The following is a 144,179-nucleotide window of genomic DNA, read 5'->3' as shown; positions in this document are numbered from 1 at the left end:
TCATGTAATACTGTATTCTAACCCAGCTGCTCCTGAACAGGCGAGGAACAAGAATTGGTGAGCAGATGGAGCAGCTGTAAAAGGCAAAAAGGTATTCAGGGTATGCCTAAATTTCCCAGATGTCCTTCCTTTAAAAAAAATGCTCCATCATATGGAATATCACAAGATCTCTGTACTGAAGAAAACACACTTCAAATGTTTTCTTCCTTAGAATTTCAATCTAGTGACTCTCCGTTTGCCACTTGCAATAAAAATTGTTGTGACAAAGGCTTTTATGCCCTGTCCCCTAGTCTGGATGCATTCAGACACAGCAAGCAATCTGAAGCTTGTTCATGGCAGACAGAAATGCAGAGTAAAACTCTTCAGAAGAGCCTTGATTTTCTCAAGATGATTGCTGTGTGGGAGCCTTGGATTTTAATTATTTATTTTATTTATTTTATTTATTTATATTTTAGATTTCTAGGCCGCCTCTTCCCCGAAGGGCTCAAGGCGGCTCAACAACATGGCTGTTATCAACAGCAACTCAATAACATAATAATAATAATATTAAACATTAAAACTCCGGCAGCAATTACATATAATTTAAACAATCCAAGGAATTCAAACAGCTTAAACAGTTCAAACAGGCGCCCCGCCTAAGGCTAAAAGCAAGGAAAAAAGAAAGAAAAAAGAAAATAAAAGAAGGGAGGAACAGGTGGGCCCAGATGGAATCACAGCAGGCCCAACCAAGGTGGCAAAGATGGAAATGGAAATCGGCAGGATCTCAGTGGGGGGCAGTAAAACCGCGGCCAGCCTCTCCAAAAGCCCGGTGGAATAATTCTGTCTTACAGGCCCCTCGCCGGAACGCTTCGTAAAGGAATCCCGCAGGGGTGGGACGTGATGGAGGTAGGGCATTCCACCAGGCAGGGGCCAGAGCCGTAAAAGCCCTGGCCCGGGTCGAGGCCAGCCGCATTGACGCGGGGCTAGGAGTCACCAGCAATTCCGCCACTGCTGAACGCAGTGGCCTATGTGGGACATAAGGGGTGACGCGGTCCCGTACCTTGGGGCTGTTTTTATATGGGACCAGGCAGGCTTATAAATGCTTGCAATAAATAAAGATAAGAAATCTAGTTAAATATTGAGCTTGTGTGCTAGAATATCTTTCCTGTCTTTCCTTGCAGGGTATGTCGAAATTGAAAATAGAATTCCTAAACTGTAGTTAACTGTGCAGTCCAGAGGGGGAGAGCTGAAGCAGCAGGCGGGTTGCCACTTGCACTGCCCAAATAGACATGGATGCTGGTGCTGAGGGATTTACTTCGGCAGCCAGCTGTCATGACAGCCAAACCCAAAACTTTGACCCTGTGGTGATGGATCTCCACTACAATATCCTCCATGGCACGAGGGGGGACATGATCAGGGGTGGAGCCAATCAACTTTAAGCCCCTTCAGCAGCTCAGACTTATGACATCAAAAAAGATAGCTATTGGAAAACAACTCAAGATTAAAATATTACAATCTAGCCATATCCTGACTTGTGTGGCTCAGGTCTGATCTTGACAGGGTCAACCCTAGTTGGTATTTGGATGAGAGACCACTGGGGAAGTCCAGGGTTGCTATGCTGGGGCAAGCAACAGCTAAACCACCTGTAAATGTCTCTTTCCTTGAAAGCCCCATGGGGGTTGCCATAAATCAGCTGCAATTTGACAGCACCTGCCACTACCAAAAAGCATGTTTTGATCTATGATAGTATTATAGTGGCAAAAGCTAGGTTTTCCCAGACAAGAAGACCTCTGAAAAGTTAGGGATGCTAAATTTTGGCTGTGGAGGCTAAGTGATTTGTGTTGCCTGAATGTAACACAAGGCTCCCAAAATCTTTACTTCTAAATTTATCAGAACAGCACAGTCCCAGTGCATTGAGACTTCCTTTGAATCCTAATTTCTAGGTTTCTGAATTGGATCCAGGGGCTATGCTGTTCTTTTTTGTGCGCCTGTTAAAGTTTGGAAACTGGTTTTATACACCATCCCCCCCGATGTTTGCTTGTGCCCCTGGCTGGTGGGTCCACTGGACAATCAATATGCATGGAAAATAAAAAAAAATTCCCTCACTCATATTAGTCTAACAATGCAACAATAGTAGAGCACAAATTCAAGTGACATTTTAATTCTGCTTCAAGGAATGTTCTGAACTGCACTCTGGTTTTGTTTATACTCAAAGCAGAACGTGCAAAAGAGTTCTCTTTTTAAGGAGGAATTTCAGCCTGGCAAAAAGGCTGACTACATTTACTCAGTGCTTTGATCTCATTTGTTTGCAACTTGTTCAGCACCAGCTGTAATGCAGACCTGAGGGATTAGATAAAGGATTGAAGTGCTCCCAGTGCGTATTTAGTCTCCAAAATGGCCATATTTTCTTGTAAACTGTATCTGGATTCAGAGGTTTTGCTTCTAGTCATAATATACAGAGCTTGTTCAGAAACGCTCTCTTGGGTACTAAAGTATAAAAATCTGACCTAAAGACCCTTTCCTCCCTCCCGTGGGGTATATTTCATTTACTTAATGCAAGGTATCTGATAGCATGCTGCTCCCTCTTACCCTTAAAATGAAGTAGAATGATGCTTCCAGCATCATTAATGGGACTGGTGTGAAGTGGCCGATACATTTAATACAGTAAGTGCCAGATCAGTCTTTGTTATTCCCACCATTAACATCCATCATGATTGATGCTTTCGGTAGTCTTACGCTATCACGCTAATTATGTAGGAATTTCGTGGCAATTTATCATTTATACTATGTGTTGTTGTGCTGCCAAATAATCTTAAGTATGTATATTTATAAGAAGGGAGTATTGCAATATCAGAAGGAAGTCTTAGACAACTGCAGTCAGAGATGTATTAAGTGCTTGATGTTTCTTAAGTGTTTGTTTTCTTCCCAACTTAAAAATATTTTTAATAAATGTTGATTGAATAGCGTGTGTACTGAGCATTGCATTGCATTCTCAACAATGCTGTGAGACTGTATGTTTAAACTGATAACACGTTTTACAAAACATTGTTCTTTCATTAGAATTTAATTTGAGTCAAGAAAAGGATTGATGGTTTATTATGCAATTTTACTTTATTACAAAAAAGGCATTTGCTTGATTTGGAGACAGTGGCTTTTTCCATACAGAACATTGAAAACGTTTTGCAAATGTTTTGAAAAGAACCTTTTTGACTTTTTTAGTTCACATAGCGTAGAAAAATAAAGCGTTCCAGGTGAAAATGGTTCTTTCCTTTCAAAAAAAAACACATTGTCATATCTTCAAAGATGTGGAGACTTTAATCTGCGCAGCCTTGCTGATTCCAATATTGTGTCTACTTAGTTTCAAAGATACCCCACACATTTTTTTAAAAAACCCAGAAAAATGTTATGTTCACATAATTGGCAGGCAGTAGTGAGCTTATCAGTGCATAGCAATGATGGAAATGGCCGGTAGCCACAATTCTAGATGAGAAAATATCCGTGACACTTCACCAAATGGTCGACAGCAGAGATTCAAACCAAAGTGGCAGAAAATGGCAGCCATCAAGCAACAAACAAAAATGAGTTTCAGAAAGGAACTGTTTTCTGATTGCCTCACAACAAACTTTTTAAAAAAGATGTCTTGTTTAGCGTTTCCAAAATAAACCATTTTGGACTGAAATAAAACGTTTCCAACATGTTTTGGCCTTAAAACTGTGCGGACTCCTGCAGGAAAAGTTTTATATTCCAGCCTTAAGATGTTTTATTTGTGTTGTGCTGAAAAGGTACTGTCTTACATTAAAATACATTGGCAGAAAGCTGTATATTCAGTAGAAGACTTTGGATATGCCTGGGTAACTTGGTTGAGGACTGCAAATTTAAAAACTGTGTGGTAAAGTAACTAACTAGAAACAGAATTTTTGAACTCTGTTGTTCCACTTCTCTGTGTAACATGCTTATTTCTGGAGATATGTTAATTGATTTCCAGTGCCTGTTTGTGAACTGATGACATGCAGTAAATTCATTATTAGGATTTCCTGAGTTTCCTCAAAACTAATTGCAGCCCCAAATTGGCAGCCCCAAAATGCTACTTTGAAAATCTAGGATGTAGCGAAAGAGTGGAGTGATTAATCCTTTGCTATTTCCTTAATGTAAATTTTCTTCTCCTCTCCTCAGCTGCAAAGCCATAGTTACCTCCAAGTGGGGAAGAATACAGCTACAGCAGTACTCACCACCTCAGGGCTAATTGCAGTTGGGGACAGGGGACTTAAATTGGGGAAATAGCTGCAATGCAAAAAGGGTCCCCCCTCTTCATCCCTACTTCCCAGTCTTTTGAAGCTATGAATTGGGCTACTAATTAGTTTTAAAGGATACCATAATTATGGATATGCTATACTACATCTAGTTTGAACTAAGGGCTAAGGTTGTAGAATAACTGTAGTCCTAGCCCTGGATTGGCTGCAGAGTTTGTAAGGAAATCAGTAGCAAAGGTCAAACAATAATTGTCAGGACCAGGGACAACTCATATTGCAAACAAGCAAAATTAAGGATAACCTCTGACCTGGACAGCCCATGCTAACCTGATTTCATTACAGAGTTTTTCCAGTAATCAGTGCTCCCCTTTTGAAAGCATGGTATCTCTAAGACTCATGGAGTGGTATACCGAAGGTGAGATGCCCAGAGATGAGAGAGGTAGCTGGGGAAGCCTCATTCTTTTGTTTTCAGTATCTTCAGATACTATTCTCAGTGATAGGAAGTGATGAAGGACTTTTATTTGATGAAGCCTCTGTAAAGGAGAATTGCCTCAGTGACTGCTTCCTGAAATGGCCTGAGGAGATGTTCTCATTAACAGGGTCCTTAATGTATCACATCTCTCCCATTGGTTCAGAAGTGCTAAAGTTTATGACCGGAGCCAGGACATCCATCTTGTTAAAGAGTGTATTTTGGTTTATGAAACGTAATTAGGATTACTATCTTCAAGTAATGGTGGGTGACATAATTTAGTCTTAAGGGTCTTTGTCCTGAAAGAGCTTCAATATGTTCTTCCTGTATCTGATTTAATGTTAAAATATTGACTACTGATAATATTGTATATATGTTTTGCATAAGATCCATTATTTTTTAAAAAGTATACACAGCTTAGAAATATTTCTAATTATATTATAAAGTTTCTGTTCATTTTTAGAATGTTGACCTTTAGCAAGCACAAATACATTGTAGTACTGAAATCTTCCTCTATCTTCTAAGTCTGTGTTTTCATTAGAATTTCCATTCTAATGAATAATTAGAATTCATTCACCCTGTATTACAGTCACATTATTTTTTCTTACATTTTTTTCAATCTCTTGTTCTTCCCAGTGGTTTTTCACAACATGATTTCTACGCTGTTAAAAGTGGAGAATATTGTTGATGAAGTGATACTTTGAGCCAGTAAAATGCCATTTTCAAATCCTTTTTTCATCATATACACTACAGATAGCTTTAAAAGGGGCTTGGACAGATTTATGGAGCAGAAGTCGATTTATGGCTACCAATCTTGATCCTCTTTGATCTGAGATTGCAAATGTCTTAACAGACCAGGTTCCCCCCCCCCACCCCCCCCCCCCCCCCCCCCCCCCCCCCCCCCCCCCCCCCCTCCCCCCCCCCCCCCCCCCCCCCCCCCCCTCCCCCCCCCCCCCCCCCCCCCCCCCCCCCCCCCCCCCCCCCCCCCCCCCCCCCCCCCCCCCCCCCCCCCCCCCCCCCCCCCCCCCCCCGCCCCCCCCCCCCCCCCCCCCCCCCCCCCCGCACCCCCCCCCCCCCCCACCCCCCCCCCCCCCCACCCCCCCCCCCCCCCACCCCCCCCCCCCCCCACCCCCCCCCCCCCCCACCCCCCCCCCCCCCCACCCCCCCCCCCCCCCACCCCCCCCCCCCCCCACCCCCCCCCCCCCCCACCCCCCCCCCCCCCCACCCCCCCCCCCCCCCACCCCCCCCCCCCCCCACCCCCCCCCCCCCCCACCCCCCCCCCCCCCCACCCCCCCCCCCCCCCACCCCCCCCCCCCCCCACCCCCCCCCCCCCCCACCCCCCCCCCCCCCCACCCCCCCCCCCCCCCACCCCCCCCCCCCCCCACCCCCCCCCCCCCCCACCCCCCCCCCCCCCCACCCCCCCCCCCCCCCACCCCCCCCCCCCCCCACCCCCCCCCCCCCCCACCCCCCCCCCCCCCCACCCCCCCCCCCCCCCACCCCCCCCCCCCCCCACCCCCCCCCCCCCCCACCCCCCCCCCCCCCCACCCCCCCCCCCCCCCACCCCCCCCCCCCCCCACCCCCCCCCCCCCCCACCCCCCCCCCCCCCCACCCCCCCCCCCCCCCACCCCCCCCCCCCCCCACCCCCCCCCCCCCCCACCCCCCCCCCCCCCCACCCCCCCCCCCCCCCACCCCCCCCCCCCCCCACCCCCCCCCCCCCCCACCCCCCCCCCCCCCCACCCCCCCCCCCCCCCACCCCCCCCCCCCCCCACCCCCCCCCCCCCCCACCCCCCCCCCCCCCCACCCCCCCCCCCCCCCACCCCCCCCCCCCCCCACCCCCCCCCCCCCCCACCCCCCCCCCCCCCCACCCCCCCCCCCCCCCACCCCCCCCCCCCCCCACCCCCCCCCCCCCCCACCCCCCCCCCCCCCCACCCCCCCCCCCCCCCACCCCCCCCCCCCCCCACCCCCCCCCCCCCCCACCCCCCCCCCCCCCCACCCCCCCCCCCCCCCACCCCCCCCCCCCCCCACCCCCCCCCCCCCCCACCCCCCCCCCCCCCCACCCCCCCCCCCCCCCACCCCCCCCCCCCCCCACCCCCCCCCCCCCCCACCCCCCCCCCCCCCCACCCCCCCCCCCCCCCACCCCCCCCCCCCCCCACCCCCCCCCCCCCCCACCCCCCCCCCCCCCCACCCCCCCCCCCCCCCACCCCCCCCCCCCCCCACCCCCCCCCCCCCCCACCCCCCCCCCCCCCCACCCCCCCCCCCCCCCACCCCCCCCCCCCCCCACCCCCCCCCCCCCCCACCCCCCCCCCCCCCCACCCCCCCCCCCCCCCACCCCCCCCCCCCCCCACCCCCCCCCCCCCCCACCCCCCCCCCCCCCCACCCCCCCCCCCCCCCACCCCCCCCCCCCCCCACCCCCCCCCCCCCCCACCCCCCCCCCCCCCCACCCCCCCCCCCCCCCACCCCCCCCCCCCCCCACCCCCCCCCCCCCCCACCCCCCCCCCCCCCCACCCCCCCCCCCCCCCACCCCCCCCCCCCCCCACCCCCCCCCCCCCCCACCCCCCCCCCCCCCCACCCCCCCCCCCCCCCACCCCCCCCCCCCCCCACCCCCCCCCCCCCCCACCCCCCCCCCCCCCCACCCCCCCCCCCCCCCACCCCCCCCCCCCCCCACCCCCCCCCCCCCCCACCCCCCCCCCCCCCCACCCCCCCCCCCCCCCACCCCCCCCCCCCCCCACCCCCCCCCCCCCCCACCCCCCCCCCCCCCCACCCCCCCCCCCCCCCACCCCCCCCCCCCCCCACCCCCCCCCCCCCCCACCCCCCCCCCCCCCCACCCCCCCCCCCCCCCACCCCCCCCCCCCCCCACCCCCCCCCCCCCCCACCCCCCCCCCCCCCCACCCCCCCCCCCCCCCACCCCCCCCCCCCCCCACCCCCCCCCCCCCCCACCCCCCCCCCCCCCCACCCCCCCCCCCCCCCACCCCCCCCCCCCCCCACCCCCCCCCCCCCCCACCCCCCCCCCCCCCCACCCCCCCCCCCCCCCACCCCCCCCCCCCCCCACCCCCCCCCCCCCCCACCCCCCCCCCCCCCCACCCCCCCCCCCCCCCACCCCCCCCCCCCCCCACCCCCCCCCCCCCCCACCCCCCCCCCCCCCCACCCCCCCCCCCCCCCACCCCCCCCCCCCCCCACCCCCCCCCCCCCCCACCCCCCCCCCCCCCCACCCCCCCCCCCCCCCACCCCCCCCCCCCCCCACCCCCCCCCCCCCCCACCCCCCCCCCCCCCCACCCCCCCCCCCCCCCACCCCCCCCCCCCCCCACCCCCCCCCCCCCCCACCCCCCCCCCCCCCCACCCCCCCCCCCCCCCACCCCCCCCCCCCCCCACCCCCCCCCCCCCCCACCCCCCCCCCCCCCCACCCCCCCCCCCCCCCACCCCCCCCCCCCCCCACCCCCCCCCCCCCCCACCCCCCCCCCCCCCCACCCCCCCCCCCCCCCACCCCCCCCCCCCCCCACCCCCCCCCCCCCCCACCCCCCCCCCCCCCCACCCCCCCCCCCCCCCACCCCCCCCCCCCCCCACCCCCCCCCCCCCCCACCCCCCCCCCCCCCCACCCCCCCCCCCCCCCACCCCCCCCCCCCCCCACCCCCCCCCCCCCCCACCCCCCCCCCCCCCCACCCCCCCCCCCCCCCACCCCCCCCCCCCCCCACCCCCCCCCCCCCCCACCCCCCCCCCCCCCCACCCCCCCCCCCCCCCACCCCCCCCCCCCCCCACCCCCCCCCCCCCCCACCCCCCCCCCCCCCCACCCCCCCCCCCCCCCACCCCCCCCCCCCCCCACCCCCCCCCCCCCCCACCCCCCCCCCCCCCCACCCCCCCCCCCCCCCACCCCCCCCCCCCCCCACCCCCCCCCCCCCCCACCCCCCCCCCCCCCCACCCCCCCCCCCCCCCACCCCCCCCCCCCCCCACCCCCCCCCCCCCCCACCCCCCCCCCCCCCCACCCCCCCCCCCCCCCACCCCCCCCCCCCCCCACCCCCCCCCCCCCCCACCCCCCCCCCCCCCCACCCCCCCCCCCCCCCACCCCCCCCCCCCCCCACCCCCCCCCCCCCCCACCCCCCCCCCCCCCCACCCCCCCCCCCCCCCACCCCCCCCCCCCCCCACCCCCCCCCCCCCCCACCCCCCCCCCCCCCCACCCCCCCCCCCCCCCACCCCCCCCCCCCCCCACCCCCCCCCCCCCCCACCCCCCCCCCCCCCCACCCCCCCCCCCCCCCACCCCCCCCCCCCCCCACCCCCCCCCCCCCCCACCCCCCCCCCCCCCCACCCCCCCCCCCCCCCACCCCCCCCCCCCCCCACCCCCCCCCCCCCCCACCCCCCCCCCCCCCCACCCCCCCCCCCCCCCACCCCCCCCCCCCCCCACCCCCCCCCCCCCCCACCCCCCCCCCCCCCCACCCCCCCCCCCCCCCACCCCCCCCCCCCCCCACCCCCCCCCCCCCCCACCCCCCCCCCCCCCCACCCCCCCCCCCCCCCACCCCCCCCCCCCCCCACCCCCCCCCCCCCCCACCCCCCCCCCCCCCCACCCCCCCCCCCCCCCACCCCCCCCCCCCCCCACCCCCCCCCCCCCCCACCCCCCCCCCCCCCCACCCCCCCCCCCCCCCACCCCCCCCCCCCCCCACCCCCCCCCCCCCCCACCCCCCCCCCCCCCCACCCCCCCCCCCCCCCACCCCCCCCCCCCCCCACCCCCCCCCCCCCCCACCCCCCCCCCCCCCCACCCCCCCCCCCCCCCACCCCCCCCCCCCCCCACCCCCCCCCCCCCCCACCCCCCCCCCCCCCCACCCCCCCCCCCCCCCACCCCCCCCCCCCCCCACCCCCCCCCCCCCCCACCCCCCCCCCCCCCCACCCCCCCCCCCCCCCACCCCCCCCCCCCCCCACCCCCCCCCCCCCCCACCCCCCCCCCCCCCCACCCCCCCCCCCCCCCACCCCCCCCCCCCCCCACCCCCCCCCCCCCCCACCCCCCCCCCCCCCCACCCCCCCCCCCCCCCACCCCCCCCCCCCCCCACCCCCCCCCCCCCCCACCCCCCCCCCCCCCCACCCCCCCCCCCCCCCACCCCCCCCCCCCCCCACCCCCCCCCCCCCCCACCCCCCCCCCCCCCCACCCCCCCCCCCCCCCACCCCCCCCCCCCCCCACCCCCCCCCCCCCCCACCCCCCCCCCCCCCCACCCCCCCCCCCCCCCACCCCCCCCCCCCCCCACCCCCCCCCCCCCCCACCCCCCCCCCCCCCCACCCCCCCCCCCCCCCACCCCCCCCCCCCCCCACCCCCCCCCCCCCCCACCCCCCCCCCCCCCCACCCCCCCCCCCCCCCACCCCCCCCCCCCCCCACCCCCCCCCCCCCCCACCCCCCCCCCCCCCCACCCCCCCCCCCCCCCACCCCCCCCCCCCCCCACCCCCCCCCCCCCCCACCCCCCCCCCCCCCCACCCCCCCCCCCCCCCACCCCCCCCCCCCCCCACCCCCCCCCCCCCCCACCCCCCCCCCCCCCCACCCCCCCCCCCCCCCACCCCCCCCCCCCCCCACCCCCCCCCCCCCCCACCCCCCCCCCCCCCCACCCCCCCCCCCCCCCACCCCCCCCCCCCCCCACCCCCCCCCCCCCCCACCCCCCCCCCCCCCCACCCCCCCCCCCCCCCACCCCCCCCCCCCCCCACCCCCCCCCCCCCCCACCCCCCCCCCCCCCCACCCCCCCCCCCCCCCACCCCCCCCCCCCCCCACCCCCCCCCCCCCCCACCCCCCCCCCCCCCCACCCCCCCCCCCCCCCACCCCCCCCCCCCCCCACCCCCCCCCCCCCCCACCCCCCCCCCCCCCCACCCCCCCCCCCCCCCACCCCCCCCCCCCAGGCTGATGGGGTGTGATTCCCTGAACATCTGGAGAGCCGCAGGTTCCCTACCCCTGCCCTATATCCTCAGGCATGGCATCACTCTAGAACTGTAGTTGCAAAATCCAGCATGAAAGCAAATCTTGATTTTTAATGGTAACACTTTCCACAGAATCAGCTGTGGAAAATTTCAGGATGATTTAAAGAAAATGCTAACATTTCCCCAATTCTTTGGCATTAACATTTTCTTTTTAAAAATAAATCAAATGAATATCCATGTTTTCATCTGAGAAATTCTTCTGGTAATTTAGTCAATGTATCTATGGTGATATTCTAGATGAAAATGTTAATCTGAGCAGTCCTATACCTTGCTTATTCTTGGAGGTATTTTTGAGGCATTTGATAAGGGTGCAGTCCAGTAGTCCTTAAAGAAGAATGAGGTTTGATAGAAATGCACAAAGATCATCTGTAGTTATAGACTTTGGGACCATAAAGTAAGCATATGTGTTGTAATCAAGTGCAGGTTCCCAAGTAGATTGGAAACACACCATGAAATATTCATGAGCATCTGGAGGCATTTTGGGTTATGGTTTTGAAATGCAGAGGTATGTGCTTTCCCCCAAATTATCCTTAAACAGAGAAAAGTTGATTTACAATTGAAAAGTCAAAGAGATCTAATGTTGCTCCCCCATACCCTTTATAATGGAAGTCATAGTACCATTGAACTTATAGCCTATTGTAGGCATTCTTAAATTTAATATGTAACTGGATGAGAGTGTTTAGAGTTCAGAGCTTTCTTGTTGTGACTGTTGCGGGTTTTCTGGGCTGTGTGGCTGTGGCCTGGTGGTTTCAACTGCTAACATTTCAATCACATCTGCAGCTGGCAACTTCAGAGGCATGTCACAGTAAGATGTATTTCTCTTGGTGGACAATGGGGAGTGATTTGTCTGGCTGGTTATCTGTTTTGTCCTCCTCTCAAGTGAAGCACGTTTGCAAGTGACCAGGTGGAGTTCATTTACAGTTGTATTTGTATGTGGGACGAAGCAGACACCCAACCACACAAAATCACTCCACACTGGGCCACACTGTTACTATGATATGCCTCCAATGATGCCAACCACAGATCCAGGCAAAATAGAAAATGTTTAAAATCACCAGACCGTGACCACACAGCCTGGTAAACCACAACAGCCAGTTGATTTTGACTGTGAAAGCCTTCATGGTCTTCTTGTTTCAAAATGCCCTGGGCAGAACAGTTTTTTTAAGTCAAAATCTGTAGGGTCCTGTCAAGTTGCAACAAGAAATAAAACTGTTTCTTAAAGTATATCATAGGATAAGCATAGAATCTTAAGTTTGAAGCCCAGGTCTCCTGTGCACCAGTTCTGGAGATGTATGCGTATTGTATATGTGAGACTGACACTTCTCTCATGACCTTTGTCCTTGTCTACTCTTGAGGACTGAACAGAAAATTACACCAACTTACTCCTATTTTGAGGAATTTGATGGCAGTCAAACTGCATATGAACCTGCTGAGTGAGATAATATGAAGGTGTGAATCAGTGCATCCTCACTTTTTTTTTGATGCCCAATGTGGTTATGGCTTATCTCAATTTTGTTTCTTATCCTCCCATTTAAATCTGTACCTGGCTTCAGATAGGTGCTAAATATCAGTATATTTCACAATAGCCAAACAGGGTACTGGGCTAAAATATGAGGGTTGGGAAAGGGGAACAGGGGAGGGACTGGATTGGGTCAGGCAAAGCTTGTGGCAGTTCTTTGCCACCTTTTCACACAATTTCCATACTGCTTGTAATTAATTTCTGTGACTGCTTTGTATATGAAGTAGTTTTTAATCCTTATTTTCACCCTCAAACCAAATATGTGAAGCAGATTACAAACCTTCCTGTTTTACTGGCAGGAAATGGAGGCTGATATAAAATGACTGATGAACCAGAGAGTGCATTCTTGGACAAGTATTTGAACCCATATCCCTCACTCTTCATGGTACTGCATTGTGTTTCAGGAACACTGAGAATCAATTCTTGAGAGGAAGCAAACTTTCCTTCTATTTTATGAAAATTAGAAATATATTTTGCTTCCCAACAATTTATCTTTGGACCAAGGACAATTGTGAGTCTTATTGAAGTTAATGTGCCTCATGTTAGTCAAAGTGCTTTATTGTTGCATTGTTTCAGTAAGACTCAGTCACAGCTTTTGTTGAATTATGTATGGTGGGTATGCTGTCAATATTCTTCTCAAAAATTCTTGTATTCATAAAGGAGCAGAAATAATTTCAATAGAACAAAGTATTCTGGTGTGCTTTTTAATTTGTCTAGAGTGCAAAAAGTTTGCTTCTCTTAAGTATTTCAAGAACTATTTCAAGAAAACTCAAGACTGAATTTTGTTAGTCAGGCTACTGCATCATCTGCTTTCTTAAATCTTTGATCTATAAGATGGGCCTGATGTTAAAAACTTACCACATAGTGATCTATTCTGACTTTGTTGACAATTTAAAAGTCCACAGGTAAAAGAAGGCAATACTGCTGAGCTCCTGACAGGCTTCCTGCAGAGGTGTATGGGTAGGAAATGGCGCCCAGAGACAACTCCTTCTCCGGGAACCCCCTTTTCTGCATGTGGCCCCGCCCCCCACATCAGCTGGCTTTCAAAAGCTCTGGCTTGCCTGCACAGAGGCGGGGCCCAGCCCCTGAGCCCCACCCTCTGGTCTGCATGGAGGTCAGGGGCATGGCATCCCCCTTCTTTTAGCATGCCCAGTCCTACCTTGGACTATCTTTTCCAGTTATGGTGATCATTTCAACAACATACCCATGAGCCTTTGCTAAATATGCAAATTATCAATTCTAGATCTGCCAGTTTCCGCCTTAATGGCAGATCTAGAATTCTCCCCTCAGAGGGAGGCCTTTCTCAGGGGGGCAGCAGAGGCAACCAGAGCCACAACTCAGAATTCAAAACCCCCTCAATCGATCCCTCGGTCTCATTTTTCCGTTCCACAGCTGCATGCTCTGGTATTCTGTTCGACGGGCATGCTTCCAAACAAAAACTTTGCTATGTCTTACTTTCGGGGGATGTTTTATATTTAGCACTTCAGCAAAACCTCTACTACGTCTTATTCTCAGGGGATGTCTTATTTTCAGAGAAACAGGGTACTACACTGTTTATTTCATTTTGTAGGAGGAGCCAGAGTCAAATATTATTATACACATACTACTTTGAGAGTTTTGTATATTAAAGCTATAAGTGAGTAACAACCCTCTTTGTTTAACTTTATTTAGACATTATTCCAATTCTGTTTGTAATATTTCACTTCTTGACTCCTAGAAATTGCGCCATTGAAGGGATTTCAAAACCAAATGCACTAGAGTTTGGTCAGCCCAAACCCAGATATGATTGTGAAACTATGATAGATTATTTACAAGGTGTCAATATTTCTACTATTTACATTGTAAGCTGATATAGCATTATTTAGTTTAGAAGTTCAAAGGAGAACTTTTGTATGTAAGTGAACTCATGAATTTTTGCTATAAAGATTTATAAAGAATTGCTGTCTCAGGACAAGCATGTTAGCCTTCAGGATATAAAAGTGGTTTGTTTGTATATTCTGTAGTTCAGACAGCGGCATACCACCACAAAGTGGTGCATGGGTCAGGCCATGGTTGCCATACCTAGTCCCCACCCAAATTTCCCTACCGCCCCCTGCAAAACTCTTCCTGCCCCTCACTAAACTCCCTTCCCATCATACTGCTGCTCCAGCAACCCGCCCACTAACCTTTTCTTCCGTCTGACTGGCGCTGTGCTAGTCAGCAACACACTGGGGGCGGAGCCTTATCCCTACCATCCAATGTATTGCTAGTTGGCGCCACTCAGAGGAGGAAAAGGTTTGGGGGGGTTGCGGTTACAGCAGCGGAGAGTTGGCAGTGGCAGTTCGGCAAGGGGGGTGGAGAGTTTGGCCAGGGGCACCCCCCGCATGATCCCCCGTGCCCCTCCCCTGTTAGCTAAGCCTCTGAATTCAGGATACCAAATGTGAATAACACAAACTATGGCTTGTTGTTTCTAAGCCATGTGTATTTGGAATTTTTTTTAACTCTTCCACATTTTTTAGTTCGACTTGAATAAGCATGTTTTTTCCCCTGACTCTGATATTCAGATTTTTTGGGTAAACTTGTTGCTCAGCAATCTCAAATGCTTATTATGGTGCTGAATGCTATGTTGTATCATCAATCAGCATTTACCTCTCTGCAAGTATGCCCCTTTTAACGGCAACTTTTCCAGCAACGTGTCTGATCCTGTTTGGATTAGATATATAATGCATAAGAGCCAGTCTTCCTGTTAAGAAAAAGTGCATGGTACAGTTAACAAAATTATATGATTGACTGCTTCTCCATGGAAACATCACTTTGTCTTAGGAAAATTTGCATGTCTGGGATGAGGGTTCTAGCCAAACTTTCTCCACAATATACTACTTTCCTGCATCCAGAGAGGGTTATTTTTAACCAAAGCAGAAATCTTTTATTTTCCAAGAGCTACAGCCCCAGAAAGAATTGCACTATGCAATTTTTCAGCATCTATAGATTAGTTCTACAGTTATTAGACTCTGCAGACTCTTCTCTCAATGACTCTTCTGTCTGATTGAGAAAAGTTTTGTGTGCACAGCAAATTTCAGTGCATATAGTGCTCAGTGCTCATTTGTTCTCACTTTCTCTATTGATGCTTTGAACTAGTTGTGGAGCACTGGGAAAACATCTGTCAACATCTAATAATACTGTAGTTATTAATGGATATCTAATATGGTAACAAAAGAATTGAAGCATTTGACATACCTCATCTTGCTGCCCTAGAACCTTTGCGTTTTATCTAAATCAGTCCTAGGCACAATGACAAACATTACAGTGACTCTTCATTACAGACGAACAGAGAATAAAGAGATGACGTAATGTGTTTGTGTTAGTGAAGGGTTATTCTGTGCTAATTATATTTTAGTTCTGTGATATCCTGGGGTTTTTTGCCACTGAGTCAGTGTTGTTTAGTGTTTAGAGTGTTACACTAGGATTTTAGAGACACTATTGCAAATTCCTGCTGTATCATGGAAACTCACGGGGTGACCTTCAACCAGGCATACATTCTCAGCTCAACTCCCAGGGTTGTTGGGAAGATAAAGTGGAAGAGAACAAGATAAGTGGCTTTAGGGATTGATAGCGAGGCAAAATGGCAACTGGAGCTGCAGCCTTTTAAGATTGCTCTCTTTTTAAATTTTTAATCTTTTTAATTAGCTTTAAAAAGCTACAAATAACATTTTAATTGGCAGGACCCTCAGATGTTGGGAGTATTTTTTAATTACCTATGATCTGTTTATCAATCCATTTTACCGTTTTATTGGCCTAGAGCAGTGTTTCCCACAGTACCCCTGCCATCCCCCCTACCTTCCCCTCTCAGTGCCCCTGCTTGCCTCCCCCCCACCACCACCCACCACCACCCCCTTCTCCCAGGGTGAAGGGAAGCACTGTGGGGCAGGAAGTGGCTGCTGACCTCACGGCAAGTCCTGCCCCCTGGGCCAGCTCCATGTCCTTGCTGGCACCAGTAGAAGACACCATAAAAGTGAGGGGGGCTGGTAGCATTGCCACGATACCCCTGGGACATGCTCACGGCACCCCAGGATACCACGGAACCCTGGTTGGGAATCACTGGCCTAGAGCCTTGTAATTAATATTGTTTGGCTTTTAAGGCAGCTGTAATTTATATTTTCATTCAGCCAACTTTCTGTTATATTAGAGAGGAGGACTTTTTAAAAAAACCTGTGTGTATTTTGGCTTGGAGTTTGTTTTTTGCCCACAGCCAATGGGGGCAAAGAAACGTCAGTATTTTTCTAACTCACCCTTGTCACCATGCCACAAACTTAGTAAACAGACAAGGACTGACCAATTCTGGCATGATAACTCTCCCTCAAACAGCCTGCTTGAATGAGTAACATTATTTAATCATTATGAAGTACTTGGAACTCAAGAACTGGAGAATAGTAATATTTTAAAGGGCAAGAACTCTATTTTTCCAAGACAGAAGACATCCTTATATTCAACAGAAAGTCTCAAAGATTTAGGCAGTATGCCTGCAAAAGTAGTAAATGCTGATATTGAGAATGAAAAGAATTCAGAAGAAACCACCAATAATTTTTCTTCCTTGTTTGAACTTATGGCTAATGAAGCCTATCCGTTATCCAGAACTGTAAAGATTCTGCTGACTAGAGTAACCAATATATCGCAGGAGCTACTTTGCGTAAAGAATGCTTTATCTGTAAATGGAGACTTGCCAAAAGAGAAGCAGCAGCACCTAAATAATGTTTCTTTATTGTTGCAGATAAACCAACTGGCAATTCTGATTGGGAAAAATAGTTATAATTTTAATAAATGGCTTAGTTTGCACTCTGTTGGACAATCTGTGAGCGAACTATTGAACATCTTCAACTTAAGAAGTATGAAATTCAACTTAAGAAGTATGAAAGACTTCCTGGAATCACTGAGTGCTTCAGATTAGCTATGACTTTTAATTCTCCAAAGATACCAGCACTGCCCTTAGCAAAACACAATCTTTTCAGAAAGAAATATGATTTAATATTAACAAGAGTATTCAAAAATTTGAGTTTGTTATCTCTTAGAGTGGAAGGAGCTGCTGTAGAAGAGCCTGGAAAAGTTAGGCAAATCCTCCAAAGGTTTGATTCCAGTGTAGATGAAATCCACAAGATTGTGAATGGCTGGAATCAACTAGGTAAAGCAGTGAAAGGTTTTATAATCTCTTTTAACCGGTGGTGGGATCCAAAAAAATTTAGTAACAGGTTCCCATGGTGGTGGGATTCAAACAATGGCATAGTGCCAATGGGGCTGGGCGGGGCACAACGGGGGCATGGCCGGGCATTCCGGGGGCGGGGCATTAATAATTTCTCTGTTACTGTAAAAAACTCTTACTGTAAAAAAAAGTTCCTAATTTCCAGCTGGTATATTTCTGTCCATAATTTAAACTCATTATAGCAAGTCCTATCGTCTACTGCCAACAGAAACAACTACTTCTCCTCTAATTGACTGCCTTTCACATACTTAATACTTTCAAATACTTAATTTTGTTTCTAGAAATCAAAAGAATACTTTCCTTAAACAAGGAACTCTACCAATAGGGAGAATTACCCCGCTTTCTACCTTCGCTAACCAGCTACATAGGAAACGACAGGACTTTATGCCAACTGTGAAAACATGAGTGGTCACTACAGTTTAGTGAAGATTCACCATCACCACTCGTTTGTTAACTATATATTCTGAAGCGCTAATACATTCAATACTCAAAATAATTTTCACTCTTTAGATTAAGACAACAAATTCATTAAAACATGGATCCAATGGACCATTCCTACTGCATATAGAGGCATATTCAAGAGCTAGATATCAAGGCTACCTACCAGGATACACAGGTCATGACTTTTTTAAAAAATTGAGTAAAGAAAGCATTAGTAGTTAGTACCTTTAACCTTTCACTTATACAAAATGCTTTGTAATCCTTTCTCGCCCTATAAATACCTAAAAAATCAGTCATTAACAGTCCTTTTTTTTATTCTCGTGGGTGACCTTTGAGCTAGTCATTACATTCAGCTCCCCATCCACCTCTTACACCCAGGGTGCCTTTGTTGTGAGGGGGGAAGGGCAAGGAGATTGTAAGCCCCTTTGAGTCTCCTGCAGGAGAGAAAGGGGGGATATAAATCCAAACTCTTCTTCTTCTTCTTCTGTTTAAAGTAAAAAATAAACCAGAACATCATCCATTGAGAACTAGAATTCGCAATCCATACTGTATATTCTGCAAATAATTCACATTAATTAATCCAGGATTAGAGACACAGATTAGCATAACATTCTCACGAACAGGAATACAGAGCTTTTAAGTGGCCAAGGATCACGGTAAATCACAATTTATCATAAAATGAACAGACAAGAGTGCCAAAATAAATAGCCTACCAAGCAAGTAAAGAGTCCCCTGGACCCAACAGTAGTTAAAGGGTCCCTCCTCTTACTAGCCGGCAAGCTCTGGGCTACGAGAAAGAAGAGGGGGAGGCGAGGGCATGGAGATGGAAAAGCGGACCCAATTAGTAACCCCCTCTCGGCACACACAAATAATTAGTAACCCACTCTCGGGAACTGGTGAGAACCTGCTGGATCCCACCTCTGCTTTTAATCAACCACACACAATAAAGCTCTGTGAACCTTCCTTGTTGGAAGGTTCTGTCCCACAACTCTAGGAACTCATCAAGCCAGAGGCAAGTAATGTGCCCATACAGAAATTGTGGCCATACAGAAATTGAAGCCTCCAGAAGGACAAACCAGTCCACACAAGTAGATGTTGAATCCATGGAGTCTTGCAGGGGTACTCTGGGAGTGAGCCCACAGCATAGTCAAGAATTCTAATTGGAAACGGAACTTGACTGGAGAATTACTAGAATCCTGCACCCAGAAACAGAGACCACAGCCCCTGGAAAATTGTGGGCAAAGGAAGTAGAAGAACTTGAAACAATAAAGCCATCTCCATTGAAGGTAACTCCTAGTCCTCAGGAGGCACTTTCCATGACACAGGAAGAATACCTTTTGCTTAACGATCAACTAGCTTCTAAGGAATGGGTCTTGGTCTCAGGATTTAAAACCATGCTCTTAGAGGAGCAACAGGCATTAGGTGATAGACTGAGGTCAACTTCTATGTTTGTAGGAGCGCAATAAGAAGGCAGTGGCGAGCGCCGCTGCTCTACAGGTTGTGGTGGGAGTGGGTGGGTGCCGGACGGGGCCAGGAGAACCATCGGAGCGTGGATGGCGGAGGGGAGGATGGAGCCGAGCGACGAGGGTGAAAAGAGCCACCTCCTTCAAGAGGTGGAAGCCAGGTGGATAAGGTGCGGTGTTGGGCTCAAATGCTCTGCACTCCTCTCCTGGAACCTCAAAGCAATTCTTTTCTCTCACACTCTCTCCCCAAACATCCAGGGCCTCCCAACTGTTGCTCCTCCAGCCAGAGCATCTATATCCTTACTAGGAAGTAAATCCCAGAGAGGTCCATTAAATTTGCTTCCAGGCAAATTGAAATGCCAGCTTGCACAGCTGGTGCAAGTTTGCAACGAAGTAAGGCCCTCTGTAGAATGGAGTGCACCACTGTGGATCACACATGGAGGACGCCACTTATGTTCCTGCATGTAAAAAAACCCAAACAAATGGAAAGCTAGTTCAGCAAAGAAAATGTCTAACCCTCTCTCTTTGTTTGCAGTGCTTGTTTCCTGTTTACAAGGAGTTTTAGCATAAAAAGCATTTCAAAGTGTGATCCTCCACCTGAAGTCTGGCACTATACGTATATAATTTCATTTTCTTGAATGTATAAATTAAGGCCCTCAACTGCTGCAGCAAATCAAAGAGGCATAGCACCTTAAAAAAGCAAACAGATTTATGATGGTGTGATGTTTCTTACAACAGACACTAAGCAAGTCTACTCAGACATAATGCCATTTTATTCAATGGAACTTACTTTTAGGAACGTCTCCTGGGATTTCTGCTTCACACAGCTACTATTCTTTCTACCAGGCTGGATGTAGTCACAGACTGTTTGATTAGTATATATAGGAGCAGACATTGGGATTAATATTCTTACTTTTGCATTTGGAAGTAGTGACGATTTGATTTTTCACATTAAGAAATCACTTGCAAAAGCCCATTGCCTCGCTTGCAAAAGCCCATTTTCTCTCCAGTCAAGCATCCTCTGCAATAGATGACTTATTTAATATAAACAATACTGTTTGTGCTTATGGTTAGTAGTGTTCAGCATGGTTGATGGTCTAGGTACACATTGCTGGTGCATGCTCATAATGTAATGGTTTGCTTAGATGATGTATGACTTATGGCTGGTCATGGGAGGTGAGGCTGGGGAAGCATCATTTTGGTTATGTGCTGTACACTAGATGGCATTTATCAGTTGGTGGCACCTCTCATATTGGTGCATGTTCTCAAATTCCTGGGTTGACCTACAGTTCCCGAGCAGCAAGCACAAACATTCCAACTAGTTTGACTTAATTTAGAACATTTGATTAATGTAGTTTGAGTCCAGTAGCACATTACAAACCAACAATTTTTTCCAACTGTCACCCTAGGGTGAATCTGGTCATCTAGGTGACTATCAGCGCAAAAATAGCTTTAAGTATGATATGAGTGAGACCTTTTGAAGGCAGCATCCTGCGAACGGGTAAGATCAACAGCTGCCCATACCGGAGCACTCTTTGTTGTAGGTCCCACTTGATAGAATGGTCTTCTCAAAATGGCCAGGAAGGTTCCCATGCTTCTGTCATTCTATACTATGTGGAAAATAGAAGTGCTTCAGAGGATATTTTTATTAGGAATTTAAGAAGAAGAAGAAGAGTTTGGATTTATATCCCCCCTTTCTCTTCTGCAGGAGACTCAAAGGGGCTTACAATCTCCTTGCCCTTCCCTCCTCACAACAAACACCCTGTGAGGTAGGTGGGGCTGAGAGAGCTCTGAGAAGCTGTGACTAGCCCAAGGTCACCCAGCTGGCGTGTGTGAGAGTGCACATGCTAATCTGAATTCCCCAGATACGCCTCCACAGCTCAGGCGGCAGAGCTGGGAATCAAACCCGGTTCCTCCAGATTAGATACATGAGCTCTTAACCTCCTACACCACTGCTGCTCCATCCTAAGGTGACAGTTGGAACCTTTAACGTCTGTGTAAGTTTTCTAGAGCAGGGGTCCCCAAACTACGGCCCGGGGGCCAAATGTGGCCCCCTGAAGGCATTTATCCGGCCCACCAGGCATGGCGGCGATGGCTCCATTCATGTGCAGTGGGGGCTCGAGGGAGAGGAGGAACCGGCCCCAACGGCTGTTGATTGCAGTTACATGATGGCACCCCCAAATCTCCATGAATTTTCTGACCCAGAGTTGGAAACCTTACATGTGGCAATGCCTGCCTCCACCCTTTCCCTCCTTCAACTACTCCATGTGTTGCTCTCAGGCTTTCTGTTCCGCCTCACTCCCATTGGGATCAGCCAGGCTGGCGAATCGCTCGTTGGCTGCTAGGGAGGAAAGAACCCGGGAAGATACCTGATCCTGGGTTAGATGGAATGTTTCATTGGGAAAGTTCTGCTTTTTTTTTTTTTACAAGGGAAGGTATTCCACAGCCTCCCCAACAATATTTGGAGCCCACCCTGTACTTGACATACTTTGGTCACTATTCTAAAAATAGACCATGACAGAAAGGCTGAAAGGTGAAATCAAACATTTTACAATCATTTGTGCATAGGAATTTGTTCATAGTTTTTTTTAGTCCGGCCCTGCAACAGTCTAAGGGACAGTGAACTGGCCCCCTGTTTAAAAAGTTTGGGGACCCCTGTTCTAGAGAGTTTTTATTGAATATATTTTTATTGCAGTGTTCATTTTAAATTTTTGTAATAAGCTTTGAGTATCTGCAAGAAAGGTGAATTGATTATACCGGAAGTAAATAACTAAAGGAAGTTGAATTCACAGTGAAAATGAACAGTTGTAGTCATGTGTCTTGTTGCACAGCAAGTGGAAATTCAGAAGGTTAAAACCCACCACCATCTCTCTGCTTTCAATATTTTTAAATATATAATAAACATACTTTAAATTTTAAAAAAATTATTTTCGCTGTGTGGCCTGGACCATTGCTGTGTTCAGACCTGTGAGTTGGGGCATGTTCTATAACGTGGTGGTGACTTTGAGATGACCTGCTGCAAAAAATAGTTCTTTGGTCATAGTGGGGGAGGGCAGCCTTCGGTCATGGCGGGGGAGGGTGGCCACCCATCCCCCTCTCCGAAAAACTCAGATTTTGTCCCAGGCTCCATTTTCCCTAGCTACACCGCTGATAGTATGGGAAGGATTTTTGCTGCAAATCCCCATTCTATCTCCCGTGTTTTTTGTTAAGGTCCCCTGAAATTTGGGAGAATGTTTTAGGGAGTATGTTGGATTGCACTGGGAAGGGGGAAAGTTGCAGCTTTTTTCTCATTCTCCCGTCCTGTTACTTTGGCTCTGCCCATAATTTTCTTTGGAGGTGCAAAATGGATAACAAAAATAGTTCTGCTTCCCTTCATTTTTTTTCCCTTTGTATTTTGCACAAATTATGATATGAATGCAAGAAAACAGATAGTTCAAACAGTGTAATCACCAAACATGCTGTTTTAATGTCCCACACACTCATTTCTTTACCTACCAAAATGCTAAATTTGCTCTGAAAATTAAAGAGCCAGCAAACATAAGGGCTGAACAAAAACATTGTGCTAGAGTACAAATCACCTTACTCAGCGAAAGTCAGTTAGATTGCATCTATACTGGTCTTTGCTGACTACTGGGTTCAGTGAGCCAATATAACATACATCCCGTGTTTCCATCTTCATCATTCTATTGTGTGTAAGATAAATTACTCCACGAAGAGATAATGCTAGCTATTTAAAACGTGTCTGGATATACAGACCTTGTGGTTACAACTTATCACTTTAGTGTGAGCAAGCTTTTTTGACCTTTAAATTTTCATAGAAGCAAAAGTAGGAATGAATTATGTTTTAAGTGATTTGATTATAGCTTAAGTGTAAGTAGTCGTGGAGATCACTGTTCACATTGACTGAAGCAAAACCTTTTTGAAATGTGCTAATTCATCAGAGTTTTCTGTCATTCTGCATTTTATCAGCATCACTGCTTATATTTAGTAGGAGACAAAAAAGAATGGATTACTACTCTGGCTCTGAGAACACATCAACCAGTAGAGATGAATACCTATTGTTAGGTGTTGCTGTGCCCATATTTCCTTTGGTTCTGTGTTGTTCCTCGCAACAGGATGCAGAGGTCATGCTCCATGTCAAAAGGTCTAATTGTGGCTGAACTCAATTACATCACATTGAGCACATTCTTTGATAAGGCAGCTGAGAAATGTCATATGTAAAACAAGTAAAATACAAATAATATGAGATTCACTTAGCTATGGGAGATTACAAATGTGGCTTAAAACAATAGCACATACTTTCTCAGGAAAATGTCTCTCGTTCCCTTTTTCTGAACTACTGACAATAGATAAAATAATGATCTGGTCTGAGGAGAGGAGAATTTGTGATGAGTGCTTGCTGAATCTTGGACTGCATTCTGGTATCATCCTCACACATACGCACTCATATCATTCTAGCATGGTGTGAGGAGGATTCTGGTCTGGTGGTAGTCTTTTTGACTGGAGGACTCGAAGGAAATCCTTTCACACAAATATCCGGTTTGCTAACTATCCATAAGAACATAAGAACAAGCCAGCTGGATCAGACCAGAGTCCATCTAGTCCAGCTCTCTGCTACTCGCAGTGGCCCACCAGGTGCCTTTGGGAGCTCACGTGCAGGATGTGAAAGCAATGGCCTTCTGCGGCTGTTGCTCCCAAGCACCTGGTCTGTTAAGGCATTTGCAATCTCAGATCAAAGAGGATCAAGATTGGTAGCCATAAATCGACTTCTCCTCCATAAATCTGTCCAAGCCCCTTTTAAAGCTATCCAGGTTAGTGGCCATCACCACCTCCTGTGGCAGCATATTCCAAACACCAATCACACGTTGCGTGAAGAAGTGTTTCCTTTTATTAGTCCTAATTCTTCCCCCCATTGACAGGATAGTCCATTGACAGTGACTATCCATTGACAGGATAGTCCAGAATGCTGTATAATTCAGAGGTTTCTTGAACAGCATATAGTGAAATGTCATAGAAGCAAGATATGATACAGCCAACCATTTTGTATTCATGCACTGACTTCCCATAACTGTGGTGGCAGTTAAGTTTTAGAGTAGGTCTGTGTCACAAACTGGTACCCTAGATTGTGTGCATTCAAATAAACATTTAACATAATTTCTCAAGGTTAAAAAAAAAGCACGGTAACAAGATTGCTTTATGGTTATTCATGTCCTCTTGATGGAAGTTCAGTCTTTAAAGGGCTAGATCATGATATTTTAAAAGGAGTAATATATGGCCTATATGTCTTGTTCAGGTTTCAGCATAGCACTAGCACTATAAATATTGAATGTTCTTGCAGATTGAAGAGACTATAGGCCAAATTGATGACAGGGTTGATAGAGAAGTTGAAAATCCTAATTCACAACACCCATTACTGATATTTAGGTCATTTACCAGGAGTCAGCATTGGTGACATTTGTAGGTTTCCATAGATCACTGTTTCTACTTTTTGGGGGGTTTTTGTATTTTCTGCAAATTATTATGCTTTTCACTTCAAGATACTGTGAGCATTTTCCTACTTTATAGTGAGGGTGAACAGATGTAGACCATAGCTACTTATCATTTTTACGAGAAATCCTGGGTCACTTTTATTTAGGTTTCAGGTGCCAGCAAGATGCTGTCAGAATACCATAAAATATCCATGTGTACATATTGAGGAATTGGATAATTTCAGTATACTTCAGTCATTCAATTCACTACAAGACCCATTTTATGTAGGAGAGAGAACACTGAATGATCAATTGTCCAGTGACTGAATGATCAATTGTCCAGTGACTGTTTGTGGATAAGAGAGGCTGTGCAGTCCTATACAGAGTTACTCTAGTCATAGCCCATTGAAATGTATAGGCTTACACTGGAGTAACTCTTTAGGATTGCACTGAGAAGCCTTAAAATAGAGTGGGTGTATGATTTTGCCTTCAGTAGACAGTGAATGTGAAACTAAAATAAAATGTGAAATAAAAGCTATACCTCCTTTCATCCAAATGTTTTTTAACTTGTGGATAAGTTTCAGAAAGTCTTTTTTCTACCACATAATAATTGCTGATATGCTACAGTTAGAGAAGAGCATGATATGTCTGAATTTAGGGTCAGTGGGCTCATACCCATTCAGAGCAAGTTTGTTTTGTGGCCTTTGAATGTATCTGTAGCCAGATACTTGACAGTGAGGGGCCATGAGTAAACTGCAGAAATGAGTACAGTCCCTTTCATCTGAAATCCTGATACCATGGGTTAATTCACCTGAAATTCTGATGCCATGGGTAGGACTAGGTGATGTCACATGAAGTAGTATTATTAACAATACAAGCAAGCATGCATAGTAGAATATTATTTGCTTATCATCACAGTATGTTTCTGTTGTTGATTTTATTGTGCCTCTATAGTTCTCTTTAAATGTTGCAGTGGGCTTAGATTTAAAACTGTGTTCAGAAAACTGACTGGAAAGGTATAAAGTAACCAGTGTTATCGTCGTCGTCATCATACGAAAACCCTAGGGCAGCACTTGAAACATCTTCGAATTGACAAAATTAACATTGGTCAAATTCAAAGGCAGCCCTGTTGGGATCCGCATGAATACTATGTCGATACATTACAGCTTTCTAGGCCTCTGGGTGAGGCTCGAATTGTAATGAAGGCCAACAACCAGCTAAAGATCTGGCAGCTGTGAAATCTACCATTATCATCATCATCATCATCATCAATGTGAATAAAAGTCAAGAACACGCATTGATTAAGGTGAAGAGCAGAAATTTGCTGAGGACCCAGAAAACCAAACAAGAATACAGGAAAAATGTGATTAAAATGAGGACTGAAAGCTGGCACAACAAAGCTCTGCCCGGCCAATTTCTGGAGAAGATTAAGGACAAAGTGGACAATGAAAAGACCCAGCTGTGGTTAATAACTGGAAGTCTGAAAAGGGAAACAATTCCTGATTTTAGCCTCTCAAAAGCAAGCTATTAGAACAAATTCGATCAAGGCCAGAATCGAAAAATTATTAGATGATGCAAAATGCAGATTGTGCAAAGAAACTGTAGATTATGTCCTCAACTGCTGCAAAAAGATTGCCCAGACTGAGTACAAACAGAATTTATGCAAGAATTACAACATAAGATCAGAATTTATGCAAGAATTACAACATAAGATCAGCTAAGAACTGGTGGGAACATTGTCCAGAGAAAGTAACAGAAAATGAGAAGGTCAAGATCCTTTGGGACTTTCAAATCCAAATGGACAAAGTGTTGAAACACAGTACACCAGACATCATCGTGATCGAGGACAAGAAAGTGACCATCATCGACATAGCAGTCCCCAGTAAAAGCAGGGTTATTGAAAAAGAACATGAGAAGGTCACTAGATATCACAATTTGCAAATCGAGCTTCATTGTCTATGGCTGAGGTCGTCCCAGTGGTAATAGGCATGCTGGGTGCCATTCCAAAAACACTAGGGCAGCACTTGAAACATCATCAAATCGACAAAATTGACATCTGTCAAATTCGAAGGCAGCCCTGCTGGGATCCGCATGAATACTATGTCGATACATTACAACTTTCTAGGCCTCTGGGTGAGGCTCGAATTGTAATGAAAGCCAACAACCAGCTAAAGATCTGGCAGCTGTGAAATCTACAATAATAATAATGATGATGCATAACATTGCAGTCTGTAATTTAGTATAGATACTAGATTTGGAAAGGAAAGAGGAGATGGGGATGATGAAGAGAAAAGGGGAATTCACAAGCAGATTAACCTCCTGCCTTCTAGTAATTTTTTCTTCGATAGCATTTATATACAGTAATGGCCACATTTCTTAACATAGTAAATTTTGTTGAAAATAAAATTAAAATAAAATTTTCCATATGCTAAAGTAAAGGAAGTTGTTTGCTATAAAAGCCAGTGCTCTCTTGGGTTTTCTGTTTCAGTACCAAATGCTAGGCACATTTCTGTCTTCAAGATTTGAGATGATAGAAGGGGTTAGCCAAAAAACAGAGCATTCATCAGTGTTACTGAAACTGAAAACGTGCAAGGAAAGCAGATCCATTTGCTAACAAGCACCCAAGGCCATCGGTGCACTAACAATTTTATTGTCACTATCCTACAAAGCCAGCAGAGGGTTTTAGAATAGGAGTGATCAGCTTGAGATAACTTCACATATTTTGGTTTCCAGACAACAGAAGTAGTGTGTGAATTCTGTGTAGAGACTTTTAAGCTTTGTCTGAGACATTGTTTAGAGAAGAATAGCAAGACTTTGTCCTCCAAGTTATAAAACATTTGCTATCATGTTTTGCTAAAGTGGTTTCACAGTCCAATGGTATCTCAAGGATGGTGAGAGAATGGGAGAAGTAGGCTGATAACAAAACCCTAAACAATGAAGCTGATTTCATTTACCAAGCCTGATTATGTTCAGCGTGACTTGAAAACCCTGCAGTTCGCTGAATCCTGAAGCTTCATTTAGTTAAATAGGTTTTGGGATATATATGTTTGTGATTTATAGTTCATTTCAAATTGTTGTGCCATAAAATGTTGATATTGGACACAATGTTTTGGCACATGTAGCTTAAAGAAGCATATCATTGCCTCTATGTTGAAGGGGGGAGGGAGAACTGAGACCATATTTAAGCCTGTGAGTACCACTCTATGCAAGGTACAAGCCCTCCATTTTTGCTACTGTCGTTGATATTTTTAATTTGTAGAGTTGTAGGTCTTCAGGTGAAGCCTGGAGATCTGTCAGATCACAGCTGACAGGATACTTTCCCTTGCAGAAAATGACTATTTTAGGGTTCAGTGTTATATGGCACTTAACTCTCTCACCTACCCAAAGCCTACCCTTCTCCTACTCCATCCCTAAATCTGCAGAATTTTTCCAGCCTGGAGTTGGCAACCCTTCCAGTTTGTGTTTATTTTCTGAAGCCTGCTAGGTGACTTCACGCCAGTTCTCTCAGAACTCTCTCTTTGCCCACACAAAGCCAGGCAGTGGCAAATCACCCAGAACGCCTCTTGCCTTGAAAACCCTATGGGATCTTTATATGTCAGCTGAGACTTGATGGCACGCACAAACATACACATCTAGCAAGCACATATTCTACCTGTTCCAAATTATGAGCATAATTCTTTAAGATGATTGCTGCCATGAAGGGAATAGCTGTACATTCTAGTTAATGTAGTTTTTACATTTGAATTTCAGAATTACAGAAGTACAAAAAATTATTTCATAAATATATATGAAATGAGCTTTCTAGTACATTTGTTTTAACTGTGATTAGTTATTACGCATTACGTTTTCAATGATAGCTACTGATTGAGTGAAGGTATCAGCCTGAGGATATCAAAATTGTCAGCATAGTTTCTCATCAGTCAGAGGCTTGTAATTTGGTACAAGGAGGCTTGATTACTTTGAAATGTCACAATGAAGCTTTATACTCATCTCCCTCCAGACAGGGGAACTAAAATTGTACCTCATAACAGTTAAGGTATGTACATGCTTCAGAACAAAAGGAGATAAGGGAGGAAGCCTGCTGTACAGAGGCATAGATAGGGAAAATGGAGCCCGGTTCAAAATCTGAGTTTTGCGCCCCCCCCCCCCGATTCGTTTTTATTTTTTAGTGTTTTTTCAGTTGTGGGCCTGCAGGGGGCACAGTTTTTAGACTAGCAGCACCAATTTTTCAGGGTATCTTTAGAAGACTCTCCTGATGATACCACCCAGGTTTGGTTCAGGGGGTCCAAAGCTATGGACCCCCAAAGGTGTAGCCCCCATCTATTAGCTCCCATTGGAAAAAATGGGGGATGGGGCACCCCCTTTGGGAGTCCATAACTTTGGACTCCCTGAACCAAATCTCACCAAACCTGGGTGGTATCATCAGGAGCGTCTCCTAAAGATACCCTGAAATTTTGTTGCTGCTAGCCTAAAAACCGCGCCCCCTGCAGGCCCAAAACTGAAAAAACACTTAAAAAATACAAAAAAACAAGCCTGAATTTTTGCGCGCACCCCCCAGGTGCAGGCCCAGCACCACATGCACCCCCTGTCCCCCTTGTAGCTTCGCCTCTGCTTCTGTATGAAAGCATCTCTCTTTTCAAAATGAAAACCTTAAGCACAAATGCTTGTTTTGTGTTGTCTGCTGTGAATACAATCCAGTGAAGCTCATATTGTTGAAAATGTTTTAATAATTTACTGGAAAGGTTCAGTCTGAAGCTTTCTTGCATCAGTTGGTCACATTCAGAACTTCTCTTAACAGTGGTTCACTCACTAGAAAGTCTCATCATTCTGTCAGTAGAATTTATTTTTAATAAGTATGGTGTGGCAGTTTACATGATGTCTGTTTGAAATGTTTAAATGACCTAGTTGCCTAGTAGTTCCTTGCAATGATACTGTGTAGAGAAGGATATTTTTTTTCCAAAGGTACCACAGTTGGCAACAGGTAGAACCATATATACAATCTACAGGTCTTACTTGTCATTCTTGTAGTCTTGCAAGTGTCATTCACCTCTTTTACAACCAGTCAGAAAAGTTATCTACTGCATGAGCTATTAGAAAATAGTCTGCTAACAATGCCATCTGATATCTGTTCCAAGGGCGTCACATTTGGAGGGAAGCAGGACACATGTATCATATTGCATCTATTGTTGTGATCTTTGCATTGGTTGCTTATTGGACTCTGAATCCAATCTGAGTGGCTGCTTCTTACCATTAAGGCTGTTCATGATGTGGGGCCCATCTGAAAGACTGCCTCTCCTGGTATCTATATACATAAAAAGCTAACAGTGACTTTGTTAGTCACGCCCTAACGCTGAAACGGCTGGACGGCTCACCCCCAAATTTTCACACGACGTTCCTCCCTGTTCTGGGCAGGTAATCGGACCTTCAAATCGCCGAAAGTCCATACCTGAGCCAGGTAAATTGTCTTTTTCCTGGCGCACCAGGCCATGAAGCTGGCTGTGTTTAACTGCCACCCTTAGAATGTTCGTGCAGCATGTCTGTGGCCTGAGGGCTTAGAATATTCGTGCAGATGGGCAGAGATGAGCAGTGAAAACAGTAAATAGGTAATACTGTTAGGTAATACGAGTGGAAGTGAAACACATACACATTTTGCCGTGTGAGACGTCGGGTGGGGTTCCCCCCCCCACACGCAGGTAACTTTCACTCTCTGTGCCTCACCCACTCCTACAACACAATACACATCCAGCTCATCTTCACACACATCACTCTGCCCTCCCTCACATCCAACCACCACTTACCCACTTCCTCACCCATATTCGTCACAGCTCTCTTTTACTAAAAGCAAGCTGGAGTTTGCCTTTTTCTTCTAAGAAAATCTGTGGGGTGGGGGCAGACCAACACTACTGGCTCCACTTCTTTTGCACATGGTCCTTTAAAAACCCAGGGAGCTGGCCTCGATCTGAGCGCCTCACCACCCTGCCTCTGCTGCCTGATTGGGATAGCCTGCTTGCCCCAGTTCTGCCTTACCCAAGCCAGGACTGTGCGTGTCAACCAGCCTGATGGACAGCGGGATTCACACTCTGGACAGTTCCGTTGTGGAATGGAAAGGGTTACATTATACTAAAAAACAAGACACCACCATATAACAATGTGAATTGAAAAGGGAAAGAGAGATTCCATTTGACCACCCCAAAAGGCTATGCTGCGGATCATTGGACCTGCATGGACATCTGTGTGGGTTGCGGACTGTGATGAGAAGGACAATTGCCACAGCAACGCGTGGCCGGGCCCCACTAGTGATGGTATGAAATCTTTATTTAGTGTTGTCATGCCTTTTAGTCTTTTGGGCTTTCTGTGGTTGCTCCACTGATCTGCAGTAGCCTTCTGGAGGAACTTAGAAGATCTACATCTTTCAAAGGCTGTTTCTGCACAGCCAAGGGAGAGAGCCTGCATCGGCATTAATCATGCCGATGCAGGCTCTGGGGCCATTCCCACAAACGGCCCCATGGGATGCGCAGTTGTTGGAGCAAGCTCCACACAGCCGCATATTCCCCTTCCCTCCCCGGCCCCAAACACCTCCTTACCTTCTGCTGGCAGCCATCGCTCTGTTGTCACTCTGAGGAGGGAAGGGGACATGCCCCCATGGCCAGAGCTACGGGTGAAGCACCAGAGGCCAGGGGGCGTGTCCCTTTCCCTCCTCAGAGTGATGACAGAGCGACGGCTGCCAGCAGAAGGTAAGGAGGTGTTTGGGGCTGGAGAGGGGAGGGGAAAACACTGGCTTCCCCCCACTGTCGTTCGCATGGCAGCGGATGGAAGCCGACGTTTGCAGGAAAACTCGCTTCCCAAGCGAGTTTCGAAAACACCGTTTTAGCAGGCACAGAGCGCTGCTGCATTGATTTGGCAGCGGCGCCTATGCGAAGGGTCCCTGCCAAAACGGTGTTTTACCGGGCTGAAGCCGTTGCTTTCAGCCCGTACAGAAACCACCCAACTGTTTTGGATGGCCTGAAAGAGAACTCTGGTTTTTAAAGGTGATTGCTGTGTGGGTACCTTGAATTGTTAAACTCTTCTTTGTCATGGTTGTTTTAATTCTGATGTTTTTTTTATTTGAGGCTGTTTGGCGGGAGGAGGTACTGCTTTTACTGTTGCTATTTCCCTTGGGTTCTAGTTACCTGGGAGAAAGGTGGATTTATAAATAAGGGAAAGAGGTGCTAGAATCTATTGCACACTAATGTCATCTCCCCCCCCCGCCCCCCAGCCCCAGCCCATACTGCCAGTAGCTGTTCTGTAGCCTGTTGTTCTTCAGGACAGTTCTCAACAGTAGGTGGCATTTTCATAGTGATGTATCCCTTTATCAGTTTGTCTTTTCAGCTTTGACATGTTCAGCCTCAAATGATAACAAGATCAATGTGAATTTGTACTGCAGAAAAGTAGGGGGTCAAACCCTGCTGAGATCACATAGGTTTTATCTGTATGTGATGACTACTTTAGGCCAAGAAAAAAAAATCTGTATGTCACAGTTTCAGGAAACAGAATATAGGGCTGCTAGTTCTATGATTTAGAGCTCTCTATTTTCATTCTTTAAAATATATATTAAAAGTGTCATTTTCAAAGGCAGTATCCTCTATTAGAGATATGTATCAGTGTTACAGAGGTGGATTCAAGGTACAAGAAAAGAGATTCCGCTTAAATATTAGGAAGAACTTTCTGACAGGGCTGCTCGATAGTGGAATATATGGCCTTGGAGTGTGATGAAGTCTCCTCCTTTGGAGGTTTTTAAACAGGCTTGATGGCCATCTGTCAGGAGTGCTTTGATTGTGTCTTCCTGCATGGCTGGGGTTCGCCTTGATGGCCCTTGTAGTCTCTTCCAATTCTATGATTCTATGAAAGAATTAATGTTCTCTGCCATGGGAGCAGGATCAGGAGTACCATAGGAAGTAAAATGAGGTGAAAATGTAGTATATGCCCCAACTCCACTATGCTGCCATCACCTGTTGGAGAAAACAGTCATCCCTCTGTCAGGTGTCCTTTATATTCATCTTTCCATTTTCCCAAAAAAATTATGTCTGCCTAGAGATCTGTTAGAATACCATAAGATTGCTCTACTACCAGATGCTCAAGGTCACATTCATCTTCTCTGCAGTAATAAATCAGAATAAAGCACTAGGCTATACTGACAGTTGCTTCCCCATTTCACTCATAAGGATGTTTTTAAAGTATGCTCTTGAATGATCTGGGCTGCAAGCATAAAAAAAATGGAACTAATCTGCACTAAAATTAAACTAATCTGCATTAAATGATACTGAGGATGGGTTGCAGTTATGGTAATTTGATAATTCATTGCTTTTCCCTGCTTAAATAAAAATAGCTGGTTGTTATATTAAATGGCTCCTCTGCCATTTTGATATCTTTCTGTATGGCTTTCCAATACTAGACAGCTTTCACCTTGAACTTGTGGTCATGTTTGGAAACAGAAAATAGCTTGAAAACATTTGATAAAAGATTCCATGTTAACTACAAAAAATGAATTGAAAGGGAAATATACACTTACAATGATTCATTTTCAGTCTCTCAATAAGTAGGTGTAAGTTCTCTATCTGTATAAGAATCTGAGCATGTATGGTAAAGACCTTCAAATGGTAAAGACCTTCATTTTTTTCTTCCTGTCTTTGCTCTCTGCTTTTGCTACTTGGTAATTCTTCGCTGTAGTGACAAGATAAGCCTGAAAACAATTGCGAAATGTAAGAAGAAACAGGAATATCCACATCCATTTCAATTTAAACCTTATGGAAATTGGCTTTTATTTGAATTTTTTCCCCTCTTAGAGGATTAAGTTCAGAGTGGGAAGGAAAGAAGCACAGGGATTTTCCCCTGCATGGATTGCAGGAAACCTTTGAATTAAATGGAAAAATCTAGATGACATTGCTGTGGTTTCTTTACTTTATAGGGAACAGTGGGTTGACTTCGATGGAATTGTCTATTTGGTTGGTCCACCCATAGCAACCTTGGGGAGGGGCAGACCTAAGCTCTGCTTTCAAAGTGGCACAGGGTAGTTTGCTTCCATGTGCCATTCTCCTCTCTTTTTTAAAGTCCTTTAAAGGGCACTATCCATTTCTCTGCCAAGTTATGCTATATTGTTACAACAGAACTCAGTAGGGAATGGGAATGTGATAACAAAGGGAGTGTCTGGGCGGTGGGGGCGGTATCCTGGGGAAAGTGCTGTCACTTTTACACAAGTGCAGTAGGAGGGAGGGGGACTGCTGCTATTGCATAAGCACACATTTGTACATTGTCTGGAAACAGCCAGTGACGTAGGTATAGTTTTTTATGGGCCAGTTTGGGGGTGGGGCCATGCCCCCACCCACCCCTGGGGGCATGGCCACGCCTCCCCACGCCCCGCTCCTGGCCTCAGTGCTTATAAAAGCATCTCTCCAAGTCTAGAGACGGCAGACTCTCCCACCATGCCACGCCACACCCCTCCCACTGGCTGTGCTCCCAGCCGGCAGCCGGCAATCCCTGCTGCCCTCCCCTCTGGGCAGAGGCATAGCTAGGGAAAGTGGATCCCTGTGGAAAATCTGGGGTTTGTGCTCCTCCCCCCATGGGTGACCATTGTGATGCTGGAATCCACCTCCAAATAGCATCATTTTCAATGGTGTTTAAACTAGGGAACCCAGATTCTCCTTTTAAATCCACTTTAAAGGGAGAATCTGGGGTTCCCAATTAAAATAACATTAAAAGTGATGCTGTTTTGAGGTGGATTATCCCCCACTCTGAAACAGCATCACTTTCAATGTTTAAACTGGGGACCTCAGATTCTCCCTTTAAATCCATGCTGAAGAGGGTGGTTTTCAAAGGAGAATCTGGGGAAATTTGGGGGGTGCCTGCTGTCAGGGGTGCAATTGTTAAGCTAGCAGCACCAAACTTTCAGGGTATCTCCTAATGATACAACCCAGGTTTGGTGAAGTTTGGTTCAGGGGGTCCAAAGTTATGGACCCTCAAAGCCCCCATCTTCTATTAGCTCCTATTGGAAACAATGGGGGATGGGGCACCCTCTTTGGGAGTCCATAACTTTGGACCCTCTGAACCAAACCTCACCAAACTTGGATGGTATCATCAGGAGAGTCTCTCCAGAAATCCCTGAAATGTTGTTGCTGCTAGCCTGAAAACCGTGCCCCCTGCAGGCCAAAAACGGAAAACCCACTAAAAAATACAAAAACCCATGAACGGGGGCAGAGCTTCAGACATGTAATGTGGGTTGAACCCGATCAGATCCTCTGAAGATGCCAGCCACAGATGCAGGTGAAACGTCAGGAGAGAATGCTGCTAGAACACGGCCATACAGCCCGGAAACCACACAGCACCCAAGTGATTCCGGCCATGAAAGTCTTCAACAATACAAGACACATCTTCCTAATACTGATGACCCCGACTGAAAAAGGAAATGCTCTCTTCATCAATTCGCCATTTTTTGGACTAGCCCTGAACCTTTAGCTTGGTGCCCTGAAATTTGATGGGTGATGGGGAAAAGTAACACCTGTTTATTTCAGTATTCTACTAGATGCTTGAGAGCAAGGTCAGGAATCACACCATGACCTTGTGAGATGTTACTTACAACCCATCTTTCAGTATTCTTTCTGGAAGCAAAGCCACTTCTAGAGTGGATCAGGGAAGCATTAGAAAGGAACCTTGAATTGCTTTTTGGGAGACCTTAATTTGAAGAATGGGTGGTAGGAAAGTGGTCAAGCATATTGTCTTTATGGCACCTTTTCTACCTTCATTGCTCCACTTCTGCCATCATCTGGAGTCTATTTTCCTGTTTTGAAAAGGGTTATTAGATTAACATAGTCGGGTTTCACCCTCAATAAATAACCCAAACTTTGGTTTGTTTCATGTTACTAAGGCTGGAATGGGAGTCATAACTCAGTGGAAGATCACTTGCTTTGCATTCAGAAGGTCCTGTTTCGCCCTCTGGTCCCCAGTGAAAGGGTCTAAGGTAGAAGGTGTTGGGAGAGATTTTTATCATCCAGAACTCTGCAGGCTGCTGCCAATTGGAGCAGACAGTATTCAGCTACATGGACCAATAGTCTGAGCTGTTGTGAGACACCTTTGAATGGTGATAAGTATGATCAGTTTCTAAAATTGAATTTAAAATATACATTTTAACATGATTTCAGGCTTTTCAATCAAGGGAGTGTATAGGTAATAGGAATTTTTAAAAATGATTGTATAAAATTTGGAGGGGATACATAAATGATTCAAACATTTTGAAATTCCAGTCATTTCCATGGAGCTTTCAGCTACAAGCTCAAAACTGTCACTGTAATGATCATATTGCTGTATCTGTCATGCGTCTGAGCATTAGGAGAATCTTTGGACTAATGTTTTCTTAAAGGGAAGACACAAATCATTTATCAGAAAACTCGGTTTTAACTACTGCTCCATGACTCCCCCTCCCCAAACTCATTTCATGTTGTTTAACACTAAATGTTTTCATTTCATGTACAGTGTACAAATTATGACAGTTGCATGGAAGAGCAATGGAGCAGAAAATTTCCCACGTCTTACTATAATGGCTGAAAAGAGCAGTTTGGTGAAGTGCAATAGCAAACTTAAAATTGATTCCTTGCTAGTCTGAAATACTGGATAATTACTAATCTGATTAATTTCCCGGAGATACCTATATATGCAAATTTGGTAACTACAGACTTGGTTATGCTGTTGACTTTCATATTTTCATCACTGGGACATGCCTTGCAACTAGTTATTTGGTATGGAACACCTGTGGACACTTTGAATTGGAATCAAACAGAGCATCCATCTCAGCCTGAACAATGTATCTTATGATACTTATTTGAGGCCTCTTTTTTCATATGTAGTTTCACTGCTCAGATGTGCCAAACCCCCATGCTATATGAGACGCATGGAAAAAAACAAGCAGTTTTTTCTCCCTGCTCTTCATATGTATGTGTATAAACATACATGTAATTTTAGAGTGGTTATTACCAGAGCTAAACATTTTCTGATTTTGTGGGATGTGGGATTTTTCTAACTTGTTACCATAGAATAGGTAATGTAGGTCAAAATCACTTATCTAGGTGTACCCCTCTACCCTGACAGCCTTTTGTATTTCCACTTTTGCTTTGTGCATTGACATTTCTTGTGGAGACGGAGGACATCTTGCTGGGTGATTCCCACCCTTCTCCAGGAAGGCAGGAAATAGTTTTTCGTCACTTCCTGTCAGATGACTCGGCTCCATTTTGTTTCAGTATTTTTCCTGCCTTGACAGAAAGTGCACAGACTCTTTAGGGCTCCTTAGCTTTCTGTGTTGTGGTGTTAACTTGTGTTTGTGAGCTGTTTTGGTCACTGTTTGTCTCCCCCTGACTTCTTGAGATTCTCAGTCGGGCTAGGAGGAGACAGCTGAGCTTTTTCCTTGAGCCTGGGTAAATTCCCGCCAAAACTAATGACCCAAAATGGCCAACTGATCTTTCTCCGCCCCAGGGAGGTCTTCTCTAAGTCAGCAGTAGAGTTCACTCGAGCAGCAATTCCGCCTCCCCTGCTAAAAACCAGCCGATTGACCCAGAGGAGGGCCCCTCGATCCAACCAGACAGCTGGCCAGCTGATCCTGGAGCAGGGAGTGTCGCTCCGTAAAGAAAAAAAGTGGTTCAGAGCAGAGGTGCCTGAGCAAGCTCTTATGCAGGGAAGACTTGCGGTTAGCAATGCCACTTCCCTTAGCAGCCCGGAACAGGATGAAAGGCTTGAGGTTATCAACGCCTTGCCCTCGAGTTGGATGGAATGGGATGGTGGAAACTAAGGAAAAGAAGAAAGCCATGCCTAGATTCGTCAGAGCTGAGCACCCTTCAACTTGGCCCAGGACCACCTTTAGATCCCATAGGTCCCTTCCCAGACCACGCAAGGAAAGAAGATGAACGACTTGGCAACACCGGGGCTCCTTTCACAGACGTGGCAATTTTCGCCCCCCAGGTAAACTGGACAGGTTCCCTAGGTCAGACAGTCCAAACAGAGCATGACTACCAGTCAGTTCTGGTCAGGAGTCGACTCCTTCGATTTCAAGACCAGTAGTTAGAACCCCACGTCAACTCTTGAACCACAGAGGTAATTTCAAGGGGATAGAATTCTTCCATTTCCCAAGACCGCGATTCGTCTCCTCCCCTCTGAGTTCCAATCACGCCAAGGACTCCAGAATGGCGAAGGCGATCCAACACCTCCTGGACATAAGGGCAATATTTCCTGACAATAGAAAGATCCTGCGGAGTTTACTCGCATTTTTTCACGGTTCCCAAGAAGAACGGAGACTGGAGAGCCATACTGAACCTGAGGTTTGTGAACAAGCACATCAGGCTTCGTAAATTCAGGAAGGAATCCCTGTGTCCCATCACGGAAGCCCTGAGGCTAGGGGAGTTCTTAACATCATTAGACTTGACAGAAGAACCGTGGAAAACCAGTTCACCCAAGGCCGATGGTCAGCCAAGCAATCCTACCTTCCAATCAATGTCCTGAAACTCAGGGTGGCCCTCAGACACTTCCAGTCGACCGTACATCTTCACCACGTCCTGATTCGCACGGACAACATCTCTGTGAAGATGCATATAAGCAACCAAGGGGGATCCAGGTCATTGCAACTCCATCAAGAGGTAATCAAGAGTCTAAACTATCCATCCAAGCAGAACATATTCAAGGAAAACTCAACGTCAATGCAGACTGGCTGAGTCAATGGTCGATATCAGAGGCAGAATGGACCCTCAATCACCATGTCTTCCAAACAATAATAGTCAAGTTCGGACTCTGAGCATAGACCTGTTTGGCACACCAGAGAACACGCAGATGTTGAGTTTCATGTCCAGATACTTTCACTCGAGGGCTTATGCAGTGGACACCCTTACATCACCATGGCCTCAACTCCTGCTCTACACGTTACCACCAATGTCGAAGCTACTGCGGCAAGTCGCAGCACAAAAGGCCAACATGATCCTGAAAGCACCATACTGGCCAAGATGCCCCGGTACTCCACGATATGGGAACTCGCAGTGGAACTTCCATTGTTAGCATCCAGTTTGAGCTGTTCGTTTAGTGTTGTGTTTTTCCTCTAAGTTGTTATATGTTGCTTCCTGTTATGGTTGTTTCTATTATTGTTATAGTTACTATTATTAGTCTTATTAGGGACTGCTTGGTCAGTCAAATACTGAGACAAAATGGAGCTGAGTTATCTGACAGAAGAAGGGTGGGAATCACCCAGCAAGATGTCTTCCTAACCTACCAGGAGAAGGCCCCTTCATGGTGAGTATCCAATGGACCCGTTCTGTTGAATCTGTAATGTGTCTGAAGTGACAATCAAAAATTTCATATACAGGATGTATTCCCACAGGAGCAACCTTTGTGTTATAGGCAGGACATTCCCTTGCATATTAAATTAATATGATCCTGCATGAAAAAAATCCTGTTTGGTTTGTAGCCCTGTCAACTTCATGCTAGAAAATGTTTTCACTGTGAACACATCTCTCTAGCTTGTGCAGAAATGCACAGTTTTCTCAGCTGTGGCAACTAATTTAGCTTCTGATGTTGCCAGTGAATAGTAAAGATTTTATATAACTTGCTTGTAACTTTCCTTCAAATAACTGGCCTAAGTTGATATTGAGTGTTAATTAAAAAATTCCTGAAGTTTTTTTTTAAGAGTAACAAGAACCAAAGTCTCTTCTTAGCTAATTTACCTGCCAAATTGCAAATGTTATAAATGGAAAGAGAGCACTTAAAAGTCAGGGTTAGGAAATGTGATTCTGGAAGTGTCAGATGCTGATATCCAAGGGGTGGTTAAATACTTGCCATGGTCAGAGTCACACCAGCAGGAAGCTAATGACAAACAGGTAGGAGGTCTGGTAATCTGGCAGCATAGAGGGTTAGCCTGTGGCAGGCTGCCCAGATTGTGGGCAATCAACACTTCTCAAAGCTTTACAGCAAGATGCAAGCAACGATAGCAGTATTAGATGCAATATATAACAAAACATAGTGAAGGGGAATCACTACAATTTGCTTAATAGGTTGATTGATTGACTGATTGATTGATAGATACCCAGTGTGGCAGGACAGCCCTGCTCTAACCTGCAGGTTGTATTCTGCTCTGCCCTCTGAGGTGTTTAGTACCAGTGGCCATCCAAGGTCTCTTATCTGTTATGTGTCACCCACCTGGCTTTCCCAACACCTGGAGGGAGGGGTTTTTGTTTTCCTCTTTCAGTTCAACCACTGCCACCACCTGGCCATTGTATGAATTGTCACTATAAGGGTTAGAATTCCTATCTTCCCTTCACAGTTCCGAGGCCTCACCTTGGAGCCTCCTACAGTGGCAAAGCCACCAGGGGGCGGGGAGGTGCGCAACACACCGGGTGCACTGATTCTGGTCACGTGGGGGGCAGAAAAATCCCCCTGCGCCCCCGCACTCCCCCCCACGGCGCCCCCCTTCTGCGGCACCCCCCACTTACTTTTAGGAATGGAACATCCCAGAGAAAAAAGCCTGCCTGCGTTGCCTGGGCCTGGTGGGAACTACATTTAGTTCCCACCAGGCCCAGGCAACGCAGGCAGGCTTCTTTGGCCTGCTCCTTTCCTAAAAGTAAGTGAAATTGTAGGGGTGAGCCCGCGAACCCGGCAGAACCGTAGAAGGAGCGCTAGGCATGCCGGTGCCGGCTACGGCCTTCCGGGCGCACACGCTCCCCCAACCCCCGCTCCCCCATGAGTCGCGGGTCATGAACTGCCTGACTCGCGGTCACCAGGTGTCCCACACAAAGGGACACAAAGGCTCCTGCCCTCGGGTGAAGATTAGGCCCAGACATGGATGCTTCCTCCCGCACGTAGCAGCCCGATGAGATCATGCATCACATGATGATCTCCCGCTCTCCCGATCTCCCGACCTCCCGTTCTCCCGCCTGCCCGACCCCTTTTACACGCCCCCATTGAAACCCTAATAAAAGGTGCGAAGGGCGAGCGCACGGCAGAGTTGCCAGGATCACGGGATCCCGCGCTTCCTGCTTGCTGGCTCTCTCCACCAGATGAAATCTCCGCGTGTCGTCTCTTCCCTGGGACCTCGTGGGTACGACTACAGAAATGAAGTGCTGTGAGGGGAGGGGAGGGATGCTGCGGGGGAGATGCTGCGGGGGTGTGTGTGAAAAAGCCAGAGTGTAATCTGGGCGCACTCTGGCCTAGCTACACCTGTTAGCATTTCCAAAAGGTGGTTGAATGATGGCAATCTGCCAAGAGAGAAAAAACTTTTTAAAACTCCTGGTAAAGTTTTCACTCCATTCAAATCTCTGAAGAAAAATTAATTTCTCCACATGCAGCCTTTCTCCCCAGTGTGGACCCAAAGTGGCTGACAACATTGGCCCCTTATGTATCTTATCCACACAGTGCAAGTGTGGTAGAAAAGGACATTGAGCCAAGCCTGGAGAAATTTGGCTTCCAACCTGCTGAGTCATGAAGTTGTCTGCGTAGCACTGGGCAAATCTCTGAGTCTTGTCAGCTTGTAAGATTCTCATGAGTTTAAAACCATTGTTTTTGAACTTCTTGGAAGAAGGGCAGGATATAAACTCACTAGCAATCAATTGTAATCAGCATGCCCCTGAACAAATAATGCAGTCTAAAATTGAAGTGTGATAAATTATCCTTCTATATTTTCATGTCGTGATACAGATCCAGTTACTAGAATTCATGTTTTATCATCATACAGTCAGTGTGCTGCATGATGCTCTTCAGCATAATCCAATGCTTGGTTAATTCCTGAGGTAAAATAAAAGGCTGCTTCTCAGTACTGATAAGCGAACAGTAGGTAGTAAAATGGTTGGACTTAACATGGCCTTGCAACTCTTTTAGTAGGAGGCAAATGAACTTCATCCAGTGTGGCAAATTAAGGCTCCACAATAATAGTAGTCTGTAATATAGGAAATGCAACATAGGCATTTCAAAAGTTAATGTTCTTTAAAATAACAAAGATCTGACACAAGTGCTTGCTTCATACTATAAGAGTTGGATATAGACTTTCAAAACAGACCCCTTAAAAACTTTTGGCAAGAGTAAATCTTTAATTTGTTTATGAATTGAAACGTTAATAAGTGAAGTTTCTTCATTTCCACCATACAGTCCTGCTGCTGCAATCAGATCCCAAGCATTTAAATAGGATTCAAACCTGAATCTAACTGCACCCCATTGGTCCAGAGTCCTTAACAATGCTTTTACTTGTTTGTCAACAAAATGTGATTTGTTTGAAATTCTAAATGAAGATGTTGATTGCTTTTCCCCCTCAAAGTTTCCAAAGAACAGTGTGGCTTTTTATAGACAGGGATGAGAGAAGTTGCTCATAGCATAAATAAGAGAAGTGAGGCAGAGTAGAATCTGGATTTTGTTAAACACAGGATGCAGCTGGTACTCTCCCTAGGAGAATTCAGGATTGGTGGGGGGACTCTCTCCACCTTCGATTGACAATGGAACCTACTGTGCAGTTTCTCGTTTTGCAGTCTGCTTGGATAACCAAATTATCCCTTAGAAGAGATGAAAAGGGGATGTTAGTTTCTAAACATCTCAGTTGCAAAACATTTGCAGCACAACTTTTCTTTAAATACCGAATAAACAAGGCAAAGCTAAACATTTTTACAGATTCAAAGCCAGGGTGTGTGTAGTAAGTACCCAGCAGGGTCTGCTCTCTAATTGTACGCAGCTTTGGTGACTGGTAAAATGTTCCCTGTCTTTTCTTTCTGTGTCATTGGATAGGGGAGAAGAAGCTGGCACAATTAAGCCATGTTCTGCCTAGGCCCACGGCTGCTTCCTTCCTTTCGGACCTCAGTGTCATGAGGCGCGCTCATGGGAGTACCTTGCAGTGTTCCTGTTGCCTTTCCAGCTGGAAAGCTCATTTGGCTTCTGTTTGAATATCAGACTGATGAAGGAAGTGGGGCCTACATACATCTGTTTTATATGGCAAATCATTGTGCTGGGAAGGAGGTGGTAGAGGACGAATAAAGAGGCTGGAACTATTTTTTTGCGACTATTCATGTTTTTGTTTTATTACTTCCTATTCTGCTAATCTCTGTTTGCAAAAACTCCTCATTGTCGTCCAAGAGGACAGACTGAACCTGTCTTTCCATGTGATCTTATAGGGCTGTGTGGGCTATTCTGGTTTCTTCCTGCAAATTCATTGAAGTTATGCTAACCATTATACAAAGTTCAAGCAGGAAATTACAAACCACGTTACACAAAAGTCTGTTTTTCTGTGAAGATCCTGAAACTAAGGAAGAGAAGATAGTGTTACTCAGCTATTGTTTTGAAAACCATCTCAGGCAAAAAATTGTAGAGAATATGGTATTAAATATTAGAATGTATTAAATATTAAATGAATACATCTAATTCTCAACATGGCCGGATCTGTGGACGTTTAAATCCAAAGATTGCAGCCATGGACAGAGAGGACAGAAATCTCGGCAAACCTAAAAAATACCCTAGGTGTGCAGAAAAATCTGATTTTTTTAAAAAGAAGCAGCATCAGCTCCTATAGTGGTAAGAAATGAATGCCCTCAGTGGCCATTGGTAGGCAACCACAACAGTTTTGCCAGCCTTTAGGGATTGGTTTCTGTCAGTAAAAGGCATTGGGAAGGAGCAGGACCATTTTCAGAATTATTTCGGCCTTTGAGGGAGGACCCACTGGGACAAAGCCTAGTAATAGTCAGGGTCAGGTGACTTGCAGAAGGCCCCCATGTTCACAAATGCTCTTCTGTCAGCCAGGCAATATCGACCCCACTGTAACCCGAAATGGTGGGAAGTTAGCAAGAGCAGACTCTTGGCTTAGCAAAAGGCCAGGCAAGCTCGAGATCTTTGTTGGCTATGTATACTTTGCAAGGAATTCCTCAAGAGAATGTGTAAAGTTTAACAATTTTATTTAGGGATAATAGGGGTACACAAGAACACAATAATCAAAGCAGCAGAACACACATGCAGTCCTGGGATGTAAACAGTTTTGAGGGGATAGGTTTGGAATAGCGGGGGACTTGGGGGAATTCTTAGGGGTGATACTGTACCAGGTCCTGAAGTGTCTTTGGGTCTGTGAAGCAGAGTGTGGCGACCTGTACTGGGCTCCAGGGAAGCAGGGTAGAAAGCAGATGGCATGCAGCAGCCACTGAACCATTTCCGGGCTCAGAAGTACTGGGCAGAACAGTGTGGTCATGCCAGCAGTCCAGACACACTGGACACTGAGTGTTGGGTGAGAGCCTACTTTATAGGGAGATCAGGCCCTATAGCCATGCTAAGAGAGCTTAATCTCCCAGGACAAAGGAGATTTCATGTTCTCCTGAGGGGAGACAAGAGACAGACATCAACCTTAAGTGTTAGGTTGTTAATTTAATGGGTTGAGTCATTAGTCTGATTTTCCAAGCTTGGGAGTGTCTGCAAAGGGGTAGGTAGCATGAAATTACAGCTATAGAACAATTACAATGCAAATGAGGTGGTCACTAGAGAGGTTAGAGGAAGAAGCATTGAGTTAATACAACACTGGGCAAAAACACTTGGGGCAAATACATTAACAAGTCTGCATCGGCAGGGATGTAAAGTCCAGGGCTGGAGATGGGAACACTGTTCAGGACAGGAATGTTGTGTTCATTTAATCCCTTCAGGAAGGGTGTGAGAAAGGCACTATGCAAGGCTGATTTGGAGAGGGGAAGTCCAGACAAGTTCTTACCTTGTGGGTACACTAAGCCAATGCAAGGAATGTGCTTCCCGTTTTGGCACTGGGCTGCTGGACACCCCAAGAGGTTGGCAGGATGGGTAGAGGCATCACTGTCATAAAGCAGAGCCCCACCCACCCATCGTGGGCTGGTCTGGCAACACCTCCTCTTGTGGAGACATTGGAGGAGAGGCCATCACAGAGCAGAAGGAGCCACCACAGAGCAGCGGGGAGAAGGAACAGACTGATGGGCGTAGAAGTGGGGAGCAGGTGACAAGATGGGCAGGAGAGTGGGCAGGCAGCTAGACAGAGAGGGGGAACAGGAAGGGCAGGGGCAGAGCGAGGGGGAACTGCGCTCGGGGCACGCACGCGCCCTGCACCCTTGCCACAGCGGCACCCACCCCGCCCCGGAATGCCCCTGCCACGCCCCCGCTGAGGCGCGCACCCAGGGGGTCACACCCCCCACCCCATTGGCGCTATGCCACCGGAGGGGGGTGACCTAAATTCCCCTCCCTGTGAGTCTGCCTATGAGGAAAGGAGTGCGAGTCTGAGCTGCCACATCAGCCAGGACTGAGGAGGCAGTGGAGCTGAGGGCAGGTAAGTGATGGAGAGGAAGATGGGATTCCCTCCCCATGAGTCACATGAGTCTCTGTTTATTTTCTGTAGTACTGACACATGTCTGTGCTTATCATTCTTCCTTTCCACTGCTTTTTCAGTGCAAGTAAGGGAGAGAGTTCTAAAGCTGAGAATGAGAAGATAATAACAGATTTTAGTTGATGAAGCTGCCTCATTCTACTTGAAAGACAGCTTCCAAATGTATTTCCCCTTACATGAAGAAAATATAGTGGTTTTTGTTATAGACACCAGTTCTGCCTCTTAACTCAGGCTTGACAAAAGGGGCAAAATGTTCTGAGCTAATGGCTGCTGATGTCAGAGAGCCATGGTGTGTCTTCCCTGTTGATCTGGAAGCCATGCTCTAAAACTATGGTGCTTATATAGTTGTAATGGTGAACTGTTGCCAGCTGAAAACTGAAGAAAAGAGGGGGGAAAGGGCTACTTTTGGCCAGGGTTACAGATAAGGCAGTGGACAGTCTGCTAATGATAATAGTCATAATAATTGATAATTATAGTAATATTTGTCATTTATAAAGTATGTAATTAACTTATTTAACACGTTATGGTCCATTATACACTGCTGCTCTATCCAGCAGAGCAGAAATGTTTCTTTTATGGCAGAGGTTTCCTTGCAGACATACTCTGTGTTATTACACCACAGATCGCAAAAGCCCCGCAGTTATTGAGAGTGGAGAAACCTCGATGTTTTCCCCATTTTTGGGGTTTCCACTACTTCCATGTCCCCACCCTCGGCTCACTCCCTGCTCTGTGGGGGAGGGACAGAGAGAGAACTGTCAGAGAGAAAGAGAGGAGGGAGAGGTGGTGGCAGCAGTGAGGGAAAACCCGGGCAGAGCCGCTTTGCTCTGTCACCAGCAGAACAGAGCTGGCAGCCAACTTCCCCACAGGAGAGAGCAGAGAGAAAGATCTCCACCAAGGCGAGCCTGTCTTCTCCCTCATGTGATGGCTGGATCTGCTTCTGTTGTTTCAAAATTACAGCAATATCAATGTAACAGCAATTTAAACAATTTAACAAAGCTGGCAATCTTGTGACTGTCGGTAGTGATCTGGAAGTGGGGGCAAGCAAGCCACTCAGCAGGTAGTGGGGTACCTCCTCATGTGTAAACAGAGAAATGCACAGAGACCCCACTACGACCCCACTGCACCGCGTAGAGCCTCTAGGAAAGCGTTCCATTCATAATGAGCCTATGTTGTAATAAAATGTGATGCAAAATTGGAAGACTGAGTCCTCAAACTGTAAATTATATTGCCAGCAGAAACAGGAGAGATTAAAGTGTAAGTGCAATATTGACTGTAAATTTTTGATCTCTTTGGCCTTTTTTAAAAAAAGTTATCTGGGTATTTCCATGGAAGGAAGAGGAGGGAAGTCACCAAGACAAAAGGAAATAATCTCGTTGTGCTAGCAGTAATAAGCATGCAAACAGAATTTAACCAAAGTGAAAGTGAAAATAGTTTGATGCCAGGGGGCTTTCTGTACAGGAAAGTTGTTTATCAATATTTACCCTTGTTTCTTTACCCTTGAATGTAATATTTGGTGCTGTAGGCCACATAGAGCCATCTAGTGGCTGTTTTAGCATATTGCAGGATAACTTGCATTATTTTTCCTAAGAAAATACAAGGCAATAGATAGAAATACGCGAAAAAAGAAAAGTAGAGCTTGGCAATTCTAATGAAATGCTACATAGTAGGCATTGATATTTTTACCAAGAACATGTACTCATCTTATGCTTTCCTTTAAATCAATTTAGAGTCCATATGTATATAGTTTTGTGGATTGATTTCTAATCAGCTCTTTGATCCATTCGGACTGAGACAGTCCAATGTTTTCCTAATTGCCCAGTCTCCATCCTGATGCCTGTTTTTAATCCTCTTTCCCCTTGCTGTTTGCTTTTGCTTTGCCTGTCAGTGCTGCCAGACTTGGATGTTACATTTACTTGACATCTGTTCCTTTCTAGGAGAAATGCGATGCCAGCTCCACATCTCTACAGCTGCGATCCCAGATTGAAGTAAGCACAATGGATGCAATGATCTATTTTGGGGTTTGCCATCATTTTGGTATTCTCCACAAGTCAGATAACAAAGCCTGCTGTTGTTCATTCTAAACTCAGACTCACAAATCTTCTCTTACAGGAATCCCTTGGCTTCAGCAGTGTTGTATCTACCCCAGAAACAGAAAGAAAGTAAGCTTTTCTCTCTCTCTTTGTGCATAAATATTACATAGAAGTATTAATACACATCATATTATTTTATTTTCACATGTTCCTTTTTTTCAATATATGCCAAATGTTTCTTTGTTGCCCTTCCTCTGGGTTAGATCTTGTTTACCTTTCCCATATTGTATCCTTTTGTGCCATTTTCTATAAATTTGAAAAAGTAATCATGGAAGGCATAAGACTGGTCAGAGTAAGATTTACAGTTTTACAGTATAGAAAATAAGTGAAAATGGCAGCATGCATCTCACCTCTTGATTGGGAATCTTGCAAATAAATCCCAGCCAGACCTCGATATATCAGTAGAAGTTGCGAAAAGATGTGCAGATAGATGAATTTCCCATGTGATAATAGGAAATGCCTTCAAGTCAGTTAAATAGGAGAATATTGTCTAACTAGGGCAAGTCATTTTAAAACTATCAGAGGTTATGGGCATTTCATGCCAGGCTGAGAACTTGAAACATGATTTAGACTTGCACTTGTCAAATGTGACATTTTGATTGATTACTGCTAGCCCTATTCCCTAGATGACTGTCTAGCCAGTTACATACTGTTGAAGCTTGTACAAATCTGTGTGCAAAACAACGTTTTTAATTTCCTGGTTAACTGTGGAGCCCTCTTGTTTTCTTTCTTAGTGCAAACCAGTTGAACTGAATTATTGTGAAAATTTCCGTTTAGGCATTCTAAATCTGAGCAATATGTTTTCAAGTACTCTGATTTCAGTTGGAGAAAAATACCTTAAATATTTACAGGATATTTTGGATAACAGTTGAAACTGGAAGTGGGACTTCCAGTTTGAAGGCCCTCAACAGAACCAAAAAGTTATTTCCAAGGAATATTTATTGGATTGGAATGAAGATTTTAAAAATTGATGTAACTAAACCACAATGCCCTAAAAATATTCCATGGCAAAAGCAGCTATCTGTACTTCATACCATTTAAAACAGGCAGTAGCTAGGACATTGAACTCAAGATTGGGGAAACTCAGCTTTAAATCTCTGCTCAGCTCACTTCGTGGTAGTCACTCTCTTTCAGCTTAACCCACATTGCAGAGTTATTGAGGAAGACCAATGCAATCGTCCTTGAACTCCTTGAAGAATGGTGGGGTTAAAATGTAATACTGTGGTCTAAGGCCTGGTAAAAATACATGACTTTTCAATTATGAGACCTTACAAAAATGGGATTATGAAATCCAAACTCAAGTCTGTCTGTAATGTGTTCAAGAGTAAATGTGGTAAAGTTGATCTATCAGGTCCTGTCTGAGTTATAATGTTATGGGGGGGTACTCATCTGGATACTATAACTGTGTTTGTCAAATTGTACAGATTTCACACACACACGCGCGCGCGCACACGCACACCCCCCTAGAATCTTCAGCTTCTAGGCTACATCTTTGTTAAAGTCTTTGTTAAAGTAGCTCTTTCAGAACAAACATGTCTCCACAAAAAATCAGCAACAGATAGCTTTTGTTGTGAACTGGATATGATTGGCAGTTGTCAGCTGGATATGATTGGGAGTTTGATTCAAAAATATCCATAGGCTACAGCTGGAATGAGGTGGGGGTGTGAGATCATAGCTGATGAATAATTGTGTGGATGCAACCTAAGATTTGTTTTCACACTTTTGAGGAGAGAAAAGTCCTGTTCGCAAGCCCTGAAGTTTTCATAACAAGTATTTTAAAAGGAGTTGTCTCAAAAGCATAGCTAAGTTTTAAGCCTCCACAGTTGTCATTATGCTTTTAGAGTTAATGGTTTAATGTATACAATAGCCTCATAGTAGTTTACTGTATTGGGAAACTTGTGTGGTAATTAATAGTGTTCAGAGATACAGCTAAGTTCTTTTCACAGGCTAAAGATTCCAGCTGCCTCGAAAATTTTAAAGAGGTGGTGGAATGCTGGTTATTATGCTGGTTTGTGTGATTGAATGTTTGTTCTTGGTGTTTGTGTATAAGAAGAAGGGGGGGAGAGCTCTGGTCTTTCTTGTGTGTTGGCATTGAGAGCCAGCAGTTTGCCATGCTCTGTGGCTGGAGGTAGCACATCTGTGCATCAGCATGCAAGTAAACACAGAATTCTGCCTGACTCACAGTTGCTGCCATCTGTTCGCATTTCATGAGAAATGAGTTGGCGGTCTCGGTCCAATTTCAACCGGACACGTACAGCAAAAAGTACCATAACACTTGGCATTAAACTAAAGGAGACTATTAAGTGCCTACTGTAAAGCACTACTAAATAGACTAGGTTATCGGAAATAGTGCCTCACCTCCAGTGTTTCGATGAGTGTTGCAAGCTTCTGTTGTTATAATGTGTGTAGTAATTGTCCATTTTGTGAAAAATGTTGGAGAAACTTAGATGCCCGAGATCCCGCTTCTGGTACCTTGGACTTGATGCTTCCTTGAATTGTTTGCTCAGGCACAAGAGGGAGTGATCTGATGCTCACTGTGTGTGTAACAGGAAATCCCGATCAAACTAAGTTTCCTTCTACATCCTGTCTTTTCATCCTGTTTATAGCAGAGAAAGGAGAGGCAGATTGGGCGTTTCCAACTTTGTGGGGATTCCACTTTCTTTTGGTCTGTTTCAAAGTGACACTGGTTTAAGGCTAGGATCTGAAGATGTTGCATATAGTGACTGCATGTGGGCAAGGTGAAGGCCAAATTGTTGATCTTCCTAGACCCGGTCAAACACAAAAGAATTAAAAAGATGTCATCATAGTTCGCAATATTTTTTATTTGTGTATTTCTGCTCAGTATTTTAATGATATCATTGAGAGGCATGCATGTATTTATTTATTGAAAGTATTTTTATTTTACCTTATGACTTTAGAAGATCAGCAAGGTGGTTATCAACAGCTATGACTTAGAACAAATCATGCTGGTTAAAGCATATGAATAAAATTAAATCCATTACAGAACTAATCAGTTTCATGAGATAAATGGGAGAGAAATCAGTACGTAGGATAAAATACAGCACCTACAGATAAATCAGCCAAAGGCTGTCCTGGCATCTGAATGCCAAGAGTGCGGGGAAATTTTCTCTTAGAAGAGACTTCCTTAAGCTTGGCAATCCTACTGAAAATTTTGACAGTGGAGGATTCTAAAGAAGAAGTGCATAGCTGTATGATAACGAGTCTTATATTAAGACAATTGGTACATCTAGCTTCATATTGTCTCCTCTGATTGGCAACAGCAACAGCTTAGGAAGGCAAAACTTTTCCCAGCTTTAGCTGCTTGAGACTTTGGAGTTCGAGATACAAAGGAACGAATTTCCGCTGTTCTGTATGCAAAGCCTCTGGGGCATGAGATCATCCCATATGGGGGCTCTGAGTTGCTGAACCCACTGAGGGCATTAAATGTGACAAACACTTTAACTTTTATCTGGAAACAAACTGGCAGCCAGTTTGCCTAGAACAGCTCACCAAAAAATGCTGAATTCTGAACTAGGTCTGATTTTTGACACCATTTGAAAAGAGCACGACCTATAGCAGTGGTGGCGAACCTAAGGCACGGGTGCCAGAGGTGGCACTCAGAGCCCTCTCTGTGGGCACGCACAAACAGAATACCCCCCCCACACACACACACACATCTAGGCTGGCCTGGGCCGCTTTGCTCAATTATTAGCATTGAACCTAAGACCTAGTTTTGGGGAAGCAGTGTAGGTTACCCTGTTAAGTGCTGTTAAACCCCACTGATTTTCATGTGAAGAACTAAAGCATGATCCTTTACCTGGGAGTAAGCTCGGTTGCTGGCAATGGGGCTTGTTTCTGAGTAAACCCTCCTAGGGTTGTGATTCACCCATTGGAAGAGTTCCATGGTTGCTTCAAAGTAAAGCCACCGACTACCACCAAGCTTATTCCTGAGTAACGGACACCTCGGAGGCGGAGCCAACCATTTTTTCTAAACTAAAACCTCAGTATTCAGGTTAAATTGCCATGTTGGCACTTTGCAATAAATAAGTGGGTTTTGGGTTGCAGTTTGGGCACTCAAAAAGGTTTGCCATCACTGACCTATAGCATATTACATAGTCTAACTTAGATGTTATTGTGGCTAAATCTTTTTCACATTGTATAATGAGTACACAATGCATGCATTGTCTACAATAGGCTTTCTATTGCTCTTTTGATGTAACATCAATTCCGCAGCAGTGATTAAGCCAAGGAAAAGTGTCTTGTGAATTAGTCTCAAGGTCTTAGGAAATAGGTTGTCTTGTCTTTAGGAATACAAAGGACCCTTCAAGATACACAGAGTATCTGTCATATTAAGTCCTGCATTAAACCCGTGCAATAAACAAGGGTAATTCTGGCTACTTGTTCGTTGGAGAGCTATGCGTGTATGAGGACCTCATGTATTTTCTGCACAGTGTAATGTTCCAGAGAAGGTTTGTGTGTCAGATCATGTTTTGTCAGCAGTTATGAAGTTTACTCATAGCTGCAGCTGCTTCCAAGTATGAAATGCTTGATCATGCTGTGCACTGATCTCATATGCATCTCATGATGACTGCTCAGTCTGTCCATGTCTTATGACCAGATCTCTGGCCGGGGGGGGGGGGGGGGGTTTTATTGTTATGATTGAGCTTATGAGTGATTTGGTTCCTGTACTGGTTCCAGTGTTCCCTTAAAAGTGGTGGCGTAGTGGAATAAGTACACTTAATAACTTAAAGTATAGTTGTTATGTACAGGCTTTATGCTTATGGAGAAATGATTTCTCTAGTCTCTTCTAAAAGTAGTTGCTACTTTTGATGCAAAATTTTGTAAACCTAAAAGCTGTAATGAAAAGTACGACTGGGATCAGAAGGGCCATGTGTGATATTCCATACATTCACCTAGACTTTTAAAGTCCTCTTTACATTAACTAGAACAACATTCAGTTTAATGTGAGCTGGAAAGGAAATCCAGTAGCCATGCATGTGCAGAAGTGCTTTCTGCTTCCTCACAAAGCTCTTTGGATCACAGTATGAATCTCCATTTTAGTATTAGTAATTCACGTGGCATTCATCATTTGGTTATGGTTTGTAAGTAGTACATCTTCCCATTCACATGTATTTTATGTGTACAGCAAAAAGAATTCTCAAACAAAGACTGTAGCCCTTACCACAGTTAATGTCCAGACTGCAGTTTTAATCCAGAATGATGCTGAATCGGCACTCTAGGTCACATTATCTTGTGGGTGGTTTATCTGATTCCATATCTGATTCCAGCAGAGCAACCAGATTAACTGTGGCAGGTTACAATGAGCTCATCTGAAATGAGTAAGAATATAATAGTGAGAACAGCAAAACTGACAAAAGCCAAAAACAAAGCAAGAAAAGCAGAGAAGAAGAAAACTAGAATTCTTAACTGATGTGTGTGAAATGAATGTTGGCGACTGACTCTGTTAACTAGTGAAAGATACTTTTAAAACCAAATTTGAAGAAGAGCATTATCTCCTAAACTTCCGCCTTGCTTAACCATACTTCAAAGCAAATCTAACAAATACAGGCATGTGTGCGAGAGAAAGAGAAATTCTGATGTTTGTGGCTAGTTTCAGTGGCAGCCGGATTATTCATTCCGCCTGCAAATAGTTTCTCTGAGAGAAGTAGGGCAGGAAACTCCCACAGTAATACAATGAGAGTGAAAAGGCAGCCAAATAGTGCTTGTGACCATGTGATGAGCCAGGCCAGTGAGCCTCTGAGCAGCTGAGGGAATGTTTCTTCCTGGCAATTGTTTTTGGGGAAATGATGCTTTGCCATGACCGAAACACATTTGTACGCGGTGACATGCTGTGAACATCATGCCAAGTTGGCCTTTCTGCCTTTTCAGACCCCAAGTCCACTGTTGACTGTGGCTGTCTCAGTTCTAACTTTTACTAAAAATAGAGCAGGCTTGACCTGTTATCATCACAATTTAGTGCTTGTATCTTGTACAGTTGTGTGTTGTATGTGTACACTTGATCTGCAACATGTGACATATCCCTTATTTCATTGCAACTCAAAAAGTAAGGCTCTATAGCCAGAACAACCAATTTTTTGTGAGTTCATTGCAAACAGCTTTAATCTGGTAAATTCATAAACAATTTGGTGCAGCAAATCAGCCAATCAATTAATTAGACAAGAGCTCTTGCTCAGCATCAGCAGAAGCAGCCACTCTTTATTCCTGAGTATACTGGCAGCTACCAGTTATAGCTTTTCTCTCTGTTTCCAACTCTGACAAGCCTTTTAACCTTTCTATCGCTAGACCAAAAGATTTATGATAGATTGAGACAGGGATGGGAAGTGTTCAATTCTGAGAGGGGTAAGAAGCCTGTGCTGTGATGTTCAATAGCAAGTTAATAATAACCATGACGGATGAATAGCAGACATCTGGTTGAGCTATAGTTGGAGGCGGGATAGCTTTGGGTTTGGAACTGTGGAAAGGACAGGAGAATGAATGTGGTTGTAATGTGGAGGGTTTTTATTCCATGTAGAAGAAGAAGAATAATTTGGATTTACACCCTTCTTTCTCTCCTGTAAGGAGACTCAAAGGGGCTTACAAACTCCTTTCCCTTCCTCTCCCCACAACCTCCCCTTGTGATGTAAGTGGAGCTGAGAGAGCTCTGACAGAGAGAGCTACCCAAGTTGGAATGGGTAGGAGTGAGGAAACAAATACTTTTCACCAGATAAGACTTCCAATCATGTGGAGGAGTGGGGAATCAAACCCAGCTGTCCAGATTAGAGTCCACTGCTCTTAACCACTACCCAATGCTGTGTACAACAGAGGAAAATCAGCACATGGGATCATGCTATATTAGGACTTGCCTGTAATTCCCTTGTGATTTTTACATTGGTTTCTCTGTGCAGAAAATGCATATAATACTGTCTCTCAAAATTCCCACAAAAGCTGGAATTTGTTCTTTTCAAGTAGTTAATGTATTTATTATAAAGATTAATACTGGGACTAGAACATGTCCCAAAAAGCCTGGCAGGTCCCCTTCTCTGAAATAGTAGCAACACCTGGCTCACAAAGGAGTGGACTTTCTCCTGCAAACCACGGGTTTCCTTGACTCTGTAGAGGCGACTTAGCTTCAATTTTTCCAAAGTAATTTTTAGCAATGAAAAAATTGGCCAGTTTCAAAACACAGTAGAAAAAGACTACTGGGTTTTATTCCCCCTGTCTCATCTGTGTCCTTAGTTCAGTTGGCAACCATGGATGTGAAGGTAATTTACCTTGAGAGCATATCCAAGGAACAGGCCAGGAAAATTCAGGAAGAGCTTCCACAACCCTTTGCTGTGAAGATTTTCAAGGGGGCAGGCAGTGTTTTTTCATCTCCGGAATGGCTCAGTGTATTCCAATCTCTAAATTCATTCTCTGCTGCCAGTTTGATGCTTGAGGAGCATGTACATTAGTAATCATTAAATTTGGTGGCTGCCATCTTGATGAAAGAGGTGCCAGAGGTAAGAACTTCCAGAAGATTTCCATTGATCCTTCCATTCCAGTTGGAAGTGCATGGGTTCAGCTGGAGGCCAGGGATAGGAGCATGGTTTCCCATAAGCCAAATGCAAAAAATGCCCTCATTTAAGGGGACAAATGAATGTGCCTTCAGGATTGCCCTCCTCACATTATTGCCAGTGACTCTCGTGGGACCACCATAAGAGTTGTTGCCATCTGTCTTAGGCCCCTTCCGCACATGCAGAGTAATGCGTTTTCAAACCACTTTCACAACTGTTTGCAAGTGGATTTTGCTATTCTGCACAGCTTCAAAGAGCATTGAAAGCAGTCTGAAAGTGCATTATTCTGCATGTGCGGAAGGAGCCTTAGGTAGAGGAGGACGGAAAGGACAGAAGAGGCTGGTTCCATTGTTCCATCTTCTCCATGTCATATCCCCAGTTTCAGCAGGGGCTGTATTCATGGTTTACCGGCTTGATTCCTTGGTGCTAGGTGCATATAATAAAGATGACATTCCCAGCAATCACCATTCCAGATTGTTTAGATCCCCTTCCTCAGTTTGTGTCCAATTTCCTTAGAATACTTTGAAGAGTATGTAAATCTTTAAAGAGAACCTCACATCAAGTGCACCAGGATGCCAAGGTTAAATTTCAACGGTCTCAGAGAGTGAGTACACGGTGCCAAAGGTGCAGAATAGATCAAATAATTATTCAAGCAGAAGAAAGTCTGTTTTGGACAACAATGTAAACAGTTACTTCTGATATACTTCAAAGGCTATTAAAGGTTTACCCCATCAAAAAGGTTTTCCTTAATCCTGTTTGTCCCAGGGCACACTGAAGGCCTTCTGAGATTCTTCTCAACTTGCTGCTAAAATCTCATTCCATAATTAAGCTATGGAGGAATGAGCACAGCCTTTCAAGGCTGAGCCAGCACATTGTGACTTGCAAGATATCCATCCATTTAAAAGACCTCACATGGCTACTTTGTGCTCCCAGGGTTGACACGAGTGTCCTGGTTCTAACTGGATGGCCATGAATCAGTGATCCCAAAGAAGGGAGAAGAGTCACTGCTAAAGAAAAACCTCAAAACTATCTCACTTGTCTTCATGGTTGTGACAGTCTTTTCTAAGTCTGGCTACGGGGCAAATCATCCACAACCAGGCCTTCCAAGAAGATCCTTGTAAAATAGCACTCACAGCTTCTTTTAGATTTTCCCACAGTGGTACTGTTCATGGAAATAAGCATCCTTAGTCAGAAATCTATAATTTAAGGCACTGTTTGTCAGTGCCAAATGTGATGTCATACCTTTTTATGGGTTCTGTCTTTTTTGATGAGATTCTGGAACCAATGATTGTAAAATCCAACTGTTCAAATTAGAAAACCTCTTCCTTTGGCTAGAAGTTGCCATTTCGTTCTTTTCACTTAGTATAGAGCAGGGGTAGGGAACCTTTAACACTCAAAGAGCCATTTGGACCCGTTTTCCACGGGAAAAGAAAACACTTGGAGCCACAAATAATTTTTGACATTTAAAATAAAGATAACACTATATATATAGGGGGGTTTTTTAACCTTTTACTCTACTCATTCTGAGAAGCGCATGGATGCACCCGCCCTGCTACCTGCAGGGCGGGCAAGGATGAAGCCAGCGAAAGTGCCCGCCCCGCTCCAACGGGGCGGGCGAGAGGGGAAGCCCGCGGCGCGGCCCAGCCAATGGATGGGGCCGGCAGCTTGGCTTGTGGAGCCACAGTGCAAGGGCAGAAGAGCTGCATGCGGCTCTCAAGCCGCAGGTTCCCTACCCCTGGTATAGAGCAAAGGGACTTTACCAGTTTAGTCAATAGATTCTCCCATTCTGTCTAAAACAGAGGTGTAGATGATACTGATATAATCTCCTAGGGATATGTTGGATGCAGAAAACATTGCACTCTAAGGCACTTGCTGTGTTTACTACTCAAGTTGCATGTACGGTAAACTTATGCAAGTACTTGTACTACATAAAGCAAATGCATTCAACATGGCAGTAGTATATAGGGTAGGGGCAAGGAAAAGCAGAAGGAGAGTGGCAATTTTGTCACTGATGAGAAAGTTTTGACCTCCTGGGAGAGCCATTGCTATGGAGACATAATGAGCAGATAATTGAATGGGACCCCCTCTGCTTTTCTTCTTTCTCACACTGATGCCAACAAGGTCAGAACCTCTCAGCCTTCAGGTTCATGCAAATCTTGATAGGAACACTAAAGGTCCATTTTATTCGTAATGTCATCCTCCCTTAAATAAATTGTTTCCTAGACAGCCCAGTCATAAAGGTGTCAGTTTCACAGTAGTTGGATTTCGCACCACTGCGTAATGTAGGCAGATAAACAAACAACCTTAAAAGGAAGCAAGCAAAAGGCTTTTGTACTGGGGCATTCAGCAATCCAAATAAATGCAGTCGTTTTGCGCCAGGCTATCTGGTGCATAGTTTGTAAATAGTCATTTGGAAGAGATTCTAGAGCACAATAAATTTATAGCCATTTTTTAGTAGCCATTGTTTAATTTTTATGACTGAGTTAGGCACCTGTGCATTTTGAAGGCAGTAAACGAGGTCTGGGTATATTTCAAGTACATCTGCATTCATGATTGTCATAGCAAAATAAAAATCCATCAGGACAATCTCGTTTTCAGTTTCTCTTTGTTTTGTTGAGGAAACCTCTGGTCTTTCAGAAATCAACAGCACATTCGTAAAAGTGGCACATGGTGCTGTTTATTTCCCTTTATTGTTGTGTGTATTGCACTAACTCAAGCTCATTTCACATTCCAGGGCACAAACGGGCTCTGTGTCTTGTAAAATCAACCTCTGTGTATGCAAAACAATCCCCAAAAATGCATTTATCAGAAACGAGAATTATGCCAGATCTGATAAAATGGAAGCCTTGCTGTTTCAGTGGAAGGGGAGCCAAAAACTTGTTTGTGAAATGAGCAATGCATCCTTCTGTCAGAATGGTCACAGCTTTAAAAAGGGGGAGAACAGGTGGCGGCAACAGTGAGGTGGGAATGGTCTGTTGTACGCTGAAAGGGTCGATTTCTAAGGCTACATAGCCAAGACTGTAATAGTTTTGAAGCAAAACAAACAAACAAAAATGCCCATAACACTGTTCCTTGGTTTTTACGGAAAAATACTCCCATCCAACCAAGAAGAGTTTTGTATCCTTCAAATTTATTCCCACTTGCAGTGTTGCTCCACATGCTCTGTGTAAATGTGGCAGTGATTCCCTAAGAATGTAAAACTGGAAATGAACTACTGGCTAACAGCATATTGTTTTCTTTTCCATATTCCTTGTATTTGACTGTAATTAGGAAGGTGCACATACAAAAACAACAGCTCTGCTACTAATACGAAAGCAATGGCTGTGCTGTTAATACAGTGGGATTTTGTGAATAACCTATTTGCATCCTTGGTTATCCTGTAGATGTTCCTGAGCAACCAGCTGCATTGCCGGAAATTAAACAATGTACTGCTTATTTAATCTTGTCACCTTTCCTCCATGAAGGTTTTAGGCATAGAGCTAGAATTAGTATTGACAGAAATCAAACATTACAGTTTTGGACATTTCTGTCACAGGCGGGATTTGATAGCAAACTGGTCTCTTCCTCCCTCATAATCTCTAATTTGCCATGTATCCTATTGTTATTTTCTTCCACGCGTGAATTTTTTTCTGGTGAGTCCTTTTACGATGTGCCTTGGAGTGCATTTCATTTGGAAGACTGCTAATGAAGCTGTACATCAGAGCATAGCAAAACCAAAAGACCAAAGCGGCGGAGTAATGGCATTTGGCTGCTTTTCAGACATCAGCCCTGAAACTTCTGCCAAGTGTCACTGCATCATTAAGTTTCAGGACGAGTTGTCGGTCTATGAATGGAAGAGCACAAATCATGCCCAGAGCACATTCATGAAGAAGCTGCAGGTTCTGTAGAGTCAAAGCAGCATAATTGTCAAATCAAACAAAAGGCTATTCTCAGCAACCATAAATTCCTTCTTCCGTACATTTAAGAAGTCCAGTATTTGATCATTCACATATCTCAGGAAAAAGCCTACTTTTATAGAATGCCAATTTGCAGAGTGATGCCTTGCCTCAGATTACTTAGGTTTTCTTAGTACCAAATATCAGTATGTGCAGTTTGCAAAAAGAGAAAGTTTCGCATCTGGTAAGTATTTTGGAGCCAGCAGAATTCATACCTCTCTTTCATATGTTGCTATCTTGAATACTGCCAGTGAAGTTCTGAATGGAGACCCAGTAGCAAATTGATCTGATAATCCAAAAATTCTTGGGGCAAAATTTGCTTCTTGGCCCAAATTCACAAAGTGACCTTAGGCAGCAACAGGGATAATAATACTGTCCTGCCTTATATGGGAAGCTTTAAGGGCTACTGAAATAATGTACACGAAGTGTTTTTTAAAAATTGCTGCTTTTATGCTTCATGATACTCTTATTGAAACATGAATTCCTATTCATTTGGGTCTGGCAAGAAAGAGGGAGGCAGCAGGAGAGAGAATCTTAACACCTGTCATTTTGCAGCTTTGGATTTGGTTTGTACAGCACATGCAGGAGTAGCACCTGGAACCATGGAGAGGAAGAGTTTCTTCAGGAGCAGGAGTAGCCATCCCTTCTTACTTCCCTGGCAGCATAATTCTATCCCTGGTTGCTTAGAAATATGTCCTTAAATGCTGCTTGCAGGATGCTGCAACCTCAAGTATATCACAATAATTCTTGATATACTTTAAAAAAAATCAGTTTATGATATTGTCAATGCCATTTATATGCTTAAAAGATCACTAGATACAACCGAATGTGTCCTGTCCCCCAGGGGTGTCAGGGGTGGTTTAACCTTGGGGAAATATAGAAAAAGATCTCTAGTGTCATTTCATCAATCATGAAAGCATCCTCCATGGCTCACTAAAACACATTCACACACACTGGTGACCTAATCACATATCTCCTGGGTATCTTCTGATGAATCCAACTCTACTCAGTTATCTGGAAAACAGTTGGATCATTCTTACTGGCAACAAATAGAATCTTCTGATAAATTGTTAAGATGACGTATGGCTAGTGTTTAGTTTTTGCTCCATGTAGGTCCATGTGAAAGAGACTCCCTGTCAATTGTGTTCTTCAATGAATTTTTATCATTGTTTTACATACGTTGTAAGATGCCATGAGTTCCACAAGGTAGGAAGGTGGCTAATAGATATTTTAAATACATAAAAATGAATACAATTTACGCAAGGAAACATTTTTTTTAATCTGAACTCTGGAAGTCAATATCTTCTCTAGCTGTGAAATAAAATTCCATGTCATCTGCTTTCTGGAAGATCTTCCAGATTTTTCAGTTTCTAAAAGACTACGGCTTCCCAGATAAATGTATGATTATTGTGTAGAGTTCTGGGTGTGTGTGTGTTGTGCCATCAAGTCACTTCTGACTCAAGGCGACCCTATGAATCATTGCCCTCCCAACTGTGCTATTGTTGACAGGTCTTGCAAACGGTGAGCTGTGGCATCATTTATAGAGTCAGTCGAAAGCTGCGGCCCTCAATTTGCAAGACCTGAGCAAGGCTGATAACAATAGGACATTTTGGAAGACATTGATTCATAGGATTGATTCATAGGGTCGGAAGTGACTTGGCTGCATTTTAAAACACAGGGAGAAATCTACACAATAATCATATTTTTATCAGGGAAACTGCAGTCTTTTAGAAACCGAAAAGTCTGTATAATCCTCTGGAAAACAGATGACATGGAATTTTATTTTACAGCTAAAGAAGATATTGACTTCTGTGGGCATGTGATTTTTCCCCACTTCCATAACTTGTTTTCTTGTATTAGTTTCATTCCTGGAAGTAATTCCTGTGCCATTTTATGGTACTGTCGAATCTGAGAGCCATTATGTAGATACATTAATGTAGTAAGAGTAGAACTATGCATTGCAAGTATTTCTTTCTTATATTTTTTTTGTTGTCTACGGCAACACTTTTTATTTTTATTTATTTATTTATTTATTAAACTTTTATACCGCCCCATCCTCTAGCCTTTTTCAGTATTTATTTCTGTGGTTATGGCTACATCCAGCTATGAAGAAGTTACAGGTTTTATAATATTGACTGCACCATATTTGAATCCCACCACTGCATATAAGAAATTAACCAGTGTGAATATTCACAAAATAACTGAATTCTTTATATTCCTTACACATCTACCTTTCAAATAGTGCTTCAAATGCTGCTTTCAGGGACGAAGGCCAAGAAGGAGAGAGATATTTTGTTCCTCTGTGTCTATTCTTTGAGCTCCTTCTGAACAATCAAGCATTTGGCTGCTAGTGCTGTGAACCCACCCAGGTCATTAATTTTCTTTTTACAAGCTGTCCCAAGTGTAAACTGCATGAGTAAGGAAACTAGCAATGGCCGTCTTCCTGGTGCAGCCCAGATCTGGAATTTGGTTGTATCAGTTGGCTGCCTGTTGGCTGCTCTAGATTAAATTTCTAATCAGGCTGAAGAAGAAAGATGATTTGCCCCATCCAAGCTGTCTTGCTAGTGCCTCTGCTTGGATGAGTTTACTGAATCAAAATTAAACTTCATGCTATCATTTCCCCTTTCATGATGTCTCTGCAAATTGATAATTATGTTTTGCAAGCTTATAAACTGTTGGCTTGGATGACTTGGATCTTTTACATTGTGTGCTGATCTAAAACAAAATACAGTTTGATATCAGTTAATAGTGAATGATTTAAAGAGCCAGATTGGTGTAGCATGTAAGAGCAGCTTAACTACCATTCAGTATATAAATTCAATTATTATTATTATTATTAAATTTTGTTTGATATCACAGATGTCAGTTCTTTAGCTGGTTGTTGGTCTTACATTACAATTTGAGCCTCACCCAGAGGCCTAGGACATTGTAATGTATCAGCGTAGTATTCGTGCAGATCGCAGCAGGGCTGCCTTCTGAATCGTCGATTTGAAGATGTTTCAATTGCCACCCTAGTGCTTTCGGAATGGCGCCCAGGGTGCTAATTACCATTGGGATGACCTCAGCTAGTTTGTGCCGTTGTCGCTGAATAATAATCATCATAATAATAATAAACGTTGGACCAGTCACAGTTCTCTCAAAACTCTCTCAGACTTACCTCACAAAGTGGCTGTTGTGGGGAAAGGAAGGGATTGCAATTGTAAGCCACTTGGAGACTCCTTAAGGGAGAGAAAAGAGTAGTATAAAAACCAATTCTGCTTCTTCTACCCCCCCCCCAACCTCCGCAGTGCCCTCTGCTGTTAATCCCAGAAAATGCAGATCACATAGTATTTCACATTCTGAAAAACAGGGCATATAATTTGAAATAATCCTCTTGTTTTACAGACTGTGTGTGTGTTAACAGTACACAAGTTCATAGTATATATCATTATTTTGCAGGAAAGTTGAAATTAAATTGAAGCAGGTTTGTTTAAATTATATTGCGCCCAGATGTGCAGAGCTTCCTTCTGGTGAAATAACCACAGGACAAGTCTTGGAATTAAATTGGGCTTCAGCCCTTTCATTGAGGCAGAAGCTGGGCAAGCAAGAGGAACACATCCATATTGTGGCCAGTCAACACCCCTGGCAGACCCCAGCACCACACCCCAATCCATATTGGGGAGGGCAGGAGATACTGGGCCACCTGGGTGCCTGCCCGCTGTGGCCCCCTTTCTGCTGGGGTGTCAGGATCAAATTGCAGAGGCCTCCACGGCATGCGCCATGATCCCGCCCCACCCCAAGCCTCTTATAGAGTCCCCCAACCACGGGGAGGACTGGCCCGCAAGCTTGGCCTCCCCCTAAAGATGTGCTCCTCTGCCCAAACCGCCAAGGCTGCGACAAATGAGCAGCACCAAAAACCCTGCCCAAATAGGGATGGTGGGTCAGTTTGCTCAAGGCGTCGAAGAACGCCGGAGCAACTGCGTGCTGCCTAATGTATAGGGAGTGTGCTCCACCCCTAACACTTGTGTGCATCACACAATCGGGCCAGGTGTGGCTCAGCTGGCCCAGGACACGCATGCTCACTGCTCCGGAGCTCACCATGTGCCCTGCCCCCTGTCGCAATTACAGACCAGTTGATTCTGGGGCCGTTATTTTTTGTCAGGGTTGCTAATAAATTCTTTCTAGTGTGTCGTATTTCGTTACAAACTAGTGTAAAAGCATGGCAGGGAATAATCCCACAGCATTCAGTTGTTCTGTATCTGGTGCTTTGGTTCAGTACATGGTGGTGGGGGTAGCTTTTATGGCTTTTGTCTTGTGGCGTAGAAGGTTAAGAGCTCGTGTATCTAATCTGGAGGAACCGGGTTTGATTCCCAGCTCTGCTGCCTGCGCTGTGGAGGCTTCTCTGGGGAATTCAGATTAGCCCGCACACTCCCACACACGCCAGCTGGGTGACCTTGGGCTAGTCACAGCTTCTCGGAGCTCTCAGCCCCACCTACCTCACAGGGTGTTTGTTGTGAGGGGGGAAGGGCAAGGAGATTGTAAGCCCCTTTGAGTCTCCTGCAGGAGAGAAAGGGGGGGATATAAATCCAAACTACTACTACTACTACTACTACTACTACTACTACTACTACTACTACTACTACTACTCTTCTTCTTCTTCTTCTTCTTCTTCTTCGTCTTGGAAGTGTAGTTCCCACCAGGCTATTTTCAGCCTGAAGGGAACAGGCCACTTCTCCAGCCTGCACTATTTCACAAAGGTGGGGGGCAAGAGGGGGATGCCTCAGGGGGGCGGGGGCGATTTCCCGGCCCCCGGCGCACACCCGGCGCAACGCACACACCTCGGCCCCCTGGTAGCTCCACCTCTGGTTGGGCCACCTGACTACAAGCTCTTTTCCTTTCATGAGGGAGAAATGCTTAGACATTGTGGAGTGAAGGTAGAAAATAGCAGTACTACAAAAGGAGCTAAGAACACTTGTTTCATGGGCCTGGATGCTCCAACTCATAGTACTTCCTATAAAACTTGCCAGGGGTGGGGTGAGAAGGCAGGCTTAATGTGCCCTGTTCTCCAAAACAATATATAATAACAGTTATTTACTTATTATATTATGCTAACAATTGATATTATTTGATATATTGCTAGTCAACCCTTGATTTCAATATCCTGCATCTGATTTTAAACTCCAGGTACCAAATAGACAACTTCCCATAAAAATATTGTGGCTCTTGCAGAGACAAGGCTGCAGATGTAGGAGCCAACTGTAGGATTAAATACGTAGTGTATATTTTGTAGTACCAAGGCCTTTTTGAGAAGTTGCTCTGCTCATTTTCTGTGAGGCTTACAGGAAGGGGGAGGGGAGAGTAAAGGACATTCTTCCACATGTTCTCCTTTGACCCTGTAACTTTAACTCTTTTGTCCTCCATACATATCTTTCTGCATCAGTCACAGGAAGCTTGTTTCAGAGCTTTCTGACTGGAGCTGAGCTAATGCCTCTGTATAAGTGTGGCTGGAGCTCAGAGACAGATACTGGCTGCAGTGTGCAATCAAAGAAGGAGAGTGGGCCATTCTGCATTCTCCAGATCCTTGCTTACTGTAACTAGACAGCTCCTATGGGACATGCGAAGTTTGCTGCAATTACTCTGTCTCTCTTTTGTGTTTTAGGCTCTCCCTTCATAAATCAAGTTCTGAAGAAAGTTCTATAGGTTAGTATATTTCATCTGATGTAGTACTTTTTGCTCTTTCGAAGACCATTTTGGATGACCTATCTCATTGTTTACAATCCTCTTGGAATAATTTGTTTTCCTACTCCAGGAAAAACATTCCTCACAAAAAGATTTTTTTTTTGATCAGTAAGGATTATTGTACTAGTATTTCCCTTTCAAATAGCATTTCCTTGGACATTTTATCTATTGCTAGCTGGACAAAGTTAGGAGAGAGAGGTGTTTAATCTCTGGAAATGCAAATATGAGATACAAACTACCCTGTCCTCCTCCTTCTATCCTTTAAAAATTATCTCATTTGACAGGGTCAGATTCTCTGAGCCATTCTGACTTAGTTGTTTTATATTCCAACTTGACTTTAAATGCAAGTAACTAAAAAAGTGCACAAATAATTTGAATCTCAAAAATAAATAATAGTCTAGCCAGGGGCAGGGTGAGGGGAAACCGTGCCCAGGATGCACGCCTGCCCTATGCCCCTGCCACCGTGTCACTCGCCCTGCCCTGGAATGTCCCCTCGATGGCCTGACTACGCGGTCACCGTTGCTCCGCCCAAGGCATCGCACCCCCCCCCATCCCATGGACACTACACCACTGAGTCTAGCAACACCCGCTACTAAATTAGCTTCCTCTAAGAGAGAGAGAAAATGTAGAAAATGCAATTATATTGTAGGGTTTGATGTTGACTTCAACAGCTACATTAACATTGACATTTTTGCCAGCCAAATTCAGAAAAAGAAAAATAACTAGGAAAAAGGAAAGTGACGATAAAAAAATATTGATTGCACATTTTTAAACAAGTAAAATGCTTATTTTTTTTCTGTGTTTCCCAATAGGTAAAGCAGATTGGAAAAAGAAGAACAAGTATTTCTGGCAAAATTTCCGAAAGAATCAGAAGGGGCTAATGAGGCAGTCTTCAAAAGGTACACATTTTAAAACGTTGGTCTACTATAAGTCCATGCTTTAATGTCTTAAGGAGCTCCTTAAAGCTAATGAGTCTTTAACCTGAATATACGTTGCTAAATAAGTTTACAGAAATGGCCTCAGTTCCCTGATGGTACTTGTTTGTTCAATATTATTCCTGCAGTTTTAGAAAGTTGCTTCATATGCTGTGGCTTTCCAAACCTTTTCTGGAGATGTAGCATTATTCAGAACCCTTCCATATTAATTTCAGGTTTAGCCAGGGTTGAAGGTAATGGTCAGGTCACACAGCTAAATTGTATCAGTGTAGAGAAACATCTTCAGTTCTGGTTATGGTGAGTTTTCCGGACTGTGTGGCCATGGTCTGGTGGATTTTGTTCCTAACGTTTTGCCTGCATCTGTGGCTGGCATCTTCAGAGGTGTATCACAGAGAAAAGTCTGTTTCACACTGTGTCTGAGACACAGTGTCTTCTCACTTAGACACAGTGTAAAACAGACTTTTCTCTGTGATACACCTCTGAAGATGCCAGCCACAGATCTAAGCCTTTGTCAGGAACAAAATCCCTGAACATCCACACAACCCGGAAAACTCCACAAGAGGCTCAGTTGAAACCGGCTCATTGATAGAAGCCTTCAACAATACCTTCAGTTCTGGCTGTTTGTTCATTCGGTATTTCTCAGAACTCAAATGTGACTTAAGTATGCTTAAAATTAAGGTTACAGACTGAGATCCTGAGTGCAGTCACAGTAAAGGGAACCCTGGTGAACTTAATTACAGTTACAAACCATTTACGAAAGATTGGTAGCCATGTTAGTCTGTCTATAGCAGTAGAAAAGAGCAAGCATCCTGTAGCATGAGTGAAGCAATTTTGAAAACCAATATACATCAAATAATGGTATGTATTCAGTCATTTATTGCTTGAGTCTGAACTGTGAGGACTGGATATCTCTAAGATGTCCGTTTTTTCCTCCTGCTGTTTGACAATGAACTGAAAAACCAGATGGTGGCCAAGTGACTGCAGCATGAATGCTGAGTTTTCCACACCGCTAGGTATATGTAAACTTTCTCTCCTTCCTTCTGCTTCTGGGTATGTGTAATACACACATACAGAACATAATACAGCTTGCCAACATCAAGAGACGTCTATGCTGATATTTACTTTTCTGGCTTCATCTTACATTTGAGATGTCTTCACACTTCATTAAAACTTATTTGGATAATTTGAAATATCTCAAACACTGTTTGGATAATGTTAATTTTACGCATGGATGGTATTATAGTACATAAGTGTTTAAACATTATCTAAATTTAGGGTGTATATTAGTTGATCAAAATAATTAAAAATTTCAAGGAAAATAAGAATTTTCTCACAACTTCATCTGATATATTAGAGATTTTCCAACTACTCTGTGACATACTCTGCTTTCTGTTAAATCAAGTGATACTTGAGTTATCTGAGGACTATAATAATTAATTTACTGAAAATCTTACATTCAGTTAAATTATCTGTGTGGATTTTTAGTATTATTGACATTAATAGTGTTGGATGGTATCCACACTTATTTACTTAATATGTGATTTATGCTCACTATTCGACACAGTTACATAAGTGAATGATATTTCTCTTCTTTAGGTAAATAACATGATGGATAAAGTTTACTGAGTCAAATTGGGCTGAATAGTGTGGCTATTTAGGAAGAAAATGTCTGAATAACAAACATTTCTGATATTGGTCAAGTTGTGCACTCCCATCCCCAGTAATTATCATGTGCATTATCACTGGAACATTAAATTTTTTCCTAATAATTTTTAAATGCATGTTATTTATGTAAAAATATTGTGGATAAATGTATATTTGTTGAGATTTAATTTAACTCTATTGAAACAACCATCAGCTGCATCTTGCTTCTTTTCTTTGAGTGCAAGCTGAGCAACAATGTACTATATTAAAATGCAGCAATTCTTCTATCCTAAGCTCAGGATTTAGGTAAAGTGCCATTTTATGCCACAGCCATTTGCTATATTATCCTGTCAAATATAAACACTTCCTAAGATATGAGACACAGTAAATACAGTACATCTGTATTAAATGTAAAAGAAACATCTTCAAAATGCAAAAAAAAAGCTTTTTTAAAACTACCAGCATATCAGGGTTTAGATAAACTTCTCTTTTGCTGTTCTGCCATTTTCTGCAATGATTTTGAGTCATAATAAATGTATTCTAGGCCATGCCTTCTTTGTAAGCTGTATTGATCTGAGAAAGCGAAATAGGTCACTGGAGAGAAATGGGTTTCTCATTGTTCCTGTTTTCAAATAAAAATATTGGCATGTCCCTCAAAATATAGATTAACGTTAACCTAGATAACTTGACTAACTTTGAAACCAAGATCAGAACACAGAGGAGATCATAATTCAGTGGTACACTTGATTTTGCTTTGTAAAATATTTATTATTCAATTTTTTTTATCTTCCTTCAGGAGAAGATGTTGGTTACGTGGCCAGTGAGATCACAATGAGTGATGAGGAGCGGATCCAGCTAATGATGATGGTTAAGGAAAAGATGATCACTATTGAGGAAGCACTTGCCAGGGTATGTATTGGAAATAGTTCTTTCTTTACTTAACTTTCTTTTATTTATTTATTTACTTACTTACTTACTTATTTACTTATTTATATTTCTAGGCCGCCCATCCCAAAAAAGGGCTCAGGGCAGCATACAATCAATAAAACAATAAACAAACAGCAGTAAAACGCTTAAAACCACTACAACCATAAAACATCAGCAGAATCAATAAACAATTAAACCTGAGTTATGTGAGCGAACTGCCATAATTACTGGGAACAAAACAACATGGGGGACTCTGGTTGATGATTTCATGCCTTTGGGAACTTAGAAGAAATAAGGTTAGAAAAGATATAACTTCCTGAACTTGTCAGTAGCCCTTTCCGCACGGGCCATTAACAGCGCCCTGGGGATGGCAAAAACGGCGTCCCTGGGGAGCTGTTCACACAGCAAGGTTTACGGAAAATGGCGGCTTTGAGCCACTGCCGTGCGAACGGCAGCAGCTCGAAGGCGCCATCCCTCCCTCCTCTGACCGGTCGACCTACTGTCTCTGTGGCCATCCGACGCGTCGCCGAGGCCTGGGGACACACCCCTCCTGCCCTGCGACGCCGGAGCTGTTGCACAGGGCAGGGGGGGCGTGTCCCCAGGCCTCGGCGACGCGCCGGAAGCCACAGAGACGGTGGTTTCTGGGACCGTTTGTCATGTACGCCGACCCAACCCCCATCGTGGCCGTGCAGAAATGGCCAGAGGGAGGCTAGAATGTGTCCGGGCACATAGCTCTGAAGTAAGCCAGGGTTGTGATTACGGTAGTCATTGTCAAATTCCAGTGTTCCAAGTGTGCTTTTACTGATCAGCTAAGTGGTACTCACAAACATATACACATGTGTGTATCTGCATGTATGTGTGTATCTATATATAGATGAATATGAATATATGTGTAAATTGCATCATAGCTTAAATAAGCATAAACACTCAGCAACCCTGCTGTTAAAGGTGCTGTCGACCTTGCAGTCATGCTTTAAAGCTAAAATTTAGTTCACACTTACCTTTCTCTCCATTAACTTCAAGAGGGATGATGTTCTCCCCTAATTTACACATTTGCCCATTAGTACTCCTTCTTGGAAAATATAAACATTAGTTCCTTTCTAGGAAACTGAGGCTGCACCCTTACCAATACTGTTATGGGAGTAAAAGTCACTGTATAAAACAGGGCTTATTTCTGTGTAGACTCTAAGTTGTTCCACATACACAAACACCCATATCTGTGGCCTTTTCCATATGCACAGCTTACCATAGATTGTCCTAGTGGTCAAACCTTGTGTCTTGGAAGTGTTTTCTGTGAAATCATCCTGTACATCTCCATTCCCCTCCCCCCATTGTATTCTCTCCTGTCTCTTCTGTTGTCTTTATTCCACATGCTACTTCTGAAAATGTATTATTCCCAATGGTGATGGGATGTCATCCATGACACAGAAGAAACAATCCTCGCTTTCAGACATTTTCTCCTCCCCCTCGTCCTCCATTTTTGAAAGGAATTTAAAAATATTTTTTCTCTTATTGCATTAGTGATGCAGTGTAAGGGCACAGGCTCAAGCCAGGTCGATTGTATCAGCTTTGTCCATTTCATCCTGAATGCGCAATATCACGTTGATAATGGAATTTGCTTTTGCAGGAAGAAATTGACAAGCAACTCCTGCAGCAAGGATGGTGCTTTACTGCAGCAGTCACTTGTCAATTGCCTCCTGCAAAAGCAGCTTCTGTTGTTAATTTCACTCACTCCAATTGCAGACACAGTGTCTCTTCACCTTAACATGACATCATTCATTTCTGATGCAATTGTCAAAGCTGATCTTTTCAACCTGGTTTGTGCCTTTGCCTTTATGTTACATTATTAAAGTGATACAGATTTTTTTTAAAAAAATCCTTTTGAAAATGATTGAAGGGGAGATTGGGGGACCACATGGCAGCATGGATAAGGGTCAGGTGTTTGGTGGGACAATTTCAACATGATTGCATGCTCAAGAGAAGATGGTTTGAATACAGATTGGAAAAAAACATTGTGGTAAAAGTGTTCAGGAAAACAACAGAGGAAAAATGAAGTGGAGGAAAAAATGTAGCATTTGGTGACAAGATACGTTGTAAATAACTTGCGAGGAATAGCCTATGTCTGTGCTCCTTTTGAATTTTCTGGGAAGTGGCAAGAAGTACTATCACAATAACAGTGTATAATATAAACAGAGTGAAATCTATAGTTCTGGGAGATCACTTTCTTTTTACAGTAATTTTCTGCTGTAAAAGATGCAAATGTTTAAACAAAATTAGAATGAGATAAAATGATTGTTAAATATATGTCACTTTAATTTCAGCTTAAAGAATATGAAGCACAACATCGGCAGTCAGGCAGCACGGACTCTTCTGATTGGCCTGATGGTCCTTACCCAGGTTTTGATAGTTCTTCTAATTGTAATGTAAGTAAACTGCTCTGTAATGTTTCTAGACAATGATGCTGATATGTAAGAGCACATGCATTCAAAAGCTAGATCAGATATACTTAAAGTGCTAAAGAAGGTTAACCCAGTGAACAGGGTCGTTTCTCCTAATTTGAAATGGGAAAACATCTTCCACACAACTCCAGATATAATGCTTATTCGGTAAAAAATCGAATCTTCCTCATTTGGCCATCAGTAGCTGTCAGATATAGTATTAGTGTTCTTTTTGTCCATCACTCAGTACACATTGCTTTCCTAAATCCCTCTTCGTTTAAATGGATGATAGCCTTACTTCCAAACCAACTGGTTTTCACCAAGAAGAAACTGTAGATGCTTTTGAAGCAGTTACTCCTAGGTAACTGATGGGTATCATATAAAGTGAAACGTTTTATTACCATGATTAGTCTTTCTAGGATACGATTGCCATGAGTGCAAATAACTAGTGAATTTTGGCTTCCAGTCTATTGTAAATCCACTGTGCTTTCATGCACAGAGTTTGATACTGTGGAAACAACCACAAAAGCCAACATTTGGGCATTTGTATGGTGAAACTGAATTGTGCACCCCTTGGGAACCACATTTGTGAGTATCTCCAATGCCTTAAAATAGATTTAGACAAATTAATGAAATTTATCAAGAGTTATTAGCCACAATGACTAAATGAAATAGCCAGTGTCCTGAACTGGGTCTGATGTGGGTCTGTCTGCCCCACGAACCCTCCCCACCACCACCAGCTTGCCCAGGGAGCCTGAAGCCCAGCCATACCTCTGGGATGGGCTACAGTGACAGAACTGGTGAGCTGGCGGGAGGCAGGACCCGCCAGCAGACGTGGGAAGCCCTGAGGCAAGTGGTGACGGTTCAGAGGTGGTGGGCCGCAGCAGAGGTCCACTAATCAGCTGGGAAGCACAGCCAGGCGATACTGCAAGTGAAGAGGGTGGGCGATACCTGCCCAAAAGTGGCCATGCCTCAGCATCTGAGGCAAGGCTTGAGGGAGGTGATGGGTAGGAGGAGGCAGGCTGGGGAGGCAGGCAGCCCGGCTGATTAGAGCCCTGATGGGAGGCCTCAGAGTCACTCAACACTGAGTGGCTGGGATGGGATGGGCTGGGCTGGGATGGGATGGGATGGGATGGGATGGGATGGGATGGGATGGGATGGGATGGGATGGGATGGGATGGGATGGGATGGGATGGGATGGGATGGGATGGGATGGGATGGGATGGGATGGGATGGGATGGGATGGGATGGGATGGGATGGGATGGGATGGGATGGGATGGGGGGAGCAACCGCATAAAGAAAGCAGGGTGGGGCATGGCCGGGAAGGAATAGGGCAGAGGAGACTCACAGTGCAGAATCTCCCTGACGGGGCCAGAGTGGGGCACTTGCCTTCTCTGTGACCTATTCTGAGGCCAACCCTTCCCATCCAACCTGGAAACCCAGGAAAAGAGTGAGGGAAGTGCAGGGAAAGCAGGTGGTAGTGGCAGGTGCCTCACAGCCAGGTTTAATGGAAGTATGTCACTGAATACTGATGGCTAAGGAAAGGCAAAGAGTAGGGCTCAGGAAGGGGGAAGCAAACCAAGCTCTGCTCATTTCTCTCTGCAGACAGGTTACAGGACAAGATGTATCATTTGTCCAATCCAACAGGGCACTTCTGCGTCTGCTGTGTGGCATTTGAAAACAGCCTGAATCTAATTTTGCTCATAGTAGCTATTTCCAGTGTTCATTACCAAATATTTGCCTCTTCCAAACACAGTACAAGTTTTTACTACTTAAATATTTTGACTGCTGTCCTGTGTCTAGTTTCCATGTTTGTTTGCTATGTCCTAAGGGCTTAGAATAGATAACTGCCCTATAGTTGTACCTTAAGTAGCTTCCTATTCCTAGCTTCCAAGGCCAGGTTGAATTTTTTAAAAAGCATTTTCTTTATTTAGGAAAGGCTTGCAAGTTTCGATAAGTATCTAGGAAAAGAGAATTTGGAAGTTGGTACAGCTGTTGGAAACAATAGTCTGTGGTTCAGATGTACCACCAAGCCATCTTTTGATTGTCTGTGTATGAACTCTGCAGTCCTGTGCTCCCTCACTCTCTCCACCATGTTTGGTGTCAATTTATGACCTCACTCTAGTGCCAACCATGGTTTGCTGTTATAGCTAAACTGGCAAACTGTAGTCACCTACCAAACCAATATTGCCAACCAGGATCAAAACATCTATATATATAAAAAGCAAACAGTGACTTTGTTAGTCACTCCCTAACGCCGAAATGGCTGGACGGATCACCCCCAAATTTTCACATGACGTTCCTCCCTGTTGCGGGCAGGTAATCAGACCTTCAAATCGCCAAAAGTCCATACCTGAGCCAGGTAAAACGTCTTTTTCCTGGCGCACCAGGCCATGAAGCTGGCTGTGTTTAACTGTCACCCTTAGAATGTTCGTGCAGCCTGTCTGTGGCCTGAGGGCTTAGAATGTTCGCTCAGATGGGCAGAGATGAGCAGTTAAAACAATAAATAGGTAATACTGTTAGGTAATACAAGTGGAAGTGAAACACATACACACTTTGCCGTGTGAGATGTCAGGTGGGGTCCCCCCCTCACACGCAGGTAACTTTCACTTTCTGTGCCTCACCCACTGCTACCACACAATACACATCCAGCTCATCCTCACACACCTCACTCTGCCCTCCCTCACATCCAACCACCACTTACCCACTTCCTCACCCATATGAAATTACTTACAAAACTCTCTTTCACTAAAAGAGAGCTGGAGTTTGCCCCTCCCAGCCAGGAATAAATGCACAGGGTGGAGGCTGACCAGCACTGCCTGGCTAAACCCGGCTGCACATGGCCCTTTAAGAACCCAGGGGAGCTGGCCTGCGATCTGAGCGCCTCACCCCCCTGCCTCTGCTGCCTGACTGGGATAGCCTGCTTGCCCCAGTTCTGCCTTACCCAAGCCAGGACTGTGCGTGTCAACCAGCCTCATGGACAGCGGGATTCGCACTCTGGACAGTTCCGTTGTGGAATGGAAAGGGTTACCTTATACTAAAAACACAAGGCACCACCATATAACAATGTGGATTGAAAAGGGAAAGAGGGATTCCATTTGACCACCCCACAAGGCTATACTGCGGATCATTGGACCTGCATGGACATCTGTGTGGGTTGCAGACTGTGATGAGAAGGACAATTGCCACAGCAACGCGTGGCCGGGCCCCGCTAGTAGTTTATAATGGGTTTAAACTGAGGCCAGTTTTCTGTTTCAGCAAACTGTGTTCATCCTATTGAACACACAGAAATTCACCAAATGCCAAATAATGGATCAGTGTTCTGTCTGAATATCTTGGACAGGGTTCACATAGGTTACATTCTGCAGATGTCTAATTTTAAAATATAAATTGATACAATTATCTCAAATCATGTCATTCTTGATGCATGTTTCTTATTTGAAATGTCACAAATTGCATTCATCCCATATGTTTTAAATCATGTGTTTTTGTTAGAATATGATATTTAAGGCAGCTGTAACATTTGCTAGATAGAGGTGAGGGACGGTTAGTTTCTTCGGCTTTCTGTTCATCGATAGCAAGCAGATAAAAGAGAAAAGCTACCATCCACTGAGCAGAATTTAAAGCATACAGTGAATATTGTATGTGTGTGTGTGCATACATTCTTTTTTGAAGGAAGAAAAACAGATTTGCATACATATAGCTGAACACCCCATTTTAAAAAAAAGACTGCTGCTAGTTGACATGTGTTACACTGAAGGGATCTAATTTATATTGATCTTGCTCCTTCCCCTCAACCTCCTGTCATTTACATTTTTTTCTAATGGCAAATTGAGATGTTCAATCCTTCACTGAGCTACAGTACAAAAGCAATTAGTAAGGGACAAGGTGCCATGTCCTCTGTGTCTGTGGAAAGGCTGCCCTCTGTTGTCACAGTGCTGCTAATTCTAGGCTCAGTTTAGAGAATCCCATTTATTCTTTTTTTATATGCTAAATCAGCAGCTGTGTTGGATTTATGCCAGACGTATGCCCATTAACATTTCATCTTTTCATTGTTATATGTCCATTTTATACTTTAGTCAGTATGCATTATTATTAATGTCTTTGCCATTCCAGTCATGTCCCTCCCTTCTGAGACGAAGCTAATGCACCTGTATGAGGCTTTGATGTTTGCTTTTCTCCCCAAGCCTGACATGCACACACACATTGCTGTAGTACATCCGGATTTTGGGGGGTCGCTAGGATGAGGGCTGTTCTTGTTACCCCTCTTCAGGGGGTGTCTCTGCTGAAAACGGTTGTCTGAACGCCTTGTCCTAAATGTCTCAATATTTTCCTCTTCCCTTGTACGCCATATTTAGAACCCATCAGTGCTACCTTGTATGGTTCTGACTTCTAGCAAACTTCAACGGTAATACCCTGGCTCTCACTAACAAATTTCAAGTTCCAGCTCCACCAGAGTGGCATCTATTCCCCCCCTCAATTCTAACTTTGAATCACTCCAGGAAAGGCAAGGGATCCTTACAAGGGCATAAAGTGAGGTGAGACATCAAGAGGCTTCCTGTTTGAAAGTATTCTCACTTCAGCAGTACTCATTTTCGTTAAAGCGCTGAACCTGTCCTCTCTACAGGAAGCTAACACAGCCTTGGAAGTGGGGTGCTTAAGAAGGGACTTGCTAAACACTTTCAGGATAATGTGCATCACTAATTATTTGGTGAGATTTTAGGTTCTCATTTTTGTTTTGTTGTGTTGTGTTTTTTTACGATCTTTGAACCCAGTCTACTAACTCCATCTCTTGAGGTGAATTTACTGTTCCTTGAGTCTCATATTTTGCCGAGAAACACTTTGGAACAGTGTGATTATTTACAAATCTGTTCAGGCTTCATTCCGTACCTTTCCATTGTTTATTTTATTGGACTTACACCCTGCCCTTCCCCATCTGATGATGGGCTCAGGGTAGCTTACAAATACAAAAATATTATAGAAAAATAAACATCTATCGGTACCAATAACATTTTCTCAGTTTAAATACCCCTGGCACCTATTGTTGCATCTTACACCTTACTGGAGATGGAAACAAATACAATAACTGTCACGGCTTAACCCACCCTAGGTACATTTCACTTATACACCAGGACCAATATAGGTAAATGGGAAAGGATCCCACCGGTAGGGTAGGTAATTTCATAAGGATATAAACATTGCTGCCTTGCCTCAACCATAGGCCTGGTGGAACATGTCTTCCTTACAAGTTCTGTGAAATTGTACTAAATCCCACAGGGCTTGGGTCTCAGCTGACAGAGACTTCCACCAGACTGGGACCAGAGTCGAAAAAGCTCTGGCTCTGGTTGATGACAGAAATATGCTTCTAGTATTAGGGACCACCAGCAGATTACTTCCAGTGGAGTGTGATGGCTTTAGGGAGTTATATGAGCTCCCAAAAGTATCTGGTGGGCCACTGCGAGTAGCAGAGTGCTGGACTAGATGGACTCTGGTCTGATCCAGCAGGCTCTTTCTTATGTTCTTAAATTGCGAGAGACAGTCCTGCAAGTCCAATGGTCCCAGACCATTTAAGGCTTTAATACCCAAACTCTGAATTTGATCTGCTGTTCAACTGGTAATTAGTGCAAACTGGTGAAGTACAAGTTGAATTTGTGATCTTAAAGACATTCCTGTAAATACCCTTGCCAGCACATTCTGGACCAGCTGAGGAACCACAGAGGTAGCCCTGTGTAGCGAGGGAACAGTAATCTAATCTAAAGGTAACCATTGTATGAATCACCATTATTAGGTCAGTACGAGACATGTAGGGGACCAGCTTTTAAATCTGGCAGAGATGGCAAAATGCCACTGTAGCTGTATTTGCAACCTGGTCCTCCATGGAAAGGGAGGCATCCAGAGTCTCACCCAGGTTTTTGACCGTAGATGTAGGTGTCAATTTCATCTCATCTAAGTTTGGCAGTTGGGATCTAAGCTCTGATTCTCCCCCACCCCACTTCAGGAACTCAGTCTTCAATGCATTGTGTTTCAACTGGCTGTTTGAAACCATTACACCAAGGCCCCCACACACCTGGCCAAATTGCCTGTGTCTGTCTAGCCTTCGATCAACTGATAGAGCTGGAAGTCATCTGCATATTTATGTCAACCCAGCCTGAAACTCCAGATCAGCTGGGGCAAGGGATCACATGTAGATGTGAAATAATATTGGGGGAAGGATTGCCTTCTGAAGGACTCCACACATCAGCAGATACCATGGTGTCCTCATGCTTGAGTGTTTGTGTACATTGGCTTATACCTCTGCATGAATTCTGTTAAATTGGGTTTTTTACTTTTAGGGGTGCCTCTATATGCATATGTGGAAGCCTATCTCACTTTGGGGTGGTGGGGTGTACAGGTCACTCTCACTTTTACCTTTGGTAATACAGTTCAGAGAGTTTCCTAGCCCAGAATTCAAATCCAGGTGTGCTTGAATTGTTATCCACATGCCTACTTGTGCTAAGAGCATGTTTGATACTGTGCCAACAGTCTGTCAGGTGGCAATGGAAGAAGAGATGCTTGCCAACAGAATTGATAGAAAAGGAATTGGAAACCGCTACATGTTCAAATTACATTTGTGCAGAGACAGCCCTAAAGGTTCTCAAGATAAGAGGCTGTTGGACAGAATGGTGAGGCTTCATTAATGTGTCCTTTATTCTATGTTAACATGTTGCCACATATTTTCTTCTTTGTTCCATAAGAGTAAAAACTGCATAATTCCTGATTTTATATTCAGTGGAAATATACTTTTCTCACTGTGAATCAGCCAGCAGGGGATGCTGTAAAAGTGATAGGTTTCGTGCTCTTTGTCTCATGTCACAGGCACACTCCAAATCCAAATCAAGCCCATCTTGAAACTCATGAGATCCATGCTAAATAGGGGAACACATTTTTACCCCAAAAGTCAATCCCATTTGTATCACATTAGCAGTAGGGTTTTCCTTTTGTTGCTTGTTAGAGTGGCTGCTAGTTTTCTTCTAGAACAGGGGTAGGGAACCTGCGGCTCTCCAGATGTTCAGGAACTACAATTCCCATCAGCCCCTACCAGCATGGCCAATTGGCCATGCTGACAGAGGCTGATGGGAATTGAAGTTCCTGAACATCTGGAGAGCCGCAGGTTCCCTACCCCTGTTCTAGAAAAACATTTTTTTTACCAAGGAATTGTACTTACTATCTTCATGACAGTTAAATTTTTTTTTCAAAGAATTGACTACATCTGTGTAAACATCACATAATGTCTTTTTAAGATTATGTATAGTTACGTCACAGAAGACAAAATCTTAATGTTCATTTCAAGTTGCACATGACTGCGTGCAACAAACCCCTATTTTGCAGAAGAAAAGCTGTTGCAAGGGAATAGCACTGCCCAGAGAGGGAATGTTTAATCCTTTTCACACCTTCCACTTTTCTACTGTCACAGGCATACCCACACCACCTTTTTTTCCAGATTTGTATTTACGATCCTATGTGAAAGAAAAAGTGGATGGCCTGTTCTAAGCATAGCAAACAGGACTTGGCAAATAGATATATCATAATCTTCACTGTTTGGTTCAAATAAAAAGTTGGTAATCTGGAATAGTATCAGTGATAAGGCAAAGATTCCATATAGTCTAGTTGCAGTTCTGTAGCCCCTCTACAAATTAAGCAGTCTACAAATTATTATTATTATTATTATTATTATTATTATTATTATTATTATTATTATTATTATTATTATTATTATTATTATTATTATTGGGTTTATAGACCACCCTCCCCCAGATTAAGATTGATTAAGATTGATAGTACTGTGCTCTTTTTTTCTTAGAACTGTGAGTTCTAGGAAACTGCAGTTGCCTGAAGTTGATATAAAATATTACTGTATACTAGGTAGGTTATTAGAGCTCTGTGTACTGCATGATAGGCAGTGTTTGTGGGATAATAGGGTAGAGAGGGTGGGAAAAGATCAAAGAATTTGAGTGAATTGTGAGGAACATGTGGTAGCCTAGAATGAATGGACTAGTGCGGAAACACCAAGCTTGACTTCCTGGTACTGAGGCCAAAAACAAACAAAATTAATTTCAACAGAGATAAATGTAAGATTCTACACTTAGGCAGAAAAAATGAAACGCACAGATATAGGATGGGTGATGGCTGGCTTGACAACACTACATGCGAAAGGGATCTGGGAGTCTTACTAGACCATAAACTAAACATGAGTCAGCAGTGTGATACGGCGGCCAGGAAAGCCAATGTGATTTTTGGCTATATCAATAGGAGTATAGTGTCAAGATTGAGGGATCTGACAGCAGCATTCGACCCAGCAGATTATGATCTATTGGCTCACTGCTTTGCTGGGACTGCCTTAAAGTGACTGATCTCATTTCTCTGGGGTCAGGGACAGAGGGTGGTGCTGGGGTAGAGGACATTTACCATGATATTCATTGGTGTGTTTGTTGGCAATCCTCTTCCAGATGCTGTTTAACATCTGAATGTGCCCTCTTGTCCTGTTGGTCCAGAGTTTTAGATTAGGCTGTCACCAGTGTGCTGATGATTCCCATCTGTACCTGTTGATGGATGGCCAACTGGACGCCACTCTAAATATTTTGGCCAATTGTTTAGAGGCCATGGTGAAGTGGGTTGAAGGAGAGTTGGCTGAAACAAAACCCATCAAAGGAGGAGATCCTGAGACTGAGTTGGGGACTCTTGTCAGGGACTGGTCACCTCCCAGCTCTTGACAAGGTGCAACTGATATCTTTGCTGACCATCAAGACCTTGAATGGAATACTTGGATGCCTTCTTGTCTATGGAGGCTCAACTCACAAATGTGACCAGGCTAGCATTTTATCACCTTCTCCAGGCCAGGTTGCTGGCCCACCCTTATAGTGCCCTACAGTAATCCAGTCTACATTAGACTACTGTAACTCACTCTACACAGGGCTATTCTTAATACTGATCCAGAAACTCCAACTGATTTAGAATACAGAAACTCCAACTGATCCAGAAACTCCAACTGATTTAGAATGCAGCTGGTTCAGATATTTTTTGGGGGGAAATAATCAACATCTTCTTACAGTTCATCTAGCTCTTTTATGGGCATATAGACCTATGGTTTCCAGCCTTTTTAACCCTGCAGAGACATTTGAAATTTTGAGATGGGTTAGTGAGCACCCCCACAAAATGGTTTCCACAGGAGACAGAGAAAATCTCAAAATGGCAGTTTTGGGGGAAGTAGCCAATACATAACACTTCCCCCTCATTTTGCAAAAGGATCAGAGGCGGGGAATAAAAAGAAATAATGGGCAAGTTGTGGGAGGGGAGAAAGAGAAGGGGGAGAACAGAAGGAGAGCCTAAAGAAGGAATGGAAGCATGGGCCCAGGTACTTACCAGTCCTCATGATCTTTCTGTGATTGTAGCTGCTATTAAAACCATGGAAACCCCTTTCAGTTGAATGAGGGAAGTCAGTAAGAAGACTTTGTTTCTATACCCCTCTTATCCCTACTCTAAGGAGTCTCCGAGTGGGGAGTCCAACCCATTTTTCCAGATTAGAGTCTACCAACCATAACCACTACACCACTAACAAGCTCTGCTTTGCAATGGCCCTGCCCACTTTCTGAAAAGTTCTTTAGGCACCAGAGAAGTACTAGGCACCATGTTCAGGAATCTTGGCATAGACCATAGTAAACTGCATGTATAGATACTTTGAAGATGAATTAAGAGCACTATCACTAGTTCTGATCTAAACAAAAGATCATAAGGCCTTGGCTGCCTCTCCTTTCCTTGAATTTGTTGGATTTGTTACAGAGACTTGAGTGATTCCCAGGTGAGACCATGGCTTCATAAAGGAGCACATAGCTTCAATGCAAAATGTTCTATGAACAATATCTGGCCAACGTGGTGTAGTGATTAAGACCAGGTGGACTCTAATCTGGAGAACCAGGTTTGCTTTCCCTCTCTTGCACATGAGCGACGGACTTGTCTCTGGTGAACCAGATTTGCTTCCACATTCCTACATTCCTGCTGGGTGACCTTGTGCTAATCACAGTTCTCTCAGTCCCATCTACCTCACAAGGTGTCTGTTGTGGGTAGAGGAAGGGAAAGGAGTTCGTAAGCCCCTTTGAATCTCCTTATAGGAGAGAAAGCGGGGTGTAAATCCAAACTCTTCTTCTAATTAAAGGCTCTTAAGTAGTATGCATTGGGAACAACCTTTTTTGTCTCTGAAGCAGACAGTACTATACTGGGTGGGCAAATGTTTGACAGCTTCATATGTCCAAGGAACATAAGTTGAATAATATCAGCATAATATCAGGTAGATGGCATAAATACCAGTCTGTGGTGTGGTGCCAACCTCCGTGTGGGGCCTGGAGATCTCAGTTCCCCAGGAGCAAAAGGTTTGTTTTGAAGGGTGAACTCTAGGCTATTATAACTGCCATAACTGTCCCTCCCCAGGTTCCATCCCCAAATCCCCTGGAGTTTGCCACCCTAGCCTATCTGCAACAAAAGCATAAGTGAATACACTAAGTTATGCTTGGTGAGCAAGAATTACCTGATTGTAGACAATTTCCTGTCCACTTTTAGTGTCTTACCTTGATAAACTGATAGAACTGAGAGTTTGTAAAGGGACAGAAAGTGTGAAAGCTCTTAAATTCGTTCTCCGGAACTGGTATTCAACTCATGTATTGAGTCCACAGAACAATCTTGGATTAACTGCTGCCATGTGACCTGAATAACCCAGGTTAGTTCAATCTTATCAGCTCTTGGAAGCTGAGCAGGGTTGGCCCTAGTCAGGAATATCAAGATCACTATGCAGAGGCAAACAATGAATGGCAAACCACCTCTGAAAGTCTTTTAACTTGGAAACCTGTGGGAGCTCCATAGGGCAACTGTGACTTGACAGGAAAAAATGTCACAATTGCCACCATTTTTGACTGCCCTTTGGAAGTACCTGGTGCTAGTGTGAACATAACTGCACCTTATGTCTCTCTTTTCTTGTACTTCATTTGCACTTCCTTCCTCTCATATCCTCATTGAGAACAGCAACAGCCAGCAAAGCAAGGCCACTCACTGGTTGGCTTGTTCCCCACTGCATCGTACGTTTTGGTGCTTGGCCCTCGTATGTATGTATGTATGTATGTATGTATGTATGTATGTATGTATGTATGTATGTATGTATGTATGTATGTATGTATGTATGTATGTATGTATGTATCATTAAACTTATTATACCACCCACCCAAAAGGGCTTTGGGCAGTGTACAAATTAAACACCATAAAATCCTAAAAAATTACAAGTAAACCGTTTAAAACAGAACCATCAATCATAGCACAATCATTGGAACCTCCTTCCCCCCTGAAAGGGGATTGGCACAATAATGGTAACAGTCAGTGGTATGGAGGGGATGGCACATCAGCGACCGGCCTCCCCAAAAGCCCAGCAGAACAACTCTGTTTTACAGGCCCTGCAGAACTGCTCTAGGTCCTGCAGGACCCTGATGGCCAGAGGCAGAATGTTCCACCAGGCGGGGGCCAAGGTGGTGAAAGCCCTGGCTCTGGTCGAGGCTAGTCACATCATAGAGGGGCTAGAAGCCACCAGCAGATTCGCAGAACACAGCGGCTGAGTGGGGACATAGGAGGAGAGACGATCCCTAAGACATAAGGATCCCAGGCCATGAAGAGCCTTAAAGGTCAAAAACAACACCTTGAAGGTGATCTGGTGTTCCACTGGAAGCCAGTGCAGTCGACGTAGCACAGGGGAGATATGATCCCTGATAGAGCCACCTGTGAGAAGCCATGCTGCAGCATGCTGGACTCGTTTCAGTTTCCGGATAAACCGCAAGGGAAGACCCGTGTAAAATGGGTTACAATAGTCTAATCTGGAGGTGACTGTAGCATGGATCACTGAGGCCAGGTCAGCCTGGGAGAGGTTGGGGGCCAGCCGCCTTGCCTGGCGAAGGTGGAAAAAAACCAGCTGGGCTCTGTGGGCCACCTAGGCCTCCATAGAAAGAGATGTGGCAGTTCTTCCAAAACAAATCTCAATATAAACTCTCAACTAACAGAGCTAAAAATGTGATCTGAAGAAGAGATGTATTTCTTAGTGCTTCTTCCCTTTGTCATTCTGATGACATTACTGTTTGATGGTTTTCTTATCCTTTTTCTCCCCCCTCCCCATTTTTTTTCTTTCATTTAAATCCCATTTGCAGTAATTAAGAAACTGAGGGTCAAGAACAGGTCAGTTAGCCTCTGTCAGTGAAACTAGGAATTGTTTCCCATGTACAACACTCTCTTTTTTCCCTTGTGGGGAACAGATTTGCTTAGAGCTCATGACTCTTTCTTTTCTTGCAAGTTATGCAGTTAAAGAGGAACTGGGGATGAGGGGGGAGATAATTGTGTGAGCACAGCAGCCAATTGATACTTTGACTCCCCACTCCCCAGTATATACATACCAAATAGCGGAAATGAGAGCCAGTCATACATCTGGTAATGCAACTCCTAAAAACAGGCATTTTGTGCAAGGGGTAGAATTCCAGTACAGTTCTGAAGAAGAGCTTTAAATCTAAAATGTAAAGAGTTACAAAGCCGAGAAAGGGAACTTGCAGCACTCAAGGGAGGATTATTCAGAACAGAGAGCAAGGCCTACTAAATGCCAGAACTGGTAAGTCATCAAGCATGTGGCACAGTGTTCAGAGGAGAGGCTGGGGAAAGGGAGAACTCCTAGAGATTGCATTTAACTTTGTCACAGTATGCTGGGTTTTTCTCATTCTTTTTAACCATCACATTTTATTTGTTCTTTTCTGTACTTCTACCCCTGAAATTCCCCCAGGTTTAGGGCTTTTGTAAATGATCAGGATGGATTGTTTGATTATGAATGAGTCCACCATTGTCAACCTTGTTTTAAAACAAATCAGAGGTAGAAGGACTGGAAAAAGTAGAAAAGTTGGGCCTCTGGAATATTCTGGCTCGGATAGTTAGGCAGAAAAAGGTTGATTTGGTACAGGCTGCAAGTATTGCTAGAAGCCAAATCCTATGTTTGTCTGTTAGACAAATACATTTCTAGGGTGAGACATAAAATCCACAGTGCAGACATACTGTCACACTTGTTTTCTGTCACCATTGTCAGTTGACAAAGGGTGGTTGCCTTAAAGAGATGAGTCAGTGCTCCGTATTCATGGCCCTTTTTTACATGCCCAAAGTTATGCCAATTGCCACCCAGGAAGGAATTTTCCACCAGACCAGATTGACCAGGGATACTGGAAGTGTTTTGCTTTCTTCTGGGCACAGAGCAGGCGTCACTGGGGAGTAGAGGCAGGTAGCTGTGAATATCCTGCATTATGCAGGGGTTGGACTAGATGACCTAAGAGGATGTGTTGTTGCTGTCTCTACTACCACCACTCATGTTTCATAAGCTTTAGTATAGAGTAGAATTAGACTGAAATGAGAGATTATATAATGAAATTTAGTTTAAAGCTTTCCAGATAGTTGCCAAATAGGCATCTTGCCACAGGAACCTACTACTTTGGCACATCTGACTACATAGTGGAAGCAATATAATTGATATTACTGAGGTTGATATTATGGCAGGGCATACCTGTCTCCGCTTCATTTATATGCAGTGCTTCCCATGAGTGAGGCACTGAATCATTAATGGTACAGATCTGCTTGAGGATTAGATTGTTATAATTTAAAATTATATCTGAAAGCGTCCTTATCCAGATGCTTCATCAATGCATATGGTTTGCTTCACTTATCTATATGGTTATGGCAAAGTGGAACAAAGTATGCAATGTGTACTTTTTCCTTCACTGGACAATTGCTTTCACATAAGAACTGACCTAATGTGGCTGAATGTTGTAATTCTGATGAGTTTTAAGCCTAACCTAGCTCAGCATTGAGGAGGTAGTTGATATATTACATTTTCCATCCAGCATAGTACATATGAGAGCCATCCCAGGAGTGTCCGAAAACAACACACTGGCTGCGGGGAGAGGGTAAGATCATTGCACTGGTAGTGAAAGAACGGGGGAGGCAGTGAGAGATCCACCCTGAGAGAGAGTGAGGCCACCACACATGCTCCCGCCTTGTTATATCCTTAGCATCGATACATAACATCATCACATATATCAGCGGACTGATCATTGCACTGTTCATGTAGCTATAGGAATTTTTTGAGTAGACACAGCTGGGGGCGGGAGGTTACTAGTAGGAATTGGGGTTGGAGTTAGTAGTAGGATAGGTTTCCTTGGCTAGTACTGTCCCCCTTAGTAAGTAGTCTGTTTCTTATTAGTTAGCCGTGTTTGCTTTAGATACTTATAGTGGGGTAACTATAGGTGCATCTGGGGGAGCTGATCAATTGTGGTTTATTCATAGATGTACCAGTTGTTAGTTGTTGTTAGTTGTTTTACCTAGGTCTGATTGTTATTGTTGCACTACTGGGAGGCCATGGTAGGGTCAGGGATTCCAGTTCTTATTGGGCAGGGGAAGTATGGTGCTAGGCCCAGGCCATATGAGAGACATAGGGTGAGATATGGAAATACTCGTGCTTTGTCTGACCTGCATCCTATCCCACGGGATATGGGGGGGGGGGCTGGAGCTGTGTACTCTGCTCTGTGGTTGGTGATGACAAATGCAAGGTCCATTTATAATAGACAGGATTTTCTCGGGGAACAGGATGTGGACCTTGCTTGTGTCACAGAGACCTGGGTGAGGGAGGGAAAGACAGTCACCCTCAATTAACTCACCCCAGTTGGCTCCGTGACAGTCCACCAACCTCGGATACAGGGTGGAGGGAGGCATGGGAATGGTTGTTCGGGATTCGATCTCCTTTAGGACATCCCCCGTCCCATTGATTGAAGGGACAGAGTGTTTAGGCTTCCATTGGGATTCCCTGGAGAGGTTGACTGTGTGCTGGTGTACCAGTCGCCTAGTGTGTCAGCAGACAGCCTGGCACGGCTCCTTGAGGTGGTTGCTGACTGGGCGTTGCAGTTTCTTAACCTGATAGTGTTGGAGGACTTCAACATCCATGTGGACTCCACCTCCTCTTCAGTGACCATGCACCTAGTGTCATCCATGGCAATGCTAGGCCTATCCCTAGTAAACATCAGGATTCCTACTCATCAAAGAGGCCTTACTCTTGACCTAATCTTTGTGACGGGTGTGTATGTTGTCCTAGCCTCTGTTGACAGAGTGCCATAGTCTGACCACTATATCCTTAAGGCCCAGATTGATACTGCCATGCAATGGGCATATTTTGGCTCACCTGTGGAGGCTCATGAATCCTGAGGGAATCAAGAATATCCTGTGGGATGCTTCTCCCACTGGTGCCTCTTTTAGTAAGCTGGTAGAGAACTGTGATACCAGACTCTCTGAAGCAATCAAGAAGGTTGCCCCAAGACGTCCTCATCATCTCCATGCCAAATCAGCTCCTTTGTGTACTGAAGAGCTGAGGAGGCTCCTTGGTATACAGAGGAGCTGAGGAGGATGAAACAGGAACTGAGTCGGCTTGAGCGAGTATGGCGGCGGGTTCGTGACAAAGAGATCAGATGCTCATATAGGTCTCTTATGAAATCCTACGAGAGAGCCATAAAGGAGACAGAGGGGGTTAATGAGGTTAGTGGGTTTTATAATTCACCATCTTGGACTGTTCTGCATGTACTGTATTAATTGTTTTTATTGTATTTATTATTGTTTTAATTTGCAGTAATTTTTTTATGCTGTTGAGCTCTTCGGGGATAAGCAGGATAAAAATCCCTGAGCTCTTCGGGGATAAGCAGGATAAAAATCCAGAAGGAAAGAAAGAAAGAAAGAAAGAAAGAAAGAAAGAAAGAAAGAAAGAAAGAAAGAAAGAAAGAAAGAAAGAAAGAAAGAAAGATGTGAATAAGATTGCTTGTTCCTAATGCATATCTATAGGTTACATATGCAAGAAAAAAACAAATAAAAAACCCAACCATGACTAAAGAAAACAAGAATAAGAAATACAAGTAGATTTTGTGTTTGTTTGTTTTCATGAGCCTGTGGTCCTTTCATTTGTAAATGTTGTTCTCTGCTATTGAGAATTAGTGGGAATGAGTTTTGAGGCAGTTCAGGAAATGATAGGAAATAGAGCAAGTAAAGAAAACAGGATAACTTTTTGGAAGGATGTATTGGGAACTGGGGCAGTTCTTACAGTCTCTTTTGTGGGTTTGTTTGTTTGGAAGCACAAGCTGAGGATTGCCAAAGCAGCAGTTAACAGCTGGGGTTTAGAGTTTTCTGACAATCTGAGGAAAGGTTGTTCCAGTTTACTATAAGTTGTTGCTATCTGCAGATGCTGTTGCTTTTTCTCTCTGTCCCCCTGAGATCCCTTGTGCAGCTGTGTAATCGAATGACCCAAACTGGCCCAGTTTTCCTCCAGAACTAGAACATTGCCGATGTATCAGAGATGTGCACTTGTTCCAGCAGAAGCTGAGAAAGAGACCTCGTCTAAAGTTGTTTGCCAAAAAGTGGGCTCTGCTGGTCTAGCTGTATTTCACTTGTGGTGGAGTGGTGTGCTATGTCTTTAAAACAAGTATAATTTTCTGAACTGGCTTGGTCAATTTGTTATGGTTTAAAACTGTGGAGCCAGCTGTATGCAATCTGATGTAATGTTGCCATGGAAACTAGAAAGGAAACACTTAAGCATTCACTACAGAATTTCTGCATCCAGCATTAGCCAAAATAATTAAGACTTTAGCCATTAGTGGCTTTTGAGAGAGAAGGAGATAAAAAGGAAAAAAATGTTTTGGAATCATGGATGAGATTCAAGATATTCCTGTTTAGAACAGCACAAATCCATGTTTTATTCCTTTGAATGTCCAATAAGGTCGCTTCATAGAACTAGAGGCAGATATTTATGCATGGTGGAGGTTTCAGAATTTTGACGCTGCCCTGTTAGCTATGGTGAAATATATTGCAACAGATTAGTTGTGCACATTGCAACAGATTAGCCATGTGCACATCAAAGTAAAGCATTCAGAATTGTTGTACTCAGAATTCACTTGTATGAAAAATGCCCCTTTCCTGACGGAAGAAAAAACATTTTCCTAGGGAGAACCATTGAGTAGAAAGCAGATAATGTACATCTGTATGGCTGTCTTGCTTAATACAGGCAGGCAGATTTGATGTGAAATTTGATGTGAAATTTGCCACCACCACATACAAACACATTCATCTAATAATTGTGGTCTCATTGATAAATGTTTTCAAATTAAAATCTGGAACGTTATTGCATTTGAACTTATGTCCTATTGTTCATAACTAATTTAATCTGCTGTCATATTTAAGACACATTTACTGAACTTCAATTCCCTAATAAAAATGTATATTCAACCCAAAGCATATAGAAGTCACTGCACAGATTTTGAAAATCCTATGTAACTGTTCAGTTACAGCACACATATCAGCTCTGAAATTGGTAAATAATACCCAGTCATTCCATTGCAAGTTGTCAAATTAAATAGCACATCATTTCTCAGATCTAGACAGTCCAGACCTTCATAAGTCCAGTGTCTGGATAGAGTATAAGTAGATATCTGCCCACATACTTTATGTGCATAAGCTGCCTTCTTTTTAAAAACATGGACTAATTGCTACCATATATCCTCAAAAAGCACTACATTCATTAGAAAAATTGAGGGGGACTATATATTTACTGGTATTGTTGGGATTGGATTGTTCTGTGTGTATATGAAAAGTCTTCAGAGTAGTAAAGAGTTGAATCTATAGTGCCATAAGTAATATTAAACTCACAGAATGGAACTTGTCTGACATCTGTCTCCTGTTGCAGCTCACTGAGACCCCCTCCCCCATCAGGTATATTCCTGGGACTTGGGACCTCATGAACAGCATGGTGGTTGGCAGTGGGAGTTGGGCAATTGGCAAAAATCACTCCACGCAAAACCTGCCTTTCTGTTAGCATATAAGGGTGATTACACCAAGAGAAGAGAAACTCTGGATCCCACCCATAATTTATAATTTTGGCCAGTTTCTTTAAAAATAGTCTCAAGTTTGGAAATAAACCAGACTGATGACGTCCAAAGTATCAGTCCTGTCTTGGCTTATATAATTAGCTCAAGGCTTACGCTTTTTGTAAAAGCCATTATTAAATATGTTTTATCAGGTTTAAAACAGGACTAGAAAACAATGGTACATTCCATTATGTATAGTCAGTTGACCTGAAGTTCATCGACAGGAAGTTCCTTTTGATATTTCTGAGCTGGACGTTGGGAATGCGATGAATTTTTGTCTGGGCTATACATGAAGGCAAAGCAAGGGATGGAGTCTTTGCAGATTTCCAGCTGGAATGCTCCTTGGAATGTATTGTGTACAGTGGCAGTTCTGTACTGTAAAAGCAAAGAGAAACCCACTGTTTCTTCCTCTCCTCCCCCTTTTCCACACTGTCACATACAGATTTGAAACAGGGTGAAACAGAGGAAATAGTATATTGAGCATTGCATCCCACTTGAAAATAGGAGGTCTGATTTGCTTTACAAGGAATGAATTGTTTCAGCTTTGTGGTGTCATTGCTGCTAGAGAGGGTGGATTTTTTTGGTCTCTGTAAAGTTTGATACTTGAGGGAAAACAGCTGGAACTGAGCATACTGCATCAGATGTGGGACAAAATGGGATGCTGGGGAATATGGACTATACTCCCTGTAAAGGTCAGAGTTTTCCTTTGGTCAGTTCTAGAGGAATGCTGTGTCTGTGTTAGCTCCAGTCTTGAGAATCTTCAGTATGACGAGCTCCGAAGGAGGGAAGAAGAAGATATTTCCATGGCTCTTCGTAGCTCATAAAACAATCTGGAGAAGATGAGATCTGCTGTTTCCTTTCCCTTCCCTCTTCCCCCCCCCCCCCTTCATTTTTGCTGCTCTGTTTTTGATTTACTTAGAAGTCTGGAAAAAAGTAGTCAATAATAGAGTTCCAGTTCAATTCTGAGGAGCTGTTTATAACCGGTTTTTTAAATCTAAAGTTCCTCCAGGCCAGACAAGACCAGTGCCTGACCCAAACCACAGGAGCTTAACTAGCAAGGCTAAAAGAGTCCTGCCTGAAATGTACTCAGAGACAACGTGGAAATAGCTATCATTACACAATGTGTGGAGAGGAAGACCAGGGCTGGAGTGCATTTTGGTTCCTGAATCCTTACCTTGTGCTAATTTGGTAGTTAAAATGGTATGTTTTGGATCTTTTTAAAGTAGTTGGTAATTTATCTTTCTGTTTCTTTCTCTGTCCCTAGTTTGAAAATAACAGTTTTCAGTTACAGAGTGTGTGTTGTCCAAAGCATACGGTAAGCCTGGGGAAAATGTCTGATTAACAATTCTTTTCGTTTCTTTGCCAGTCAAGAGAGCAATCAGATGATGAATCGGAGGAATCTGTGAAGTTCAAGAGACTGCATAAGTTGGTCAACTCAACTCGTAGGGTCAGAAAGAAGTTAATCAGAGTAGAAGAAATTAAAAAACCCAGCACTGAAGGTAAGAACCTAGTGAATCATGCTGGAATTACATGTAGAGAGGGTGGGGGAGGTACTAAATTTCTCTTTTAAAATGTGCAAGGAAAATGGTTAAAGGGAGAAATCCTGGGTAGAGAATAATGAGAACTGTGCCTGGTTGCCAACATATGTGATCCCGTGTGCTACGTTAAAGCAAATGAGTTAGGTGCAAAGCTGCCTTGTGAATGGAAGATATGCTGATCACATACAGCCCCTTTAGCTGTACATCCAGTGTTACATCTTGTTCTGTTCTGGAAGGTCTTCTGACCATCATTAGCTTTTTGGGGAGGGGCAAGTATTGAAATAAGGAGGAAGGGCAGGAATCTCTGTTCAATTATCAGAATTCTGCTTGTGGATGCTTGAATTCAAACCAGGGAGTTTTTTATATTTTACAAAGAGGGAAGGGATCTCTCTCATGTTTAGATTTTTGTTGCCAAATTGTTTAGCTTATTTGGTTCTATATCAAGAAGCCAGTTTTATCAACTGAACAGTGATAAGTGTTGTAGTTAGCTTCTGCTGCAAGTAGTGATGAAAACTGAAAGAAAATATCGTGGTGTTTTCCCCACACATAAAATATCCCGGCATAGACCCAGGATCATATATCCCAGGGTGTTTTTATCCCTGTTTCTCCCTTCACACGGCTGCCCATCAGCGTGTTCAGGCCAGGAGGAAGAACTCCAGTGAATTATGCATGAGCCCACAGTTTATTTTCATTTTCCACATGAACATTTTACATTTACATCGTTTACGTAGTTTGCATATGTTTACGTAGTTTGTGTATGTTTTCGTAGTTTGTGTAGATTCCATTTTTCTGACAATCTGATTGGCTACAGCTAAGGGGTGGGGAGAGCAGGTGACAACGCCAGAAAAATAAACCGTCCCATCTCCCATGATGTTTGCATGAGCGCAGGATCAGTGTGCGCTTTTTCAAAAGAACCACCAATGTTATCATTTTTTGAAAGCCATGGGATAACACAAATCTCATGGGGTGGGTCCAATTTAGGCACAGAACCCTTGTGGAAGTCATGCCCAAACCAGGATGGTTCACTTCCTTATCTCAGGATATATTGGTCATGGGGAAAATGCCTATGTCGAGGTGACCTTATTTTCCAAGACCATCTCTCAGTGATGACAGTACTGAATATAGCCTCAGTGTACGGAGTGTAGGGATTTGTGGAGAGCATAATATTTGCAGACACAGAGGATAGCATCGTGCTTTCTGGTAAACCCAAAGTATTTTCTGTAGTGCACTGTTGAGGGTTAAGCAGCAGGGTTAACTGCTGCTTCACATCACTCTGGTTTCTTTCATCAAGTTTTAGAAAGGATCTGTCCACAGAGAGATTTTTGAATATTGTGTTAGCAGAAGGGAGGGGTATAAGGCAAATGGGTTTCTCATGGGTTACTGAAACATCTGCTTGACTAGCGAACCACTCCCTTCAAACTCTGCAAATTAGGCTTTTGCTAAGGAATAATGTGTGTCAGGAAATTCATGTGGTTTACTTGGGTGGAAGAGGGAGAACGTCACAGTTTCTTCTGTGTCAGAGTGTAATTTAACCTTACACAGCAAAATGTACTGAAAGTGAGATTTTACTCCCTTTGGCATGTTAAAGATTATGTTTTGTTAACCCGCTTCATTCCAAAAAGGACGAACATATACGTAGCTCTTTGTAGCTAGAAACAGAGAGAGATACAGTTCTGATGCAAATGTTATCATCAGTTTGTTGTTCCCTGCCCCCTCTCCATAGACACACACACACACACACACACACACACACACACACACACACACACACACACACACACAACCTTGCCACTAAATGCACTTTAAGAACAGTAGAAATGTGTTAATTATACAAAGATAATTTATGTGGCAGCATAATATTCCCTGTGATCATTGTAGTATGGAAATGGTTCCACCTGACTTCAACTTGCACTGACCTTTATTAGGCATATCAGTAAAAATAAACAAAATACAGGACAGAGCAGGTGTTAAAACAGGACATAAAACTGGACAAAGCACGTAAGGTTGGTGAGGAAGAGGTGATCAAGCTTCCATTAAGTCTTTGACTTGAGCACTTCAGTGGTTTTTCCAGTTATCCCGCCGTCGCTATTATTCACCAGGTGAATAGTCTTTGCATCCTCCGAACAACTTTTTTTACTTCCTAGAGCCGGGACAAGTAGGGAGAGTTTCACTGATCACAGTCTTGTAAGACACTTGAGGTATCACAAGATCCAAAGTTTGGACATCAGGCTGGTGCCAGAAATCTGACATGTCCTTAAGGATGATAGAAATTCATAAAGAATCCTATCAGGCTTCCAAGCGGCTGTCAATAAAGGATAGGAACATTGCAGGGAGTTCCATGTGCCATTTTTATATGTGCCTTTAGATTCTTTCCATGTAAAAAAACCTGAGAGTGTCTTTGATTTCAGTGGAACTTCTGTCTCAGTAATCATATAGAAAATTAGGCTATGTTTATCTTCCACTGCAATTCCAAACCTTCTAAGACCATTAATTTCAATGGACTTAAAAGGGTTCAAGTCTTCTTAGGGTTGCAGTGTTGGCCATATAATGAGAATTACACGTAGCTTCTTCAATTAATCTTGGACAATGTTATGTCTTCAAAAGACATTTCCTTTACACTTTGTGCCAATGTTGGTATTTCACACGAGTCTGTTGCAACCTTTTGTAGCACAGCACAGAGAGTTTTTCTGAGACACAAAGGATTCTTTCCAAGACTTTGACATAAAATGGATTCAGTGAATGAATGTCTTGAATACTAGTGGAAATTAATTCTGTTACACTGAGAAGAAAAACAAATTAATAAGCAACTCAATTCATGATTAGGGTGCTCAAATCTGACTTTAAATCACAATCATTGGGACATAAAATTCATCAAAACTTACGCTGAATTGGAATCCATCAAGTCTACCTAACATTTAATAAAAAACTGGACTCTCCTCGGCTCTGACTTACCTGAGCCATTTTCCACTGCATTTTTCTCTCCTAAGAACTGAATTCTGCTTTGTCCAGGAAGATTGCCTCTCTTAGCATTGCTAGGGGGTCAAAATTTCCTATATCTAGTCTGCCTAAATCAGAGTCATTGGTTCAGATACACTGTGCCCAATGTTATATCTCTCTCTGCATCCAGTGTGGGTGTTGGATCCTGCCTTCTTGGACCTTCTTCTAAAGCAGGTAAATGTCATCCCCTTCCCCCCCCCCCACCTCTGTTATTCCAAACCTATTTATTTAAATCCTAGATTTCTTAAAACTCTGTGTCTGTGTGAGTGTGTATTTTTACCAGATTTTTAGATGTTCACATACCTGAAATTTCACACCTGGCCCAGGAAAAACGCCTTTTTCCTGGCGCTCCATGGTGAAGGACATGCAGCTGCCTGTGTGTAACTGTCACCCTTAGAATGTTCGTTCAGCTTAGAATGTTCACTCAGATGCCCAGATATGAGCTGTGAAAACAGTACATAGGCAGTAACTCGAGTGGAAGTGAAACACATACACACACATACACATGAGGGAGAGGGAAGGGAAAGAGAGGGAGGGGTGGCATGCAAGGGATGAGAGGGAGGAAAAGGAAAGGGACGGAGGGGGAGGCATGCAAGGGAAGAGAAGTGAGAGAGGGGAGAGAGTGAGGGTGGCATGCAAGGGAAGGGAGGCAGGGGGCCCAGCATCTTGATATGACCCACCCACCTAGCGTAGGGAAAGGGAAGGGAAGGAGGGGAGGGGTGGCATGCAAGGGAAGAGAAGTGAGGGAGGGAAGAGAGGGAGGGGTGATATGCAAGGGAGGGGAGGGAGGGGCCAGACACCCTAGATTCCCTGAATACTGCTGTTAAAGTTAAGAAAACCAGGCACGCGTTACTCAGGAGTAAGCTCGATACAGCAACCGTGACATACTTTGAATGGCTGCATCGCGTCCCTCAGAGGGTTTCCTCAGAAGCGACACCCATTGCCACCAACCAAACTTACTCCCTGGTAAAGGATCATGACCTGCCAGCCTAGATGTGTGGGAGGGGTGCCTTTCCATCCCCCCCCCCCCCGGAATGCGGGCACACACATCAATGACATCGCACAGTATCAGGCTGGGTGTTTGCATGAGCACGTACTGCTGGCCTCTCCAATTGATTTGCTGCTACTGTTCCTTTCCCATTTCACCACAATAAGCCACAGCAACGCGTGGCCGGGCCCCACTAGTTACTTCCATAATTTTGAAAAAATGTTTTACTACAAAGTGTTGTATTTCCTTTCATAAAACAGCTAAGAGAGGTTTGTTCTGTCATAAAATTAAATGGAGGCTTTTGAGATGAATATGCCGGTGCATCTTTTCTTTACTTTCTGCATTTTTCTAAGTTATATACAGATGGTTCTGTTTTCCAGGAAAAAAAATTATACCCACAGACACACGGAAACTTTTTGATGGAAGGTGATACAAAAAAATTCCTTCCAGGGTATGCCTCTTTTGCACTTTTTCATTCAAGTTGGAGTAGGAGAAGAAAGAAAGCTAATATGATGGTTTGTTCCATTTTTAGGGATTGAAGAGCATTCATTTGACAGCTTTCCAGTACCAGATGACAGATCGGCACTTTACTCTGGAGTTCAAAAGAAGCAGCGCTACTTGGATAGCTCTTCTGAAAAACAACCAGATGACGACACAAACTCACTCACCACATCTCCTTCATCTAGCAGCCTAGACACTTGGGGTACCAACAAGAAGTTGCTCAAGACTCTTATTAAGTCTGACAGCCGTGGCCTTATTAAGCCACCAAAGAAGACTGGGACATTCTTTTCCTACCCAGAAGAGGAAAAGACTCCCAAGGTTTGCCGCTCCTTGACAGATGGAGAGATGAAGAAGAACCTTGGTTCTCTGAGCCACGGGGTAAGTAAAGAAAATGTCTGCTTCTATGACAACAGGCGCAAACACCATGTTCTGGTATCGTTTGAGGAAATTCAGAGTTTCAGGAAACATATCAGACTGAAGGAGACAGATTCTAACTACTCATGTTCCAGAGCTTTCCTCTGCCAGCGTCCTGCTAGGAAAAGCATATCCCCTTCCATTTGTGACCTGCAGCTGCTTCGTCACAAAGCCAAAGGGGGAGGAGGAGGTGGCTGTGGCTTTCCAAACAGAAGGCTCCGAGGGCGCAACTCGGTCAGTGAGTTCAATATCACATATGTAGTGGAAAGAAGCCTGTACAGTCACCTCAATCTGTCACATCTAGTGCGGCCTGTTACTGACAGGACCCTGAGCAAAGCTGAAGAGCAGGATTTGAGACGATGTCTGCTGGAGGAGGAGGAGGAAGTGAAGAGGAAGTGGGCTGCCACGGTGGACCGCTGTACTAAAAGGGTTCTCTTAAGAATCCACCAAAAGTCTGTGAGTCAAAGAATTATTGTTGAAGGTGGCCTACCAGTTCTCATTAGGTTGCAGTCAGCATTGCTTGCTTTTCCAGCAGAATTTTTTCAACACTTAGTTCCTTGACTTTTTCTTCTCTCTCTCCCACCCCCTTCCAAATACTTGCCACCATGAAGTTCTAATAAGCACTTGGACAAAATGTTCTAGTCCACAGTGTCCAGATTGGGAAAATTCTGAAAAGAAACATTGCCCTTTTAACCAGGATAACTGAAAGCAAGAAAAAGCATATTAATGCAGAAAAGAAGTTTGTATTTCAATAAAAGTAATATGAAGATTTAGATTTAAATAATCTTTCTACCGGGTATTGAATACATTGATCCCGCCCCCACCCCCAATACCAGCATAACTGTATGTATTTAACATATGCAAGTAGTTGTTATATCCCTGAAGACAATTGAAGTTTGGATAGTGAAAGCTATAGTCCAACAATGATGACAAAAAAGTAGAGATAAAAATAAGAGTAATCCCTGCATAAAACTGTGCAGAGGTAGAGCTGCTAAAAGTGCATAAAAAGTTGTTAGAAGATATTGAAAAGTATAGCTGTTGAAAAGGTATAAAAATGGTGAAAATGCATAGCTGGTAAAAGGATATAGCTGCTGTATAAAAGGATAGCGGCTAACGGTCTTCCTATATCCAGCTTCATGTATTTGATAAGCCTGCCCTTTTTCTCATGTATAATCTGTTTGTTTCTTGACAAAGGAGCCAATGTCTGGTGGACTCTATGGCTGCCATGATTATATATGACTTATATATGGCTTAATGGTCTAGTGTCACATTCTGACACATCAGAAAGACACTACAATATAACAGAGAGAGGAAGTGTCTGATGGGGAAAATTGTAAAAATGTGTGAAAACTTTTCCTAAAAATAACAGAAATTTCTACCTAAGAAGTGTCAGGGCTGTCTGCAGTCCTATCTTGGCAACTTTTGTAGTTTGTTACATGCCTTTTTAAAATCAACTTTTGTGTTTCCCCTTTCAAGTCCGCTGCTCCCTTATAATATCCAAAGTGTTATACAGTTTCTTACTTAATTAATTCTTAAGAGCATTTGTTCTAGTTTTATACCTTGATAGCGCAGACTGAGAGTTAGTGACTTTCCAAAGGCCAATTCATGACTGCATTGGAATTTGAACCTAGGTCTGTGTTCTCACAGGCAGAACACTCACAGGCGGTATTCTTCTGAAAACCAGTCTAGGGGTTGCAGCAATAACTAGGTGAGGCATTGGCCTCTGTATTCTTGCATGTGGTCCTTCCAGGACATCTAGACTGGCTGCTTTAGCGTTCTGGTCTAGAGACCTGATAAAATACAATACAGTCACCTTTTATCTAAGGTAAGCAGTACTGTTAATTAGTTTACTTTGTGGTAAGGTAGGGCAGCACCCTTCTAAGAGATTTCATAAAGGAAATTGCACTATATAAAGGAAAGAGTACTCAGATGTTCTGTGTTATAAGGGTCTGACTGTAGCAGATAAAATAACTACATAATCTTTCTGGCTAATTTGTACAACTTAAATATTCAATAAATGTATTTTGGATTTGAAAATTCATAATACTATGCATAATTAAAATGAACAGGTAGGGTGATATTCTGTTCCCTTTCAGGGACTTCTAATTTTGCCTCATACATTCTTCTGCTGCCATTCCATAGAATTTATTTATAGTTTTGTTTGCCAGAAGCAGAAGTTTCTGATGTGCTACTTAGAATATGTTTAGTGTGCTCACGTAAATCTGTTCCCTTTTTTTCAGAAGGTTCCTCTAATTAACAGTTTTCTGTAGCTTTCCTCTTATAAAACAAACTAGAAAACCTCTGTATCCTCTTCCTTTAAGATAAAAATACATGCTTACTGCAACCTCAGGGAACTGTGGCAGCCTTGTCATGTCCAGTGGATTGGTTAACTTGTCATCTCTTTACTTTTTTTTCTGCATCAAAATTTGTTTTGGTGCCCAGGCATGCATGGATCTTTCAAAACTTGCAGCAACACATTTTTTAAAAATTCATTGCATGACTGTTCCATTGAAAACCGCACACTTGTTTTATCCATAGGCTGTATTTGGCTTGTTATTGTTAAAACAACTGGAAATGATATAATTTATTCATAAAAGAAAGTTTTGTGGCCACCAATTATACCAGAGAATTAACTATGCTGGTACTTACCAGACATCTTAAAATGTTGTTTTCTAGCCTGTTGTTGGAATTCTCCTTCTAGCTATGACTTTGTATGTCAGGCCCCTGGCATACCAGATGCCACAATTGTTAGTTGCACACCAGAGTCATACAACACAACTGGTTTATCCTCAGTTCGTGGGATTTAAACACATTAAACTTTGAGGCTCAGATTGTCTAGAAGGATTGTACTGATATTGTTTTTAAGAAAGTAAATCCCACTCTTCACTCTGTTAGTGAGCAGTTGCTAAATTTGGTGTTTTCTTAGCAGAAAGGCTAATTTAAGGCTCATAAATATAGGCTAATCTAATGAACAGTAGAAACGTTTCTTGCTATAATGTCCTCAGGTATTCAGATGCTTCTTGTTAGCCAACAAGAAGTTTGTCAGTTTGCAAAGTGACTGGAGATCTTTCCTATTTTGCAATGTATTGCTGTTGCTATAGGGAATAATAATTCTCTATTTTTTTTTTGTTTTATGGCCCTCATATGATAGGGAGGGGGAAAACAACAATATAGAAGTGACAGGCACACCTGCTTCTAAAGAAAGGAAACAGTTCCATTTGAGGAACTGAAAGGCAGCTGTGGAGCCCTACAGAGTTTAAAGAAGCAAGCCGTTTTTCGATTAATGAAACTGCTATAGAAAAAGACTATGAGTTACCAAAAACTTTGCACTTTGCTATGGAAATGTAGCTTTGCTCTGTGTGCTTATTAGCTGTTGGAAGCAGATAGTGTTGAAATGCTGACATGTTTAGGCAAGCAAAACTATCACAATCAGCTCCAGTTGTTGGGGGAATTTTTTGTTGTTAGGGTTGGGAGGGTTTTTTGGTTTGAGCTGAAGCTCTGAGAGTGACTCATTCTACAGAAAATATAACCAACTTTTCCTCACAGCAATAACAATGTTTTTTAGTACCATGGAGAGATTGGTGAGAAACAAAGACCCAGTGCTTTCCAGGAATGAAACTTTTATTAATATATCTCTTGAAAGCTTAGGCAAATATTGGTAGTCATTTTTGCCAAGGTGCCGAGGATTTGTGAGAGAGGCATTCCAAACCTATTGTTTTTGGGTATATGCTTCGGGTTGCTGTATGCTTATCTGTTTCCAAAAGTTCTGTTGCACCTTATGGATTGGATCATTTAAGGTTTCTAAGCTAGAGCCCTGTTACTAAACTAGACCCCTGTGACAAAAAGTGAAAGTGGAGTGATGATTACATAAATTGATTCTTCAAATTCTTCACCTTAGAGAAGCATCAAATCCTCATTTGTGGAGGAACAATCCTGACCAGGTGAAGTAAGGAAAAAATCAGCAGAAGGCTAGGAAAAGAGCAACATAATGCATGAAATGTACCACCAGACCTTTTTAAGTTTCACATATTTTTTTCCATTTTATCATTATTTGTACATTTTCAGTTGTACTTTTTTGCACCTAAAAATGTTGAATCCCCTGTACTGATGTATTTGTAGCATGATTAGGCTCTTAAAACTGTTTTGTTTCACAGAGGACCTGCAGCTTTGGTGGATTTGACTTGACAAATCGCTCATTAAACATCGGAAACAATTTGGATCCAATGGTGAGTATGAGGTAAAGGTCCAGTTATGAAAATACATGAGACCTCTTTTCCTAGTGGCAGTATGGCATATTTTCAAGAGAATAGAATTTAGTTCCAGTTGCCACAATAGTTGTTAAAAGGTCCAGCAAAATAGTGTTGATTTGATGCTTTTCATCAGTTGTGAACTATATTCTGACACATATTGCTTTGTGTATTTACTGTGAACAATTGCTTATACACAATACAAAAATGGCTAATTAACATTCCAGGGATAATGATTGTGTCTAGGGATGTTCCCAGCAACCTATTTATGTTGCAGAAAGTGACGTAGCATCACAGCGTGTGTTAGAAAAGTACAGTTTTGTTGTTGTTTCAGGTATCAGAATGCCTGACCAGGTAAATTATGATCCTGATCAATGTGGTGTTTATTCTCTACCTGTCTCTTAACCCCAAGTCAGTTTACAGTTTACAATACAACAAACCCCATTAACCCCTCTCGCCAAGACATTGACTACTTTGTAAGCACTATCAAAAGCCCTGGACAATAAAATGGGAAGAGATAGTCCTTCTGTTGTGTAGATCCTATGCTGTAAAGGGCTCTAAAGGTAATAACTGGCATGTAGAACTGAATTCAGAAAAAAAAAATTAAAATAGGCAAGATGTGTAATAATCGGGCTGCCACATTTTGAACTGTTTGTAGTTTCTAGTATTTCTTTTCAGTGGCAGCTCCATGTAAAGCCTTTTATAGTAATCTAATCACAAATCAGTGTTATAGAAGGGAGTTCTAAAAGGGTGTTCCGAATAAGGGCAACAGTGAATGTGAACTGGGATGACTCCAAGGAGCAGACAAAGCACCAGCAACCAAAGGAAGCAAAGGCATCAAAAAATGGAGAGGAGGAGGGCAGGCATCATTGAAAGGCGCATCCCTGCCCCTTCCTGCGCCTTTCCTTGAATTTTATTTCTTTATATTTATAACCCGCCCTCCCCCGAAGGGCTCAGAGCGGTGCACAACATCATAAAGTAACATAAAATCATCATGAGTATTTTTTCCAAGACAGAATCTTTGCCTCCCCTTGCCCTGTCACTGACCTAGAAAATTCTTCCAGATTATCTATCTTTTTTTTTTACTAAAGTGGGTGTGTCATTATACCAAGTATGTCTGTGAACATCTTCCTTCTGTCTCAAGGAATCCAAATGTTTTGAGTTCAGGAATTGCCACAGTTGCTTGGGGCAAGGGTAGGGTTACCAGCTCCGGGCTGAGAAAAACCTGGAGATTTTAGGGGAGAAACCTGAGAAGGGTGGAGTTTGGGGACGGAAGAGAATGGACTTCAATGGGGTATAATGCCATTTTCTCCACATGAACTGATCTCTGTTGCCTGGAGAGCTGTTTTAATAGCAGGAGATCTCCAGCCACTACCTGGATGTTGGCAACCCTAAGCAGAGGAATGACTCTGAACATAGCTTCTTTGGAACTCTGACTAAATGGCTGAGCTCTCTAGAGCCACAGGGACAGGCCGTCAGTGCTGCTCTGGGAACACATCCAGGCAGGGTTGGGCAAATTAACCCAATAGCAGTGTCATGCTATATATCTTTAGAGGAACAAGTTGCTGCTAACAAGATGTACAGGAACAAATTTGTATGTGCTGAATGTGGCATGGCAATTGAATTTATGTTGAAATGTAGGCAGTCATAATGTAGCTACCTTTGTAAATATAGGTTTCTGTTGAAAAACAAGAGTACTTCCTATTAGGTTTGCCAATTCTGAGTTGAGAAATACCTGAAGATTTTAGGGATAAAGCTTGAGGATGGAGGGGTTTGGGTAGGAAAGGGACTTCAGTGAGGTCTAATTCCATAAAGTCCACCTTCCAAATAGGCCATTTTCTCCAGGTGAACTGACCTGTGTTACTTGGAGATCAGTTGTAATGACAGGAGATCTCCAGCCACCACCTGGAGGTTGGCAACCCTACTTCCTATTGATAAACCATGCTTTGAAAACATTAACTGTAATTATAACTATAATTATAACTATAATTATAATTTGAAAACATAGACTGTCAGAGCAGGATGCAGACCTTAAAATTAAATTAATGCTCAAAGAAAGCTAGATAAACATTAGTATAAGTGAAACACAATGCTGGGGGGGAGGGGGGAGCTTCATGCAGGTAATAAAAAAATTTCCAGGACAATGCATTTTGGAACAATTCCCATTGACAAAATGTTATGTTAGAGTTAGCCACTTGTGTTATTGATGAATGGCATGGATCAGAAGCAGAAAGACTTTTAATATCCCAATCAATTACTCTTGCCTAAAAACCAACATAGATGACCAGTTCCAACATATTGTCATACAGATGACTTGCATGCCTTTATGGGAACCATTCTAAAAATGCCCTTGCAGAAGCCAGTATTGCTAAAAACTGTTTATATTGTTGAGGGAATAGGATCACCAGGCTAACCCTGGCAACCAGTGTAAGGGCTGGGGGGCAGGGACTGGGGCGGAGGGGAAATGGGGTGACCATAATATTGCCAACATCAGTACATCACTCCTTGGGACAACTTAGCAGTGATAATGAGTAGCTCTAGGAATTTCCAGAAATTCTACAGTAGTACCATTGTTTCCAGCAATTCCTAGAGCTGCCCAACCTCACTTCCGGGGTATACCTGGAAAGGGATGTATAAGCACAGAGTCTGGTAGCATTTTTGTTTTTAAAATTAAACAGTGAGCAACAGCCGTGATTAGCATGAGGTCCACTGCTACTGGGAAGGCTGGCAACTCTGTGAGAAAGGCATACAGAATCTTTCCTTGGAGAGTCTATAAAATGTGTGTGTTCTGTCTGTCGCTGTCTTCTTTAGACACTTTTTGTGTGAAGGTACCAGAGAATGATCAAATGGCAAACCTTGTATTGAACCCTCTTTCATTTTACAGGGCAAAGATGGTGATTTTGTTTACAAAGAAGTGATCAAATCCCCTTCTACTTCCCGCATATCCCTTGGCAAAAAGGTGAAATCTGTTAAAGAAACCATGAAGAAACGAATGTCAAAAAAATATAGCAGTTCTTTGTCAGAGCAGGTATGTAAGTTTGATCTTAAATGAAATTTAATTTTCAGAGTAAACCTAAGTTTCAAGACATCATTGGAGTATAATGTAGTAAAGCAATTCCAAGACTCCCTCAACTCTATTTACCATGAAAAGAGCTTCAATAAAATCATAAAGGAGAATTCAAACTGGGCCAGTAAAGTGTATGATTTCTTTTTATATATGCCGGTAGTTCTACAGCAGTAATAAATGGATTATATACTCCTTGAGTTAATCTTCTAGCGACCAATATCTCAGAGTGCCAAATTCATGTTCCAGATTACACAGCAACTTGCACATTACACTAAACCATTACACCTGTTTCTTTTTAAAAGCCACAACAAATTCTTTCAAACAAGAATATATTTATTTAAAATATGCCCTGTCCTACTGATTTTTTTGTTTCTTTTTCATTTATTTTATTTAAAAATATTCATGCCTTATTTTCCCCTCTGTTTGAAAAGCGTTCATTCAGCAGTCACTCTCTTGCTATTCAAAATGTGCATGAAACAACATTTAAAAACCTGCCATCTAGTTAAAATAACCACTTGGTTTTAAAATATAAACACTGTTTTAAATAAACACAAAAGGTGTAAAACCAATAAAAATATATCCGAATGTTGCAAAAATAAGCTTCTGATTTACTTTGGACAGATACCTGCTCAGACAGGAAAGTTATTTCCCTTAGTTGTTTTTGTAATTGCTTGAAAGCAAACTTTATGCAAGACCTTCATGGTTACTTGTTCTGTTATTCATATGTCCTATTAAAATATTTTATGAAAAATTAATGACCTTTTTTCTGTTTCACTGTTCCTTTTGAATGAGAAAGCATTCATATAAAAATAATGGATGTAAATAAAAAAACATCATGAAAAATATTGCTGGATTTTTTTCACTGCAATCATATAAACTCAGAAGCTTTTCATGGCAGATAGTCCAGTAGCAGGAATTAGCTCCGTTAGTGCTTTCCTATATCCTCTGGCTATTTTTGTTGTTGTTGGAAGGGCCAAAGGGAACTTAAGGCAAGGTGGCAGCCTGCCTTGTACATAATTTTGAAGTTTCTGAATCTGTGCAGGTTTATCCAGAAATCTTTGCCCCTGGACATGGGTGAGCCATCATGCGTGGATATTTTTCCTCATAGCATATTTAATTCTCTCATTGTGAAGGTCTATATGCATGATCCTGAAAATTCATTCTAAAATATATTCTTTTAAAGCTCCTTTTTTCAGTTTCCTGTGGCCACAATCAATCTGTTTTTGCAAGCATGTTGTATTTGGCAGACTTCATTCCATTTGGTTTGGTAGGTTGTCAAAATATCCAGCACTTTAAAAAAAATTCATCAGTCTTTCCACTTGAACTATAAGCATAACAAGCAATTGCTGGCAAGCAACCACAAGGCACTGGCATCAGCCGTGGACTTTGTTCTCACTTAACAAAGATTGCCCTCTAGAGGACTGCTGTATAATCAGGCTCACTGCATCTTTATGAAGTGTTTAGGTCCGTGGTGGCGAACCTTTGGCACTCCAGATGTTATGGACTGCAATTCCCATCAGCCCCTGCCAGCATGGCCAGTTCGCCACCACTGGTTTAGGTGCTAAAGACTGGTATGTAAGTGACACAGCAACATTAAATCACATTGTATTGGAAACAGACTGGTATATGATCCGCAAAAGAGCACAGTATGTGTTTATCTTTATGTCATCTGTGACATATTGGAATGATATTATCAGGCTAAATTCATATCTCGAATCTCTGTGTTTTATTGTGCCTTGCGCTTAGCTTTAAGGATGTAGGACTAAGTTATATAGCAAGAAGTCCTCCAAGGAGAAATTATTACTTCAATAGCATATTTGCTGCCCACAGTGGGTTGGATATGTGAAGTTTATGCTATTACTCCAAATGGAGACTTTTTTTATTTTAGTGGACACTTCTGCAGGTGATGGCTGTTTTAAAAAATGTTTCTCTACTTGAGCCCTGTCTGAAAACACTTTAGAAATGTTTATGCCTTTGGAAAACCAAATATTAACCTGTTTTAAAAATATTAAACATATCCTAGTTTTTAGGTATCTTGTTCAGCACCAAAAACCTTCCTGAAAACCTGCTGTGAACTGGAAAAAGTTAGTCAATGAATATTTTAGTACGTTAATTCAGAATTGCAACACTTTAGTAAAATCTGTGGCACAAGCTGGGTCTTAAAATCATGTTATAGTGATAATAGGACTGCGGAATTGCCAATCACAGGTTCACAGATCTCATGTCGCTGATTTGAGGACAACAATTTCTGCATTTAAATGCTTTTCCTAATATCATATGGCAAGATGCGTGATTTTAAAAAAATTAGATACAACCCATTTGGGCAAATACAGTATAGTTCATCTATGGGCATCCTTTAGTTGTTCTTACTCTTACAATTTTTGTAACAAACAGATTTGCAAGATTGTAGTTGCTTTAATGACCCAGTCTTGTGACATGGTGAACAGTTAGGATAGAGTGCACCAATTGTTGAACCAGAGTAAACTCACAAAAAGGAGTATGATTTATAAGAATTGCATGGTCAAAGTAACTGCAAAGTAACAAGCAAATAAATCAATAAAAGTATTCAAAACCAGAGTACAAAAAATTCAGGAAATTAAAAACCCAAAGGCACTTTATATTAGCAATATGTGGTTTTTCTCTGGAGATGTGCTTGATTTGTGGGAAGATGTTTCTTGATTACTCTGCAGTATACAAATAACAGGCTTTGTTAGGAGGGTTTGTGATTGCATGTCTGTGGAATAAACCACTAGTTCTCGTATATCATCAAGTTTCTTTTAATTTCTTGCTGCAGATAGCCTTGAAAGTTACACACACTCTCTCTCTCTTTTTACATTTTCATTTATCAAACAAAATACTGTATTTGCTATTCGTTGTACACATGACCCTCTTTGCTGACAGGTCCAGAAATTAAAAGATTTTTTAACCAATGGGCTGTCAAAATGGATATAGATGAGATCCTTTTGAACTGAAAAAAATGGCCATTACATTTCACATAAAGAATTTTTGCTTTGTTTACAGTTTTGTATGCTTCAGTTACATGCTCAGGCTAATTCATTTTAATACCATGTATATGAAAAAATGGTTAGTTATCCCATCTTTTCTGTAAAATTCCCATTACTTACCTGCCACTTTGTTTACACCATGATAAATTTTCATTACCATCTTCAGCAAATCATGTATAAAGAGCTTGAGTCTAGGAGTTATGACACCAGAAAACTGGGAAAAAATTATAAGCTGATATTAAAGATAAAGATGCAAGCATCAAATAGAACTTTTAATTGCTTGGGTCATTTGCCTAGGACAGTGATGGCTAACCTATGGCACGGGTGCAAGAGGTGGCACTTGGAGCCCTCTCTGTGGGCACGTGCACACAGAGTTCATCATGCGGGGAGCGGAAAATCACACACACACCCCCACACACATCTAGACTGACCTGGGCCACTGAGCACAACCTGCACGCACTGTGTGAGCAGGGAGGACTCAGCTGGCAGGCCTGGTGCCTGTGTTCCAGGTGACTGCTGCCTGAGGGGGAGCACAGAGGAGGCAGAGATGCTAGAGAGGCACAGAGCGGTGTGCGTGCGGAACTTGCTGGAGGCTAGAGCAGGCTGGCCCCTGCTTGAGCAGGTGGAGCGGAGGAAGAAGGAGCCAACCAGTTTTTTCTAAACTAAAACCTCAGCATTCAGGTTAAATTGCCGGGTTGGCACTTTGTGATAAATAAGTGGGGTTTGGGTTGCAATTTAGGCATTCGGTCTCAAAAAGGTTCGCCATAATTGGCCTTGGAAAAAGTTGGAAGGGGTGTTAAAGGAGTAGTTTGAAAGATAATTTTTCTATGTTAGAACAAATGGCTTAAAATAATAATCAATTCATTTCATAATATTCAATATATGAAACTACATAATATGTAACACATATCCATTAGCTAAGCTTTGACAATCTAAACAGGGTTCAATATCTCTGTTTTGACTACTTCTTTAGATTTATTTCTATTCCAAAAAGTAATGAAGGGATACCAGACTTGGACAAACTTATATTATGCATATCTGTCTCCATCCCTGAACTTCCTATATGCAGATATCTTCCCAGTTCCCATAGTATACGCTAGTTTATTTAACCATTTCTCAGTGTCCCCATGGTCCAGCTATTAACATTCTGACTGTGGTGTATAAAGTTCCTGCTAAATATCTTTGAAACAAAACTAACTGTATGATAACAACTTCATGTTCAGGTAAATAAACCACTATGAATGCTGATCTTATTGGGATTTACTTACCATTTTTGGTGGTGGAAGCTATTACTGTTGTTTCCAGTAGCCCCTTTTGACCCTCACAAATTTCTGGAGGTCCCAGGATTCATGTGGGAAAAAAGTCATATAGGGGTGTGAGTGTGAGGAAGAAAATTTGGTGAAATCACACACACACACACACACACACACACACACACACACACACACACACACACACACTTTTTCCAAAAATGTCTCATAAGGTCCTTGAAGACAAGAGTGGGTGATTTAACCCTCTTCACTGCAGCCCATAACTCACATGGCTTTTTGTTCACATATGTGTCCTGCAAGTCCAACATTAACTTTTCAGGGTTAATATTACTGTTAATGAGGGATCTAAAATTGCTAAGTGCGATTTTATGTGCAAAATAAAATAACCACTGCCTACCAACTTACAATTTTGGTGTTGTGCGTTTTCCGGGTTGTATGGCCGTGTTCCAGTAGCATTTTCTCCTGACATTTCACCTTCATCTGTGGCTGGCATCTTCAGAGTATCCTCTGAAGATGCCAGCCACAGATGCAGGCAAAATGTCAGAAGAAAATGCTACTGGAACACAGCCATACAACCCGGAAAACCCACAACACCCTAGTGATTCTGGCTGTGAAAGCCTTCGACAATACAACTTACAGTTTATTTATTTTTAAATCAAATGGACAAGAGAGTCAGTCAGAGTAAGTCACGGTTAAAAAATGAGTCTTCAGGAGGCACAAATGCAAAAAACAAATCAAATAAGTCATCCCATAAGTCTTTCCAATGACAAAGAACTGCAAGGAAAACGAGACCCTGATGGGGAATAAAGACGGCAGTGTTAACTACAAGATTAGTGCCTAGGGAATGAAGGGCTCCCAGGAGGGGCATTTAGTAAAAGAGCAGAAGATATACTGAGAGGAATAAGAGTATAAAGACATTGGAATGCAAGTACAAGAAGCTCAAAGAAAGACAAAAAGGAAGGGGAAGGACCGTGAAAAGAATGCTATAAAGGTGTAATAAGAGGTTTAATTTAAAACTGTAAGCCATCTTGAACTGCAAGGGAAATGTGGGGTATAAATATTTAATTTTAAAAATTGCCATCAAGTCAACAGCTGACTTATAGGGAACCCCTAATGGTTTTCAGGGCAAGAGACATTCAGAGGTTGCTTGTCTCCATGTCACACACCTAGTTTTCCTTGGAGGTCTCCCATCCGAATACCAGCCAGGGTCGGGACTGAGAGTGTGTGACTGGCCCAAGGTTGCCCACAGGCTTCCGTGGCAAAAGGTTGCCCAGCAAGTTAACCAATACACCATGTTCCATGTAAAAAATAGACAATCAAAAATACTAAACGAGTCACAGCATATAAATTAGAGTAGAAGCAAAGAGACCAAAAAAGATAAATAACTTCTAGCAATATCAGTCCAAATAAAAATGCATTCTAGATTCATGGATCAAATGAAAATGACACAAATTGGCAAGAGCTGGATCTAGAGGGAAAAATGACATATTAAAACAACAGAAGTATCAAGAACTAGAGAAAGGAATAGTGAAAAGAGTGCTGGCAGAAAATAAAAAGTATTAAATTGTGAGATTAAATTGTGCAATACCTTTTTTTTTTCAGGACTCCAGCCAAGAAGTTATGCCAGAATCCCCTAAATCACCACAGCCAGATACTGATTGTCTGGATAAGCCGAAGCTGAAAGGTGGTGGTTCGGTAGAAAGCTTGAGAAGCTCCCTAAGTGGTCAGAGTTCAGTGAGTAAGTGACAGCATTTGATACGCGTTTTAGGTTACCTTTAATGTCGCCTTGAAATCCTGGTTTTTAATAATAACAAATAAGACAATGCAAACTGTCAAGTCTGGTTCAAATCACAAAAGCTAAATGGCAAGCCCATCACTATTTATAAACTAAAGTACTTCTGCTCTTATCTTGTGTAGACAGGCTGCACAGTGTTCCTGGGGGCCTTTCCCCCTGCAGTCTTCTCAGACTCAAAGAAATGTCTTTTCTGAGGTAATAAGGATTGTACCTGAGGACGGAATGAAAATCCCCAATGCATGGTTCAGACAAATTGTCAGTTTTCCTACTAAGTTTAATACCTTGAATTTAACACACTGAGTGTTGTTTAATACAATGTGAAACTCTAGAGCTACCCTTTGCTTCAATTTTTATGAGAATCTCAGTATTCTCACTAGATAACCAATTAAAAATATAAAAGTATCTAACTGAAGTTAATGCTTAAGAATGAAGCAACTTGGTTGCAGTCAGGGAGATCACAAACCTCAGAGAGTTCCAAGCCCAGGTAAAACCACTAGGGTCTGAACTGAGTATGAAAAGAGTCTAAATGGCTTCATACCTTCACATACCTAGAAGCCTCAATTCATTGCAAAAAACCTGGATGCAGTTTCAGACTCTCTTTCTTGATGCAAGAATGAAGGAATAAAAACAGGCATGTAGTAATAAGAGGTCTGTGGAATGGTTCTGAAGATGTGGTACTATTACTCTGGTCAGCTTGCTGAAACACTGAGTTGAAGAGAAGACTTTGAACAAATGCAATGGTGTCCTGAAAAATTACTAATGGAACAGCAGAGTTAAAAGAGCCAGGCCTGGAGAGCCAGGGAAAGGAGGGTGTGCCTCCTTTTGTGTAAACAGAGAGATGCAAAAAGAACTTTCTGCAAACTCACTGTACAGAGAAGAGTCCTGAGAAACATCAGCATTCAGTTTTACCAGCTGTAGAAATTAGCATCTCACAGCAGGACTGGGAGAACATGGAGAAGGCATTGACTGCATGCAATATTCCTTGAAATTACATTTGCAGCTGCTGGGAAATGGCATTCTGCAAGGAGTCCTTACAAACCATTCAAAAAGGCTGTGCCTTTGCTTGCAAATGCTGTGCAAGTCTACTGTGGTGAACAATATTTGGTGGAAACATCTGGCAAAGATCCCCCCATATCTGCAGATTCAAAACACCTTCTTTATGCATATGCGCAAAGCGCTGGAGCTGACTCAAGTATTCAACTGCAGATGCATTTAAAAGTGTGGAAACCTCAGTCTGTTTTGCACAGTGCAAATCTGGTTGATTGCTAAAGCCCTACTCTGGAAATGTTCACAGCAAAGATGACACATCTATGGAAAACTTACCAAAAGACACAACTGGAATGTCACATGTTGTGTATGGCAGAGATTTGGTATGGGTGTCCTCTATCAGTTCACCTATTTTTAAATTAATAAATGTAAGATTCTACTTGATATAATACAGTAGGGACAAAGAAATGGCTAGCTGGCCAAATGTGGCCATTAATTAAAACACAACCAAAGGGAATTACTTTAAAAAAATAACTACTTCAGAGATTAAAAACCACAGCTGAACTGAAAGGTTGTTGAAACTGCAGTACTGGAATCATAATATCTTCCTATCTCAAAGAAGGATGGGTGATAAAACTGTGAAATAGCTATGGGAGCTGTGTATTTTCAATATGTCTAATAGTAAATAGCAAATAATAGTAAATAATAGTAAATAGTAAAACCCCTTTAGGGATGAAAAATACTGCACAATCAGGTTACCTACAGACAAGGAAGGGTCTCTGCATACTCAAGGTATTCCCCAGATATGCAGAAAAATAGTACTCCAGGAACTGACCAAAAAGGAAAGGGGACACACACATTAAAATAACTCCAGAAGGGACAGTAACATACTCAAAACTTTGAGAGTTTAGAGGTTCCTTAAGGAGAAGACTGAGGGCAGGATTTCCCAGTTATCCTCCCAGTGGTCTCTTATAATAATATGTGTTTATGGATCTTTGGGTGCAGATGTGGTTATTTTAAATATCACTGTGAAAAGCAGATATTTTGCTAAAGGTGAGTTTATAGTTGTCTGTTTTGGCTATTCTCGTTGTGTTTGGCTTGGAAAACCATATTTTCAGTCAAAATAAGCACAGCGACATTGAGGGCTCAATTGCATGTCAGGATTCAGAGTATACACTCCTGGAAGTTTTAATAGTGGTTGTTGCTTCCAGTGTGTTCACCATTTGTTGCAGCATTCTGAGCCAAGCTATTCAGAGAAAGCGCTGCAGAAAAAGCAGATAAATCTCTGCACAGCTGCTAAATACAGAACATTTTTAAATCAGAACAAATGTTGAAAGATGCCAGGTGTATTTATAAACAAATAGAAAAGATTAGTAGGACACATAGACAGCTGTGTTTATCGTCTTATCTTTTTAATACTAGTGACAGAAATAAATGGCTCTTAGAATTAGTTCTCCCAGCAAATTACAGGACTTTCTTCTGTAAACAGGTGGACAGACAATAAGCACAACCGATTCCTCCGCCAGCAACAGAGAGAGTGTCAAGTCTGAGGATGGGGATGATGAAGAACTTCCTTACAGAGGACCTTTCTGTGGTCGTGCCAGGGTTCACACTGACTTTACCCCCAGTCCATATGACACAGACTCCCTGAAGCTAAAGGTAATTGCTTTCTGTCCCTCTGGGTTAATAACATGGCTAAGGAACTGGCCTTACTAGGGTTGCTAAGTCTCCCATGGATAATGACAGGAAATGGGGAGGCAGGGTTGCCAGATCCAGGGTGAGAAACTCCTAGAGCAGGGGTAGGGAACCTGCGGCTCTCCAGATGTTCAGGAACTACAATTCCCATCAGCCTCTGGTAGGGGCTGATGGGAATTGTAGTTCCTGAACATCTGGAGAGCCGCAGGTTCCCTACCCCTGTCCTAGAGATTTGTGGGTGGATCTTGGGGAGGACAGAAGCCTTCCCTGAATGGGTGCACTGCTCTAGCTGGAGCTAAGGCAATCAGACAATTTACTTTGGAGAAATTCTATTTTTTCTTTGGGGCTGTATTATTCACTATCCTGTTCTTATTCTGACTAGGGACTCTACTTGAAGGCTTAGTCTGATCTTGACGCTTAATTAAAAGCAAGAAAATCAAGGGGATCAGGATGGGACTTAAAACAGTGTCCCTGACAGGGTTGTCAGCTTGTAGATGAGGCCTGGAGAGCTGTCAGAATTACAACTGATTTCTAGAATACAGCAATCAGTTTCCCTGAAGAAAAGGGTCCCTTTGGATGATGGACCATATGGCAGAATACCTGGTTGAGTTCCCCTCCAAAACACTACTTCCCCAGGCTCCATCCCCAAATCTCAAAGAATTTACCAGTCCAGAGTTAGCACCCTATGAGATACTGTAGCAGCCAGAATTTAGGCTGGATTCCTTCGCACAAAACAAAACATTTGGCTATTGGCAAGAATTGCTGCATAGAATTATTAAAGAAAACTTTTAAAAGGAAGTTAAATAAATTCTTACAGTAAAGGAGAAATGGCAGTGCGTGATGAGAAAGAGTAAAATACCAGGAAGAGTAAAATACCAATAAAACTACCACAAACTACATCTTCAGTAAGGCCGTTTCTGCACGGCCCAAATACGACGGCCTGGGGGCGGTAAAAACGGCCCATTTCAGGCCGCCGTTTTCATGCTGCAACGCTATATGGCTTTACCTGAATGCGCTTCCTTCCTTCGGGCGAGGGCTGCCTCAGGGTCGCTTCTAAACAACAACCCTTAAAGGGTTGTTGAGGGCCTTCGCGGCGCTGTACGCTAACCAGCGTTTAGGAAGACGCAGCCTTCGACGCCAGTATTGCTGGGTCTTCAATACCCGCCCGTCCACCTCCAGGGTCGGAGGGCAGCGTGGGCGGGCTGGCGACGCCCGCAGGCGACGCAGGACTACACGGTAAGTGGAGGGAGGAGGGAACAGGCGGCTCCGCACGGAGCCGCCTGCCTTCTGCCGGCCTCCCCCTCGCCTGCTCGCACGCTTCCGTGCGAGCAGGCTCCCGCCCCCACGCCGGCGAAACTCTCGCCGGCGTGGGGGCGACCGGAGGCCGTGCATAAACGGCCTAAGATTGTGCCTTTGATTCAAAGCACTAGGATGATGGAACTCTTACTAATGGTGGCTGTAATGAAGAGGTACATGTTGTGTCAGCTGTTCATGCCATTTCCTCCTGCATATCACACAAAAATGGCTGGTGCTAGGGTTGCCAGCCCCCACCCCCACCCCCATAGATGTGGGGAATGGAGGATAGGGTTGCCTTTATCCAGGCTGGGAAATTCACCCAGACTGGGAAGCATTTGGGGGGGTGGAGCTTGGGAGGACAGGGACCTCAATGGCATACAATGTGATAGATTCCACCCTGCAAACATCCATTTCTTTAGGGAAAGTAATCTCTGTAGTGTGGACATGAGCTCTCATTCCACCCATCCCCTCTCCTAATGGCCAGGGGGACTTGGCAGCCATATGCAACCCTTTATCTCAGCCTCAGCTAGGTAATGAGACTGGCATACCTTAAAGGCTTGTTTTAATAATTACACCAAGCTAATTTGTGTGAAACACTTTGGATAGTGAAAGCCATACATAAATTGTTGTTGTTGTTGTTGTTATTTTGTTGATGTTGATGTTGTTGTAGATTTCACAGCTGCCATAATAATAATAATAATTTATGTACGGCTTTCACTATCCAAAGTGTTTCACACAAATTAGCTTGGTGCAATTATTAAATTATTATTATTATTACTACTACTACTACCACTACTACCTTTTGTGTAAGATATATAGCAATTTGAAACTCACTGTGGAGCTTTCATATATTTTTGTTTCTCTTTTCTGCAGAAGGGTGATATCATTGATATAATCAGCAAACCTCCTATGGGTACCTGGATGGGTCTGTTGAACAATAAAGTGGGTACCTTCAAATTCATCTATGTTGATGTTTTAAATGAAGAGGAAGAGAAGCCAAAAAGGCCAACAAGGAGGCGACGAAAGGGAAAACATCCTCAGCCAAAATCAGTTGAGGATCTTCTTGATCGCATCAACTTAAAGGTTGGTTTACATTTTTAATACCTTTATGCCAGTGATTCCCAACAAAGTGCCTGTGGGCTTCATGGTACCCAAAGGTATGTTTGCGGTTCATGCTTCTTCCCCAAAGCAAAGATACAGTCGCAGCTTTCCTTCACCTCATTGGATCAGGGTGTATTTCAAAAGAGCTCAGGAGGCACTGCTTTTCTGTCTACAGCTGCCACTGTCACAAAAACATGCTTTTTAGAATCTCTTAACATTCTGTTGAATATCCCAATAGTCTATGGTCGCTTTCAGCACCTGAAGCAGCTATTGTGAGACTATAGCTGAGACTATTGTAAAGGACTGCTGCTGCTGCTGCTGCTGCTGCTGCTGCTGCTGCTGCTGCTGCTGCTGCTGCTGCTGCTAGTAGTAGTAGTAGTAGTAGTAGTAGTAGTAGTAGTAGTAGTAGTAATGTTCTCTGGTTGGTCCCACCACAATTACATTTGGGCAACTGTTTTATTGTGACACCCACTAACTACTGCTAAAATTCCAAAAAGAGTAGGGAGCCTTGCATTTGCTCTTCCACTTTGAGTACTGCTTCACCCTATTCATATAACAAGGAACTTGGGGCTATTTTAGCTTTGTTAAAAAAATGTGTGAAGGGACATGATTACACAAATACTTTGATTCTCTTATAAGTGAAAGTTGTAAATTGACAGCAAGATGGAGATTAGAAAATTGAACATATTGGGATTAACTGTGTTTATAACTTTTAATTATTACATCATATTTTTATTCATTTATAATGTTGGATCAAAATATGTCACATGATATTTAGCCTGTAGGAACTGGCAGCATCAGGGTGGGTAATTCCATATAAATAAATGAAAGATAAACGCTGTTTGGACTGTAGAAGAAACATTAATCTTGAAGCCTGCTTTTATGTCACAACTTCTTTTTTCTTGTTGCTAATTTATGAAAAGTACAATTAGAACTTAATTCAGTATGAAATGTGGCTCAAAGGACAAATTGCCTATTGCAGGTTAGTTTTACTCCCTTAATATATGCCGTAAATTAAGTGATGGTCAGGAAGAAAAGCATAGATCAAAACCTACGCATTTTATTTTTTGTTTGTTTTGTTTGATGTTTGAGATCAGGCAACTTCAAATTAAACTCTTATCCCTGCTACTTATCATTTTTTCAGGTCTATTATTATAGGTAGGTGACCTTTTTATCAACCTGATTTTAGAAGATTAGATTTAAATCCAACAGCAGTAGGGTGTTGAAGGTTTAGGTTGTAAGTGATGCCAGTAGTGATGCCAGACAATCTCTGATCCCATAATTTCTCCTTGTGATTATCTACTGAACTGCTGAGAAATCACATCATGGTTAAAAACATTGTGCTTCTTTAAGTTTTTTTCTAATGGCCAGACTGTGTTGCCATAATCTTCTGTGTCCTCAGCACACTAATAGGCAGCTCTGTTAGTATCGTATCAAGACAAGACTCACTGGAAAATGCAATAATGCTATGAAAAGTTGAAGGCAGCTGGAAAAGAGGAAGACCAAACATGAGAGGATTGACTCCATCAAGGAAGCCCTGGCCCTCAGTTTGCAAGACCTGTGCAAGGCTTTTATACTCTTTTCCACCAAAAGATGACAGTAGAATTGTCTATTAATCCGCCGCTTCCTAGACCTTCTTTGTTCCAGAATGCTCCGCTTGGGCCCTAGTGCCTTGGGGACAGAACTAGGTAGTCACTAGGACCCAAGCGGAGCATTCTAGAACAAAGAAGGTCCAAGAAATGGCAACTTAATAGACAATTCTACTGTCATCTTTTGGTGGAAAGGAGTATAACGTAGGACGTTTGAGGGGACATTGATTCATAGGACTGCCATGAGTTGGAAGCAACTTGATGGAAATTAATACACACACACACACACACACACACACAAGGTGCATCAATACAATTATTCTTGCTTTGATTTTTTCCCCAAAAAAATGCCAGAGCTCATAATATTTATAAAAAAGGTAAAATATTCACTGCAACTGAAAAAAATTAATGGACATCATTTTGCATTATGTTTGTTTTAATCATATTGTTTCAGGTATTCTGCTATAGTGGGCTTGAACTATGAACCTGCACAGAAATATTTTAATAAGTCATATAAATAAAATCTTGATAAGGAATAACTGAATTTGGGCCATACAAAAGGATAAAGGATAGTATGAAACAGAAGGTTTACAGCAAAGTTACAAAAGGAAAGTTCAAAACATCTTACTGCTACTGGAAGACTCCAAAGATTAAACATCTAAGAAAAGATAGAAGGGATCTTCCTCAAAGGGGGAGTTCTCGGGGTCTGGTAATGGCTGCCCAAGGACCCCGCAACCAGTTAGCATCTTACATTTCTTAGTACTAGTCAAGTCACCTGGACAGAACAAGTCATAAAAAGTGGGGTCCTGATTAGCATGATCCTTATTTTTAAAGAGCAGGTACAGAACAGTACAGGTCTGAATCCTAAAAGCAGGAAGTAATCATATGAACTCTGTGCCTGAGAGCATACCTATGCATCCATTTCAGTCTGAAGCCACATCTTTTGGTCTAAGTAAAAAATGTGTTTTGACAGTATCAACAGAAAAACACACAATGTTGTTCCTCACCTATTTCTCCCCACCCACCCACAGTTTATCGTCTCTACAGAAAGTGCAAAGTGAGGTGTACAGTCTTTACCTTGTTCTGTTTCATCATACTTTCCTAGTGTATTGAGTTAAAAAGTTAAACTTCAATGGAGGATGAAGGGCTGCAAAGTTCTTTCCTAACTATTGAAAATTTCACAAGTATTATATTTGAATAGATAGAAATGTACTGTGTATGTATAGGTGTTTGTGGATGTAAAGTGCCATCAAGTCGCAGCCAACTTGTGGCAACCCAGTAGGGTTTTCAAGGCAAGAGACATTCCGAGATGGTTTGCCTTCCTCTGCATAGCAACCCTGGACTCCTTTGGGTGGTCTTCAACCATGTACTAACCAGGGCTGATCCTGTTTAGTTTCTGAGATTTGATGAGATCAGGCTAGCCTGGGTCATTCAGGTAAGGATCGCGTATATGCTAAGTAAGCAGTATGCAGTCGTCGCAAGGCAATAAGGCATAGTATGCGTCGCATAGTATGCGTCGCAAGTCGTATCGTCGCAAGTCGCATCGTCGTCTTTTGTCTATTTTCTTTGTATGGATTTTCCTCCAGTACTTTTGCTGGATAAAAACTCCCTAAATAGTGGAGGTGATTGTAAAGTTTTTTTTAAAAAAAAATCAACCATCATACATAAATGGTAACATGAGAGCAGGGAGGAAGAAATAAATGGTTGTTTTTCTCCAAGTTATTAAGACTTTCAGTTAATTTTAAAGGGAGATCTGTTGGGAAGATTTTAAATATATTTTCCTGTTCTTGTTTTTAAATATATTTTCCTGTTCTTGTTTTTTTTCCTCCCATTGTCAGTTCTGAAAGGGAAAATAATTCCCGCCTTATCGTGTGTGTTGTTCATTTGCTGCTAATGGATTTCCAGAATCCATTTGCCTCTTGCTGTCTTTTTCATGCAAGCCTCGTCCTTCAGCTGATACCACAGCAGCTGTGATCACCTGCTGCTTCCAGCTGAGTTTAAACATAAAAGGCATCTAATAAAAAGATTCTTTCAGAGACAGGCTTTTGAAGCAATCTCTTTTCCCTCCGCCCCACACACACACTTAGTTTTTGTAAAGCGTACTTATTTTCCTTACTCCAGTGTGTATGTGTTTATATTTGTGTTATAAACAAGGAAAGGTTATGCTTTAGGATAACAAAAGAAACCAAAAGTTAAACTCCTAGATCAAGTTTGTTGAAGCCTGATATAAATATTACTTGAGTACTGTGGTTGCTACTGCCCTGTGATGCTCCAGTGTGATCTAGAAGCTGTACATAGAGTGAAAACATTATGTGTTTTGAGAGCAGAATGAAAGCAGTCCATCAGTAATGTCACCATATTGACACCATAAGCTTAAATTTAGTCCTAGATTTGTGGTTACCTGGCAGCTTGGAGAATAGAGTAGTCTCTTCTCCAAACCTTCATAAATTTGGATGAGTGATTGGGTGAGTGATCTGGACCCAAAATGTCCAACGGTCAATATCAGAAAAGCCTATTCTTGCAGAATGAGCCATTGCAAGTAATCTTTCTTGTATCAGTGGGAAGCAGTGTGACTTGGGAAACCTTTGTGTAATTTGCCACCAATATGATGATTATGACAGGCCTCAACAATTCTGGGTGCCAGATTGCCATTGTGACCCGAAGTTTGCACTTGGCACCTAAAGCTCTGGTGGCCCTCTGCATGTAAACTCAGTTACAGAATTTAGGAGGAGGAGGGAAAGGAGGGTTGCCCTTAAAAGGAATAGCTCGTAAAACTCCTGGGAATGAATTTGTTGCTAAGATGTGAGCTCTGTTTAGGACTGCCAGCTCTGGGTTGGGAAATACATGGAGGTTTATTTGTTTTTTGGGGGGTGGGGTGGGATTAGTGCCTGGAGATCAACTGTAATAGTGGGAAATATCAGGCCTCTACCTGGAGGTTGGCAACCCTAGCTCTGTTGCTAATAGAGTTCAGTAGCTGTTGACTTTGGCATTATTGGGAACTTCTGCTCTCTCCTGCTGCAGCCTGGGGAAAGCTGAGAGCAGGCAGGTGGCTGAGCTTGGGAGTGGGGACAAAGGTGGAAAGGCTTGTTGGATTTTGGTGAGAGCAGTTAGGAAGTCTGCTGATTAGGAGGCAGGCTACTAGGAACTTTAGATATTTTGAAGATAGGTAGGGTTTGGGTGGTGTCCTGTTTAAAACAGTTAAAAATTAAAAGCTTTTTTGTTTCATGTTATATGTCTGAATCAGGTACTTTGAAAATATTACTCTTTATCCCTAGCTTCGATCTGATTTTACGCTACTGAAGACCTTTAGCTGCATATATATAAACCGAGCATATGACCGCACAAATTTAAAACAAAGGTTTTGGCAATTTCTGCTTTATTAAGAAATAACTTACCGCTTGGCACCTAGCCACCGCTTCCAACAGATCTCCGGGCTGCTGCGCTAACATTTAAAAGATATATAACCTTCTGATTCATCCATTGTTATGCCTTCACCTCCTATATTATGGAGGGATTATATGCTTCTTCCCACCTTCTCATAAAGGAACAATTCAACAGTTATTAAAGGAGATTAATTGTTTCCACAGAACCCATGCCACAGTGGGCATTTTCGTGTGGAATAATTAAGATGACGCCCCTGGCTAAAAGGCTGAAGAGGCAGCATTACACCTCCATTAAGGTGATTGCTCTACCACCGGCCCAACCAGGGGAGGAAACAGTCACTAACCTCCATCCACCGGCATTCCCAGAGATCGGGAACAGGTGGTTTTATTGGCTTCCTCCAGGTCTGCTGGAACTCTATCAAAGTCTCTTGATAGCCCCATAGACCTCCTGGGCTCTGCTACATCAGCAGGTCCTCTAAGCAGCTCCCAGCTCTATTGCTGAGTTTATTTCATTTTAGCCCACCACTGGGAGACAGTACGCCTCGGGATGAAGGTCCCGTCATCCTGCACGGAAATGATCCAGCCCAAACTTGAAATGTCTTCGGTTACCCAGCCAGAGTTTCAGCTTCCATGCCGCATCCTGCTTCCTGCAAGCACTGCTGGTGACAGAGTCAGCGTTTGCTGATTTCGGTACAGAAAGTCGACTGAATTCTTTCTAACCTTTGGCTCCATGCGCCCTATCCTGATGGGAATCCCATAGTTGATTTGTTGGCTCACCGCAGCATTAAATACTCTCAATGCCGCGGAGATGCATCCTCTACCTTTCCCAGCCAGCTGAAGCCGTAGGATGGCTGGGAAGTACTTAATCTGAGCCGCATGAAATGGCCCGATTCCTATGAGATGTCCAGGAGGCCCTATGATGGTAGGTGAGCCCTAGGTATCCCTAGCTCTACAGGTAACCTTGTTACTGTAAGAAATAAAGAAACCATCATGGCATTCATACTCCTGAAATACACTTGTTTCTTACTTGTTTTCCTCAAGCCTACTGTGGTTCCTTCAAGCCCATAATCCCCTCATAAAAGGCCACACGAATGCTGGATATAGGGTTGCCAACTCTGGCCTGAGAAATTCCTGGAGATTTGGGGGTGGAGCCTGAGGAGAGATGTCGCCCTCTGGCATTGCCCTCAGTGAGGACTAGGAGACTAAACTTTTGCAAAAGCCTCAATTATATAAATGTGTTCTATTATGTGCTATATTATCACACATGCGGTTGGTCCAAGGTTTTCCTAAAAGCCTCAATTATATAAATGTGTTATCACACATGCATTAAATATGTTCACTCCTCTAAAGGGAGGAAGAAGCAAGTCCATGACTTATTCGGGAAGGTGTTCCAAAGCCTTGGGTCAACTGCAATAAAGGACCTGCTGTTCACTATTAATTGATGCTCTTACCTCTTGGAGTAGGACCTTTCCAGCTGAATTTATGGATGCCAGCTGCTGCGGAGGAAAATGTCACATCTTTTTAATGGAGGCTTAAAGTGCAGAAATGGACTTCTGAAGCTTTTTGTGCATGGATGGAAATAGCAGCACTTGATAAATAATGTCCCATAAAGCCTCTATTTAAGGGTACAAGACATTTTCCTCCAGGCCAGTTGGTAACCCTATGTATAGCTTAGAGACAACATTAAACTTGCATAATATGACAGAAAAAGTAAATTTGGCATAGACAAGTCTGGGCTTAATTTTGGGGCTGGCTCCTAGGTCCAAAAAAAAACTGTCATGGCCTGGTTTATGTTAACTAGCAGTGTATAATAATCAGTGGTTAGGAAGGAGAAGCTGAAAGCATCCAAGGTGGCACTTTGGTCTGAGCCGGTGATCTGTTCTGTTCTGTCATTCTCTTATTCTCTCCAACTGCCTTCTTGTTTTGCCTCAGGAGCACATGCCCACTTTCCTGTTCAATGGCTACGAAGACTTAGATACCTTTAAGCTTCTGGAGGAAGAAGACTTGGATGAGCTCAACATTCGGGATCCTGAGCATAAAGCAGTTCTCTTGACAGCAGTGGAACTGCTACAGGAATATGACAGTGAGTGAAACCTTGTTTTTCTAGGTGCTGAATGGAATAGAAAAAGCGTCAAGACATAATATCTTCATTAAACAAACAACAAAAGCAGTGTGCAATTGCAGTGGCAGACATAATTCGGAGGGATTGTACTTGGTTTGGGCAATCATGAAAAATATGGCTTTCAGTAAAAAGACAGAGGTGCAGAGAAATATTTGAAAATAGGGAATGGTCAGTCCACTAACTAAATGGAGAGGGTTTTTTCTAAGTATAGGATTTTCTTTGCGGAAAGAGAATTGCTTTCCCGTTCCCTTCATAATCATCTGCTTTACATAAAAAACTTTACTTGTTCCAAACTTTATGCAGAATTGTGAGGTGGCTATATTTTTCTTTGCATGTGTACCTAGAGGCAGTTTTGGAGAGACTGATGGAATTGCCTGTGACAAGCTAATGAAAGATTTCAAGTGCTAATTTTATTTTGTTTTTTTTCCCTTGGACCAAAGCCAACAGACTGTTTCAGCCAGCAGAGAAAAAGGGAAATTTCACCATAATGTGTTAGTCAGAACTAAAGAAGTAGACCGTATAGGTATGTCCTGTTGCTGCCATAATGATAGTGAGTCAATTCAGCCACTTAGCATGTTGCTGCAAATATCTTGAAACCTTCCAATTCTGCACTGGCTCTTTACTGAGCTTAGAGCCTAGCTAATAGATTCTTATACGGGAGCATCACATCTTCCATTCCTTCTCTTCACAGTTAGCTCCATTATTTGTATATTGTCTTCTCACATCTGCTTTTTCTTCATCCTCCAGGTAACAGTGACCATTCAGGCTCTCAGGAGAAACTCTTCACAGATGCCCAGGGCCTAAGTGGGTGCTCTCCTCGAGATTCAGGCTGCTATGAAAGCAGTGAAAACCTGGAGAATGGTAATGAATGGTATATGTTGGGGTGGGGGAAGATAGTGCTGACATACTAAGCAGAAGTCAGTGAGAGATAAATGTATTAGGTTATAAATTATAAGGTTTATAAATTTATTAGGGTTTAAGATCTATTTATTCCTTGTTGGTAAGGAGAATGCATGTATAAATTATTCTTGCTTATGTATTTGGCTTTTTAAATTATCATAATTCTGCTCCATATCTTGAGTCTCAATCCTTCATTCTTGCTTATTGGATTTTATACTGTCCAATGCTTCAAGGCAAAGGTTCCCACCTTCCTTTTATATTGTGCTTTGTAACCTCTGTACCATTATCCTTCACATTGCTGCTCTTTCACACTGAAATACAGGGCTTCTTCCACACCAGGGCAATCTCCTGTGGTAATCATGGTGCTGATGTGAGTCTGTGTGATATCACACCTATAATGGAGATTTCAGAGAGCTTCATTTTTAGCAGTGGTTTCCATTTCATATCTAATTTACACTGACACATCCTCCTTGCTGTGTTCTCATGTGCAACTCAGGCTTCTCTGCCCACCCTGTTTGAATTTTTCTGGTGGGGAGGAGCATGGGCAGTGCAGTGCTGCATAGAAATAACACTCTGCCTTTAAAAAAAACTTTAAAAACCACATCCACATATTTGCAAACACCTACACCAATCCTCTCCCTCTTCATAAAAGGCTGGTGAACTGTGGGTGATTCATTTACCTTTTTTTATTAATGACCATGAGTAATGCTGAATAGGAATAATACAATGTCTTTAATATCCTTTTAAAAAACGTATATTTGTAGAGTCTCCTTGGATTCCCTCTGCTCTGTCTAAAAGGCAGGTGATTTTTTTCCTATTATGCTCATTTTTGGCAGGAACTGGCATCTTATGGTCATTAACAAATGAAAAGAAGAATTGACTTGTTTTTCCCCCAAATCCTGTAATTGCTCTGTTTTTCGTTTAGGTGTAAGAAATGCTTGTGTGGATAGTATTCTGCCCAAGGAAAATAAAATAAAGAACCAATGGGATGTAGTGGTTGAAGTGTTCAACTAGGATCTAGGTAACCCGGGTTCAAATCCCCACTCTGCCATGGAAACTTGGACCAGTCACACACTTTCAGCCCTGACCCTGGCTCATTCCGCACATGCAGAATAATGCACTTTCAAACTGCTTTCAGTGCGCTTTGAAGCTGTGCAGAATAGCAAAATCCACTTGCAAATAGTTGTGAAAGTGGTTTGAAAAAGCATTATTTTGCGTGTGCGGAAGGGGCCCCTGGCTGGTATTTGGATGGGAGACCTCCAAGGAATACCAGGGATGTGACACAAACGACCCCTGATCTCTTGCCTTGAACACCTTTATGGGGTCACTGTAAGTTAGCTGTGACTTGACAGGAAAAAAAAACCTCTGAGTATGTGGAATGTACATTCTATTAACAGTGTGTGCGATTATAGGACACCATGTTGAAACCTGGAAAAAAAAACCTGCAACAGTAAAGTGGCAGAAATGTGGGAAATCTTTGCTGTGGAAGCAGCTCAGTAAACCTCCATGTCACAAGCCTTCTTCAGAAGAAGCACCACACTTGCCAATACAAGCAAATTTAGAGAGTGTTACAAATAGAAAATTAATTTCCTCACTGAGAGAAATTATTCAAGCCTTAACAAAGACAGTTCACTGTTTAAGGAATTGGGCGGGACACAAAGATTATGCTTGTTTAGTCAAAATTCAAATTGTACCCTTCTTCACTCCAAAGACTGTGTTGTTAAGCTGCTTGTAGAATCACTGGCATGAAGCTCAGCATGACAAGTTAACGGAGCCCTGGCTGCAAGAACCACCTGCTGCAGTTTCCCCACTGATTGCATCTTGTTTCAGAACTGAAATGAGTGAGCAAGAATATGTGACTGTGTTAGGCAGCAGAGTGAATGAGGGCTATTGTTTTATGGGAAAACAATCTCTCTAGTTGTAATCAGTGAACTGCTGCCTCTTCTTTTTTAGTAAGTTAGAAAGTGGTTATTGTTTTGACTGAAATTGGTGATGATTCCTTCTTGGTCTTCCAGGCTTAACTCAGTGAAAGCAGGTCTCACACTGATACAAAACATGCAGTTGCTGTACAGCCAGAGCTCTATGTATGTTCAGCTCATACAGCATGTGTACACAATGCAAATTATCTGATGTGCTGTTTGACTTTTATACGATTTCTGTTTTTGAAAAAAGGACACTTCTAGGCCTCATGTTGTAGAAAATATCAAATTAACTACAGAATATATGCAGAAACCTAAGAAGCCTAACAGCTTTGGACAAGACATTTTCTTCAGTGCCTTTCTAAACTACCCACCCACCCCATTCATATGAATGTGGAGTTATTTGGGGATTATTTTGTATGTTTTTAATTGTGTTTTGTAATCCAACTTGAGCCACGAGGATATAAATAATTAATAAACTAGTACTTGCTTTCTGTTCATGTGTTGGATACCTTCAAACTAGCATTTCTTAGTTTTTCTCCTCCTCCCGCTTCATGTTCTCTGTCATTCAAATTCTTTAAAGATTATGAACTTGTTAGAAATACATTCTAAAAATGAAATGGAATCATTGGCCAGATCAAAATAAACCTTGCATGCTAAGCTAATTCTGCTCCTTGCAGGGATATTTTGTCAAGCCTTGTTAGTTAAAAGGGATCCCAGATTTTTCTGTCAAGCTCCACTGGAACATTAAACACTGTTTAGTACTCTTTAAAATAAGCACCTTGTTTCTACAACGATACTTTTTCTGTTTTGAATGTTATATGTTAAAGCATGGCTTCGCTGCACTCCTGAACAGTCATTCGATGGCTGGCTGTGCAGGAAATGCATTATTGGCAGGGGAACTGGTTTTGCCCACATTGAGCTTGCATTTTATTTAAGAATTTATTGGTGTAGGATTTTCTAATTTGGGAGAAATTCCAGGTTTTCTGTAAGCAGAACAAGACTGAGTCAGAAAATACACATATAGGTTTGTGGGAAATTGGATGGTTATGATGTTCTCTAGTTTTATGCAGTGCTTGAGTACCCAAGTTGATTCACTGTGAATTTAAGAATAGGTATAAATATTACAGAAATCCCTTAGGGTCCAGATGATAGACTGAAGAACTAAATCCACAGTGCTGGTGTGGAAATATCACAGAAAGAAGTAGTTACTTACAAGAAAGTGTCTTCTGTAAGTGGTGCCCAGAAGGCTGTAGTTTAACAGCTAGGACATTTCTTAGGTTTGATTCATTCCATGGCAAGTGTCGTATGCTGAGGTATCTGCACAGAGGCGCCTTGTACCACTACCCCTTCCCATGGTATATGTGCATGGGCAGGTATTATATCAGGTATCACACCTACTTGTTCTCTTTTCTACAAAATATTGGAATCAAAATGAGTGCAACCTTTTACAGTGAGCATACTATACAGAGCTAGAATTGAAAACCATTTTGGACCTCAGCACCACTAAGGGAAAAGAATTATCTGAATATGATTGCTTGACAATTTCAATTTTTGATTAATGTCTCTGAAAGCCGCTGGCCAGGCTGTCGCAGCATTTTGTACCAGTGGGCCTGGGCAATTGATGCTGCTTCTGAGTCGGGCACTGCAGAGCTCTGCAGTTCCCACCATCCTCTGCTGGCACATTTGCCCCTTGCACCAACAGAACAGGCATTTCCACCAGTGTAGATGGCTAATTAATTAGCTATGATGCTAGTGGGCAGATTACCGAACAGTTGGTGGCTAAAAATAATAGTGGTGCAGTTTTTGTTAGTGGAAAAGCAAAAGCCGGTCCAGATTAGAGGGCACTTTCTCTTAACTTCTCAATTTTTCTGTTTTTCAATTTTCTGAATTTCTCAATTTTTCTCAATATTTCATAAAAGCTTATTTCCTAGAACAGATGTTTTTGCTACTTTTGCATATTTTGCACACAAAAAATTACATCCTGCATATTACTTTGATTTTGTTTCAGCTAAGAGTCAAAAACCTTGTCTTCTGCCTTCAAAATCAGCCAATGAATACAGTTTTAAGGATTGCCACAGAAATCCTCTAGCTACTCTGCCACTGACGAAATCAATAGAGCAAGGAGAAAAGGCACAACTTGGTTGTATGCATCATGTTAGAAAGAGTTACCTCAAGCCCCCTCCAGTCATGACTCTGAAGAAGAACCACAGAAGTTTACCAGTTGGCATCTGTCAGAGCTGTGGGACCCCAGGAGGCAATCAGAGGATGCAGACATGGCCAAGATCTCATTCTCTGGGGGACCTCCAGCAAGAAATTGACACCAAGACTGAAGACTCTTTAAAGATGCCAGATGATTTCCCTCAAGGTGCACTAGATCGAACAAAAAAATCAATCAGCTATGATGGCAGTGGGCAGGTGACAGAACAGTTGGTGGCTAAAAATAGTGGCAGTGCAGTTTTTGTTTGTGGGAAAGCAAAAGAATTGCACTTTCCCACAGCCATCCCTTCCAATGGAACGTTTCCTCTATTCCTGCCTCGGAATTGTGACATTCAGTCATCTTTACTTACACATGACATAAAATGGACATCCCTTGAAAACTATCAAAAGAGTAGTTCTGATGTTGAAAGGACTGATCGTTCTCTAGTCTTCAAGGAAATTGCAGAAGCTGAACAGAAGAAAGTGAGCGAGACAAGAATACAGCCAAAAACCTCTCCACAGCCACCGCCAGTCCCTGCGAAAAAAAGCAGAGAGCGTCTTGCTAACGGACATGGTCATCCCCCTTCAGCTCCTTGTAGTTCAGATGTGCCATCTTTGCCAGCAAAAAAGGTCAGCCCATCTAGTCTCACTGATGCCCACGTATTGACTTTTTGCAAGTCATCTCCTGAACAGGAGCCCAGGAGCCCTTCGTGTGTACGGCCTCCTTGGTTTTCAGATCTTCCAGAAACTTCCAGCATCCAGCAACATGTCCTAAAACTAGGTCCTTCTTCAGCAAGGAAAATCTCTTGTAATAGAGGGCTGGATCTGGAAATGTTGATAGAAAACAAGCTGCAGTCTGAAGATATTGATCTCACAGAAGACCCTTATTCTGACAAGGTAAGGAAAGGAAGGAGATTTAAAAGTTTTTGCATGTTAATTTTCCATCCCTTCCCCCCTTGAACTGCATGAGAAGGCAGGACATAAATATTTTTATCAGTTAATAAGTAAATGTATCAAATTTGCAGATGTAACCAAATTAATTGAGATAATGAACACTCCCAAAGGTAGAGATAAAATACAATCAGTCCTGGATACATGGGGAAATTGGGCAGATATGAAGATGTGACAAAGGAGAGATATGTGTAAGGTTTTACGTCCATATAATAAAAATAATATGTATACATACTGAATAGGAAATACTCTTCTGGGTCGTAGCTTGTGCGAACAGGATCTTGGGGTTTGGGTGGACTTCAAACTGAGTACCAATAGGCAAATGTGATCTTAAGGTGTATCAACAGATGCATAGCATCTAAAACATGAAATGTTGCAGTACTATTCTATACTACACTTGTCAGACCGTATTTTGTCTAGTTCTGGAGCCTTTTAATGAGAACTGCATAGAAACTTTAGAGCAGGTACAGTGGAGAGTGACAAGGATAATTTGGAGAAAGGTTGAGGGAATTAAGAATGTCCAGCCTGGAGAAGACTGCAGAGTCTTCCTTGGTGGTTCCTATCCAAGTACCAATCCTGGTTAGCTGCCAAGATCTGGGGAGGTTGGGCTATGTCATATCATGCCATTTCCCATCCCAGTCAGCATCCCAAGCCAGCTTTCCCTACTTGCCAATTTTCAGCAATGGGGCAGAGGAGGAATCTGTCTGGCAACAAGTCACTTTACAGCAGTAGTGGAAGAAGGGGTTGGAGAGTTGGTAGGAGCTATTCAGTGCATGGAGGGAAAGAGTTGTGAGTCGTAAGTTGGGAAACACTGGCCCAAGGTACTTCAAGTCTGTCCTGTATGGCTCACCATACCAAGTAAATTTAGATTTGTGGGTCACCATACCAGAAAGGTTGGGAAGCACTGAGTTAGCAGATGATACAAAATATCTTGATGAACTTCTGCCGGACAGAGTAAGTAATACTGACCTTAATAAACTAAGGATGTGATTCAGTACTTAACAGTTTTATGCATTCATGTTCTTTCTTTCCCTGTTTGTTGTTCTGTAGAGCTAGTTCACTAGTATGTAACCTAACAATGAAAAGAAGAAAACTGAAGTATGTTTTGACTTCCCATATTCCCAAATCTGTTCATAGATTTCAGGCACCACATGAAGGCATCTTAAATGGCTTCATGTGTTGAATGATAAACAATTATTCACCTGCAGATTCTGCAATTTTCATCATTTTACTGTACGTTTTTCTTTTTAGATGATGCAATCTATGGTTTACTGCGTCCATGTGATAAGCTGCTGTATACAAAGTAGTCTTCATATAGTGGCTGTCATATGTAGACAGATTGTTAGCTACTGAGCCCTTCGGGGGAGGGTGGTTTATAAGCCCAATCAATCAATCAATCAATCAATCAATCAATCAATCAATCAATAAAAAAATAAAAAAATAGGTTCAAATAAAGGCTGTTCATTGCAGTTCCACAAAGTAATTCTTTCATTTTGGAAACTGGGCTTTGCAACATTTTTGCCATTGGGGCCTCACACTGCTGCCTGTGAGTGACCATCATAGCATGACCATCTATTCCTTCCAGCTAACTCTTTCAGATTCCAAGCTGAACATTTAATTTCACTGAAGTATGGTTATATTTCAAAAAGATTCAAATCTGTTTGAATAATCTGTTGTTTATAGTAGTGTGAAACAGAATATTGTCAAGGTTTGGAGTTTAACCATATACATTGCTGAATGCAATGTTGAAAAGGTCCTCTGAATAAAATCTCTGTCTTGCCTTGATGGTAGTGTATTCCCTTTTTATTTTTCAAACCAATGAATCACCCGTGTCCTGCTTGCACGTTTGGGCACTTTTAGAATTTTGAAACAAATTACGGTTGTTACCACAAAATTCACTGTGATGGGGTGCCTGAAGTCCTCATGCTGGTGCCTTTAATGTGGATGCTGGTGGCTTTTATACACTCCTGAAATGGTGATCCTAGAGGAAAGATGACTTATGGTGACCTCGTAGGGACCTTGGTCTTCCTTGGTGGTTTTCCATCCAAATACCAACCAAGCCAGCTTTGCTTATCTTCCATGATCCAATGAGATCTGATAGTTTGAATAGTTTCTGGAATAAGACTGCCTTACATGCCTATCTAAGTGTAGCAAATGAAGGTGCCCTCCTCACTAACTTTGTCAGGCCATTCCAAAGGACTGGACTTAACACAGAAAAGGCCCTTGATCTCAGTATAGCCATACTGACAGACCTGGCAGGGGGTGGGGACTATCTGTAGAAAGTAACTGGTGCAGAGGGTATACTTAGAATTTATACTCCATTAATAGTCATCATGAATGGGTTTTAATAAACCTTCCTGAATTTTAAAATAAGCAAATCTTATCAATTAAAACTTGTATGGTAGAAACTTAACTGAGATTGTCTGGTTCTTTGGGTTTGAACTTTATAAACATGTAAAAATGAGTCATGCTTAATTCTGATGAATTGAAATCAGTGTTTAATTATTTTGTTTGTCTTTTGTCTCTTTCTTTCCTCTCTGGTTGACTGGAATTTCCAGCATGGTCGCTGTGGGATTCCTGAAGCTTTAGTGGAAAGATACTCTGAAGACCTAGAGCAGCCTGAAAAGGAAGTTGCTACAAACATGGACCAGATCCGGGTGAAGCAGCTGAGGAAGCAGCACCGTATGGCAGTAAGTTTCCCCTACATGATCTCTATTGCAAATGAAATGTGAGAAAAGATGAAATAATATGGTAAAAACCAGCAGATCTGTTATTACCCTTTGGAATGAGCTCCTGTAAAAATACTCTCAGAGGGTCAGGAAAGTTTCACAGACAAAATATGCTACAGTACTAGAGCTGCAACAAGAAGGGGGAAAATGGTAAAATTGCTGCCTTCTCCCTCTTCTGCGGGCTGCTTGCATAAGCAGGTAAATGTTATCATATTCCTCAAGTACTTCAGCACACTGTGCTGCCATTATGACCATCTGAGAACAGAGGAAGCAGCAAACTGCGTGGGATAGGAGAAGGTGAGGAAAGAGCTACACTGCCAACTCCTTCTGCAAAGTTTTCCACTGGATCCAATCCTTCAGCTGGAGATACCAGGGATCCTGTCATTTTCTACATGTCACATATATGTTCTAGATCCATACTGTGCTCCAGGGGATAAGTGTCCCTGTCTGTATTAACTCCAAAAGGTACCATTCTTTGGCTACTACTGCTAAATTCCAGTACTTTTAGAAGGACATTAATTCTTTAATCCTATTCAATAGTTGAAATCTTTAGGATTGCTGGAAAATGATGTCAGTGAACATATACAAGGATACATTTTGACGACCTTATAAAAATAAAGTAAGGCATTCGAGCAAGAGCAGACTACTGACATTGCTCTGTTGATTCCTAGCTTGTGAAAGCTTATGCCGCAATAAATTTATTATAGCACAATCCAGAATGAGGGCCAAATCCCTCTCTGGAGGCTACACGGGCTTATGCCAACAAATTTGCCCTCTCTGGGATACTTACCCAAGTGGACAGGCAAATCTGCCGGTGCCCAGCTGCTGCGGAGCCTTCTGACATGGTGTCCAGTTCTGTCAGAGGAGTCTGCCATCCCCAGCCTCAGAAAGCTGCTTTTATAAGCACTGAGGCTTAGGGTAGGTGGTTTCATAGAGTGCCCATGCCCCCGGAACTCCACCTCATAAAAAATCTTATACCTCTCAGCCACTGCATGTATGATTAATGTCATGCATGCATGCATACATGCATACATACCTACTTACATACATATATATATATAAAAAGCTAACAGTGACTTTGTTAGTCACGCCCTAACGCCGAAACGGCTGGGCAGATCGCCCCCAAATTTTCACACGATGTTCCTCCCTGTTCTGGGCAGGTAATCGGACCTTCAAATCGCCAAAAGTCCATACCTGAGCCAGGTAAAACGTCTTTTTCCTGGCACACCAGGCCATGAAGCTGGCTTTGTTTAACTGTCACCCTTAGAATGTTCGTGCAGCATGTCTGTGGCCTGAGGGCTTGGTATGAGCTCATCCTCACACACCTCACTCGCTGGGCCTCCTCCCTCATCCATCCAATCCTTTCACACTTCTCACTTTACCCACTTCCTCACCCACTATTCACCCACAGCTCTCTTTTACTCAAAAGCGAGCTGGAGCTTCATGGCTCTTTTCCTTTTCTAAGACCAATCCACAGAGTGGAGGCTTAACCAACACTGCACTGGCTCCAGCTTCTTTTGCACATGGCCCTTTAAGAACCCAGAGAGCGGGCCTCGATCTGAGCGCCTCACCGCCCTGTCTCTGCTGCCTGACTGGGATAACCTCCTTGCCCCAGTACTGCCTTACCCAAGCCAGGACTGTGTGTGTCAACCAGCCTCATGGACAGCGGAATTAAAGACTCTCTGGGACAGTTCCATTGGGAAGGGGTTACCTTATACTAAAAAAAAAAAGACAGCACCATATAACGATGTGCATTGAAAAGGGAAAGAGGGATTCCATTTGACCACCCCAAAAGGCTATGCTGGGGATCATTGGACCTGCATGGACATCTGTGTGGGTTGCGGACTGTGATGAGAAGGACAATTGCCACAGCAACGTGTGGCTGGGCCCCGCTAGTAACATTAATAAATTATCTCAGTAAAATTTATTTGTAAAACAGGTTCTGTCTAACCTACTTAAGAAAATTTCAGAAGGGCTATCCTGCTTCAGAAAACAGAAACATACTTCATGTTATTGTTCATTTCTTTAAAAATGTAAATTTGGATGTAAAACGGGGAATTTTGCTCAGACATCCTGTCAACGTACAAAATGGATTTGGTGCTCATAGACTAACAAGAGCAAATGTAAAAAGTGCGGGGGGGAGGAGGGAGGAGAAGATATTTTCTACATCACAGTGTTAATACTGGAGTTTAAGATACATACAGTTAAGCAAGCAATGGTGTATACACAGCACTTACTGTTAAAGCATAGACTAAGGCAACTCCTGTTTAAAGAAATGGGGCAGCCTCTCTGATAATGAAATCTATGTGCACTAGAGTATCTTCTTTATTAACACTTCTGAGCAAGGTTTATTTTTCAAAATGGAGAGAAAATGGCTTGAACAACTTGCATTTTTTCACCTATTTCAGATTCCTAGTGGCGGCCTTACTGAAATCTACCGAAAACCTGTATCTTCTGGACATATCACTTCCATAGCTGATTGGCTGGTTTCTATTGGCCTCCCAATGTACTCAAGTTCCCTCATGGCAGCAGGAGTTAATGATCTAAGCAAAGTGCCTTCTCTGTCACAAACTTGCCTTCAGGAGGCTGGCATCAGAGAAGAGAGGCACATCAGCAAACTTCTTGCTGCAGCAAGACTCTTCAATTCTGAGACAATTTAACATGCTGTGGAATGTAGTATCTGCCTCTTGATGAATCTACAGTTCCTTCCATTTCTTCAGTTCCTTCATTTTATCTGTAATTTCTTCAGAGGACCAAGCAACAGAGGTTCTTGAGAAAGACTGAATCTCTTATCTTTTTGGTCTCATGTAAAGGAGAATAGAAGCAGCTGTCAGCTGTGGGGGAAATCATATTCCTTAATTCCACCCTCCCTTCTCCAACGGAAGACACAAGAAATTGTTGTAGTTTTTTAAAGGACTCTGGGATTGTCTGTGTCAGTTGCTAAACAGAGATCTTTCTACTTACTCAAAAATAATTAAAAACTACACCATCTAAACCCTAGGAGTTAGGAAGATGGTTGAGGGAAGGGAGTAATGTTAGGCCTCTGAATGTTATGGGTCACCTCATTTGTAAAAAGGTAATTCACTGACCACCGGTCATCGTTACAATCCTCAGTCTACATAAAAATAAGTACATCCTAGCGAAAAAGAGGACATCTCCATGAGCAAACACATCATGGATCTATTAATGGGGGCTCTCTTTTCATTCTAGCAATCAGATATTGAATACATTTGGGGTAGCTTTACAGGCTGCTGAACCTCTAAGTAGGCCAAAGTTATAAATTGCATTTGCTTTACAACTGACCCAACCTTTATGGCAGTGCAACGTACTGAATCTACTCAAAACACTCCCTGTCTGCATAAAAATTAAATCATTTTTATAATTGTTTTTAATCCTCCACTTTTTATTTGCCTTAATAAATGCTTCTGAGAAGTTCACTTGGCAGCGTTTATGGTTCCATAGATCTTACTTTGGGGAAACTTACAATTTTTTTTCATCTAAAACCATTTCTATAGATTATCTCATGGTAATATCTATTTTGTAAAGTTGCTGCTTTTTTAAAATCAAAGTTTCTCAGGCTAACAATGTGTTTATGGCAGTCTGCATTTGCTGGTTTTACTAGAAGGTGAAAAGATATTTCGCCTTGCATATGTGTGTGTGTGTGTACACACACACACATACATATAAACCCTCTGCTTTTCATTTTTATCACAATTTGATGTACTGTGTTATACTGTCAAATACTTTGCTGCAGCTTTGACTTAGTATCCTGACCATATCAGTGGAAACACTGGTTTCTTAAGGGGAAGTAAACTGAACCAAGTAAACAAAGTGTGTCTCATCCACAGCAACATAACAATACAGTGGAAAAGAGTTCACATCATGATTCTTGCATACATCAAAATACCTTCACTTTTGTAGATGTTGAAGGATGCAGTCCTATGTATTGTTACCTGGGAATAATATCTACTGAACATGAAAGTAGTTATTTCTGAGTTAACATGCATAGCATTGTACTGAAAATGACTTGGCTATACTAAAAGGAAAAATATTCTGCATGGCTTCGACAGGCAGTTTTTTCTCCATACTACTACATTTTATTTTCTAAAACTATTAAAAAATATAAAAACTACTTGCTTGTGTCAACATAAAATTTATTTTTATACATGAAGACCAGACATTTTGTATACCCAAAAAAAGCTCAGTTTGAGTTACAATGTATAGATCATTCTGTAGGATCCATAAACAAATTAGTTGCCTTTTCATTTTACAACAGTAAAGGCTTTTAAGGATGAACAAGCAAGTAAAATATATAACAAACTCAGCAGGCTGCTGGGAACTGAAAGGTTTACTTCTAACCAGCTCTGTAATGTCAACCTATTTGCCCTTCTGTGCCTCCTGTACTGTACCAATAAAATAAAAATGGTTTATGCAGCTTCTTAAAATGCATTCAGTATAAACAGAACACTGTGCTATAAATGCAAAAGGCAGTGCTATTGCCTTCCCCGAAACTGCTTTGGACTGTATGTAAAATGTCTTTAGGCATTACATGTCTAAAAAACAATGCCTAAAATTGTCATGTCCAAAGCTGTTCTGGATTTTCCTTCCTTTTGGAAGCTTGACAGAGTAGTAAGTTCTAACAGGACAGCAATGGAGAATGTGAGGCATCATTGAATGTGGATTTTTTTTTTAAAAAAAAAAAGAAAGCTAATCCCATAAAAATTAATAACAGTTGCTTCAACTGTAAAGCTTGGAAGTGCATTCTTTTATCGCCAGAGGAATGAAACTCAAAGATACTTGCCACAGAAGTTCCATTTCCTGGTTAGAGTTATACTCTGGCCCCAATGACATTACATAGAAGCAAGTCTTGAAGAAACCAGTGGAACTGTTTGAGACACTGTCCAGCTGAAGCTAAGTGTTTTGAAATTTCTTGGACTTGAATGGGAATTCTGACAATGGAGCTTCGCAGTGCTTAACTTTGGCTGGATGAAGTGAAGTTTTTTTAAGGTCAGGATTGTAGGCTTTAGTCATATTATCACACTTTCTTCAAATATAATCAGAAAGATGGGTAACCCTAGGATTGTTCTTCCTCACCACAATAGCCTCCAAATTATCTTGTCCTCATGAGTGTCTACTTTAATGTAAAATTGCTTTGCATCTGCTACACACCTTGTATGTAGCATGTGTTTCTAATGTAGGTGAGCTCTCACTAAAATGATTCTCTTTCTACATTATACTTTTTCAGTGTAAGAGTATGTCTTTTCCATGTCTAAAAGCAGCAGTGGCGTAGTGGTTAAGAGCAGGTGCATTCTAATCTAGAGGAACAGAGTTTGATTCCCCGCTCTGCTGCCTGAGCTGTGGAGGCTTATTAGGGGAATTCAGATTGGCCTGTGCACTCCCACACATGCCAGCTGGGTGACCTTGGGCTAGTCACAGCTTTTCGGAGCTCTCTCAGCCCCAGCCACCTCACAGGGTGTTTGTTGTGAGGGGGGAAGGGCAAGGAGATTGTAAGCCCCTTTGAGTTTCCTATAGGAGAGAAAGGGGGGATATAAATCCAAACTCTTCTTCTTCTTCTCTTCTAAAAGTCATGTGGGCCAAATTTATAGTCCTAACAAAATGATCCTTTTCTAGTCTCTGATACATAGCAAGGTTCACTGACTTTTTTTTAAATAGACAAGACTGTGCTTTAAATGAATGCTTCCAAATAGTAAAAAGTTAACATGGCATAATTTTCACTGGGAATAGTTTTCCCATACATGTCAACTGAAAGAGAGCGCAAATGCACATTCTTCAGCATATACAGTTATGTTCCTTCTATTTAATTGAATGGAGCAGTGCATACACACAGGACACCAACAGGCTGTATTCTGCAAATCTATGGGATGTGAGCTGAGTCAATCTTTTAGTACATGGAACTGGAAATGATGTCACTTTTTTGTAGCTGGAATGGAAATTCTAAAAAATGAACACTTTTACAGTGCAATCCTAAATAAAGTTATTCTAACTCCATTGATTTCAATGGATTTAGAAGGTGTAACTTGCTTTAGGATTGCATTGTAGAGGATTCAAAGCATGCTGGAGATCAAAAGCAGATTAAAAAAGATAATAGAAAGATCTGTAGAAGCAAACACTGAATTAAATAAATGGGAAATTCTGTACTCTTTCCACTCAATGGAAGAATATCGTAATAGCAATAAACAACATTATTTCACTAATCCCTAAATAATAAAAGGGAATTGTGGGAAGAAGGGAAACAAGTAAGAATTCTTAAACTGAGGCTGTTTCTGCACGGCCACGCTGGGGGGTGCATTGGCGTATACAACGGCGACACACACACCCGGGACCGTTTGCAGGAACGGTCCCGGTAGGAGCAGGGAAGACGGCGCAACACTGTGCCATCGCCCGATCGACGTACCTTCCCTGAGACCTTCCAGCGTGTCGCCCAGGCCAGGGGACAAGGTCCCCTGCCCTGCGTTACAGCTCTGGAGTCACAGGGCAGGGGGAGCGTGTCCCCAGGCTTGGGTGACGCGCCGGAAGGTCGCAGGGAAGGTACGTCAATCGGGAAAGGGGGGGTGGCGCCTTCCAGCCGGAAGCCGCTGTTTCCAGAAAACCTCGCTCGGGGAACAGTTCCCTAGGGACGGCGTTTTTGCCGTCCCTATGGCGCTGTAAATGGCCCATGCGGAAAGGGCCTGAGTGCCAAAGGGTGCAATCCTAGGTACACTTACTTAAATGTAAGCCACACTGTAAGCCATTGGATTTTCTTCTAAGCAAACATGCATAGGATTATAGCATAGCTTTGTAACCCTGTGTCCAGTCATGTAGGTATGCAGGAATCCAGAGATGTTTTTATACATTGTGCATACAGTTTTAAAGTTATTCAGTCTTTCAAGTTTCATTTTTACATATATATTATTTTATTATTGTTTATTTAAGAGCCAGCCATTTCAGTAGTATATATGTGGAAAAGCCTTAAAAAGTTAAGTACCTCTTCCTGTTGAAGAATTCCCAGTGTTGACATTATTGTGCTATTTGCTGTTTGTTCCTAACATGCAAACCAATATTGGAGACTGTAGAAATACAAAACATCAGAATTTAATTAGCATATTATTTCAGCTATCTAAACAAAGAGAGCTACTCAAATGCTCCTGGTGATCAGCTTATCTGTAAACAAATCTGTAAGGCAGGCAATACTCAGCCACAAGTTCGGGATAAACTTGTCCATCTTGACCACTGTATTAACTGTAAACCTGCCTTTGAGTCCTAGGTGGCAGTATTTGAAATGTATTAGCAGAGCCCATGTACATGCTAATCCTATTCATGGTGTCCTAAGTGCAGCAATAAAGCTCTATTGTATACACAACGACGAAAGCAGCACTACAAAATCATGGCTGTACATCTGTATTATAATAATGTTTGGTGACTAAGTCCAAGCTAACTTCGATCCTCTTTTTTGGAAAACAAAAACATAAAGCAAGGTAACAACTAACAAAAGTTGCACTTTCTGTAAATGAAATCAATATTTAAATAACTTATTTTTCTCCATTTGCTATTCTTAAATAATGTAAGTAGTTGTAATATACCAGTACCAATATGTCTTTGCATTTTGCTTCAACCTGAGAAACCTGTGTATAGTTTTAAACAAAAATGAAAAAAAAATTACTTATGAATGTGTAAAGATTGTGCTCTGTTTCTCTTAGCAGAAAGGAACAACTAAAGGGTTTTTCCTTGTATGAAAACCTCTATAATTATGTCCTATTCATAGTAAAAAAGTAAATAAAGTTACTTCAATTGTATATATTTTCATTTTGGTATTAATGATTTGTTTAACAACAGTTACATTGTGCTAGTAAAGTAGACTCACTCACTTCACTTTATATCATGATAGGTTTTTACAGATAGAACCTTTTGCAGTTTATGCATATGTCTGTGTTTATACACACTCACGTAAACACTGTGCAGTGTATACAATATGTGAACTGGTAAGCCCTGACCTAAATAGGCTCAGACTAGCCTGATCTTGTCAGAGATCAAAAGCTAAGCAGGGTTGGCCCTGGTCAGTATTTGGATGGGAGCAGTCATGTAGCTACAATGGGCCGGGGTGGGTGGGGGTGCTCCTCAGGCGCATGCCATTGGAAACCTATGTTGGTGGGAAATTGCCCCCCTCCCTCTTGCCCCATCCCACCAGGCCCGGCAACCCAGAGCAGCCTGCTGGTGCAGCAGGAGTGGAAACCACAAAGGCCTCCTTCCCACTCCACCCCAGGGAGGGCTCTGCAAGAGTTGGGGCTTGAAAGGTTTCCTGGGAAGCGTAGTTCCCACACACCCCTGCCCCCACTTACCTTAGTTCAGCCTGATGGGAACTACACTTCCCAAGAGACTTTGTGAGCCCCACCTCCACCCCCCTGGGAGGCCTCTGCAGGAGTTGGGACTTGCAAGATATCCTGGGAAGTGTAGTTCCCACCACGCTGCTTTTCATCCGGTTGCTCTTTGCAGCTGGCTGAACTAAAGTAAGCAGGGATGTGAAAGCAGCAAATATCTGCTGTTGTTGTTTTCATGATCTCTCAGGTGTTCATTTTGTATCTTCAGGAAATACAAAAAGATGACTAAGCAATTTTACTTCATAAGCTAAACAATTTTACTTCCATGAAAAAAGTCTCAGTATAACTGTTAAATTAAAACAGTTAATATGCTCTTTCAATATTTTACAGGTGATTTTTAAAATGTTTCTAATTGCCTGATTTCGGGGTCCAGTCAGCTTGCTCAGAAGTAGAATATAGAAATGGCTAATAGGTAGATATTTGAACAGGTAGAAATACGAATAAACAAGGACTTGGAGAGCCAGCATGATATAGTGGCTAAGAGCAGGTAGACTCTAATCTGGAGAACCAGTTTGATTCCCTGTTTTTATACATGAGTGATACACTCTTCCCTCATGCATCAGATTTGTTTCCACATTCCTACATTCCTGCTGGGTGACCTTGGGCTAGTCACAGTTCTTCGGAGCTCTCTCAGTTCCACCTACCTCACAAGGTGTCTGTTGTGGGGAGAGGATAGGAAAGGAGTTTGTAAGCCCCTTGATCTCATTACAAGAGAAAGGGGGATATAAATCCAAACTCTTCTTCTAGTGTAATTTTGCTTGGAATTGTCTCTTTTTTTTTCCTCAACCCATTCCTAAAGCTCAGCCTCAGTTACCTCTCTAGACCACCTGACCCTAATCATTTGGAGTAATTTATGTAGTGATCTCTAGATTAGGGCTCTCAGGTATTTTGTAACTTACTTCTTGCTGACTCAGACAAATCCAGATGGCTTTGGAGATCGCTTAAACACCCATCAGTCAATCCTAGGATCTGGTATCAGTTTGCCTTTTTATATGCCTGGTACACACCAGAAACAAGGCATAACAAGTCAGTAATTTATATCAAAACAGTCCCAAAGCATCAATTTCCAAAATACAATTCATACTAAACAAGGACTTATATTCCCAAGACAATCAAAAGAAATTCTAGAAATGTTCAGGGTATATAGCAGAATACAGGAACTGCCTGAAAGATAGTCATTGATTCTCTTATTGTCTCTTCATTTATTTTCTTTATTTACAGCCTGTCTTTCTTGCTGAGAAAGATCACAAAATACAGAACAATGTAATCAGACAGCATAAGACACTTAATAAAAATGTAATAGGATTAGTATTACAAAATGATTATAACAATACAAAAAGAAAAAGGTATAAGAGAACATATAAACAATGCAAAAAATAAAATTAAAAAGACCTTCGACAATACAAAATTTAAAAAGTCAAACAGTCCAATAAGAATAGGATAAAATTTCCAATAAACACTGGAATAGACTACAATACTCCCCCTTCATAATGAATTATCCTCTTGAAGCATTCCATTATACTACAGCCCTATTCCCTTTATAAAATGAACAGTTCTGAATAATTCTGTATTATTAATCTGCAAACTGGTCAAAAGTATGAGAGCCTTCTGAACCGTCTCAGTCAGCCTATTCCAAAAGATGAGAGAGAATGCACATGTATGGGCAACTGTCAATCTTACCTATTTGCATGGTGGAGGAATAGCATCTGCTTGTTTCCAGAGATAACACAGAGATTTCATTTAGCAAATATGGTTGTTGACAGGTCTATCCTCTACCAACTGTTCTAATAATTTTATGTCATCTAGGCAAGAAGTCACAACAACTTCCTGAGACATAATTTGTCAGCAGTTGGATCTATACGATACTTTCTGACTAAACTGTGGTTGGCAAATTCCCTATTACCTTTTTTAAAACGAGATTTTTATCCCCTCCCTGCCCCAAATGGGACATTCTGTACTAATTCAAATGTTAAAATCACACTGACTAGAATGCATTAATGAATCCCTCAACTCTGTCCAAAACTCTGTCCCCAGGAGTTTTCATCGCATGTGCAGTATTTATTAGTAAAACCTGTAATCTGTTTCCTCAAGAGGGCACTGTTCCACTGATTCAAAAAAGGAGACTGGTATTTCCCAGCAGTTTCCAAGATACTTTTGAGTAACAAAACAGAAATAAAAACAAAACCAACATGACAGCAACCCCAAAAGCTTTCCCTCCATTCCTATAACTGGAAAGAGTGACACCTTCTAAGGTGGCTGCAGCTTGAATTATTTTGGGTCCTCGTCATAAAAAAAAATTTCCTAGAAGTATTGCTATTGGGTGGGGGAGGCTAGAGAGAGGGAAGGCTCTCTATTAAGTTGAATGGAACTCAAACATTCTAATAAGGAAAGAAGTGGGCTGGTGGGAGAAATCTCATTTCCCCCTTATTTCTTATGTCTCTTTCCTGACAGTTCCCACAGACTTTTCCTTTTCCTGATTCCTTTTAAGGTTACCAGCCACAGGTTTTGAAATTCCTGGGCAAGGTTTGGGCAGTGAAGCAACCTCAACTGGGGATCATTCCATAGAGTCTACTCTCCATTTTCTCCAAGACACAGTAAAAATCAGAATAGGCATTAAACAAATACAAGTCCTGCCCCCCCCCCCCAGCAAAAAAATAACAGCGGGATGCATTAAAGGTGCTCCAGAACAATATTTTAGAAACTGGAATTCATAAATAGCAGAGGCGTAGCTCCCAAGGGAATGGGCGTGCACAATGCAGTGGGCGCACGCCCCTGTGGGGTGTGGCGAGGGCATTCTGGGGCGGGGCGGGGACAGAGGGTGCACTGGGCACTTTTCCCCCTGGCTACGCCTCTGATAAATAGTGTACCCTTATTAATCTTTTCCAGGCTAAAATGCCTCCAAAATGTCACAGAATAGGTCAGAACAGGCATTAAACAAATATATTTTGGAAAACAGAATCCAGAAATATTACACATTGATACCCTTGCCAGGCCAAAATGTTTTAGAACACCCTGGAATGAGCCATTAAACAAATAACATAACTGCAAAAAAACAGTGGGATGCATGAAAGTTACTCCAGAATAATATTTTGGAGACCAAAACACAGAAATAACACAAATTTATTAACCCTTTCCAGACCAAAGTGCCTCCATAATACCACATAACATTTTTTTTTTTGCTTTACTGTGGTGCTGGCTGCTGCTCCTTGATAATAACTTGCCCATTATCATCATCTAGGGACCTCTATTAGATGAACTTGTGTGACTTGAAGGAGGGGCTGAGCCTGTGGATGGGGAGGAGCTTTTCTCCATGGCTGTTTTGGCCACCCTATCCATCTTTATTTCTAAGTCATTGAAAGCCTTAAAGATCCCAGGAGTTTATTATATGGGAACTAACACCGTCATAAGAATCCATTGGCATACATGGCTGGGAACCACAGGAGGAGAAGCATCCTATGGTCTAAGAGAGACATGATTGATGTTGGCAGTGGATTTTTCAAGTATGGGCACCACAGTGTTTCATGATGGATATTTGTTAAACCATTGAATTCAGCAGCTTAACAGCACATTCCTAGACATCGGAACCACTGGATAAAATGGGACTTCTTTCTTTCTTTCTTTCTTTCTCTTTCTTTCTTTCTTTCTTTCTTTCTTTCTTTCTTTCTTTCTTTCTTTCTTTCTTTCTTTCTTGTTCTTGGTTTATGGTCTGAATCCAGTTTATTAAATTGTATAAATGTATGAATGTACATAACTTTCTTATACACCCAAGGTATTTTTTAAAAAAATTGAAAAGTGCTCCTCAAAATCAGATGCATTGAAATCACCAGTGAGAAGGACTGCAAGGTACTGCAATTCAAATGGGAATGAAGTAACACAAAGGGATCTGACACACATCCAGAGAGGCAAGCACATTCTTGTAATGTTCAGGTCTATTTCCGTGAAGAATTTAAATGGAAGGGATGCTCAACAGAATTTGTACAGCCAATGACAAACTGACTATTCACATAAGTTTAGTCCTATCAACACAGTATTTTTAAAAATAAGAGTTGAAAATCAACGGGGCAGGTCCCAATTCCAAGCTAACAGTGTAATCATAAGCAAAGTTAACACCCTTCTGAGTTCACTGAAGTCAATGGCCCCAGAAGCTGCTCCAGCTGCTCCCCAGTTACGCACTGACTTTCTAACAGAGCTGTGGGATCTTCTGCTCCTCGCTGTTTTGGACAGATTCGTGCCTTTCCCTTTTTATTTGTTTCCCTGGGGCAAAACCATGTATGGTGGTGGCAAAACCATATGTCCTGTTAGGGATGGGGGGGAGGGGCACAAATGGCATTCATGTTTGGGGGGGACTGGATCAGGGGAACTATATCATGAAAGGTTTTTTCATCCATACCCCTCTCCAACTTACAATTTGCTCTGCTGAGGTCCAGACCATCTTTGACCACTCAGCCACTGCTGCTAGATTTTTTTTTAATGATTCAAGAAATCCAGTCCTGGAATTTGGTTTTGCTAGACAGCAATAGTCCCATTAAGAATCAAAGGGCTTCAAAGAACACACATCTTTCTACTGCCTGGCACTTATTTCTGCGTAGATCTTCTTAGCAATTTCCCCAGACATGTCTGTATGAAATATTTGGCCTGCTGTTGGGAAGTGAGTGTTTTCTTGCTCCCCCAAAGCATTATAGTGCATTTGTGCACCTCTTAGGGTTTCTCTGGCTTGCCTCTGATCCTTCCCAAACCTGCTTTGCCGCAAAGTTGTGCAAAAAATTTGAGCAAACCCTGGATGGCTGTCGTGTGAGTAGAAAAGTTCTGATTTTGTCAGACCAGGCCATGCAGCAGCCATTTTTCCTGGATTTCATAGGGTGGCTGCTGCATTCCAGATAAAAGAGATCAGATCCCCTGGAGAAAATGACACTTTGGGTTTTTTTTAAAAAAAATTAAATTTTCTCAGCATACAAAAGAACAAAAAAAATAATACTTTCACACCACCACCACATCAATACAAAATAAAAATATGAAATTCAAAAAAGAAAAATGAGCACACACAAAGGAAATAAAACATAACTCACACAATAACTAAAGTCAACCTAACCCACTAAGCTACACCCCATAACACCAAATAATGTCTTCCCTCTATCTCACTGTTGAATTCTAATTCATTCTAGGTTCATGCATCTATTTAAAATGAAAAAATTCATCAGTTAGACACTCTATCATTTCTAATATTCTATTTCAGTCTGCTGTTTTAAATCTCAAATTCTGCAATTCCTTCTACCATATTTTTTCAATAGGTAGTCTGTAAAAGGTTTCCGGTTTTATGCAAACTTCTCTGTATTACTTTCCTTTAGTGAAGTTATCAATTTTGCTATTTCAGAATATTCTGTGACTTTCTATATCCCATCTTCCTTTGTCGGTATTTTCGTATCTCTCCATTTCTGCACATAGTGTCCTTGCAGAAGTATACAAATACACGAAAAGCAGTCTGTATTGATCTGGGATATCATCTCCCATTAATCCAGGTAGAAAAACTTCAGGCTTTTGCTCCACTGTCATTTTCAAAATATTTTGTATTTCTTTTGAGTATGATGTCCCAGGAGGATTTAGCCTCTGTACATAACCACCACATATAAAAAAGGATCCCTCATGGGTTTTTTTGGAATTTCCAGCATCTATTAGATATACTGTTATACATTTTTGCCAGTTTTTTGGTTGTCAGATACCAATCTATACATAATTTTATAATAATTTTCTGATTTTATAATAAACTTATAATAAACTAATTTTATAATAAACTTCAAATCACTTTTCATAGTCTCTCCTACTGCCCCAAATTTATATTCCTGCTGATATTTCTGTCCCACTTAATCATTACAAACTTTACAACCTCATCCTCTGTATCCCATTTCAGTAACATCTTATATATTTTAGTAATCAATTTCTCATCATTTGTACAAATCTTACTTTCAAATTCTGTCATTTGTGTATCAAAATACATATTCTTTTGGTCAGTTCTAAACATCCCCGGTAAATGATAATAATGAAACCAGTTTTTTACAATATCTGTTATCTCCTCCATAGGTTTAAGTTCCCATTTGTCATTTTTAAGGTTCAGCGATTCTCGATACATGGGCCATTTCTCTTGCATATTCACCAAGCTTCAGCTGGGGAAAACCCTAATGGCATTGCCCTTGCTATAATTTTTTTATATTTCAACCACACCCAAAGAAGACTTCTTCTAATATAATGATTAGAGAACTCTTTACATAGTTTTCCCTTGTCATGCCATAAATATCCATGCCATCCAAATCTCCTGTCAAAACCCTCCAAATCCAGAATTCTTGCATTATTCAGCAACACCCATTCCCTTATCTATATCAGTGCAACAGCTTCAAAATATAAATTTAAGTCTGGCAATGAGAAACCTCCTCTTTCCTTTGCATGAGAAAATGGACACTTTGAAGGATGGACTGTATGGCATTGAACCCTGCTGAGGTCTCTTCCTTTTCTAAAACCTGTCCTCTCACTTCATCACAAAATCATCAGATATTTCCCAACATGGAGCTGGCAGCCTTAAGCCTGGGCCCTGTGAGTCATTCCACAAAGACCAAAATAAGCCTTTCTAAAACCTGTCCCCTCCTTTTATTGGCCTTTTATGTCCAGAAACTGAGGCCTGAAATGCTGTGGTTTCCTAACAACAGCAACTGAGAGAATCATTGCTTAAAACTACAAGTACCACTTTTATAATTTTCAGGGCTGACATCATTATT

General features: G+C 43.2%; 1 protein-coding gene across 4 annotated transcripts; it reads left to right on the top strand.

Annotated features, from left to right (window-relative positions):
- The first annotated feature begins 46,985 nt into the window (after positions 1-46,985).
- On the top strand, positions 46,986-134,426 carry SASH1 (SAM and SH3 domain containing 1). Of its 4 annotated transcripts, XM_048489068.1 has the most exons (18): positions 46,986-47,103; positions 47,228-47,277; positions 64,335-64,375; positions 65,227-65,313; positions 67,790-67,902; positions 70,242-70,343; positions 89,713-89,845; positions 94,402-94,748; positions 98,939-99,010; positions 101,916-102,059; positions 107,977-108,112; positions 110,646-110,815; positions 113,021-113,230; positions 120,153-120,303; positions 121,090-121,203; positions 125,173-126,257; positions 128,870-129,001; positions 131,449-134,426. In XM_048489068.1, exons 4-18 carry the CDS (start codon positions 65,295-65,297, stop codon positions 131,698-131,700), a joined length of 3,180 nt encoding a protein of 1,059 aa, XP_048345025.1. In that variant the 5' UTR covers positions 46,986-47,103; positions 47,228-47,277; positions 64,335-64,375; positions 65,227-65,294; the 3' UTR covers positions 131,701-134,426. The 4 variants fall into 4 exon arrangements, with proteins under 4 accessions (XP_048345025.1, XP_048345017.1, XP_048345034.1 ...); XM_048489060.1 differs by lacking the exons at positions 46,986-47,103; positions 47,228-47,277; positions 64,335-64,375 and having other exon boundaries at positions 64,840-65,313; XM_048489077.1 differs by lacking the exons at positions 46,986-47,103; positions 47,228-47,277; positions 64,335-64,375; ... (1 more) ...; positions 67,790-67,902; positions 70,242-70,343 and adding an exon at positions 82,717-83,023.
- Positions 134,427-144,179: the final 9,753 nt, after the last annotated feature.

Source organism: Sphaerodactylus townsendi, linkage group LG01 (genome assembly GCF_021028975.2).
Source record: "Sphaerodactylus townsendi isolate TG3544 linkage group LG01, MPM_Stown_v2.3, whole genome shotgun sequence".
Lineage (NCBI taxonomy): Eukaryota > Metazoa > Chordata > Lepidosauria > Squamata > Sphaerodactylidae > Sphaerodactylus > Sphaerodactylus townsendi.
This window is presented reverse-complemented; position numbering and strand designations above follow the sequence as displayed.

Coding starts and splice junctions, on each gene's coding strand:
- SASH1 (XM_048489060.1), top strand. CDS start 65,196: ATGCTTATTTTTTTTCTGTGTTTCCCAATAGGTAAAGCAGATTGGAAA. Junction 110,816..113,020: donor CAGACTCCCTGAAGCTAAAG/GTAATTGCTTTC, acceptor TCTTTTCTGCAG/AAGGGTGATATCATTGATAT. Junction 113,231..120,152: donor TTGATCGCATCAACTTAAAG/GTTGGTTTACAT, acceptor GTTTTGCCTCAG/GAGCACATGCCCACTTTCCT.